Source organism: Lacerta agilis, chromosome 2 (genome assembly GCF_009819535.1).
Source record: "Lacerta agilis isolate rLacAgi1 chromosome 2, rLacAgi1.pri, whole genome shotgun sequence".
Taxonomy (NCBI): Eukaryota; Metazoa; Chordata; class Lepidosauria; order Squamata; family Lacertidae; genus Lacerta; species Lacerta agilis.
The window spans coordinates 5334811-5476909 of record NC_046313.1 but is presented as its reverse complement, the minus strand read 5'-3'; the positions used below and the strand labels follow the sequence as shown (position 1 = coordinate 5476909).

The 142099-nt window shown below is 47.4% G+C and overlaps 4 protein-coding genes, 1 long non-coding RNA gene and 1 other non-coding gene across 9 annotated transcripts; 4 read left to right on the top strand and 2 right to left on the bottom strand.

The window, feature by feature from the left end:
- The first annotated feature begins 37875 nt into the window (after nucleotides 1–37875).
- LOC117042881 (NADH dehydrogenase [ubiquinone] 1 beta subcomplex subunit 1-like) lies at nucleotides 37876–38125 on the top strand. Its single transcript, XM_033142522.1, has one exon. It carries the CDS (start codon nucleotides 37909–37911, stop codon nucleotides 38083–38085), a length of 177 nt encoding a protein of 58 aa, XP_032998413.1. The 5' UTR covers nucleotides 37876–37908; the 3' UTR covers nucleotides 38086–38125.
- Nucleotides 38126–38925: 800 nt separating this feature from the next.
- Nucleotides 38926–77734, top strand: CACNB3 (calcium voltage-gated channel auxiliary subunit beta 3). 3 transcript variants are annotated; one of them, XM_033138103.1, is made up of 13 exons: nucleotides 38926–39005; nucleotides 56483–56605; nucleotides 59356–59478; nucleotides 61341–61456; nucleotides 62873–62925; nucleotides 64320–64339; nucleotides 65755–65835; nucleotides 67234–67292; nucleotides 67412–67521; nucleotides 69897–70048; nucleotides 72529–72624; nucleotides 73534–73692; nucleotides 74602–77734. In XM_033138103.1, exons 1-13 carry the CDS (start codon nucleotides 38967–38969, stop codon nucleotides 74914–74916), a joined length of 1446 nt encoding a protein of 481 aa, XP_032993994.1. In that variant the 5' UTR covers nucleotides 38926–38966; the 3' UTR covers nucleotides 74917–77734. The 3 variants fall into 3 exon arrangements, with proteins under 3 accessions (XP_032993994.1, XP_032993985.1, XP_032993976.1); XM_033138094.1 differs by lacking the exon at nucleotides 38926–39005 and adding an exon at nucleotides 40657–40973; XM_033138085.1 differs by lacking the exon at nucleotides 38926–39005 and adding an exon at nucleotides 42509–42611.
- A 2602-nt stretch (nucleotides 77735–80336) lies between these two features.
- Nucleotides 80337–97429, bottom strand: DDX23 (DEAD-box helicase 23). 2 transcript variants are annotated; one of them, XM_033138075.1, is made up of 17 exons: nucleotides 97296–97429; nucleotides 95011–95207; nucleotides 93910–94020; nucleotides 92411–92507; nucleotides 92101–92166; nucleotides 91751–91889; nucleotides 91258–91391; nucleotides 90048–90160; nucleotides 89526–89669; nucleotides 88604–88829; nucleotides 88136–88281; nucleotides 86588–86765; nucleotides 85860–86102; nucleotides 84664–84815; nucleotides 83189–83297; nucleotides 82506–82680; nucleotides 80337–81320 (listed from the first exon to the last, which is right to left on the bottom strand). In XM_033138075.1, the coding sequence occupies exons 2-17, from the start codon at nucleotides 95205–95207 to the stop codon at nucleotides 81097–81099; spliced, it is 2454 nt and encodes an 817-aa protein (XP_032993966.1). In that variant the 5' UTR covers nucleotides 97296–97429; the 3' UTR covers nucleotides 80337–81096. The 2 variants fall into 2 exon arrangements, with proteins under 2 accessions (XP_032993966.1, XP_032993959.1); XM_033138068.1 differs by having other exon boundaries at nucleotides 97076–97381.
- Nucleotides 97430–104434: 7005 nt separating this feature from the next.
- On the bottom strand, nucleotides 104435–112535 carry RND1 (Rho family GTPase 1). The gene is made up of 5 exons (XM_033138055.1): nucleotides 112341–112535; nucleotides 111192–111279; nucleotides 109247–109356; nucleotides 106788–106922; nucleotides 104435–105480 (listed from the first exon to the last, which is right to left on the bottom strand). Exons 1-5 carry the CDS (start codon nucleotides 112458–112460, stop codon nucleotides 105235–105237), a joined length of 699 nt encoding a protein of 232 aa, XP_032993946.1. The 5' UTR covers nucleotides 112461–112535; the 3' UTR covers nucleotides 104435–105234.
- A 13746-nt stretch (nucleotides 112536–126281) lies between these two features.
- TRNAI-GAU lies at nucleotides 126282–126355 on the top strand. The gene has a single exon. It is a non-coding gene; the product is annotated as a tRNA-Ile (tRNA).
- A 13408-nt stretch (nucleotides 126356–139763) lies between these two features.
- Nucleotides 139764–141808, top strand: LOC117042880. Its single transcript, XR_004426100.1, has 2 exons — nucleotides 139764–139833; nucleotides 141683–141808. It is a non-coding gene; the product is annotated as an uncharacterized LOC117042880 (long non-coding RNA).
- Nucleotides 141809–142099: the final 291 nt, after the last annotated feature.

Here is a 142099-nt window from a genome sequence, read left to right as displayed (position 1 = left end):
GTCGCCTAGAGGGGGAATCCCTTCATGCCGTTTGGGTTTTGCTCAGGAACCACCTGTTGCTGTCATCTCTTAAACCAGGGCAATCCCTCTCACCTCTGTTTTTTGCACAACAGAAATATCAGGCTGAAAGTCTGTGCGGACTTACCTGGGAGCCAACCCCGCTGAAAACAACGGCACTTACTTCTGAGTAGGCATGCCTCTGCCAGCCGTATAAGCGTCCACCCGTTTGGATGCCCACGGCTTCAGTCATCAGATACACTCCATCCACCAACAAGTGATGTTTGCCAGCCTGTTTGCCCAACTTGGAGGCCGCTCTGCTCCGCTCCAGATCCCAGGCGATCTCTTAGGGCTGGTTTGAGTCTATCTCTCTCTCTCTCCCCCCCCCCCCCGCCCGCAAGCTTGCTAGCAGCAAGCATACAAGCAGAGGAAGGGAAACGGTTAGTTAACAGCTTGCCCTTGGCATGGGGACAGTGCCATGCAGAGGACAAGCCCTAAATCTTTCTGTTCGTGCCACTCCCTTAGTTTGTGCCAGCGAGGGAGAATGGGGAAGGCAGGCCTCCCCGTGGCACAATCCTCCGAAGAGGTAAGCTTAATTGTTAATTAACCGTGAGTCCCACGGGGCCAGGGAAAGTGCCCGCAGTGGTAAGGATGGCATTTTGTTAAGGGCACAGTTGAGCGGTTCTTCCAGGGCACCTGCTGCACCCGTGCCCCTGTGCCGCTGGCTGTGTACAAAACCTCCACTCCTTCCCTGCTTTGCAGATTGGCTTGGCTATGGAGTAATGCCACAAAATCTCCTTAACAGAGTGACTTATTAAAGCGCTGTTTGGGGAGTGATTATCCCCAGCGCAAGAAGGCCTGGGCTTCCCCTGGGCCTTCTGGGTTGGCTTCTCCCCAGGCAAGGAAGCTGGGGAAGGGGGTGTGAAAGGCATTAATTGATTCAGAAGCCTTTCTCCTGAATGTTCCATTGCATCATAGTTGATGGCAGGGGGATTAGGACTGGGTGTCATGTGATGGCCTTAACCCTTCCCAGACTGTAACTGGACACAGAGAGAAACAAAGAACCTGAGAATGTGTCAGAAACTCGTCACATCAACATATCTTTGGTGCCTCTTTTCTTTGGCTGCGTACACATCATGCATTTAAAGCACACTGTTATGCCTCCTGGGAACTGTAGCTTACCCCTCACAGAGCTACAATTCAGAGCGCCCTTAGCAAACTACAGTTCCCATTATTCTTTGTGTGAAGTCATGCACTCTAAACTTGTCGTATATACACAGCCATTGTCTTCGTCGACTCCATTCTTCCTGGAGGAGGTCTAACATGGCTACTCTAAATATATGGATGCATTTAAACTCCTTTTCTAATAACCCAGTATGGAAGAAAATTCACTGGATTGTGAATTTGACGTGCTTCATTGAGTGTCATAGGAGAGTGTTTTCAAGCAGGGTTTTATGAAACCCTTAAGATTCATGAGGATCTGCTTACACAGGTTCTGCAAACATTATCGTTCTCCCACTTCAAGGACATCACTTTCCTGTGCTGGCCAGTCACCTCCCAATAATAATAATAATAATAAATTTTTATTTATACCCCGCCCTTCCCAGCCAAAAACCGGGCTCAGGGCGGCTAACACTAATTAAAATCACAGCAAAAACATAAACACAATCAATTTAAAATAACAGATTAAAATACAAATTTAAAAATTCAATATTAAAACTGCAGTCTCGTTTTCAAATAACCCACCAATAAAAGAATGAAGCATAAATATCAAACAGAAACCAACCCAAAGGCCAGGTGGAACAGCTCCGTCTTGCAGGCCCTGCAGAAAGATGCCAAATCCCGCAGGGCCCTGGTCTCTTGTAATAGACTGTTCCACCAAGTCGGGGCCAATACTGAGAAGGCCCTGGCCCTAGTTGAGGCCAACCTAGCATCTTTGTGGCTCGGGACCTCCAAAAAGTTATTATTTGAGGACCTTAAGGTCCTACCCGGGACATACCAGGAGAGGCGGCCCTTTAGGTACGAGGGTCCTAAGCCGCATAGGGCTTTAAAAGTGATATTATCCCTGAGTAACACATGTCCCAGTATAATCTCATGATGCATCTTTGCTGCTTAAATGTTCAAAACCAGTCTTTATTTGAATTTTGAAATCGTTAAACACCACGTGCTTCCAGACAGGTTTTTGTTTTGTTTTGTTTTGTCACGAACAGATAATTCAGATCTGATTTTGGTGTGTACGTGAATGGCATGCAACCATCAACACACTCCATTTTTAGTTATATATTTTTCATAGCTATGCAGCTGTTTCCCATCCTGATGGAATGTTTCCATGCTATATTTTTTGGTTCCTCCCCTCAACTCCCCACCCCAACCCCAATGCCACCTTATCCTGTTCTGGGCACGTGCACAGGTATTTCTGTACCTGTCCACAGACAGCTTTTCAAAAATCACAGGTAGAGGACAAGAGCAAACTTTACCTCTCATGATCATTCTTCATTACGGGCAAAATGAAGGCTTGTGCTATGCAGAGAGATCTGGTTCCATTAATTTTTATTTATTTTAATTTCTATACAGAAATTCTGGTGCATAGGTCTTGTGCAAGACCTTGTATTATTATTTTTAAAGACCTGATGTATGTGTTGTGATTGCAATCCTCAAGGGACTCCCCCGCATGCACTGAGATCTCCGGGAAACAGCTCCTCCAAATGAAAATTCTGACGTGCCTTCAGCATGTGGTCATCAGCGGAGGTAGGTGGGGAAACTAAACTTGAAAATGTAAAATAAAATAAAATAGGGTCATGGGACAAACAGGCAGCCCACACATGTGACAAACAGGCAGCCCCCCCTGCCCCCTCAAATGTGCTGGCAAGCTTTTGCTCCAGCAGTCACTGCAGGTATATAATGGGTTATTTGCACTGAACAGCTTTTCTACAGGAGATAAGGATTAATGGACAGTGCAGAAACCTTGCATGTGTGAACAGCAACAATTCCACAATAAACGTTCACCTGGAAGCACTGTAAGGGTGCTACGCTATATCCATTTACTAGGGAGTAGACCCCAATGAACTCAGTGGGGCTTATATCTGAGTAAAAAGGTAAAGGACCCCTGACAGTTAAGTCCAGTCACAAACGACTCTGGGGTTGCGGCACCCATCTCGCTTTACTGGCCGAGGGAGCCGGCGTACAGCTTCCAGGTCATGTGGCCAGCATGACTAGGCCGCTTCTGGCGAAACCAGAGCAGCGCACGGAAACGCCATTTACCTTCCCGCCGGAGTGGTACCTATTTATCTACTTGCACTTTGACATGCTTTCGAACTGCTAGGTTGGCAGGAGCTGGGACAGAGCAACGGGAGCTCACCCCGTCCTTAAATCTGAGTAGATGTAACCAATGGAGCTGTAGTTGCCCTCTCACTTGGATTGGTCTCTTGGTGCCTGAGTTTTCCTTTCCAATGGAAAATGGGGAAGATAATGGAATTTCCCCAGCTTTAAAGAACAACTGCCCCAGAGGCCTGCTTGTGATTATTTGTGTTTGTGATTGTTCAGGGAGCCTGGAAGATCCCCAAAGCCACACAGGTTGGGGATGAAGGAGCCCTTAAAGCTAAAACCCCAGGGCTAGCAGGTGAGGGGGGGGGTGTTAAGTAAGAGACGCTTACTTACTTAAAGTCAGACCTGAGGGCCAAATGCAGCCTCTCTAGCTGGCCCTCGGAGCTCTCCTTAGGCTGCCATGCCCTGCTTTGCACACTGCTGGATCACATCCTCGAATCTGGATGTCTCTTGCTTGCCGGAAACAGAGACAGAAACAGGCGTGCTTGTCTAAGTAGAAACTAGCCTACTGTACAAGGGGGAAATTTACATTTGTTGCCCCGCCACCTACTTTTGTCTCTGGCTCCACTCACCACTGACATGTGGCCCTCAGAAGGCTGCCCCGGGGGGATGCCACCCTTGGTTCCCTGCCCCTCCTGTAGATGAAGTCAGTGGCGAAGCTGCATGCTCTGGCACGGGGGGGGGGGGCGGAGAGCAGGCAGGGGGTGGTGGCTGGTGCACGTCCTGGGGGCACGGCACGTTGCCCGCAGGGGCGTGGTGTGCATACCGGGGGCGTGGCATGCATCCCAGGGGCGTGGTGCACCTCCTGTGGAGGCCTGGCACCCGGCATGGTGTGGGGTGTGTGCGCTACATGTCCGGGGGGGGGCGGCCGCGATGGTACCCCCTCCCCAATGGTGCCAGGGGTGGTGCGCTCCACCCATTCCTCCACGAATGGATGAAGCACAATGGGGAATTTAAGAGCCAATACAGAATGCAGTGCAGCAGAATGACATACAGGTAGGTAAGGCTGCAAGCCTTTGCTCAGTCACCAGGGAATTCGTTTCACGGAACTGACTGGAACTTAATTCCATCTAAACATACATGCAGAGATCAGGCATGCCACCAAGATTTCCCCCATTCAACTTAGTGGAACTTTTTCTTAGTAAAAATATTTGTGACTGGGATGTCAGGATGCAAACAACAAACACAAATACTGCTCCTTTTTCAGTCAATTCTATGGTGCTACGCTGCGTGTTTAGAGATCTTGCAAGGTGTGCGATTGGAGGATTCTAGGCCAATGTTTCCTAAACTTCGGATAGCTGAGGCACAATATCTATCTGAATTGAAAAGGGAAACGCAACACTCTTAAATCTGCAAAGACTGAAAAGAAACATACCCCAAGTAGTAACTCATGCAGAGACGCAGCAGGCAACCTCCTAGGTGGGCTGGTAATTCTGTTGCTTGTTTTATCAGGTATGATTGAATTGTTTGCATATTTCAGGGGTGGGGCCTGGCATTAATAGTATGTACAGAAGCTGAACCCTGGCTCAAATCGAGCTTTTCACAGAGCTTAATTCGGTCTAAAATATATGGCATCTATTTCCACCACTTCAGCTCATAGCTGCTCTTGTGGGGTGGGAGGGTTTGCATCAGGGAACGGAGAGGGGGGTGGAAAGGGTTAAACCTCTCCAGATTGCTTCCTTTATCCAAAGCTCTCTCCTCTCTCTCATGTGTACACACACACACAAAGAGCAGCTGTTTTTCAAAAGAGAAAGTGATTTTGGAGATGCACTCCTGGCTCTACACCATCATGTATAGTTTGGGTTTGTTTCCCTGGTGCAGGGGAAAGAGCGCTGGGGTCAGTCGCCAGCAGTTGCACCATCATGCAACTGGACCCTCTTTCTTTGGAATCATGCATAGTGACACAGGATCCCCCATTTTCCAGTCGCCTCCTATTCCAAACAGTGGCGTGGCTCTGTTGCATTACGCAGCTACTGCATTCCCCCCCCCCCATAGAAAGGCCTGCGCCCATCATATAAACATATGTGGTGGACGTGTCCTCTTATTTGTAAGTATTGGAATGATATATACGAAGAACTTAAAAAAATTGACAAAATGTTCATTCAGAAAAAGACCAGAAATGTTCTTATTAAGTATCTTGCCAGAAGAAATAAAGAAAAAAGAAAGAGTATTATGTATGTATGGAGTAACAGCGGCAAGAGTTCTAATAGCTAGAAATTGGAAAAACCAAAATGGACCAACTGACAGATTGGCAAAACTTAATGTTAGAATATTTACAATTAGCTAAGACAACTGGAAAAATAAGAGGACAAACGAAACAAACTTTATGGAAAGAATGGAGTTTATTTAAAGAATACCTAGAGAGTAATGGCATAAACGGAATCCTAAAGGCAGATATTGACTGAACCTGGATATAGATGAAAAGAAATAAGAGGAAGAAAAATTTGTGAAATAATTGATATACATAACTGTACAATATACAAATGTAATAATACAAAATGCAAAGAGGATAATTGGAAGTTTAAGTATGTGCGAATGTAATAGAAATTAGACGTATATATTATAGAAGATGTGAAATGTATGTGAGGTATATGTAAGTGTGTTTATGATTTTAACCAATAAAGAATTATTTTTTTAAAAAAGAAAGAAAGCCCTGCGCCCCACTCCTGAGCAGGGAAATCACGGCCACGTGCAATTTGCCAGCTCAGTTTGCAGAGCTTGGTGAGGTTAATTATTACAACAGCTCCGTTCCCCCCCCTTTTTTTGTTTCTTTCTTTTTTTCTGGGAGATTCCAGAGCAGCGATAAGAAGAACCCAGCCAACACATCTCGGAGGGCTTAACGTTCATTAACTGGACACCACAGTCTGCCATGGTGAAACAAGCTGAACCAATTCTCCTGTGTGTCAAGGAAGGGGGAGACTGAGGCTGGGAAAACAGGGGTGGGAGACTTACCCCAAGGTCACAGAGTGATTCATCAGGCAAGACAGGAACAGAAAGGTTTGCCAGAATCACCATGTTTTTAAAGGGACTGTCCCTGTTACCCCAGAACATCGCAACTTGATGGAACGTTTCGGAACGCTACAGCACCAGAGAACAGACACCACAACTTATTTTTAATGCTTCCCCCCCCCTCCTCACTCCCTTAGCAGCACTTAGCTCCTGGCCTCCAGCCACGTGTTTTTCTTCCTTGTAATTTAGGTCTTCCGACATGGAATTCTCCACACTGAGACTCAATTCTGGAATCTGGAGTTAAGTGAATGTGTCACATCACATGTAAGCGGTTGCTGTTCAGCTGTGGAACCGTCCTCCGTGCTTCCCCTTTTACAGTCCTACAGTGCCGTGGCGTTCCAGAATAAGAGAATAATGGACAGCTGAAGCAAAAGTCCTGGGCTTCTATCCGCACCACAGACATAAACCAGTTCCATAGCCCTTCCCTCTTCCCAGGAACTTTTAATTCTGAGGCAGTGAACGACGGGTCAATTCAAATGCCGACAACAATCTGGTGTGCAAAAGAAGTTAGCCATCCCTGTACTAGATGTGAAAACACTGTATTGTGGTGTTGGAACAGGATTGTGCACGTGCAGTAGGTTGATAAGGCTGAGATAAAGCTGGCAGCCCTAAACGCACCCCTCTTTTTAAAAATAGGTCCCCCAATGTGGTTCTGTGATGCACCAAGAAGTGGGGTGCGTTGTGAGCCCCCCACCCCAAATGAACGTAGGAGAAGAAGATAAGGTCCCATCACAAGAAAAATTTCCAACGTTTCCTAGGCAAAAACTGGGACATTTGTAAACTGTCCTAACCCAAAGTAACATAAGGCACACCTCGCTTCATTCCGTAAGATGCCCCTTTTTTTTTGAATACCATATTTATTTACCTTGCTATGGCCTGACCTACAATGTGTGTCAAATATCCCCTTTAAAAAACAAATCCCAAACCTTTAGAACAGGCATAGGCAAACTCCGGCCCTCCAGATGTTTGGGACTACAATTCCCATCACCCCTAGCTAACAGGACCAGTGGTCAGGGATGATGGGAATTGTAGTCCCAAACATCTGGAGGGTCGGGGTTTGCCTATGCCTGCTTTAGCATATATATTATTCAATTTATTCATTCAGTTTCCTCAATAATAATAATAATAATAATAATAATAATAATAATAATAATAATAATAATAATATATTTATACACCGCCCATCTGGCTGGGTCTCCCCGGCCACTCTGGGCGGCCTCCAACAAATATTGAAATACAATACGAAGTCACAAATTAAAAACTTCTCTAAACAGGCAAAGAGCCCAGGGTGGAAAACACATCAATAATACGTGTGTGTGTGTGTGTGTGTGTGTGTGTAAATATTAGAAACATTCTAAAAACAGTTGAATGTATTCTCAGCCAGTGATTTCAGGTTGCCAGAAACTGTATCTTTCAGCCATCAAATGCTGGGTCAAACAAGAAAGCCTCATTTCACAGGGGCTGAAATGGTTTGTTTAAATCTAACAATCTGGTTTAATCTGGTTGTATTTAGGATGGGATAACTGCAATTCAAACGCATCAGCAACATGCTGTGAGTGGTGTTGGTGAATGGGCAGCCCAGGACACGCCTGAAGATGCTGCAAACATTTTGAAAAAGGCTTCCCACAAAGGCGTGTGACTTATGGGACATGTACCAGAAAAGACAGACTGTTCCCGGTAAATAGAAACAGGGAGCGTATGTGAATGTTGGGTGCTGGCGACACACAGAAGGGGAAGGAGTGTTGTCCTTGTGCTCTGCTTACGAGCTTCCCAGAGGCAAATCTGGCTGGGCTGCTGTGGGAACAGAATGCTGGATGAGGTGGACCTTTCACCTGACCCAGCAAGACATTGTTACACCATAAAGCCTTTCGTTTGAGGATCCTCCTGCTGGAAGGGTTGGCGTTAGGAGAGCTGCCGTGATTTAGGCAGTACCCAGCTTGGTTTCTGCAAATTTCTGATGGCAGAGGGCAACTCTGAATTCTCCCCCCCCTAATGAGCGGAGGTCACAGCCTTCTGGCTAGTCTCTCATTCCATTAGAGAGAATTAAGAGGGAGACCAAAAAGTCATGGAATGCAGCTTTGACCCTGGGCTGGCCTGCGTTGCACTCCCACCCTGAGCGATCTGATCTAAGGGGGCTTGTGACTTCCCTGAATGGCTTCTGTGTAGAGGAGCAGAGGTCAGAAGTGACTTCTTCCCAACTCCCGTTTGCAGTGCGTTTGTGCCAAGCTTTAAAACAGCAGCAGCTGAAGCAGGAAATGGGCCGCTTGAACAATAGCCCTTTGCAAATCCATGTCCCCAAGGGTTTCACTCAGAGATGGAGCCAACCCGGAACTCTCCAGGCTTAAACCATCGGGGACTTCGGGGGATGAGGGTGGGGGAGGGAGGAGAGTGGGAGATATTCCAACCCTGATTGGAATCTTGAAAGATGAATCATTTTAAGATTTTGAAGAAACTTTCTCTTCTCCCCTCCTCCCACGCCATACGCTTTCCTACGTTTTACTGAAAGGAGGATTCATGGTCTCTCCTCTCACCCCCCACCGAAAAGCGACTGCTTGTGTAGTTTACTTCTCTTATGTTCAAGTCCTTGGAAATTCATGCAGTGAGAAGCCCACGGAAATAGTGTCGAACTGGCACCAGTGAGGAACGGAAGGGAGATGTCGGTACGTGAGAATGAGAACCAAAGTATGCAGGGAATAAAAAATAAAATAAAATCCACCCAACGGCCCAGTGAGCTGAGCATGGACAGCAGAACAATCTCAGTTAGAAAGCTGGAAAATGGAAAACAAGGTTTCTGTATAAGGGAGAAGGCAGGTTGGAAAAGCCTGGGGAAAGGGCTGCATCAATGGAAAAGCCTGGGGAAAGGGCTGCATCAATTCTGGGCTGCATCAATAGGAGTATAGCGTCTAGATCAAGGGAGGTAATAGTACCACTATATTCTGCTCTGGTCAGACCTCACCTGGAATACTGTGTCCAGTTCTGGGCACCACAGTTCAAGAAGGATACTGACAAGCTGGAAGGTGTCCAGAGGAGGGCAACCAAAATGGTCAAAGGCCTGGAAACGATGCCTTATGAGGAACGGCTTAGGGAGCTGGGTATGTTTAGACTGGAGAAGAGAAGGTTAACGGGTGATATGCTAGCCATGTTCAAATATATAAAAGGATGTCATATAGAGGAGGGTGAAAGGTTGTTTTCTGCTGCTCCAGAGAAGCGGACACGGGGCAATGGATTCAAACTACAAGAAAGAAGATTCCACCTAAACATTAGGAAGAACTTCCTGACAGTGAGAGCTGTTCGGCAGTGGAATTTGCTACCAAGGAGTGTGGTGGAGTCTCCTTCTTTGGAGGTCTTTAAGCGGAGGCTTGACAGCCATCTGTCAGGAATGCTTTGATGGTGTTTCTTGCTTGGCAGGGGGTTGGACTGGATGGCCCTTGTGGTCTCTTCCAACTCTATGATTCTATGATTCTAGGGATTGTGCTCCTGGTGCATGAACCACTTTTGCCTACAGAAAGCATATTTTTGTACCTTCTCAAAAAAAATGCAAATACACAAAACCTGTTCAGCCAAAGGAAGCAAAATGCACGAGGGCCAAGCATACCGGGGAAAGTGAAGAGTTTATGTGTTCACCACAGTGCCCCCCATCGGGATTGACTAATAATTCAGTCCCTTGTGGCGCCCACTAGCCCAAGTACCCGGTACTTGGGGAAAAGCTTCCTGGCCTCTCTTGCAAAGTCACCGTGCCTGAAGGGGCTAACCCTGCTCCCAAAGCAAACCTCCCCAAACCCTTTGAACTTGGAGGACAGGGAAGAGCCAACACCAAGGAGCCACAGGCATCCAGGGCTTCTTGTCGCCTAGCAACCGGCCCCTTGCCTGCTCAGCTTGGGATTCCATTGATTCAAATTACGCTGTCAACAAAGTTGCTGTGGCAACCGGCGGTGGCGGAGGGGGTAAAGTTGGTGGAGGACATCTTGTTTCAAGGAGGCCCCCCAGCACAGGGGGAGAAAGAATGGAAATGCAGAGAACTGCAGATCACCCTGAGATCTATGAATAAAGGGCAGCATACAAATTCAATCAAGAATAATAATAATAGTCCGTGGAAGCCATCTGACCCTCAGGGGCAACAAAGCCTCTCGTGTTCCCCATTTCCTTTTGCACATTTGCATCTATCACTCCATTGGGGTGATTATGATAGGGAGAAGTCTTTGGTTGCCATTTGAATGGGGCTATGGCAGGATTTCTTAGGTTCCATGATCACTGCAGATGGAGACAGCAGTCACCAAATTAGAAGACGCCTGCTTCTTGGGAGAAAAGCAATGACAAACCTAGGCAGCATCTTAAAAAGCAGAGACATCACCTTGCCGACAAAGGTCCGTATAGTTAAAGCTATGGTTTCCCCAGTAGTAATGTACGGAAGTGAGAGCTGGACCATAAAGAAGACTGGTCGCCGAAGAATTGTGAATTATGGTGCTGGAGGAGACTCTTGAGAGTCCCGTGGACTGCAAGAAGATCAAATTTATCCATTCTTAAAGAAATCAGCCCTGAGTGCTCACTAGAAGGACAGATCCTGAAGTTGGGGCTCCAGTACTTTGGCCACCTCATGAGAAGAGAAGACTCCCTGGAAAAGACCCTGATGTTGGGAAAGATGGAGGGCACAAGGAGAAGGGGACGACAGAGGATGAGATGGTTGGACAGTGTTCTCGAAGCTACTAACATGAGTTTGGTCAAACCGCGAGAGGCAGTGAAGGATAGGCGTGCCTGGTGTGCTCTGGTCCATGGGGTCACGAAGAGTCGGACACGACTGAACAACAACAACAACAAATGGCAGGATTACCTGTATACCTAACCTACGTGTGGGTTCAGGAGGTGATGGGAGTGAAGGTAAAAGAGGCTCGCCTTGGTCTAATCCAGGGGTGAGGAACCTGTAAATGAAGAATCAGGATGAATGGTTCAGGGACCAGGAAGTGGGGCTGTGAATGTAGCCACACTGCTGCTGAAATTCCATGCTCTTACTGCTCAGATAGACTGCTCTTGCTCGGAAAGCTGTTGGGTGAAAAAACCTGCTAGCTGTTACAGGGTCTCTCCCTGCTTCTCCCAACAACGGCTGGATGTCTTTTTATGGGCTAGACTGCATGCACGTGGCCAATGGAGACATGCCAATCAGTCTGGCCTGTTGCCCTCACTAAGCCTCTGAGCAAGAGAACACTGCATTATTTAGCATTCATTTAATAACTGTCAATATATTGTATTATCTTGGGTGTCCAATATGGCCCATCAACATATTGGGTCGCACCCAGGGCAGGTGCGCCTATTGCTCTAACCAAACGCTTTAGTTAATTACTGGATCCTCCTGTGGGTGTTTGCAAGTGTGAATGTTTGGTTGTGTGGGAGTGCCTACATGTTTGTAAGCGGATTTGAACATTTGCACATCAAATACCGGAAGTGGTCCAGCCCAGGTAAGGCTTAGTTCAGTAATCTACATTTTATTTATTGATTTATTGCATTTTTATCCCATTTTTCCTTGAAGGACCTCAAGGTCGAGTACTTGGTTCTCTGCTCCTCATGTGTTTGTTGTGGGGGAGGAAGGGAAAGGAGAATGTTAGCCGCTTTGAGACTCCTTCGGGTAGTGAAAAGCGGGATATCAAATCCAAACTCATTTTATCCTCATACCAACCCTGTGAGGCAGGATAGGCTGAGATACAGGGACTGGCCCAAGATCACCCAGTGACATTCATGGCTGAGTGGGGATTCAAACCCTGGTTTCCCAGGTCACAGTCCAGCACTCTAACCACTACACCATGCCCTTTGCCATGTAATGTTGCCAACTTTCCCCCTGGGCACTGCAGCTGTGTTTGCAAAAGCAGCTTGATGCACAAACAGGTGGGTAGCCGTGTTGGTCTGCCATAGTCGAAACAAAATAGAAAATTCTTTCCAGTAGCACCTTAGAGACCAACTGAGTTTGTTCTTGGTATGAGCTTTCGTGTGCATGCACACGAAAGCTCATACCAAGAACAAACTCAGTTGGTCTCTAAGGTGCTACTGGAAAGAATTTTCTATTTTGTTTCGTTGATGCACAAACATTAGCTTCACCTGTTTCTTTCTTCCCATTGAGGTGTGTTTTCTTTTTCAGGCCAAGAGCGGGCACGTCAGGATTATTTTCTGATCAGTTGGCAACCTGATTGCCGGGGAACCTTTGCGCGGACATTGTGTTGAGTCAGAAACTCCAGCCCTGAGCCCGTCTATTAAGTTGCCTGTAAAATGGAGATATTGTTCATTGCCAAGTGAAATTCTTTCCACTGAGCATAGCCATGCACTGTGGGAAAAATCACACACAGGAAAGCTTGATCCCAAAATTAACATGTGCAGTCATCACATTGCTGGATGCCATAAAAACAAATCAGCTAATGATTTATATATGCTTTCTTCCCAGCTATTGTGGGTATATTTCAGTAAATGACAAGCAGGGTTGAGCATGCAGCAAGTAGGCAGGACTTCATGGCTAAGTTTGTTAAAAGTCACAAGGAAACTTCCTCGCCGTTGAATAACCATTGTGTACAGCCGGTACACAAGGACTTAGATGTTTACACTAGATTTGAAAACAATCCCTTTACCTGTGTACTCTGGCTTAGACATTCCTCGGACACATTTTTTTCAAGACCGGCTTCCAGGTCCTTCTGAAAAGCTTCTCAAGTTTTGCCAGTTAAGTTGCACAATCAGATAAACCCAATGATAGCAAAACTCCTAGAGCCTCTAAACTCAAGCTGCCATTTTTAAAACAACTGTTGCTTTTGGCTATAAGAGTTTGCCTAGTGGTAGAGCAGGTGCTATTAGTGCAGAAGGTTTCAGGTTCAACTGCCAGCATCTCCAGGTGTGTTTGTGGGGGTGGGGAGTAGACCCAGGGGCATAGCAAGGTAAATTGGTACCCGGGGGCAAAAAATAAATAAATTGTCAAACCCCCCCCCGGCATGGGAAGGTCAGGTGGTACCCAGTGCGGAAAATTTCTTGTCAACCCCCCCCCATTGATTTCCCCCCGCCTGCAAAAATAGTTTTACATTATTTCATATTTTCTTACAAAGGAATAATAACAAATAATAATAATAATAATAATAATAATAATAATAATAATAATAATAATAATAATAAACTTTTATTTATATCCCACCCTCCCCGGCCGAAGTCGGGCTCAGGGTGGCTAACATCAGATACATAACATTGGTATAAAATCAAACAATAATTAAATTACCTCCTAAGAACATCTCAAAATCAAATTAAAGTCTAATTAGATGGCTTTCCACAGGGTTAGGGTTGGGAACAGTAAGTGTTCTCTGAACTGAAATTTCAGCCTTCATGACATAGGAAAACAGCCAAGTGAACAGCTATTTTGGTGGAGGAGGGTCAAGATATTAACCAATATGCATGAAATTTCTTATATAGCTATATAATCCCTAGTATAGTAGGATAAGACCTTTGGAGCAGGCATTTTCAAAAAAAATTCAAAAAAAATTGTTCCTTTATAATTTGTCACCCCCTCCATTATGGGACCCGGGGCAGACCGCCCCCCTTGCTACGCCCCTGGGTAGACCCCTGCTTGAAACCTTGAAGAGCGATGGCAGTCACTGCACACAATACTAGGCTAGATGAGCCAATGGTCTGACTCAGTGTAAGGCAGCTTCCTATGTTCCTGTGACCCGGATCCAGCCCCTCTGCAGACAATGGTCAACTGCTGAAGTTTCACGGAATGCGTAGGAGCATTTTGCTTGCTCAGAAGTGTGAAACGCAGCCAACGCCCAAGGCCTGGGGACAGGTGCATCTCGGTGCGTCCGGTAAAAACTGGACCAGTAGAGAAGTTTCAAATAGGCAGCATTTTTGTATGGAGTCCAGGCTAAACAGATGCAGTGGCCTAGAAGCACTTTCTGAAGTGCAAGGACTCCTCTTGACAGTCCTGTTTTGCCACACTCCCCCCCCACCCTGAAGTCGATAGCCAAGTCTCCAAAGAGAGTCCAAAAGTGTAGGCAGCTGTGTCGATCCATTATGATTACATGCATAGACAAACGACACACACACACCCCAAAGAGGAGTGGTACATAGCACAATACCCATTTAACAGGATAATCATGACTGCAATCCTATACATGGTTTCCTGGGAGTTGTTGGCTTCTGTCTGTCTTGAGAGGCAATGGACAGCACTTCCGAGGATGAAGACAAACCGCGGCGTTCGCAGTGCCATAGTGAGCTCCCTGGGGCACAAGCCTGGGCAGTGTGTATGGAGGTCCTCCTGGGCTGTCCAGACAACAAGACCCCCCCCCCCCCACACACACACCTTTGATGAGGTGGTCCAAAGGAAAGCAGAGTAATACGTTTGGCACCAACTTGGCTGCAGGAGTTTCGGGAAGGAGGCATACAAGGGCACCATCCAATTGTCTTAGGAACTGCACTCTGGCTTTGTGTAGTGTTTACTCCTTTGCCTTTTCTTCTCCTGAAGATCTCCTTCAAGGCAGTGGAGGTTTAGGATCAGAGTTCTCCTTCTCCCTGATGGGCTACCTTCCCAGGTGGATGATCCCCATATGTGCAGAATCTGCCTTCTTGACAGTTGGACCCACTACTGGTCTCATCCACTCAATTTGCCGGAGCCGGTTTTCACATGCAGGGAAATGTCAAGGTAAAGGACCCCTGACCGTTAAGTCCAGTCGCAAACGACTCTGGGGTTGCAGTGCTCATCTCGCTTTACTGGCCGAGGGAGCCGACGTTTGTCTGCAGACAGTTTTTCCGGGTCATGTGGCCAGCATGACTAAGCAGCACACGGAAACGCCGTTTACCTTCCCGCCGGAGTGGTACCTATTTATCTACTTGCACTTTGATGTGCTTTCGAACTGCTAGGTTGGCAGGAGCTGGGACCGAGCAACGGGAGCTCACCCCATCGCGGGGATTCGAACCGCCAACCTTCCGATCGGCAAGCCCAGGAGGCTCAGTGGTTTAGACCACAGCGCCACCCGCATGGAATAAGCTCCATTAAATCCAGTGGTGTTTAGTACTGACTGCATAGATTCAACTCACAAAACACATCTGAGAAGGGGTGGGGAAACTGTGTCCCTCCAGGTGTTCATGGAATTCCTATCAGACAGGCTGACCAGTGGTCAAGGTTGGTGGGGGCTGAGGTCTAGCAACCTCTGGAAGGCCACAGGCTCCCCACCCCAGCATTTAACAAAAGACACTTATTCTGCCAAATGCAACCTCTAGCTTTCAATTAGAAATGCCTACAATCCAGAAAAGAGGTACAGTATTACGGCTTAAATTTCCTGTCTTCCTCTGTGCTGCTCAGTCACAAACAAACTTCAAAGCCACATTATCACCTTATTCACTTTCCAGGGCAAAGAGGGTCCATCAATGGCCCCGCCACTCCTTCTGGTGACATCAACATTCCTGTTCTGAAAAATAGTCCTCGAGATGCGTTCTCTTGCATTCACCTTCCTCTACACCTCTGGGAAAGCTAAGGCTGGGAGCTGGGACAGTTCCTGATGCAACTCACAAGAGCAAAGACTTGAGCTCATCTGAAAGCCAGGGGGGTTGTAGTAGTGGTTAGAGCAGGGGTCAGCAAACTTACCTGGCCTCGGGCCGATTCCTCTGGCGCTGATCAAGCGGCGGGCCGGAGGGTGGGGGAACGCGCACCCATAAGCGCGCACACTCACTTTTTCCAGCGCACTTCTGGCACAGCGCGGCGCCAGAAATAGCTGGTGCGCGTGTGCATCATTTCCGGCGCACTTCTGGTGTGGCGCTGGAAACAGCTTGTGTGCATGCACACGGGCCTCTGCAGACCCGGAAGTGTGCCGGAAATGATGCTTGTGCATGCGCACAAGCTATTTCTGGCGCCGTGCCGACCCGGAAATGGGCAGCCGCGCCAGTAGGAGCAGGTGGAGGGGGGGCCGCGGATAATTGGCTTGTGCGGGCCGTGTCTGGCCCGCGGGCCTTAGTTTGAGGACCCCTGGGTTAGTGTGTCAGGCTAGTGGAGGAGAAGATGTGCTCTGGTCCTGCTTGCAGTGGTTGTCCACTGTGAGAACAAGATGTTGGAGTAGATGGACCGTTGGCCTGATCCAGCAGAGCTCTCTTCTCGGGTTCTTACGACAAGAGTCACATCCGGTTGGTCCGCTTGCTATTACAGCCTCTGGAAAGCTGCCCAAAAGGGAATGTGATCCATGGGCTCAAAGAGCCTCGCCCATCCCCATCTCTGCTGTGCCCACAAGTGCCAGAGCGGGTGCCCTTCAGCAATGCAAGCACCCATCTAGCAGGAGGAAGGAACTGAGCCCCAAGGAAAGAAACAGTTTTGGTGTGAAGATCTCAACTGTACGGGCCATAGTTCCGATAACCACAACAAAACGCTGCTCTTGGGATTTCATCTCAAGTTGTGCAGATGAGATCAAAGGTATGGAAATATGTTACTGTGGTATGAAATTGCCCAGGAACCGTTGCCAGGCTACCTTGGTGTTACTCTTGGTAGAACGCCTACCTCTCCACAGCACATTAAGCAGGTGAGCAATGCAATCAGCTCCTGTGCGAAAGTGATCCATGGGCTGACAGGTGCGAGGAAAACTGGGAACACCTATGAAGTTGCCTTTATACTGAGTCAGACCATTGGGCCTCCAGCTCAGGGTTGTCTCTACAATGACTAGCAGTGGCTCTCCAGGGTTTCAGAGAGGAGGCTTTCCTAGCCTTACCTAGAAATGCCAGGGATTGAACATGGGGGGGCTTTTACACAAATGTGCTTTTCCTGATGAGCCTCGTTCCCTGTGATGCCTGGGCATTAGCGCTCTTCACCAGCAATTCTATGGCTAGACAACATCAATGCTCATTTGCAGCCGTGCCTGTTTTAAGGTCGTACGGTGCTGTAGGATATGCTGTCCCATGCACTCCCAAAATTGCCGGGGGGGTGGGGTGGTGGGAGTCAGGAGAGCCCCCAGAACAGCATAGGGGAGGAGGAGAGGGTAGATAGTTCCACCAGGCAAGCAGAAATCCTTGCACTGATGGAGCAATTTGCTCAGTGCTGTGTTGCAACTTCTCACAATATTTAGAGCTGGCATAGGCAATGTGGTGCCCCCTAGTGGTTCTCAGGGTCCAACTCCCAAAAGCAAACGATATATTTTAACAAGGAGAAATGTAGAGTACTACACTTGGGCAAAAAAAGAGTACTACAGTTTGGCAAAAAAAAAAATGAAAGGCACAAATACAGGATGGGTGACACCTGGCTTGAGAGCAGTCAGTACATGTGAAAAGGATCTAGGAGTCTTGGTAGACCACAAACTTTACATGAGTCAACAGTGTGATGCAGCAGCTAAAAAAGCCAATGCAATTCTGGGCTGCATCAATAGGAGCATAGCGTCTAGATCAAGGGAAGTAATAGTACCACTATATTCTGCTCTGGTCAGACCTCACCTGGAACACTGTGTCCAGTTCTGGGCACCACAGTTCAAGAAGGAGACTGACAAGCTGGAACGTGTCCAGAAGAGGGCAACCAAAATGGTCAAAGGCCTGGAAACGATGCCTTATGAGGAACGGCTTAGGGAGCTGGGTATGTTTAGCCTGGAGAAGAGAAGGTTAAGGGGTGATATGATAGCCATGTTCAAATATATCAAAGGATGTCATATAGAGCAGTGTTTTTCAACCACTGTTCCGCGGCACACTAGTGTGCCGCGAGATGTTGCCTGGTGTGCCGTGGGAAAAATTGAAAAATTCAAAAGAGAATTACTTTATATATACCCTGTTTCTCCTAAAATAAGACATGGCCATAAAATAAGCCATAGCAGGATTTCTATGCATTTGTGAAATATAAGCCGTTCCCCAAAAATAAGCCATACCCCGAAAATAAGCCATAGTGACGCGGCACCTCCCATTAAAACAGCCTGGAGAGGCGTGGCTATGCAGCGATCCGATGCGACGCGGTTAAAATAAGACATCCCCTGAAAATAAGCCATACTGTGTTTTGTTGAGCGAAAAAAAATATAAGACGGTGTCTTATTTTAGGAGAAACACGGTAGTCAATATAGGCACAGAGTTAATTTTTTTAACATTTTCTAATGGTGGTGTGCCTCGTGATTTTTTTCATGAAACAAGTGTGCCTTTGCCCAAAAAAGGTTGAAAAACACTGATATAGAGGAGGGTGAAAGGTTGTTTTCTGCTGCTCCAGAGAAGCGGACACGGAGCAATGGATTCAAACTACAAGAAAGAATATTCCACCTAAACATTAGGAAGAACTTCCTGACAGTAAGAGCTGTTCGACAGTGGAATTTGCTGCCAAGGAGTGTGGTGGAGTCTCCTTCTTTGGAGGTCTTTAAGCAGAGGCTTGACAGCCATCTGTCAGGAATGCTTTGATGGTGTTTCCTGCTTGGCAGGGGGTTGGACTGGATGGCCCTTGTGGTCTCTTCCAACTCTAGGATTCTATGATTCCCATCAGCCCCCACCAGCATGGACAATGGTCAGGCGTGATGAGATTTGTGGTCCAACAGCATCTGAAGGTACCCCTAATTTGTAGCCTTCTGGGTCGATATTAGAGAGAGAAGGTTATTGGCTTTGGAGGGGAAATCTAGTACTGCACACCATAGGCCCAAAAATATTCAAATGTAAGAATGGGCTCTCTGTCTGGTAAGTGTAAGGATTCCTCTGAGCGCTTGCCAATAGGGTGACCGGGTGCAGGAGAGGGCAGGCTCTTGCACTTTCGTTGTTGTATGGAGAAGGGGAAAGCACATGCTGATATTCCCTCTTCTGCACAGATATCAGAAGGTGCAGGAGCCGTGCCCTCTTTTGCAGCTGGGCACCCTGTCTGTGTGCAAGTTAATAAGGTGATTCCTGCATTGCATGGGGGTGGACTAGATGACTCCTACCCAACCTTGTAATTCTACGATTCTGTGATTCATGAATTAATGCCTTCTTGGTGACCCATTGCCTCTTGCTCCTTCTAGTGTCTTCCCTTCCTCTGTGGCAGAATGTGGCTATTAATCACATTAAGTCATCAAATGACAGACGTGGCTGTGAAGTTGCACAATGAGCTTGAAGAAACCCTGTTGTGTGAGCGGGGAAAACCCTCGAAGTCCTCTCCCTGCCCGCGGACTGTCTCACCAGAGTGGTGCATGCTCTATTTATCTCCCGCTTGGACTACTGCAATGCGCTCTACGTGGGGCTACCTATGAAGGTGACCTGGAAACTACAATTAATCCAGAATGCGGCAGCCAGACTGGTAACTGGGAGTGGCCGCCGAGACCACATAACACCGGTCCTGAAAGATCTACATTGGCTCCCGGTACGTTTTCGAACACAATTCAAACTGTTGCTGTTGACCTTTAAATCCCTAAACGGCCTCGGTCCTGTATACCTGAAGGAGCGTCTCCACCCCCACCGTTCAGCCCGGACACTGAGGTCCAGCGCTGAGGGCCTTCTGGTGGTTCCCTTGCTGCGAGAAGCCACGCTACAGGGAACCAGGCAGAGGGCCTTCTCGGTAGTGGCACCCGCCCTGTGGAACGCCCTCCCACCAGATGTCAAAGAGAAAAACAACTACCAGACTTTTAGAAGACACCTGAAGGCAGCCCTGTTTAGGGAAGCTTTTAATGTTTGACAGACTATTGCATTTTAATATTTTGTTGGAAGTCACCCAGAGTGGCTAGGGAAACCCAGCCAGATGGGTGGGGTATAAATAAATTATTATTATTATTATTATTATTATTCTTATTATTATTATTATTATGTCAACCACATCAGAGCAGCGGCTCAACAGAGGCCTTCCTGACCCTGTGTAATATGGTGTGTGTGACTGTCCTATCTGAAGCTGTGGAAGTTTCTGTTCACAAATAGGGTTGCCAACTTTTTAAAAGATTGTCCCTCCCCACTCCTGTGCCTCTTCCAACTAGGTGTGCAGACATTTGTACAGGGTCTACTGACCTCCACAGACTTGTGGGCACCACCCTCTTTGGTTAATTTCCACCCTGGATCAATACTCTCCTCCTGCCCCTAAAAAGACAGAAAGCATGTGTGCGCAAATTTTGCTTATCCGTTTAATGCAGTTGGAACCAGATGTACACTTAATCTGAGTCTTATCAAGCATCTAGAGCTGAAAAAGGAACTGGGAAAGAGCACCACTCTTTCAACTTCCCTATTTGGCTGGATGTACATTTCAAGAGAAAGAAAGGACACCATCCTTACCACCAGATGACCAGAGGAGAGGTGGTGCTGGTGAGCTCAGAAATTTAGTGAGTGAAGAAGGAAAGCTCTCAAGGGCATCATTGCACCCACTGGGATCACATTAACAGCTAGTAACATTTATTTCCATGCCATAGCAATATTCAGAGCATCAGAGCAGGGCATGCTGTCTTGTCTTTTGAGAGCAATTGTCCTCCTGCCCATTATGGCTTCCATGGGATTTCCCCATAGCAAACTGTAAGAGACAGGTGTATTCTGCTTTATAGTTACAGATTCCGACTAAGCGTCAGGAAGAACTTTATGACAAAACAAAATTAAAAAATAAATCCCACCCCCCCTTCCAGTAGCACCTTAGAGACCAACTAAGTTTGTTCTTGGTATGAGCTTTCGTGTGCATGCACACTTCTTCAGAAACAGAAGTCACCAGACCCTTATATATAGTGAAAGAGTGGGGAGGGGTATTACTCAGAAGGGTGGTGGGAATGGGGGATTGGCTGATAGGTGTGGAAAACCTGTTGACGACTGTTAAAGACTGCAATTGGTCTTACAGGAAAAAGCAAGGGGTGAGATGGCTAAAGATAGCTTTGTCATGAATAATGAGATAAGAATCCAATGTCTTTGTTCAGACCAGGTCTCTGCATGGTTTTAAGTTTGGTGATTAGTTGCAATTCAGCAACTTCTCTTTCTAGTCTATTTCTGAAATTCCTTTGTAGTAAGACAGCTACTTTGAGATCTTGTATAGAATGTCCTGGGAGACTGAAGTGTTCTCCTACTGGTTTCTCTGTCTTGTGATTCCTGATATCAGATTTATGACATTATTTTGTTTTGACTATGGCAGACCAACACGGCTACCTACCCGTAACTGGAACTTTCTGACAGTAAGAGCTGTTCGATAGCAGAAGAGACTCCCACGAGAGGTGGCGCGCTCTCCTTCCTTGGAGGTTTTTAAGCAGAGGTTGGATGGCCATCTGTTCTGTATGCTCCAGATCAGATTCCTGCATTGCAGGGGGTTGGACTAGATGACCCCTGGGGTCCCTTCCAACTCTACAATTTGTGTGATTCTATAGTGTTCATTAGCTGTCCTGTCTGGAGGCACCTGCCACCACCTCCCTCCTGCCTCAAGTCAGGTGATCTGAGGTAAGAGATGACAGGAACCCTGCTATCAAAAGGCACTTGGGCTAAGTGCTAGCTTTTGCAAAACAAAAATAAAATAAAATAAAAATTCCTTCCAGTAGCACCTTAGAGACCAACTAAGTTTGTTCTTGGTATGAGCTTTCGTGTGCATGCACACTTCTTCAGATACACTGAAACAGAAGTCACCAGACCCTTATATATAGTGAGAGGGTGGGGAGGGGTATTACTCAGAAGGGTGGTGGGAATGGGTGATTGGCTGATAGGGGTGGAAAACCTGTTGACAGCTGTTAACGACTGCAATTGGTCTTACAGGAAAAAGCAAGGGGTGAGATGGCTAAAGTGCTAGCTTTTGCAAAACAAAACAAAATAAAATAAAATTCCTTCCAGTAGCACCTTAGAGACCAACTAAGTTTGTTCTTGGTATGAACTTTCGTGTGCATGCACACTTCTTCAGATACACTGAAACAGAAGTCACCAGACCCTTATATATAGTGAGAGAGTGGGGAGGGGTATTACTCAGAAGGGTGGTGGGAATCGGCGATTGGCTGATAGGGGTGGAAAACCTGTTGACGGCTGTTAACGACTGCAATTGGTCTTACAGGAAAAAGCAAGGGGTGAGATGGCTAAAGTGCTAGCTTTTGCAAAATAAAATAAAATTCCTTCCAGTACCACCTTAGAGACCAACTAAGTTTGTTCTTGGTATGAGCTTTCGTGTGCATGCACACTTCTTCAGATACTTTTGCAGTTAGATCTTAGGGGACAATTTGCCCGGTTGGGATCAAAGCAGCAACCGCCTTTTTTTTTTTTTACACTTTTAAGGCAGCAGCGCCCCCTCGTGGAATAGTTGTGCTTTGACTCAGTGCTTCATAAAAGCAGGGGAGGCGGGGCTGTAACGGCTTGAGCCCTGGCCAGTGTCAGTCTGCGATTGATGGACCGCATCGGTTACGTGAGGGAGGAAACGCCCTGTTTTCTGTGTTTTAAAAGAGCTTGTGGGCCTATGCATGTATGTTTGGGGGTGCAGCATGATACTGCAGTTGCAGCGTGTGGGTCTGACGACGGCAAGAGAGCCTGGAGCGCGGCTTGTGTTCTGGGTGAAGTGACGCATTTTTACCACACGGGGGCAGCATTCGCCCTCCTTTGAACTCCAGCTGGGGAATCTTCCCCCGAACATTCCAGAGATCCTACAGTAAGGCAGTGCCCAGAAGTACCGTAGTATTGCATTAAGACAAAGTGGTTGCGGGGCTACTGTAAGCACCTAGCATCACTGGGCAGGAGTCCTGCTTCTTCTTCTCCTGGGCTCGCCTTTACACCCCCAGCCAGCCCCACCTGTGGTCTGACTGACTGGCTGGATCTGGTCACCATATAAACTTCCCAAAATGCCACCGACAATGCACACCCAGTCCCACATACTCTGCGACATTTATTTGGTGAAAATCAAAAGGTAAAGATCATGGCCACTGGTCCCATCACCTCCTGGCAAATAGGAGGGGAAGAAATGGAGGCAGTGAGAGATTTTACTTTCTTGGGTTCCGTGATCACTGCAGATGGTGACAGCAGTCACGAAATTAGAAGACGCCCGCTTCTTGGGAGGAAAGCAATGACCTAGACAGCATCTTAAAAAGCAGAGACATCACCTTGCCGACAAAGGTCCGTATAGTTAAAGCTATGGTTTTCCCAGTAGTAATGTACGGAAGTGTGAGCTGGACCATAAAGAAGACTGATCGCCAAAGAATTGATGCAGTGAAGGGCCGTGAGGGCTAACCAAAGTTGTTGACCTTTTAGGATTGAGGTTGTTGAGGTTTTTTTTTTAGGATTTTACCCCAGAAAATAAACTGCCACGGGGGCCGGATTAAATGACCGGTGGGCTGGATTAGGCCCCCAAAATGGATTTTGGACATGTCTGCTCTAGATTATTCCACGGCCTGCTTCATCTCTGTCTCCTAGCCCCCCCCCCTCCTGCCTCTGATTCTGGACTGCTCTCTGCCACAGACTCTTCTTGCTCACTGTTGTTGTTGTTCAGTCGTGTCCAACTCTTCGTGACCCCATGGACCAGAGCACGCCAAGCACGCCTATCCTTCACTGCTTCCCGCAGTTTGGCCAAACTCATGTTAGTAGCTTCGAGAACACTGTCCAACCATCTCATCCTCTGTCGTCCCCTTCTCCTTGTGCCCTCTATCTTTCCCAACATCAGGGACTTTTCCAGGGAATCTTCTCTTCTCATGAGGTGCATGTGTATCTTCTCTTCTTCAGTGCATGTGTATCCTTCAGTGTATCTGAAGAAGTGTGCATGCACACGAAAGCTCATACCAAGAACAAACTCAGTTGGTCTCTAAGGTGCTACTGGAAATAATTTTCTATTTTGTTTCAACATATGCAGAGCACAACATTGGCTCCCTCTGCTGTAAACGGTTGCAAATTGTGGCAGTGGCAAAATGGAGAGATGGGCGATTTCCCCAACCTACTTCCCTTCAGAGAAAAACAAACAAACAATAAGGGGGGGGGGAGATGGGGGGGCAAATTCTCCCCTCTGCACACACTTCCAACAACTGCTCTCCAGCCATCAGGAGGAGGGGCAGGGGCAGCCAGGTGTCTCTCCATTGTTGCTGCACATTGTGATGGATAATTGCTTCAAGTTGCTTGGGGGAGCCAATTTTTGGCTGAAAAGCAGAATAAAAATATAACAGGGGGGGGAACTATCTCAGACATAGTGGGGTAGAGGTAGAGGAGCAGGAGGAGGTGGCAACCCACCCCCAAAAAAACCTCACCCCCCAAAAAACCTCACCCCCCATCAACTCCCCTCCTATAAGGCTCAAATTGGGGGTTGGCTATGAGGCCTCCTCTGCTCAGGAGGGTCAGGGTTGGTGTCTTCTGGTGAACCTTGTAAGTGGGTGGGGGCTGCCCCTCTGCTGCTCTCCCCCCTCTCCCCATTATTGCTTTGGGGAAGGAAGTAAGTAAGTTTGCTGCTCTGAGAGCCATTGTTTTTACCCCTATGCAAATTTAATTAAGAGTTTAATTAACTGCATCAATGGGGAAAACCCCCATTGTGCAATTCATTGGCTAAGATCTCTTTTAATGGGGTGTCAGACCTCGCTTGAGCCCATGGGAAGCAATCCTTGGAGAGGTTCTAGCACAGGGGTCAGCAAACCTTTTCAACAGGGGGCCGGTCCACTGTCCCTCAGACCTTGTGGGGGGGCTGGACTATATTTTGAAGAAAAAAATATGAACGAATTCCTATGCCCCACAAATAACCCAGAGATGCATTTTAAATAAAAGCACACATTCTACTCATGTAAAAACACCAGGCAGGCCCCACAAATAACCCAGAGGTGCATTTTAAATAAAAGCACACATTCTACTCATGTAAAAACACCAGACAGGCCCCACAAATAACCCAGAGATGCATTTTAAATAAAAGCACACATTCTACTCATGTAAAACTACTCATGTAAAAACACCAGGCAGGCCCCACAAATAACCCAGAGATGCATTTTAAATAAAAGCACACATTCTACTCGTGTAAAAACACGCTGATTCCCCGACCGTCCACGGGTCGGATTTAGAAGGCGATTGGGCCGCATCTGGCCCCCAGGCCTTAGTTTGGGGACCCCTGCTCTAGCAGATCCTCCACCATTTATCTGAGTCCAGATCTAGTCTCCACAGCGAATTGCCAACTGATTTTTGCTCCTCCGGTCTCTTTAACAGAGGTTTTGAACTGCAGGAATCAGAAGGGGAAGTTTTTCCCAGCGCACAACTTATTATCTGCTGTATCGTCTGCTAATGTCCGCGCCTTAAGTTGCTATTAGACTTCAGAGTCCATTTGAAACACTGGCTGGCCCCCCCTACCCCATGATACAATCACACAGGGGTTGAATGCAAGGCCACTATTAATCAGGGTGGCCACGCATCCTACTTTACAGGGGACAGTCCTCTGTTTGAAGGCATGTCTGGTCAAGAACCAGGAGGGAGCAGGGAAGGGGGCCATGAAACTTTCCACCAGCAGCGAATGCCTAGGCAGAAGCCTGAGCAGCTTCACCCAGGGGGTCACCCAGGTAACAGCCTCCCACCCCCCAACACCCCTATGGGGAAATGTATGGCCTTCCTATTTAAACAGAGTAATTATTTCTAAATTTACATCTGTACAGAACAATTAGCACCTGCAAGTTTCAGCAGCGTGTTGCCTTTATTTCACAGAATCATAGAATCGTAGAGTTGGGGTCCTGAGGGTCATCTAGTCCAACCCCCTGCAATGCAGGGATCTCAACTAGATCATACATGTCATGTGACCATCCAATCTCATAGAATCATAGAGTTGGAAGAGACCCCAAGGGCCATCCAGTCCAACCCCCTGCCAAGCAGGAAACACCATCAAAGCATTCCTGACAGATGGCTGTCAAGCCTCCGCTTAAAGACCTCCAAAGAAGGAGACTCCACCACACTCCTTGGCAGCAAATTCCACTGTCAAACAGCTCTTACTGTCAGCTCTTAATCTCCGCTTAAAAACCTCCAAGGAAGCAAGTTTAGTTAGTTATTTAGTTATTTATTTTGGGTGGAGCATAAGTGACCACCCTCCTTTAATCAGGAAGCCTAGATACAATACAGTGGTTGTGATGTAACCTTGGGTTACAGACGCTTCCGGTTACAGACTCCGCTAACCCAGAAATAGTACCTGGGGTTAAGGACTTTGCTTCAGGATGAGAACAGAAATCACGTGGTGGCGGCAGCGGGGGGGGGGGAGGCCCCATTAGCTAAAGTGGTACCTCAGGTTAAGGACAGTTTCAGGTTAAGAACAGACCTCCAGAATGAATTAAGTTCTTAACCCGAGGTACCACTGTACTCTCAATGCTCCTCTGCAGCTACAGATTCTAGGTAATAGTTAGTGACAGTGGAAATTGTGTCAGCCCTTGCAGTGATTATAACAAATAAGCCTCTACAAAAAGTCCTGAGGAAAACCAGAGTTCACCTGACACAAAGCATGAAAAACCATTTGTTGGCAATTACAGGTAGGTAGCCATGTTGGTCTGCCATAGTCTAAACAAAACAAAATAAAAAAATCCTTCCAGTAGCACCTTAGAGACCAACTAAGTTTGTTCTTCGTATGAGCTTTCGTTTGCATTTGTTGGCAGTTAGCATCTGTTTTTCACTGACGCCTTCTACCCTTCCCTCAAGGCTGGCCTCCCATGGTATGTGTGATCCTGTTTTATCCTGAAGTGTGCATGCACACGAAAGCTCATACCAAGAACAAACTTAGTTGGTCTCTAAGGTGCTACTGGAAGGAATTTTTTTTTATTTTTTATTTTGCTTTGTTTTATGCTTGTGGTGGTCCTTCTGAGGTAGGTTGCTTTGAGAGTGTTACGGAAATTACCGGGGTGGGACACACATCTTTAAAGTTGTTAAATGTTACAAATATTATGCATAAATGTATCCTTTCTACTTGACAGCTCAGGGAAGTTCCCTAGCCTTAAAAATCATATAAAATCGACTCCTTTGCCAGTTCCCTCCATTTCCAACACTATTTTGCCCTTGAAAAAAGGACTCCTGGAAGTGGGCAGAGGTGACAATTGCTGAGCTGATTGTTGGCCAAGGAAAGCCTAACCCCATCACCGGATTTGCCTAGGGGTCCAGACATGCAAAGGAAGTTCTATTGTACTTTGGGTGGTGGGACTTCAGAGGTGTTTGCCTATGCTAATCTTATACCTGGGTCTTGCCCTAACATGTCCGCTTATGCCGGTATGCTAATCTTGAACCGAGGACATGTCCGGACGTGTTTGCCAAGGTTAAACTAGTGTAACCCCTGTCTACCCCTCCCCTTTGGTGACATGCCAGTGATGTAAAGATGATGTATCAATGATGCTGTTCGAACTGTATCCTGGGATATTGCAGTTTTAAAAGTCAATGTCGCCCCATACAGTCATACCTTGGATTACGTACTTAATTGGTTCTGGGTTGGTGTACATAACCCGAACAACGTGTTTTGCGCATGCGCGAAGTGCGCAGACCGCTTCTGCGCATGCGCGGAGGGTTACACTTCCGGGTTACAGGAGTACGCAACCTGAAAAGTACATAACCCGAAGCGTACGTAACCCGAGGTACGACTGTACTCTGGGTTCAAAATTCCTCTTTGAACCTGTTGCACAATAAACTTTGGTCTACAGCTATTTGCTCCAGTTGATGGCTGGACTCCTTCCTTTATTCCGCAGGGACCCGCGGGCTCTGCCCAAGGAGCTGGGTGGCTGAGCAGCCTTGCACCTAGATTTTTCCATAACAAGAGAAAAAAGGAATTCACTCAAGGAACTTCATGGCTGGGCAGAGATTTGAACCCAGGTCTCCCCAGTCCTAGTCCAACACTCCGTCTGTGGCAGCAGATACCACATTAGTTCTAGCTGCCTTGAAGCACAAGCCAGTTGAAGCCTGGCACTCTAGTGCCCTGGGGACTGCAATGGCAGTAGGGTGACTTTGTGCTCATGGAACAATGAGCCAGCTAGTCTCTGGGTGATGCTGTGGCCTCTTGCCTGTTGCCACAACATGTTAAAGGCAGTTGCTCTTTCTTAGCTGCGCATGTGAAGAATGTGTCGTTTGAGTGATGCTGAAGATATCCGTTTCTCATTTTTCCAATTTCTAAGTTCAGTTCTTCACTTTTCCATGTTAGTCGGTGGTGGTTTGTTTGCTTTTAAAGTCCTCATGAAAAGTCGCCAGCAATTTTCGTACAGGTTTTTCCTCTATAGTCACATTTTTGTATGCAGTTTTGCCAAATATGCACATTTTTACAAAGCACTGTTCCCTAATATAATGCATCTTATAGGTTATGTTCACAAATTGATGCATCTCTGTGCACATTTTACCTTAGCAGGCACGTTTTTGTAAACCGGTGAATGGCATTGTAAAATTCAGAGTCGTGTGAATCTCAAAGGAAGGCTGTGTGTCTGCTTGCAAATTGTTTCAGAAAGTGAAAAGTCAGTAGATTCGCCTTTAAATTGGAAACTGAAATGAAATTCTCTCCCATCCCATCCTGACTGGATACACAGTCCAGGAAGGAAGCAAACCATCCAGATTTAACATGCGGAGTGGTTGTACAAATTGGCCCTAACATGGCCCGTCTTCTGGAATTTGGCTCTGGGCTTGCATGGCAACAAGCAGCTCGTCTCCCTCTATTTCTTGAGGGCCAGCTGCTTCTGGTTCTCAATAAGGCCTCAGCTCAGTGGCAAAGCACATGCTTTGCATGGAAGTCCAAAGGAGCCGGTGATGAGAAAAGTCTTTCTCTGCAGCCAGTTGGCAGCTGCTTGCCAACTGGCTGCATTCGGCTAGATGAACTGGTATCTGGGTGTGTGTGTGCAGATTGTGGCTCTTTTCTGGGGAGATTCTTTTTTTAAAAAAATAATATTTATTAAGGTTTTTATAACAAACATACATATAACAAAACTACATAAACAACAATAAAAACAATACATAAAAACAGACATATTTCTTATACCTAATAATACTTCCTCACATTGTAGTGGGACTTTCTCCTGCCCCCTCCTCCTGCGTCCCTTGTGAATACCTTTTCGTAACTTCCTAAATTCCAAACATTCATAATCTACCTTCTAATTACTAAAAATCATTAATATCATATACCTCTTAACCTATATTATAGCATTGTCTAGTTAATTAAACTTATATCTTAATCCTTATCATCTTCAATCTTAATCATCTATCACCTACTCTACAACCTATCTTATCCTCAAATTATATCTAACTTTCAATCATACAATGTTTTTTTTAAATACAGTTTAAAATTCCTCCATTCTTTTTCCACCACGTCCTCCCTCTGGTCACGGAGTCTCCCGGTCATTTCTTCGAGTTCCATATAGTCCATCGTTTTCATCTGCCATTCTTCTATCGTTGGTAATTCTTCTGTCTTCCAATTCTTTGCTCTTTTCTGGGGAGATTCACCCACATGCCAACAAACTCAGGTTGCAAGGTTAGAGTTGAGAGGGGGGGTGCCATGCGCAACAAATCCACTTCCCCAACAGATCTGACTTTTTGCGATAAGGAGAAATGGCAGCAAAGATTTGCGGGAGGGTGTGGGCTGACACATGCTTTGACCCAACATCCTAGCTGTCAACCCTCCCTGCTGTTCCCCACTGCTATAATAAGGGAATTTCCTGCAAAAAAAGGGAAAAGGTTGACAGCTATGCGGCCTACCCGCAAGCAAATGAGAACGAATGCTCAGTAAACTGGTCGTCCAGAAGCAAACCTACATTACAGAACTCACCTGAATGGATTGAGCAGGCCTGGCATGCCATTAAAAGTCACGGCGCCCCTTACAGTCTCTCTGTAGCATCTCGATCTCCCAAAAATGTCACTGTGATGTCACCATGCTCTGGCTTTCCCAGCTCCACGTTTCATTCAACTGACTGCTGACTGCAGGGAAACTCGCCGTGCGATGACATCACCACCCCACCTCGCAGCTGCTGTTACAAGATGGTAATGTGGGAATAGAGGGGAAGATTCAGGTGTCCTGCTAATTTTGGCACAAGCCCAGGACACATTAGGGCCTGATGATGGGAGTTGTAGTTCAATGACCTTGGTAGGGCACAACATTGGCTATCTCTGTAAGCTGACGACAAATGAGCTGGACAAGCCACATGCTGTGTGTTGCTGAAGAGCTACTGACTGCACCACTAGAGACGGGTCTCCTTTCCTTCCCTGTGGTCAGTTCTGCCATAGTCTGTGTGGCCGCTAGTCCACAGGACTAATCTGCTCTTGACTTTGGCTTTTCAGGTCCGGTTTCCAGCTGCAATACTTCTCAAGTACTGCTTGCTCTCTCCACCACTACCCAAAAGGCCCATCTTATGACACTCTCAACCAGCTCCCACCCATCCTTTCTCTAGAACAGACAGTCTGGAGCCAGGGCTAGCTCAAGCTATTTTGCTGACGTTGGCGAAAATTGAATTTTTTATTTTTTTAAAAAATTGCACCTGCATCTAGTTTTATCTTGCAAAGGGTGGGAGGAGGTGGGAAGGTAATCCTGTTTCTTCTACAAGGGTCTTCCTGATAGCAGTTCCCGTAATTTCATTTAGGAATTGCCGCTTAGGAAGCACCGCAAAGCAATTTCACTGCACAATAAAAAACACACACAAAACAAATCGCCTCTACAACGTCAATTAAACCGACTGCATCCATAAAAGCAAATTAAAATGAGTGAACAGATATATGGACTTCAGATCAAAAATAGAAAAAAAAAAAATTGCTTCCAAATGGGAGGGCCTTTTCTCACAACCGTCCCTACACACCTCAGACTGGGTTGTTCCAAAGGCCTGGATTAGTGGGAGCAGGGCAGAGATCACTTGTGATTCCCCGGCGGAACTTTTCCGGATTATTTTAGAGTCTCTGGAATTCTGCCACCAAGAGAGCTCCTTGGGAGGACTGATGTGGTCGGGCCACAGAGTGCCCTGCACATTGGGGCTCTTCTTAGCCCTGCCAGCTGCATCGAACACTCCCTACCCATCCTATTCTGCCCAGATTCTCTCCCCGGCCCCACCCAGCCCCGCTGTGCAACCCCCTAAGCCTGCTTCCGCCTGCATTCTTTCCCAAACCACCTGGCAGACTTCTTTTTCTCTACAGTCCTCAATAATTCATATGCTGCCGAAGCTGTTTTGCAAGATGTCCTAATTTTTGAGACTATCTTGGCTTGGGGAGCTGCTCCTCCCCACTCCTTCCCTTTCTAGAATCTCCCCCCCACACACACACACAACAGAGAGAATTCAGGAGACTGTGGAATGAAATGAAATATAGGGAGACTAGAAGGGGAATGATATCACACACACACACACACACACACACACACACACACACACACACACACTGCTTGTCATTTCTACATTTGGTGCCTTGGGGCAAGAGTTAGACATGGGCTTGATTGTGTGTTTATTGCATGGGCCTTAAACCAGAACATTTAACTCTACAGTGCGAAGGATGTCTAACTAAATATATTTCACCCCAGATGTCCAATTAGTCAGTAGCCTACTGAAAGTGGAAAGAAAGCAAGAGAAGGGATTTATTTTGGAATGTGAGGAAGCTCTGTTATTGGCCCGTTGAAGCTGAGCTAGGGGTTTAAACTAGGATTGCCAACTTCGCAACTGGTCCTTGTTGGTCAGGACTGTAGTTCCAAGTGTGGCTGGGAGAAAACCCCTGGAGAGCTGCTGCCGGTCAGTGTGGATGATATTGAGGTAGATGTTACATGGCTGTTTCCTATGTTCTGCTAGCTAAGATCCTCACAAAGCTACAGTTCCAATGGCCCCTTCCAGAGAGGGATGGACTATTAAAACCAGATGCGCAGTGCAAGCCTATATAGCTCTTCTACTCAAAAATTAACCTCGTTGAATTCCACAGGATTTGCTTTCAAGTGAGTCTAGGATTGCAGCTGGGTAAGTAAATCTTTAGGGCAGATATTCCTGTGTGTCTACTCCACTTAGATGCTAGTATCCAGACTAGAACCCATCTTCTCAGCAGATTTCCCCCCTGCCTTTCTTTCCTAAAGCATCTTCTGTTTGGAGATGCAGGAGGTACCATCTAGATAGTGTGCTTCCATCACAATTTTTTAGTTATTTATTGCATTTACAGCCCACCTTTTTCTCTAAAACTCAAGGAGGCACACATGGTTCTCCTCCTCCTCACTGAGTCCCCACAACAACCCTGTGAGCTAGGTATGGCCTAAGCTTCATGGCCAAGTGTAGATTTGAACCCTAGTCTCTAGGTCTTAGCCTGACACTCTGTGACCACTAAACCACACTGGCCCTCCTTGTTTACCCTGGAACCCCCTGATCGTTAATATTGGCTGTGCATGCTTTCACCTAGCGAAGATTTGCTTTTATAACTGGAATGGTAATGCAATTTTTAATTATTTTGATTGCTATACTTTGTTTTGTTTTCATAAGGTTGTGGACCACTTTGGATACCTTGTACACAAAGCAGTATAACGTTTCTATTAAAAAAATAAATATGTAGACATTGTGAATTTGTGTGGGGATAGCCAGCAGATGGGACGACCAGTACTCCCGGAGTTCCTGCTCCCACTGCGTCGTGAAAGGGTCCGCTGGCTATGATCTGAAGGTAGTTGTCATGAGTTCTGAAGGTTGCTGAAGGTTTCCAAAGGTTTTCTGCAGGTATCTGAAGGTTCCGGAGATTCCGGAGGTCTCCGGAGAGAAAGATAGGCTAAGCTAGGTAGCGGCCAAAACTTAGAAGGCCAAATAAAAGCTTTTGAAATAAAAGAAATAAAAACTAAGAGACTGCAGTCAATGGTGAAGAAGCTCTCAACTGCTCTATGCGGCTGGTTTTGCTTTCGGTTTCTCTCTGGCTTGTCTCGCACTGATGTTCTCTCTGGCTTGTCTCGCGCGTTCTCCACACACGCTACAGAGAGCGGAGGCTATTTATTAAGGAATCAAACATCGTCACAACGTTTACAAGAACCAATCACAACCTTGTCTCTAAGCTAGTTTCTGGGCAGGAAACTATGAACTGACCATTACATTGGCTAAATTGGCGCGCTTTGCCCAAACGCGGAGGGATCCATGCAGCAAACACTCTGCTGGATCCTTTGCCCTTCCTTCCTAGCGCTGAAGGTTACCTTAAAGTAAACATAAACAAACAGGTGCACCTTAAAAACGTATTCCCACAAATTTGCAGCAGTTCCTGCTTTTTGGATCACAGGGAATCTTGGGCCATGATCCAAACTGGCAGCAACTGTTTGGAGTCAAACGCCCCCCCTAAAGACTCCATTGTGATGGTGACAGTGAAGGAGACCACGGCGAGGCCTCTGGAATATAAGCCAGGAAGGGTCCGGCGTTGACTTTGCTAAGCACATGCCGGAGTTACGGAGGACTTTTGTGGCATCCGTCAAAGCTTGTGAGAGTCAGCAGGAAGCATGCCGGCCAGATAGTGCTGCCTGGATCCGTCTTGCTATTTTTATATCTAGCAAATGCTGTGTCAGAGGACAGCATCCGGAGCTGCTGAGCCTTCTGAAATACCAGCTGGCAGAGTGACAGGGTGGGCAATTGCTCCCGGCCCAGCTGGAGACAAAGGAGGGTGGTGCGTGCGCGGAGGAGCCCAGGCTGAACCTCGCGAGTTAACAATCCAAATGCCGCCATTTGATGGTGATGGCGGGGGAGCATGTTAGAATGTTTAGTCACAGCGCGCCTTCTGAGCACCGGTGGAGTTCTTGCGGGCTGTTTTAGCACATTTGGTGAAATCTTAAAGCGATACTTCCTCCCTTGGACCACGCATAAGAAGTTGCCTTGGACTGAGTCAGAACACCAGTCCATCTAAGCTACATCCCTACCCCATTAACTGAGAGTAAGTCCCATTGGAATCAGTGGGATTTGCTTATGTGCTTTTTTGTGTTTCTGCTTTTGTGCAGGTATACATAAGATTGCACTGTGTTAGCCCCTTATTCTAGCTGGCAAGAGCTCTCCAGCCCATCAGGTTTAAGTCTTTTGGGCCCCAAAATCCCAGGATGCCAGGGAAAATTAACCTTGCCTTGCTCTATAATACAACCCAGAATGAGAAGAAGGTGTATGGATTCTGCTGGTAGATCTCTGGGTAATTTGAAGTAGATCAACAAGGGTTTTAGACTCCTAATGTCTTAACTGTTAGCAGGAACAAAATGCCTTTCTTCCCCTCTCTTAAATTAGGCTGGTGCAGTCTAGAAACCTTGGTGGGAAGCAGGAGAAGATTTGTATAAAAGGTAAAAGGATTTGTGTTTAAGCTCGAATCCTGGAACCAAAAACAAATTTGGGGGTTAAGTGTTTGGGGGGAGGTTAGGTGACGTTCTGATGAAATAAGGTCCATTCCAAACTTTCCAGTGCATCGCCCCCATATCATTTCCCTTATCACAAAAAGTCTGTTCCTTTGAGGAAGCAGGTTTATTGTTCAAGACCCCACAAAACGGCAGTCTGAAAGTGCCTCGCGTCTGCCCTCTTGAACCAAGGGCTCTATTGAGGGGGGAAAGTAGCTCCTGCAGGCCTACAATCTGCCCCTGCTCCGATATCCCACAACTGGGAATTACTTGTTCTAGTGGTCCATGTTGTTATAAAAATTCTGTAAATGGGTCCGTCTCCAGAAGGGAGTCCATAACCCTAGGAAGAGCTCTATATTTTAAGAGCCCTTTCCGACAATGCAGCACAAAAGACAAAGACAATACAGGGTCTGGCAAAGCAAGGCCTTGTTTATTAGAAACTGCTGCAGCAGGGTGTCTTGCAAGCAAAAGACCTCGAACAAAGGCGTGCAAGCTCCTATATAGACTTTTGAAATTGCCCCCCTCCAGCTCAAGACCACCCCTCCATACATCAGAATTACATCACAAATTGGGAGGGTCTGGTAGCAGTGATCTGAGCATCCTGGACCCTGCCCCCATGTCTCCCTCTTGCCCTCCACCAAAAACCCATCAAGTGAAACAAAAGATATTTACATTTCCCTATTTCCCAGCCAAGTTAATCACACCCTTTTGTCTGGCACTCAGGTATCAGGATACCAGAGATTATCACTCAGGCAGGGGGCTGCTGAGTAGCTGGAGGGGCAACCCCCCCCCCTTTTGTTCCTGAGACAAAGAAATACTTGGTCAGTTGGGAGTCAAAAATGGAGTGAGGCCTGTCTTCCTGTGCTGTTGTTTCAGACATGTGGCCTTATTTGTTTTGGTACATTAATAACAATTATTATATATAAATAAAATACCTTAAAATTCTTACAACAATCTCACCACTGTGTCCTTTGAATCCAGAAGGGGCCACCTTCACAGAACAATAATTTATCCTGGGGAAAGGGCCATCGCTTAGTGGTACAGCATCTGGTTGGCCTGCAAGAGGTCCCAGGCTCAATTTCTGGGATCTCCAAGTAGAACTGGGAATGCTCTCTCATTCCCTTGAGTCCCGTGCCTTCGGTTCCCCTGCTCCTCCCCCTAGGCTGGCCTGCTGTCCCCAAGTGTGACGTGCCACTGCTTGTGTAGAAGTAAAATTCATCTGCCATTCCATCCTGATTCTATAATGTAGAACAGGAAGGCGCCATCTTGTCCCAGGCAGCAAAATGTGTTGGGCAGGTCCTGAAAGACCGGCGATACTGACACAGCTGCTGAGGAGGAACAGTCCTATAATTCGGAACAAAAGCAGGGAAATACTCTCCCTAAATGGCCCTCCTGCATAAGCACAATCACTGCCTTAAGATCTGGCAGCACTAGGACATTAAAAAGAATGGCTGAGTGTTTCTCAGCAGAGAGGTTATTTTTGGTAGGGCCCATTTGGCCAAGTACCCCAAGCCCTAATGGGGCTGCTAATATAATATAAGTTGTCCACAAACAGGCTTTGGGGGCTGGGGAGTCACCGGTTGTGCACGCGGTTCGATATGGATCCCTGACAAAAGCGAACTCAGGATCTGTCCTCCCTCCCCCAAACGCAACGGGAGGGAGCGAAGGGCTCCCCCACCGCCTCCCCTCCTCCCCGCATTCCCTTCCCCTCTTCTCCTCCTCCTGGAAAGTGAAGATGCTTCTTGCATCCCCAGGGCCTTCCTTGGCATAGGAGAGCATCCATTAGCAGGCCACTCTGAGGGCCCCCTCCCCCGCCCTGCCTGGCTTTGTGTTTTCTTATTTATGAAGCTGCTCTGAGGCAGCCAAATGGAAGGATTCTCCACACACACAACACACACTTCCAGCTCTGCCTCCCCCACTCTTCTAAGCGGAGTGACTCAGTGTGTGTGTGTGGGGGGGGGGAGGCAAATAATTTGAATTCAGGCTCCTTATCCTTTTACGCCTTCAGGGTATAACTCAGCACAAGTCCCCCAATGCTGTCACACTGGGGCAGAAGGGGAAGGAGATAGAGGGTACTTTCTGAGGCACCTGAGATGGCCTGAGTTTTCTGCTGCTCGGGTGGAGTTCCTCATGCCTGGATCACCACCACCTTCACCCACCAAGTGCCTTCTAGATGCCCTCCAGTGCCAGCTGGGGGTGACGGGAGTTGTAGGCCCAAACATTTGGAGGGCACTAGGTTGGGGAAGCCTGCCCTACTGAATCCGTGGGTTTTCTCAGTAAGGTGCCACCCCATGAAAGAGCTGCAAGGCTTCCCAGCAATCCCTCAGTGGTTCAAAAACCACTTCACTGGGAAAATAAATAACTCAATCTGTCAAATGGGGCGGGGGTCTTTTCTTAGGCCAAAACCAGCCAGAATAAAGCAGAAGTTGTTGAATATTCGGGGGGGGGGGCGACCTCAGTATTTCTGGTCTCGTGTGCTGCAGGGAAAGGGGGGAGTCTCAATTGCAGACCAGCATGCCCAGTTGTTTCTGGCTCGCCAGCAAAGCACAGAAGAGCAGTTGCTTTGAAAGGATGCAGTAATGAAGGATAGCTCGCCCTCCCTGCCACCCTGCCCACAATAATTTCAAAGGCCTTTTGCTCACCTTTCATATAAAAGGCAACTTGGATCTTCTGTTGTGTGGTTACAAGGAACAGCTAGTAGCTGGGAAGAAGTCCTGCTACTCTGGGCTCTTCCAGATGGCCAGATGTTCATTGAGCATGCGCCCTGATTTGTTTGCAGGGATGTTAGAGGATGCATTTTCCACCTCCACTTTCCAGATTGCAAAGTCTGATCTTTTGGGGGGAAGCGTGCTTGTTGTGCAAGACCACCCAGTCCACTATAACCCGTGTGTGATTGAATACCAGCCAAAAGCAGCAACAGCCTGGAAGCTCCCCTTGGCTGCAAGCCTTTAGCAGTGCTAGCCTGGAGTCCTGGAAGGAATGGCAATGGAGCCATCTCTGTGCTCTCACCTTCTATCTGAACATGTACTGAGGATAAATATCAGACCAGTTGGGGATGATTTGAGAGCCCGTCCATGGTCTAGAAACTGAACCAATGATGGGTAGAAGCCACAGCTGGAAGAAAAATTCCAGCAAGGTGAGGGGAACTAATGTGGACCGACCAATGTGAGTGATGCTAATGAGGTACCATCTTACAGCAGTTTTACAATTTAGAGGGATCTCTCAGGAAGGTTTAGGCCAGGGTTTCCCAAACTTGGGTCTCCAGCTATTTTTGGACTAGAGTTCCCATGATCCCTGACCACTGGTCCTGCTAGCTAAGGATGATCCAAGTTTGGGAAACCCTGGTTTAGGCTTTTATTGGGCACTTGGTGGGATCCATCTGTCTCGGGAGACAGTGGAGGAGTGCTCCTTTGGGAGTAAAGTCAAACTGTAGGAAGGGAGACCAATAGGAGAGAGACATGAGGTCGGTACCGCGCTTGTAGGCCTTCAGGCCAGTAACTATGGTGAATATTTTGCATCTTGTGCGAGGCCACTGGGCCGTAACTTTGGTTCCCATAGGATTTGTGTTGGGGTGTTACTTAGACAGGAGGAATGATGAGAAAATGGCGCTCTTCAGGAACAAAAGCAAGTTATTTCAAAGGGAATTGAAACCTGGAGAAGAAGTCACATGGCGATAATGTATTAAATGAGAAATGCTTCCAGATAATTAAATCTGTATCTATAAAAAAAAATAAAAAAAATAGGAGACATGTTTTGTTGCAGCTGGGGCAGGTGAAGGAGTCCAGTTGTGCTCCTGCAGATGCACCAAGGCGTTTCTTCTCTCTGCGCTCCTCCCATCAGTCATTCCTCCTCTGGTCTGTCTCCACTGCAGTCATATTGGGCTCACTTACCAGTTTCAACGATTGATCCAGAAGTGGTCATTGGACTGCATCATTTCTCAGTAGCCGCTTTTGACAGCCCAGAGACCCATGGCACTGAGACTGCAAGCGACTTCCTCCACCTTGTGAGAATCTTTGTCACGGAAGCCATTTGCACTTATAAGCCCGCGATAGTCGTGGGCTGCCACCGAAACTGCTCCTGTTGGGTCCCACAAGAAGCTGTGAGCTGATAAGCTGAAAAGCTGATGCCTGAAGCCAGTGTCGTGTTTAAATGCATTGTGTGCGGCTGGTGCGCTGTTCCACGATGGCTGTTTGTGCTTGGTGCTAAAAGATGATGGTTCACAAAGCTGTGGTGCGCACTCCCACACCCATCCACACCCACAGTGTCCCACAAGAGCTTGGGAGCCAATGGGATGCTTGCATACGGCGCCACAAGACAACAGTGTGCACGGGGTGGGGTGGGGGGACGGCGACTTGTAATGCTCGTGCACCGTTGCACAATTTCCTCGTGCCCCTGAGCTTGCAGGCTGCTCGCTCTCCATCCCATGAGAGAGTCCCTGTGGGCAGGGTTTCCTGTCTGCCCCCGTGAGCTGGGCTGGGTTCATGAGAGGAAGGTAGAGGAGGTGTGTGATGTGAGCCACGCAGTGTCAGCTGCAGTCCAGCAAAAGCAGACACTCTGCATGTCTCTCTCCAACTCCAGTGTCTTCCTGCTCAACGAGGTAAAGTGGCACCATCCTTGTCTCTTGGGGGGGGGGCTGGGAAAAGAGGAGCGGGCGAGAAGGGGGCGAGGGAGCAGCCTGGAGAGTGGGTGGCAGAACCGCAGCACAAGAAAGAGGAGTCAAATGCAGGAGATGTGGGTTGAGAGGCTCGCCAGAGCTGTCAAGAAGGGTTAGGTTTTCCCAGGTAGGCAGGTGGCACCAGCTACTGCAGCGACTCATGGGTGGGTTTGAGCTCTGCTGTGCCATTATTAGCTGCCGCCCTTTCCCCTGAACTCAAGGCCTGTGCCCTATAGTGCCCCTGCTGAGTGAAGACCACCAAGGCAGGAGCACTGCCCCCCCCTTATACAGAAGTCCAGCAGCTGAATATTTTCTGCTTTAACCCCTATAGTTGTAACTAAAATATTCCTCCTCCATCTGTGCTCTCTGCAGTTTTCAACCCATACACCGCAAAATCAGAAGCTTCCCCTCCACAAAATCAAAAACTATTGACCCTCAATCCATAGCGCCCCCTGCAGGGCTGGAACTACAAAGGCTCCATTCTAACTGAGTGCCGGTTCACGGGCTTGTTCTGAACAATTTTCTATTGCTAAGAGTGGTAGTTTTCTAAGTTAAGAGTGGTGGTGCTGCCTAGGTTGAGCTAAGCTTTTCAGTGATTTCTGTCCCATCACCCACCCTCAGTAAGAGGGTCCTGTGGCACAGCTGATCTTTCCTTTGCCTCCCTTCTCAAATCCAGCTGTTCTTTCATACTGTAAATAAATATGGGGTTTTATTTATTTATGACCGGCATTTGCAAACCAGTCTTCATGGCCAAGGCCTCTATTCCCTGATGACAAAAGCCTCAAACTGAGATTAAAATAGGGATCTGCTTCATTAATCCTGTTTTAAACACCCACCCACACCAAATATTCCCTAGCAAGGGAAGTGGAACCCCCGATTATCCTCTCATCTCCACCAGGGTGCGCTCCAAGGAACTGGGGGCAAGGGGCTAGATGCGGCCTCATTGAAATCCCAGGAAATGGGGCGGGAAGGATCTCAGCAGCCGAGAGAGAATAGTGTGCCTTGCTTTTTAACGGTCAGGGATGGCGTCCGCGGGAAATGGCAAAGCTTAATTTCTAACACAGGAGATGCTAGGGCCGGAGGGCCTTCAAACAGAACTCTCTGCCGGTGGCTGATACGTGGCAATTATCTGCAACCACTCCGCGGAAATGCACTCTGCACTTGCTCTGGGGTCCTTCCGACTGTTCCGTTTCCCCCAGGGTTGAGCCTCTGCTGTGCCAGGGACAGCTGAAACCCTGGGGAAAGGCGTGCTATGCAGGCAGGGGAGAACGGCAGCGGGTGAGCGGCTTCGCCCATCTCCAGTTTCTCGGATTTGCAATGCCATCGACGGGCGGGGGAGGGGAGCGATGGCATTAAAAACCCGGGAAGCTGGAGATCTCTCTATCTGCTGGATGAGCATCTGGAGCTTGTCGACGGCTGGAGCGAGCCGCATCCTGCACGCCAGCTTGCCTCCCTTCTCTCTCAGCCCAGAAGCGCCCCACCCTGGCGAGAGGGGAGCCCGTGGAAAGCCCCGAGCTGTGCGCGCGGGGAAGGCGCCATCGGAGACGCTCTTGCTTCGCAGGGCGGGCGCATCCTCGCCCCCCCCCAACGTGATTATATAGCGCCTGGCACGTCCCCGAGCCCATTCTCGGAAGGGCGCGTGTAGCGCGGCGGGAGGAGGGCCGGGAGGCGCGGCGGCGCGCACCGCGCTCGTCGGCAGGAGGAGGAGAGCGCGGGCGAGCGGACGAGCGCAGGCAGCCAGAGCCGGGCAGGCGCTTCGGAAGCGGCGCAGCGGGGCCGGGGGGCGCCTCCCTCCCTCCTTCCTTCTCCCCAGCGGGCAGCGCACCCCGGGCCCGCCCGCCGGCCGGCCGGCTCCCTCCCCCGCCGTCTATGTCTTTTTCTGACTCCAGCGCAACCTTCCTGCTCAACGAGGTAACGGAACAGGCAGCGCGCAGCCGCCGCCCCCCGCCCCATCGCAGCCCCGGCGCCATCCCCGCCCCGCTCGTCTCGCGCGCCTCTCCCGCGCCAAGCGGCAGCTTCCTCGCGCGCCCTAGACATTCCCTTCCCCACCCCCCACTCGCGCCATACAGCAACTCCTGGAGGATCCAGGGAGCCCGGAGGCGAGGGAGAAGGGGCGGGCGACTGCGCGCCTCTCCCGCCCCTTCGCTGGGCTCCTCGCCTCTCTCTCTCCCGCGCCTTCAGTCCGGCTGCGTTTCCTAGATTCGGAGCTGGGATGTCAGGATTGGTGCTGCGTCCTCTTTGGCAAAGGGCGGAAGGGTTTCTTTCTGCAGGGACTGCCCAACTTCCGTGGGATGGGGTGTGGGTCCAATCGGCGCCGCCTGCACCCCTGGCACCGGGCTTGGAGAGGCATCTGGAGACGCAGCTTGGGGGAATGGCAGGGGGAACCCCATCGGGCCCCATTTCCGGCAAAGCCGGAGGACTGAGTCCAGATCAGCGGGCAGCAGCACCTGCCCCGAAGTTAACGATGGTGGTGGGGAAGGCGAACGTCTCCATCTGCCCGTTAGGGATGGAGCTGTGAGACCGTCTGGGTGGGCAATCCGGAGCGTAGAGCCGGAGGAGAGACCCCCATCGATGCCTTAGGGAGGAGAGGCGCTGCATCAGGGAAGCTGGAGGGAGGCAGAGGGTGGCATTGCCAGGGGTCGCGCGGAGAGGCACCCAGTTGGTCCTGGTTATCAAGTGACCTGCAGGCAGATATGGCAACCGGGGCTAGGAAAACAGGGGCACCAAAGGAACAGGGTGGGGGGCACGGCGTGCCGTGGTGGTGGCCTTCCTCTGTGATTCACTGCCCAAATTCCTTCGGTGCCCCGGACCTCCGCTTGCCCAAGCAGGAAAGCTGTCCCCCCCCCCCCAATTCCCTTTTGTTTGGCTGAATAGCCAGCAAGGCATCCTTCCCTGTCCTCCCTGTCTCTGGAGGCAGAATAAAGGGCAGAGCTTGGTGGGCACTAAGAATGCACTAAGAACGGCCCCTGCCCCCCCCCCAAAACCCACATTACATGCCCTCCGGTCGTGTCTCCCTCTCCCCATCCTTCTGCTGCCTGCACCGCGCCCCTTGGCACCCCGCTTTGGTCTTGCCCCAGGTGGGTGCAGATGCACCCGGACAGTTCAGGAGCTGTTGCCTGCCGCCCCACTTCTCTCTCCTTTCTCTCTCTCTTTCGCTCTGCCCGCCCCCCACCTCCCCGCTTCCTTCCGTGCTTGCCTGTCTCAATGCCTGCCCCCAGGGGAGGGCTGGTGGGTGGGCGCTATTGTTTTTGCCGTCGTTGCTGAGCGGAGAGAGCGAGCGAGCGAGCGGGCGGGCGCATCCAGGGTGGGGAATCTTTCTCGGGGAGCAGACAGAGCAGCTCTGCCATTGCGTGCCATCCGCTGCCCCCAACCCAGCTTGGGGCAGGGGGCACAGCGCCGGGCATCCCTCCGATTGGAAGAGTCGCCCCCTTTTCAACCCCCCTCCCTTCACCCTGCTGCCGCCGCCACCTCTGTCTTGGTTCCTGAACGATTCTTTCATCCCCCATGTATGACGACTCCTGTCTCCATGGATTCGAAGACTCCGAGGTGGTGAGTCTGGCAGAAGCCAGGGGCTATTTTCAGCAGGGGAGCCGCCCACTTACAAGAACCTGGCACCGTCCTGGTTCGTTGGGTGTGGGGCTGGATAGCAGGGGAGTAAGGTAGGGTGAGCTCTGGGGCTATTGACTAGGTGTTAGAAAGTTGGGGCAGAGGACCCATGAGGGCACTGGTGGGTCGTGGCCGGGGGTGGGGAAACAGTGGAGTAGGTGACTGAACTCAGGGCACAATCACAGATGCCACGAGGGTTTAACTGGGCACCTTTGGTGTAGGAGGACCAAGGCTTGCTAAGGATACCCCTTAGTTATGGGGTGGTGGTAAGTTGCTTTCCTTGGCTTCTGTTTGGCTCAGGGCTGGAAGAGGCTTGGTCCTCTCCAAGGAGTGGAGGAAAATGGTTCTGGATAGATGGGGGTGCTCTCAATATGTCCTGGTGCAAGTGGGCAGTAGGTTGGTTGCCCTGGCATTCTGGGGAAGTGGTGTTCTTTCCCCTAACAGCTCCCCCTGCTGGTGGGTGAATCCAGCACGTAGGAACATGGGACACTTTCTTGCATACCTAGTCAGACCATTGCTTCATCTAGCTCAGTATTGCCTACCCTATCAGGCCGGAGATCTCCAGGGTTTCAGTCTCTCCCAACCATGCCCAGAGATGCACATTGAGAGGCATTGACCGGACCCTGGCATGTTCCTTGTCAGCAGCTGGTTCTTGGGAAGGGTTTGTGCTTTCCTGAGCCACGAGTGGCAGCGGGAGCGAGTGCAGAGTCCCTCAGACCATGCATCTGTTTTGGGGTAGATCCTTAGTTGGAGGTCCTCCTACATGGTTTGGGCAAGGGGTGGAGAAAGTCTCACATCTCCCTTCAAGTGGGATCCCAAAAATAACTGTTGTCACCCAGGCATTAGAGCTGGAAAGAGGAGTTGTGGAAATCCTGGATGGAGAGTTTGTGGAGGACTTTGACTGGAGGATGTGGGCATAAAGGAACCTGCTTTGTACAGAGTCAGACCATTGGGTCCACCTAGCTCATTATTGGCTGCACTGACTAGCAGTGAGACTCTCCAGGAATTCAGGCAGGGATCTTCCTCTTAGCTGGGGATGTTGGGGATGGGAACTGGAGCCTTTTGCATGCAAAACAGACGTTCTAGCCACTGGACAATGGCCCTGCACCTAACATGTGTAAGCAAACAGGGGCTATAATCTAGATGGATGGCAAGGGAGAGGACACATGGCTAGGAAAATCTCCACCCAGTAGGCTAGTTCAGCAGGTCTGGAACAAGCCTCTTTGTCAACCTCTGTAGGAGCCCATCAATTATAAGTCAGGTGTGGGGGCTCCCCTGTGTGATGCCAGCACAATTTTTATCATGCCCAGACCTCGGGCTTCCTGCCCACCTGGTTGGGGTTAGGCACCACAGCAGGCACAGCTGCTCCGCTTTGAAATGTGTGGGTGGGTGTCGGCAGGAGGAGGTGGATGATCAGCTGACATGACGGAACTGGGCTTTGCAGGGGGGGGAGGGGGCTGGCATTTCCTAGTGTCTGTCTGAGCTAGTTGGGGGGGGGGGAGAGAGAAGAGAGACACTGCATGCTGTAAGTGCGAGATGTTCACCTCTCCTCCCGCCTCCATTTCTAGCACCTCTTACCTAAGTCATAAAAGCACTTTTGAACGACTGTTGCAAAGTATTTTCTTCTTCTTCTCAGTGTCTGTTGATCACACTCCATATGCAGAGGGAGGGGAGGGGAGAGAAGATGCCGAATTGGGGGTGGTAGCAAAGGGCAGGGAGTTATTAGAGGCCTTTGCCTTTCCATTCGCATGGGGGGGGGGAGGAAACATTCCCAATTCCTGGGAACCAGAATCAAGTTGTGCCCAGAAATCCTAGCTCCTGGTTCATACCATCTCCAATCTTACTTCTTGGCTTATGGTTCAATCCCTGGCATCTCCAGAGAGGACTGAGATTGTCCCGTCTGAAACCCTGGAGAGCCACTGCCCAAAAGACTCTGCATAAGGCAGATTCCTATGTTCCTGTGTTATGCTTGTAATCTGACTTTCTCAAGCTCAGGTTGGCATACATGGTTCTCCTCCCTTGCACTGCATCCTCACAAGAACCCTGTGATGTGAGTTAGGCTAAGAGAGAGTGACTGAACCCAAGGTTTCCTGGTGCTCTCGATGTGGCTGAGTAGCAATTTGAACCTGGATATCTCCAGTTCCAAACTGGTGCTCATAATGACTACACGACATGCTAACTCTGGTTTTCAAAGGGCAAGGCAGGAATGGGGTGCACAGCAAGGCTGAACTGGAGCTGAATTGGCAGCAAAGGGAGAGGAGAAAGTGGGGTCCAGACTATAGCCAGCTTTGGTCTTCAGGCTATTCTAAACCCTCCAATTCTTGTAATGGTAATCTAATTGAATGGTCTGGAAAGGGAGCAGAAGATGGGCTGGTTTCTTATTTAGCTCATCACCATCAAATTTATTGTTCAAGTTTAAAATTCAGAATTAAAAAACAAATTACCGGTACAGTCACAAGGACCAGGTGTGTTGTGAAAACACACATCTCTGGTGTCGCAGGCCAGGGCGAAGAGGGGTAGATTCAGCATTTGCTGAAATCTGTACAGTAAGGAAGTCAGACTGGGGAGGCGCGATGGGGCTGTCACAGAGAATGCCTTATCCCGGGCCGCAGACACAAACACACCAATTCCCAAGGGAGGTAGAACTACCAAGAGGGTTCCCTCTGCAGACCTTAACACCTGGGAGGGTCTGTAGGGAAAGAGGCAATCTTTCGGATATTTGGGGGGGGGGGCTGGGTTGTTTAAGGCTCTGGTATCTGAGAGGCAGAATACCAGGGATTGTCATTGTGGCACTCTCCGGATGTTGTTGGACTCCAACTCCCATAATCCCCACGATGGGTGTTGCAGTCTGGCAATATCTGGAAGGTATCTGGTCCTCTTCCTTCGCGCCTTCTCGTGCCTTTCCTTGGTGTAGGAGTAGCAAGTTGACAGTGCAACCCCCTCTCCCTTCGCATTCTCCTTTAAAACGAGGGATCTCCCAGGGTGGGTGGGTGTTCCCCCCCCCCTGCAAAAAGGAGAGGCAGACTGAGAAAGGGAGCTGGGTGAAGTGGTGGAGCTTTTCGTTGGGGAGAGGAGAGGAGAGGGAGCGAGGGACTGCCCGCTCGCTGACAGCTTGGATCTTAAGCTCTTTGGCTGAGATTCATCCTCCTCTCAGGGGGGGGGGGACTGTGGTTGCAGCTGTGACAACACAGATTGGGCCAGAAAGAGCCTCTCTCTCTTCCGCCATAGCAGAGAGGGTGACATTTTAAGGATTTTCCATTTTGTGCCTCCAAGTCCAGTTCCTTTCAGCCTGTCTGGAGGATGCCATGTGAGTACACAGGCACCCATCTTTTGGGTATCTGTAAAGTGGGAAGCCCCTCCAAATCTTAGGACTACAACTCCCATCATCCCTGACCATTCGGCCATGCTGGCTGGGGCTGTTGGGAGCTGGAGCCCAGCAGCATCGGGTTGAGGGGGGGGGACAAGTTGCCCACCCCTTGCTCTCTTAGGCAACAGTTCTCAAAACTGTTGGATCGCTTGATAAACTCCCCCCCCCATTCAGCCTCTGCTTCAAAACCAGTGCTGCTTTATACAAATTATGTGGCCTAGGCCAGATTGTTGAGGAGGGCCATTTTTATGGTTCAGTTTTAAGGGGTGAAATCCATTATGAACAAACCTAATAATAATAATAATAATAATAATTTATATTTATACCCTGCCCTCCCCTCCCCGACAGAGACTGGGCTCAGGACGACTAACACTAAATATATAAAATACATTAAAAACACAAAATCAAATGATTAGTTTAAAATACAATTCGAATCACCTTTAAAATCAAAATAAAATTAAGTGGGAACCTACAAATCATAACCGTAAGGGTAAGGAATTAAAAGTTCACCCGTGCTGGTCCCATATGGGCCAATAGAAAGAGTCAAGGAGTCCACTTACATACGGGGTCCCATAGAAAGAAGGGGGTCAGACTGGGCCCGGACCAAAGGCCTGGCGGAACAGCTCCGTCTTGCAGGCCCTTTGGAAAGATGTCAAATCCCGCAGGGCCCTGGTCTCTTGTGACAGAGCCTCCCACCAGACTGGGGGCCAGGGCTGAAAAGGCTCTGGCCCTGGTCGAGGCCAGTAGAGAGATTTGTGATGGTTTTGCACTATTTTTGTGGGCTGCCTGAATGGAGCTTGCAGGTCACCAGAGATCCATGGATCACAATTTCAGAGCCTCCGCTCCAAGGCTTACTTTGGGCAAGGACCCCAGGGTAAGGGATCTTCAACACTGGAACCTGGGAAGGTAGTGGTGAATGAAGGAGAGACAATGTGCCTCTCTCTTGCAACTGAGTACGGTAATCATACACATTTTGGATGCATTTGACCTGGCATTAGGATGACTGGCATCCAGGGCAATGGGCAAGACTTCTGGCTGGGATCCAGCACAACTCTGTTTCGTTTTGCTTTAGCTGCGATTGATGAAGCACAAAATATCACCCTGGTGTTTCTAGAGTCATTCCTCTCCCTCTGGTATTCCATCCTGTCCTCTCCCTGGCCAATGTAGAGGTTCAGATATCAGTAGAATGGAGACTTGATTCTCTACACCTTGGGTTGTGTTCAACTAAGTTTTCCTCAGAGTACTGTACGGTAGTAGAAATTAATGGACCCAACTTTTTCATGGTTATTAATTTCAGTGAGTCTTACTGAATGTGAATCAAAACCTAGTAGATGTTTTTCATGTCTTGTTTCTCCCTCTCATTTCCCAGGCAGTCAGAGTTCCATAAAACAGCCTTGGCACAAGGACAGGGAATTTGTGGCCCTCTGAGTTACTTTGGACTACAGTTCCCATCATCTCTGACCCTTGTCTGTGCTGGCAGGGGCTGATGGGAGTTGTAGTCCAGCAACATTTGGAGGACCCGGCTTTACAAGGTCCATTTTCTTTGGAGGAGAGAGCATTGGAGACTTAACAGTCTCTTCTTCGTGCTGCATCTATGCACGGATAGGTTGAGCAAGCATTATAGGGACAGAGAAGAAAAGCACACAGGCAGATAAAAGTCCCAAAGGAAACATCAACACACTAGAAGCCCAAAAAGTATTCCTTGAATACCTGCCCAAACTGTTGGTTTTTAGCTGTCCAGGCACGTGCCACATGCAAATGTATGTGAGAATTTCCTGAGTTTTTAAGATAAATGAAATGAGGTTTGGGGAAGCTGCAGCTTTGTGGGGGAGAGCAGCAGCAGGAGGGGCTGATTAACCTTTTCATCACCAGCCATTTTCCTGCTCAAAATCATGCCCCCCAAGGAGTAAAGGGGTACATGGGGAACAGCTTAAGCAGCCCCTCCTACCACTGTTTCTGCAACTCAAAATTGGGGATGATGATGATGATGATGATGATAATAATAATAATAATAATTATTATTATTATTATTATACCCTGCCCATCTGGCTGGGTTTCCCCAGCCACTCTGGGTGGCTTACAGCATATCTAAGAACTTAATAAAACATCAGGCATTAAAAACCTCCTGATACAGGGCTGCCTTCAGATGTCCTCTAAAAGGTGTGTAATTGTTTATCTCCTTGACATCTGATGGGAGGGCATTCCACAGGGCGGGCGCCACTACCAAGAAGGCCCTCTCCCTGGTTCCCTGTAACTTCACTTCTCGCAGTGAGGGAACCAGCAGAAGACCCTTGGAGAAGGACCTCAAGTGTCTGGGCTAAGCGATGAGGGTTGGAGAGGCTCCATACATGAAGCTGCTTTAATTCAGTGAAGGTTTGGAACAGCAATTACAGTGTCCTATTATCACTGATCTGATGCCAGTGCAAAATGGGGCTTTGAATCTGAAACTCCTTCTGCCGTTGATAATCTCCTATGGGCTTCTCCTATGGGTACTCCTATGGGTACACAGACCACAGCTTTGGAGTCTTCCTGCAGCCCAAAATGTTCTGTGTCAGGGTGGATGAAATGCAAGAAGAGGAGCAAGTTGTAATAACCCCTTTTCGCTAGCGGTAGCATCTGATCACTTTGGACTTTCCGCTCTCTTTGTTAAATCTGAAAGGGTGCATTTACAGCTTTTGTTCCTGCTGCCATGGCCCACTTTTGTTAACTGAGCTAGCTGATGCAAATTTGCTGTGTGCTCTGTTCCCTCATTCGCTTCTGGAGATCTTCTTGCTTAGCAGTGTATCCCAGTAGCATCACAACAAGCTGCCATATGCATCCCTGCTCCCCACTAGTCGGCTACGATATTTGTGTGGTTGGCATAGTGTTGTTCGTGACCTTGATTCTTTTGGGTGTTATTCTCTGTTTACCTTTTCCCGCCTCACCTTTGGAAACTGTCCCACCCCCTGCTTCATTTTATTCATTGCACTTACGTTCTACCTTTCTTCCAGAGTGGATCTCAAGACAGCATAAGTGGGGTTCCTAGATGGTCTTGTAGAATCATAGAGTTGGAAGAGACCACAAGGGCCATCCAGTCCAACCCCCTGCCAAGCAGGAAACAAGCAGGTTCCTAGATGGCCTTGTAGAATCATAGAATCATAGAGTTGGAAGAGACCCCAAACGGCATTTAGTCCAACCCCTGCAATTCAGGAATCCTGCCCGCAGCTGTCTCTGGGTGGCCTTGAACCACCAACCTTCTGGTTAACAGCCGGACACACTGGCCCACTGTCCGTGTCCAGCTCCAGGTTTGCTTAGCTTCAGTGTGAGGTTGCTGCATCATGTGGCTTTAGACCAACAGTAGAGAGATGGTGTTCCCTTCATCCCTGACCATTGGCCGTGCCGGTTGAGGCTGATGGGAACTGAGGTCCAGCAATTTCTGGAGGACCACAGAGTTTGCCACACCCTTGCCTTGCTTTGCTTGACTTGTGGCAGTGAGCGGCAAAGGTACGAGTTCCAAGGTATAACTGGGAAGATCTGTTGATGCCCCAGATGAAATGCTAGGCCGCATTCCTTGCTGTGATAAAGGATTCCAAACACTCTGAATCCTCTAAATTGCCTGCTTTGGAAATGGGACATGAAAGGGCTTAATTTGAGTCAGGGTTTAGGCCTAAAACTATTTTTGAATACAGTATAATAATATTGTCTTGGGATATGTAATTTAAAAAGGCAGGGAAATCCGTAACATTAACCAGTTTTCTTAAAAGTAAGAAAATAACAGTATTGGTTTAATAAGTGCTAGATTACTGGGGGTTTGCTCATGAGTTTTTGAAATGAACAGTGTCCGGCACCAGTCTGACGGCCATTGTAAATATGGTGTAGATGCTTGAATTTGAACCTGTATTGAGAAATCAAAATGCATTTATTATACTGTACTAGCAGAGGGTGACATATCAATATGGTATGCATTTGACATTTCATTTATTTTATTTAACAAAATTATATACTGCCTTATTGTAAGAAAATGTTGAAGCGGTTTACAAAAATATAAACCATGACGATTTTTGATAAAAGAGTTAAGCACAGGTGTTTTAAAACATTCAGAAGATGATTAAATCCAACAGGAATGAAAAAGAAATAAAACACATTCCACTTTTACACGTCTGGATAGGCTTGCCTAAACAAAATGTGTTTTAAGCAGGTGCTGAAAAGTGAAGGCACTTGCCTGGTATCAATAGGCAGGGAGTTCCAATTTGCAGGTGCTGCCACACTAAAAGAGGGATTTCTTACAAGTGCAGAACAATCCCAGTTCTGCAGGTTGAAGCTGTCAAAGCATTTGTATTTAATTTGGTGTTTGTTTATTTATTTAAAGCGTTTTTTACCCTGATCTTCAGCTGAAAAGGTCCCTAGAGCAATAAAAAAAAATAACACTGTGTCATTAGCCAAATAATCTGAAACACACGACACAAAAGGAAAAGGCGAGGGAGAGGGAGGATGAAAAAAGCAAACTCAGTCACCAGTTCTGAAAGTTACTCATAGCAAGAATATGAAAGAGGCTCTCGAAAACCTTGTGCTCTCTCTCTCTCTACCCCCCCCCCAATTTAAACCGGCCAACTGTACACAAGAAACATAATCCAAAATGTAGGTGACCCGAGTGTACTTCAGAAAACCCACATAAATTACTGATCTCCATTTCTTCCCTTCATCAACACTCTCCCATGTTAATTTAAGGTTGTTTCCTAAGTCTGGTGCCGAGTTTCCTGCTTAGCCATGCGTTTTGAAGTGCTTCACATCCCAATGCACAACAACTTTGTAAGGTAGGTCAGGGTTATTATCCCCACGACCTAAAAGCTGAGAGGAAGCGGCTTGCCTTAGGCCACCAAGTGAATTCACAGCAGAGGAGAAATTTGAACTTGGCAGATCTGGAGTTGCAAGTCAGCCTTTTGCCCTTGCACCACACCGTTATTCTCAAGCAAATGAAAACCCATACCAAAGTAGGGGCTGCTGGGGTGGAAGAAGAGCGCCAACACGCATGTGCAAAATGTCAAACGCCTTTTCAAACCACCCCCCCCCCCCAAATTGGCCTTTTGGGGAAAGGTTTCAAGGCAGGTTCGTGTCTCCTTTTGTCAATTAACCCTGGGAAACGAAGACCCTTTGGATTCCCCCTGTGCTTCGCAGGCCTGATTCCCCTCCCCAGTTTATCTACATAAACTTCACTGCAAAGCGAAGCTCAGGAACAGGCAGGGCATCGAGGAAGCGCGAAGAAGCATCTCCTCTCTCACCCACGCGCGCCTTTCCAGACTCCCGCGTTGCAGAAAAACCGTGGGCCGCCGAGCTCCAGCCAGCAGAAAGGCACGCGTCGTACACGTGTGGGGCGGGCAGAAGAGGAAAGGGTCTGAAGGTTGTTGAACACAGGGCCGGAGGCGGGTGCGCCTAGACGCAAAGGCTCCTTTCCCTTTTGCACCAGAGACCCCCCCCCGCTTCCACGCGAGATCTAAGCTCCGCCGCGGGCCCCTCTTGCGCGCGGCTTCTCCCACGCGCCACTTGGGCCGTGTGGACGCGCGACGGGAGACACGCGCCTGGTGGTGGCAGCTCCCTGTGGAATCTACAGGCAGAGACACTCGTGGGCGATTCGTGCGCATCCTTACCCAAAGGGGTTGGGCGCGCAGCAGCTCTGAGCCAGCCAGCATGGCGTGTTTTTTAAACGGTGCCCCAGCCCCACTCCATTGCCCTCGCCCCTTCCCGGCTTCGCTTCTTCTCCTGCGTTTACACAGGCCCTCGTGGTGCTGGCACCTCCCCGTGGCTTTGCGCGTTGCTGTGGTGCTAGCTAGCTCCCAATTCCCTTCTCCCTCTCCGTCTCTCTCTGTCGCTCCTTCCCCGGGGAGGGACGCCACCTTCCCCACAGTCGAGACGAGGGAACATCGTCTGTTCTGCCCCCTGCACTGGTTCAGCACGGCGGTTTTTTCATGGCATTTTTTGGTGCCACACTGTTGGGCGTGGGAAGGGAGGGCAGAGAAGATGGCGTCCGGGAGAGGTGAGGTGAGGGGGTATCCATCCTCCTCCTCCTCCTCCCGCCGTCCCTGGATTTCTTTCACTGGAATCTTGGAGAGTCACATTTAGGTGTTCACGGACTCCTAAGAGTCATCTAGTCCAACCCCCTGCAATGCATGAATCCTGCCCACAGCCGTCCCTGGGTGGGCTCGAACCTCCAACCTTCTGGTTTACAGCCACACACTGACCCATTGCATATTTCACAATATTGTAAAATACCAAAATAATAAATACACATTTTATGTGTGTAAGGTATCCTTCTGGAAGCAGTTGGCGCCAAAACCAGGCGCAGGCTGCTGCCCTAGTTTCATTTTCCTGGGAGTAAGCCCCATTGAATTCCACAGGGTTTGCTTCTGAGTAGACGCACTTACTATTGATCTGTGAAAACTGAAGCGGAAGGGGGATTGAAAGTGCAAACCCCACTGATGAACTACCTCTTTTCTTTTAAAGTTAATGCGGGAGGCAGCCAGGACTTCTTCAGATTCCCCCCCCCCCTTTTTTTTTAAATGAGGGGGAATTCCTGCATCTCTTACATTGCTGGGCAGAAAGGAGAATTTTGGGAAATGCAGCTTCACCTATTAGAAGCTTCCCTGCCTGTGTCACAACTCCCCCTTCTCCTGTGCAACTGTTATAGAAGTACATCACACACACACACCCCACACATTTAATGTAGCAGAGGGCATTGGGGACTTAAGAGAGGTTTGGTCTAGCCAAGTGATGGGGAACCTTGAGTCCAACAGCAATTGGACGGCCACAGCTTCCCTTTGAACTGTGCTGATGAGACCTTCTTGGGATTTTTCCAGAGTTGCCAACTGATCCATCTTTTTATTCCCAGAGCTGATGCTCCACTTAACCTTACAGGGCTGTTGTGGAGGATTGCTGGTATAATGTAGACAAAGTGTTGGGACATTTCAAATACACAGTATCATTAACTGTGGCGGCTGTTTTTGACTTCTAATAGCATGGCATTCCCAGATGCCTCCCTAGTGACATTGCTGTTGGTGTGTCACATGTTAGAGAAACCCCATCTCCACCTTTAAGGACAAAGCAGTCAGGTTGTCAGTGGCTGCCCAGGTCACATCCTCATCCCTTCTTAACCCCCTGTTTTCCTTCTCTGAATTCCCACCTTGCTTAGATTGTAAGCTGTTTGGCGGGATGGTGTGGCAGCAGCAGCTCCCGGCATCCTTTTCTTGTTCAGTATTGTATGCACAGAATTTGTTAAACTGATATAGGCAGGCCCCTTCGCTCAAGGAATTTGGATGTGAAAACCAACCAAGGAGAAGCTAACACAAGGCAGAGAGAAGTGGGAGAAAGGAAGGGATGTGGGCAAAGGCAATTGATGTGATTGAAGCTAGAAATGGGGACTCATCTGGGTTTCCTAAGGGGAAAGTAGGATTTGGGGAGGGATTTGGAGGAACAAGGATAAAATATATGGTATGAAGTGCAGTGAAGAAATGGGAAAGGACAGCTTGGATGCTCAGCCATAGGAATGATATTCTAGACAAACCAATGAACAACAGCACCAATGATATAATTTAGCATTTACGTAGCATGTGTCTGGTTTCTGAGGGCTTCTCACAGATTCTTACAATAACAACCCTGTAGGGGGTGCCAGTATTATTGTCCTCATATTGCAGATGGGGGTGGGGGAGCAGCTTTCACCTATCTGGAGGGCGCTAGGTTGGCAAAAGCTGACTTAGCAAATATGTGACTGAGGAGAGAAGAGCCTGAGGAATGAGGGACTTTGGCCATCTTGTGGTGGGCCCTGCTCCTGTACCTTTAAGGACAGTCGGATACCCAAACACTACAGAGTTGGTGGTTTCGTGGGATCAAGGTGCATTGTGTGGGGGGGGGAAGCTTCACCTATTGAGTTGGAAGGGACCTCTGAGGGTCATCTGCTCCAACCCCCATGCAATGCAGGAATCTTGGGCTCAACGTGGGGCTCGAACCCACGATCCTGAGATTAAGAGTCTCATGCTCCGCTCTACTGACTGAGCTATCACAGCAGTTCTGGTGAAAGTATAGGACCAGTCCTGGTACAAAGAAAACATCACAGCTGCCCCCCTGACCACTGAGCTGCTGCTATTCTGTACTAGAACAGAAGTTGCTCTGAGTTTGGGACGTAGGAAACAGCCTTACACTGAGAAAGACCATTATTCCACCAACTCAGTACTTGACTGGCAGTGGCTGTTTAAGATGTCACTAGGGTTATCTGCCATCCCTACTCTGAGATGATGGAGTTGAACCTGGGACCCTTTGCCCACAAAGCAGATGCTCTGCCAGTTCCCCATATATGCTCCCGCTTTCCCTGTTTACTTGTCCCTGGTACCTAGGCTGCCTGCATTTTGCCTTTGGGGAGATTTGGCGATCTAGGAAATTCCCCACAAGCCATGTTAGGGCTCTTGCACAGTGCTCAAGTTTCCTTTGCACCTCAGCCATGCTGCCAACATTTCCTTGAATGCATCTGAGTCGCAGCTGTTCCATAAGTCTGACTATATATCTTGTGAAAACAAATGCTATAAAATATTGTTTAGGTTGCTGTTTTAAAAAAGGAGATTATTTTTTGCGGGGTGGGGGGCTTTACTAATAAACATTCATCCAAAGCCAGCACAAAGCAGGTGATTGCACAGGAAATAAATATAGCATACAGCTAAGAGCCTTCAGCAGTGTATAAATAATGTGTGTGTGTTGGGGGGGCGGGGAAGGGGGTAGCCTTCTGGCAGTGATCTTTAGTTCAAAGACAAGGGTGCTGTAATTATACAAGAGTGCCCTCTTTTCACCAAGGAGCTAATTTGAATATTAAGGCTGCGGTCTTATATACTTCTGAGAAAATGTTAGGTGAGGAACAAGCTTTAAGAATTCTGATTTAACATATCCACCGTTGGCGTTGTAAAGCAGCTCCCAATTTTACCAGTGTTCCCCAACCTGCTACTTTCCAGATCTTTTGGACTATGACTCCCATCAGCCCCACTATTTGATCCTGGAGCTGATGGGGTCACGGCTGCACCGGCTGGGGCTGATGGAATTGTTGTCCAAAACATCTGCTAGGCACCATGGGAGGGGTAGCTAATACCCCAGAAGACAGGATCACACTTCAAAATGACCTTAACAGACTAGAGAACTGGGCCAAAGCAAACAAGATGAATTTTAACAGGGAGAAATGTAAAGTACTACACTTGGGCAAAACAAAAATGAAAGGCACAAATACAGGATGGGTAACACCTGGCTTGAGAGCAGTACATGTGAAAAGGATCTAGGAGTCTTGGTAGACCATAAACTTGACATGAGTCAACAGTGTGATGCAGCAGCTAAAAAAGCCAATGCAATTCTGGGCTGCATCAATAGGAGTATAGCATCTAGATCAAGGCAAGTAATAGTACCACTGTATTCCGCTCTGGTCAGACCTCACCTGGAATACTGTGTCCAGTTCTGGGCACCACAGTTCAAGAAGGATACTGACAAGCTGGAACGTGTCCAGAGGAGGGCAACCAAAATGGTCAAAGGCCTGGAAACGATGCCTTATGAGGAACGGCTTAGGAAGCTGGGTATGTTTAGCCTGGAGAAGAGAAGGTTAAGGGGTGATATGATAGCCATGTTCAAATATATAAAAGGATGTCATGTAGAGGAGGGAGAAAGGTTGTTTTCTGCTGCTCCAGAGAAGCGGACACGGGGCAGTGGATTCAAACTACAAGAAAGAAGATTCCACCTAAACATTAGGAAGAACTTCCTGACAGTAAGAGCTGTTAGACAGTGGAATTTGCTGCCAAGGAGTGTGGTGGAGTCTCCTTCTTTGGAGGTCTTTAAGCGGAGGCTTGACAGCCATCTGTCAGGAATGCTTTGATGGTGTTTCCTGCTTGGCAGGGGGTTGGACTGGATGGCCCTTGTGGTCTCTTCCAACTCTATGATTCTATGTTGGCGAAGGCTGGACTATAGGCTATTACACCTTGAACAGAAAGCATGGGAAAACATGCCTTAAGGCGCTATAGTTTAGCACTATAGTTTCAGATATGGCTGGCCCACTGTATTGACCCTGCCAGGGAAACCTCAAACAGCATGGCGGGGTGGGGGTGGGGTTAATATGTTTTTTATCCTCTTTCTTCCATCATGGATTTGGAGCATGTATGCATGCGGTCTCCCATCTGGTATCCCATCCAGGCACACACCAGATCCACCCCTGCCTAGCTTAGCGACTTGCAATGCCCTCAGCCTAAAAGTGCGTGGAGTCCAAATGCACAGGTTTTCAGAATTCAGTCTGAAACTGTGTGGCTGAGGTACCTCTCCTTTCAGCGGCCATTACGGAAAGGAAAGTCCCATCTCTGGAGAGAAGCTCTGGCAGGCCTCCTCAAATCAGGCTGCATCCGATTGACTTCCAGTTAAGCCGAATCCCTTACCTCACTCGAGCTTTGAACCTTCTCCTCAGGGCTCCGCTGATTCGTACACCAGCCGCCCATCGCTGGACTCCGACGTGTCGCTCGAGGAGGAGCGCGAGGGGGTGAAGCGCCAAGTGGAGAACCAGGCTCAGCAGCAACTCGAGAAAGCCAAGGTACCGGGTGCAGGGGAGGTTTCAGCTAAGCAGGTGTTGGGTGAGGACCTCTTTGTCCATGAAACAGCTTTCCTTGGTCCCCAGCAGCTCTGAATGCAAGGAGGGAGGCAACCTGTGGCCTCCCATATATTTCGGTACCACAAGTCCCATCGTCCCCGACCACTGGCCATGCCGGCTGGGGCTGATGGGAGTGGGAGTCCAAGACAACATCTGAAGAGCCACAGATTCCCCAGCCCTGCCCTGAGCCTGGGTGGGTGGGTGGGTGGTGGACTGTAAGTGTGGGAATGTTTAGGAGTGTGGATGAGTATATATTATTTATATATCTCAATCCCAGCTTGTGTGAGCAAGCTCCAAACTTAGCAGAGTTACATTCCCTTCTAAAACACAGCAGAAAACGGTTGCATAGGCTTACTAAAGCCTCTATAAGAAATATATATTCCTGGTATATTCCCCTTGTTCCCTCTTAAAAGCAAAGACACAATACAGTACTGATTATTAGATATAAAAGAGTTTACTTACAGACATCCAAGAGTCACAGTACAGGCTAAAAGAGGCAGATAAACTTAGATAAACATATTTACATGTGGTGAAGCTGATTCCATAAGGAAAGAAGCTTCACTTCTGCTTCTCTCAGCTGCAGGCTGAGAGAGAGCATCCTGCTTGTTCAAAGGATGAGGCAAAATGGGCAGTCTTCTTTGGGATCTTGTTCCCAGGTAAGACCACACCTACTTCTGGTTCCTGTAACTCAGTCCAGGTAAACAGGAAGTTAAGCCTGGAGGACTGAGTTACCTTCATGTCCTCTCTAGCAGTGTTGGGTTTGGCTGCTCTGTGTTTACATCCCACAGTAAGGAGCAGAAAATAATCTTTATATTTTATGTAAACATCATACTGCTTTCTCATGAACATTCTGGAAAGGACTAGTGCATTTCCAATCTGCCTTCAGGATAACGGCGCCTCAGCTCTCCCCCAAACAGTGACCTCAAAATGATCCATGATGACGGGGGTGGGCTGCTCTTCAACGACTTCTTGGTGGCCCCACATCTGCCCTTCATTTTAGCTTCTGAACACCACAAGAGAGCAGGGGAGCAAGCAATTTTTGGCCTTCTGCTCACTGGCTTCCATAACTGCGTTTTATTCTCCTTTCTGTAGAATACAATTGATGTAATCCTCACCCATTTGTGCTCGCACACAAGCCAATGGGGTGGCATTTATTAGTGAATAAAAGGGAAACGGGCTACAATCCAGTATGGGAGGGAGCACACCTGGGCTGCCCTGCGTGTTCTGTGGCCGCAGCTAATGACTACGCTAAGGGCCAAGCTAGATATTACAAAGCGGATTCAGACAATAGTTTCCTGATCATGGTTGTTGTGTATTTTTTTAATAAATAAAAAGCACTGTGTGAGGCTGTGGGTTTGATTTGAGGAGTGGGGAGGGGGGAGAGAGGGGTTGCTTTGCCCTTTCTACTGCTGCCATTCTTTTGCTCAAATTTGCTTCCCTCAACTGTTTTTGTCACTTGCGCAAAGGAAGCATGGGAGTCTGAAGACTGTTAAATGTAATACTGGATTTGGCCTCATGAGTCACTTTTCTATATAATCCATATTACATTAGTCATGATATATGTATGATATCATGGCAATATAGGTTGCCCTCGGTTCAAGTTTTGCTGCAGCCATCAACTTAAAGTGGGAATGTTCAGGGAGGCAGGAGAAGATATATTTTTTAATTGTATCCTTGTCAACTTGTGTTTACAAGTTCTATAATTTAGCAGAGTAACATTCCCCTTTTAAAATTTCACAGCGGATAGCTTTGCCAGGCTTGTATAAGCCTCTAAAATAAGTTTCCTGCTAATTCCCCTTTATTCTCTCTTATAAAGAATAGACATGACACAGTCTTGTATAAAAGTATAAAATAGTTTACTCACATGTTCTGTTCACAGATAGATCCCAGAAGGCAGACTTAAGTTACAAGATATATACACGTGGAATCTATCCCATAAGGAGATAGTTCCTTTGTCCTCTGCCAAGAGAGCATCTCAGGCTAAGGAGATGTTGCTTCTTCAAGGAATGGAGTCAGAGAGAGAGATGGCTGCCTCCCCTGTGCTATTTTGTTACCTGCACAGGTGAGGTCATGCCCACCTCTGCTCACATGTAGAGGAAGTTTGTCCCAGCCCAGGAGGAAACAGGAAGTTCCGACTGGCTGGTCCAGACACCCCCTTTTTATGTCCACTCTAGGAAAGTTGTATTTGACTGCTCTGTGTTTCACACCCCACACTCACGAGACAACCCCCTCTCCTTAAGTTCCCCTTACGTGCAATGTGTGGGTCTACCTCATAGGGCTGTTGCAAGGATTGCATATAAAATGTTTTAAACACCTACAAGAAGAGAGACCATCAGTGGGCTCTCTAACCAGCGAGAGCGGGAGCAGGTGTGTGGAAATGTACAAACTGAGTGAGCATCCTAAAGTCCTTTCCTCAGATGACTCCAACAGCCAAGCCAAACCTTGTTAAGTCTAGAGAATTTTCTACAGAACTAACAAACCTAATTAAGGGGAAACTTTCCTTGTCTAGGTTCCTCAGTGGGGGGCTCCATGGTCTTTGGCCCCTGCCCCATCAACTGCCCTCACTACCCTTTGGAAGTGGGCATAATCCCGAGAGTGACGGGTGCTGCATGTTTGTTACTGAGAGGGAAGTGACGAAGTCCCATCTGACCTGGCGCTGACAGGCTCCCTCTCTGATTTCTTTTCCTCCTCAGAACAAGCCAGTCGCATTTGCTGTTCGTACCAATGTCAGCTACTGTGGGACGCTGGACGAGGAATGTCCTGTGCGTGACTCTGCCATCAACTTTGAAGCCAAAGACTTCTTGCACATCAAAGAGGTGGGGCCTGGGTGGAGATGAGGATATAGGGAGAAGAGTTTTCAGCAACAGCTTGTAATTGTAGTACCTCTGTTTTCCTGGAGGTATGATGCCAGGTGTTGAATTGGGGGAGATTCAGGGCGGACAAAATCAGTACTATTCACACAGCGCATAGTTAAAAAATGGAATTTGCTAACGGAAGATGTAGTGGTGGCTGTCGAATTGGACAGCTTTAAAAAGGAATTTGACAAATTCATGGAGGATAATGGCTACTAGTCTTGATGATTGTGGACTAGCGCCAAAATCAGAGTCGACATGCCCCTGAATGCCAGTAGCTGTGGGATTACAAGTGGGGAGAATGCCATTGCGTTAACACCATGTTTTGGGGCTTCCCAGAGGCAACATCTTGTTGGCCACTGTGGAAAGCAGGATGTTGGACTGTTGAATTTAGTGCTGTTTTTGTTGGCATCCATCTGACTTGTGAGACAATGGAGTGAGCCTCTGGGGGGGGGGTGAAGTTAATAGCACCCAAGTGACCTCCCTGGTGCATATGGTGGTGTATGGTGGTCCTGGGCTGCACAGGTGACAAGGACAACCCCCCCCCCCCAGCCTCGCTGATGTCGTCCAAAGGAAAGCAGAGCAAGACATTCGGCACCAGCTTGGCGGAAGGAGGCTCACAAGGCGCCACCCAACAGTTTTAGGAACTTCACTCTGGATTTGTGTAGGGCAGGGGTCAGCAACCTTTTTCAGCCGTGGGCCGGTCCACCGTCCCTCAGACCATGTGGTGGGCCGGACTATATTTTGGGGGGAAAGGACAAATTCCTATGCCCCACAAATAACTCAGAGATGCATTTTAAATAAAAGCACACATTCTACTCATGTAAAAGCACCACGCAGGCCCCACAAATAACCCAGAGGTGCATTTTAAATAAAAGCACACATTCTACTCATGTGAAAACACCAGGCAGGCCCCACAAATAACCCAGAGATGCATTTTAAATAAAAGGACACATTCTACTCATGTAAAAACATGCTGATTCCCAGATTGAGAAGGTGATTGGGCCGCATCCGGCCCACAGGCCTCAGGTTGCCTACCCCTGGTGTAGGGTTTACTCCTTAGGCTTTTCTTCTTCCAGAGATATCCCCCAAGGCAGCGAAGGTTTAATTTCAGTTTTCCTTCTCCTAGATGGGATGCCTTTCCAGGTGGATGAGCTCCATCTGCTCCTCACTTCCTCTACAGTGCTAGCTTCTCATCTATTAAATCCTGCTGATTCTCTGATTGCTACATCCAGTGGTTCCTCCATCTGATATGTGACTTGAAATCTGGCCGTAGCCTTCTGGTACTGAAGGGTCAGATCCAGGGCCGGCGCGTCCATTAAGGTGAACTAGGCAATTGCCTAGGGCGCCAAAATGGAGGGGGCGCTGGGCAGGCTTGGGGGGGGCGGGACAGGACGGGCTAGCAGCAGCTTCTCCGCTGTAGCAAAGAGGTGCTGCTTGCCCCCTACACCACCCCCCCGCAGCAGGCTTTGGCGGGCGGCGGGGGGCGCCAGAAGGTGGTCTCGCCTATGGTGCAAGAAACCCTAGCACCGGTCCTGGTCAGATCTTTAGCTACTGCAAGATTTATAGGTGTTGGCTTGGTTTTTTGTTTTTTTTTAAAATCAACATATTGTTACACATCTTGAGGATTCAAAAATAGTAAAAAATATATATATAAGTTCTAACGTCAGTTGTTTACATGAGTAGTTTAATAAGCGACAGATACTTCTCATTTCCTCCCTCTTTTTCTATATATGGTAGGAAGGTGTCTTTAAAGGGTCTATGACCCTACAGGTCTGTGAAGCCCTAAGTCAAATTCATGACCTTCTACCACGATGTCTCTGCAGAAGTACAGCAATGACTGGTGGATCGGGCGGCTAGTGAAGGAGGGGGGAGACATCGCTTTCATCCCCAGCCCGCAGCGGCTGGAGGCCATTCGGCTGAAGCAGGAGCAGAAAGCCAGGTAAGAGGGGCTTTAGGGGGTGGCATGGCACGTAGCTCTGGCTCAGTTACAGGTGGGTAGCCGTGTTGGTCTGCCATAGTCGAAACAAAATAAAAAATTCTTTCCAGTAGCACCTTAGAGACCAACTAAGTTTGTTCTTGGTATGAGCTTATCTGAAGAAGTGTGCATGCACATGAAAGCTCATACCAAGAACAAACTTAGTTGGTCTCTAAGGTGCTACTGGAAAGAATTTTTTATTTTGTTTTAACTCTGGCTCAGTCAGCATAATAATAATAATTTATTATTTGTACCCCGCCCATATGGCTGAGCTTCCCCAGCCACTCTGGGCGGCTCCCAAACGAGTGTTAAAACAACACAGCGTTAGATATTAAAAACGTCCCTAAACAGGGCTGCCTTCGGATGTCTGTGATGGGATGTGTAACGGAAAATCCCAGGTGTGGAACTGCCCAGGCACCTGGCCCTTGGGGATAAGCCCACTGGTTTCTGCGGAGTTAAATAAAAGAAGTCCAGCCACTGGAACAAGGACAAGACAGGGTTTATTATTGCGCAATGGGTTACAGTAAAACTGCACACCGAGAGCAGCATTACAAGAACTTTAAAAAACTCCTACCATAACCTAGAATGCAGTTTGGAAACATTATTACTACATCACTAAAACATCATCACTACATCACGAAAGGGGAGGGTTATACATGATTAACATATAGGAAAAACAAGATATACACATGGGGAAAACAGAGCAATATCAGGGAGATAGCCCTGAGCAAATGTGAATGGGTGTTAAGTATTGGCAAGGATACCTTGAGCACTTATCTGGGAGAGAACAATGGGGTTCCGGTTGAGGGATATTAGCCCAGTGGCTTCCTGAAGCACCCAGAGATTACCTGCTGAGGCATTTCCCTGTATACGTGGTCTCTCGCCTACTGGATCATGGCAGAGAGATGGGTTCCCTTAAGGGCATCACTCTGTACCCCAATGAGTTTACTCGGGAGGAGACTTTGCTTAGGTGACCCCCCCCCATAATTTCTGTAACAGATGGCAGGTTGTAAAACTGGCAGTAGTACTGTGTACCCCCCCCCCCATCTAAGTTCTTTGGTAGCTAAACTCAAACCACTGTGCGATACTGTGCATGTCTTTTAATATACATGTTCAGGGACACTGATGCTAATTCTAAGTTCAGCACCAATGAAGAGCTACATGAGATGCTAACTTAGGTTCTGCGAACCGCCTTCAGTATACAGCACTGGCGCTTGTTCCTTTGAGAAAACTGAACTGTGGGAGGGCATGCTTTCTTTCGGCAGCTGCTCAATCTTCCAGACTTTGCTTTCTTATTCGGAACAAGCACATCCACACAAGCTTGAGCTCCACGTTTCTCTCCGGTTGCCGCACTGACTTTCTCTTTTCTTCCTCCATTAGGCAGTCTGGTAATCCCGCCATCAGCAACAGGCGATCGCCTCCCCCATCACTAGGTAAAACCTTAAACAGGGTTGAGTGTCTGCCGTGTTTCTGTGGGACGCTGGATGCAAGTGCCTGAGAACCTCAGCTTTTATTAAACCACAGAAGCAGGATCCCAGCCCTTATGGCAGCAATGATATGCTTGAACACAGCTGGTTAGCACGTTTTTGCAGACAGAGGGCAGCAACAGGAGAATGGGCTTTCTCAGTGGTGGGTCCCAGACCATAGAACGTTCTTCCTAGAGAGATGCACCTGGCGACATCACTATCAGCTTTTTAGGTGCCAGGCAAAGAGGGGGAACTTATTGGTTGGTTGGTTGGTTGTGGTTCTGGTTTTTATCATGTATTTTCTGGTTTTATATTTTATATTTATTTTTATGTTGTGAACTGCCCTGAGATCTGTAGATGAAGAGTAGTATACAGATTTAATAATTAAAATAATATAAAATTCCTGTTCATCCAGATATTTAGCTTTGAATTGGGCTTATACGGCATGATGATCCCCTGGCCTGCATCTTTTAATAGGGTGGAGTGGGAGATGTCCCTTTTTATGCAATTTCAGGAGAGGCTCTTTTAGTCAGTAATGTTCTCTTAGCTTTTTGGTGTGTTTTAAATTTTGTATTATTGTGCGCTTTTATCATTGCAAGTCGCTTTGAGGCATGTAGTAAGCGACGAATAAATGCAACAAATAAATAATGCCAAATAAAATAAGAGCACCGGATTCTCAGTGCAGGCGGGGAAGGAGATAGTGCGGCCAACCGCACTGGAAGCTGAAAGAACAGAGAATTGCAGTCGAAGAGGGAAACACAGCAATGCATCCATTTGTCTGGATTTCACTTAGCACAAAATTTGGATGCAATGCCCTGAGCATCAAATGTTAAATGCTTTTAATGCCATACACGCATAAGCCGCTGCCGACTTCAAATGTGTCCCTTTAAGACAAATTGGCCTAGGCCAGTGATGGCCGATCTCAGCCCTCCAGCTGTTTTGGGACCACAATTCCCATCATCCCTGACCACAGGTCCCGTTAGCTAGGGATGATGGGAGTTGTAGTCACAAAACAGCTAGAGGGCCGAGTTTGGCCATCACTGGCCTAGGCTTACTTTGTCCCTGTCACATGATTTGGCAAACCAGAGGTTGTTTTAGGGTTGCACAACCGGTGCCACACTGGGTGCCGGCCGTGCTGCAGGGGGTGCCACAACAGCGATGCCAGAGATACGGTACCTTGCGTGAGTGAGGCCAGGGGAGAAGGGGAAGCAGGAAGGCAGCCACCACCCCCCTGACCCAATTCCAACTCCCAAGGGATTAAAGCCCTTAAACTGCAGGTCCCCTTGTCCTCCTTGTAGTCTTGTTCATCTGCTGATACTTCACTGCTGACAACCCCATATTTTCTTTTCCCCCCCAACAAGCCAAACAGAAGCAAAAGCAGGTAAGGACTCAATGCTGGGATGACCCTCTTCTGTGTCGTGTCTTTTCCCTGCTAGCCATTTCTACAAGTAGTAGTAGTAGTAAAATTTATTACGGCCATTGGCCCATTTCAACCATTTCTACAAGTGGAAGACGGGGTGAACCACGAGGCGATTCTGTCCAAGGCTACAATTCCACAATGCCTCTGAACCACATTTGAAACACGTTTCCCCCCCTCGGAGAATTCTGGGCACTGTAGTTTACCTCTGAGTTACAATTCCCAGCAATCCTCGACAGACTACAGTGCCCAGAATTCTTTGAGGGGCCCCCCGCGGAATGTGCTTTGCACATACGTGTGTATGCAACCGAACTTTGAACAGAGTGGATTTCATGCTAGAATGGCACCCGAGGTGGAGTTCCCTTTGGCTGGAGCAGATGCTTCATGGCCTGCAGTGATGGGGGTCTTCCCTCCAGCACACGGCCACCTCAACCTGTGTATGTGTGCTGGGGGCATTTTGCCCCATGCAGACCAGGGTACAAAAGCAGCAGGCTTTTTAATCGGTTTTGATTGGGCTTCCTCCCCATGCTCGGCATAGAAATGTGAGAGGAGGGGAAAGCTGGTGGGGCCCGGGTGTCCACAGGAAGGAGGGGGGGAAATGCTGTCCCTAGTTGAGCCATAATTCCTTGATTCCCAGCTTTCGTTTAACAGAGGGAGAGGGAGAGAGAGAAAGAGAAAGAAAGTGTGTGTTAGGTTTCTAGCCTTTTTAGAACCTGAGATATGAAGCAACACGTACAGGTTCTATTCTTCCCATTTTTTTTGTGAGAAACTAGCCTGCTCTCCCCTTTCAGTGTTTTACTCCCTGCCACCCAGGAAAATGCCCACATCTAGTGATTTGGGTGGCTGCTGTGGGCACAGTAGGAAGAAGAAGAAGAGGAGTTTGGATTTGATATCCCGCTTTATCACTACCCGAAGGTGTCTCAAAGCGGCTAACGTTCTCCTTTCCCTCCCTCCCCCACAAGAGTGGGGCTGAGAGACTTCAGAGAAGTGTGACTAGCCCAAGGTCACCCAGCAGCTGCATGTGGAGGAGAGGAGACGCGAACCCGGTTCCCCAGATTACGAGTCTACCGCTCTTAACCACTACACCACACTGGCGTAGAGGTTTTCCTACTTGATCTGTTTAACTGGAGACACCAGGGGCTGATGCCAGGGCAGAGAAGGGGCTGGGGCTGAGCAGACAAGGCCATTTTCTGTTGCAAGGAGTTCATAGCTTTTTGATACTGATATGATACTGTAGCAAAGCAGTTGGGGTTGCGTATATGCGTTTCTGGTTGAATGGAGAGAGCCCCCACTTTTGTCATTACTGCTCTCCTTTCTCCTACTTTCTGGGCTGCAGAGGAGGGGGAAAGCTGTTTTGTGACACACCCTCCTTTTTACAGACAGAGCACATCCCCCCGTATGATGTCGTGCCCTCCATGAGGCCGGTGGTGCTGGTGGGACCATCCCTGAAAGGATATGAGGTATGGGAACGTGGAAGGGACAAAACTCTGCCCTAAACCCACACTCTGAAATATGGCTGTAGCCAGTGCATTTTTGGTAGGGGCGGGGGAAAGGCAAGGTGCCAGTACTTGCATATTCCTAGAAGTGCTGTGGGTACCAGCACAAAATAGCTCCCATGTCACAAAAATATTCCTGGCTGTAGTAGTCATTTGACCAGCACCGCTGCCCTCTGTCCTTTCCTTCTTTTTTCTTTTTTTAAATATTTTAATTCATTTCCCACAAATCAAAAAAAAAGAATTACAACATACTTGCATTAACAAAGTTGATATACATCATCACTACTTTAACACAAATAAAAATTAGAAAATCTTAACTTTCCTCACATGTTCAGATGACTTCCTCAAATCCCTCTTTGTTGAATTTCATTATAATACATCTTTAGCAGTTTTCCAAATTCATTATTAAACTTTAAAAATCCTAAAAAATTAACCTTCTTTTTAACATCTTCTATCTCTTTTATCATAATTTTACAATTTTCATTTTAAACCTAAGCCACAACTTACTTCCAAAATCTTTCCAATTTTCAAATATTACAATATTTTTAAAAAATATTCTTTAAATTTACTCCAATCTTCCTCCACCAGTCTCTTCCTTCTGTTCACGGACCTGTCCAGTCATCTCGGCCAGTTCCATATAGTCCAACATCTTCATTTGCCATTCTTCTATCATCGGAATGTCCTGTGTTTTCCAAGTTTGGCAAGCAATAGTCTCTCCGCTGTCGTAGCATACAAAAACAATCTTCTATCTTTTTTGAGCAACTGTTCACCAAGTATTCCAAGCTTCTGGTTTTTTAATAAATGTACTGTATATACTTGAGTATAACCCTAGTTTTTCAGCACATTTTTTGTGCTGAAAAAGCTGCCCTCGGTTTATACTTGAGTGAGGCGGGCGGTGGGAGCGGTGAGAAAGAAGCCCTTTCTCTCTGCTCGTGCCGCCACCCACTCTCCCCAGTCAACCATTCCTTAAGAAGCATACAAGAACAGCGGTTCTTTATTCTCCCCAGGCAGCTTGTTCCATTCCTGAACTGCTCACATAAATGCAAACTTGGCAAAGGAGGAAGAGGAAGGAGCAGCCCAAAGGGCTGCTTTTGGGCTGCTCGTTTCTCCTCCTCCACAGCGGCAAAGGTGAACCGGCTTATACTCGAGTCAATAAGCTTTCCCAGATTTTGGGGAAAAATTAGGTGCCTCGGTTTATATTCGGGTCGGCTTATATTCGGGTATATACGGTATTTTAAATTATTTTTTTCAATTCATTATAAATCTTTTCCCAGAAGACTTTTACCTTTCGACACGTCTGCCACATATGGTAAAACGTTCCTTCTTTCCTTTCTGTCCTTTCCCTCTGTCCTTTCTTTTCAGGTGACAGACATGATGCAGAAAGCTCTCTTTGACTTTCTCAAGCACAGATTCGATGGCAGGTATGGCACTATTCTGAAATGAAGAGCCATTTCGACCCCCTCCCCCACCTATTGCCTAGTTCCCGTGCCGCTAGTGAGTGTTGGGTAATGGTCTTTTTGCCTGTCATCCTGTCTTTCAGAATCTCCATCACACGCGTCACAGCTGACTTGTCACTGGCCAAGCGCTCAGTGCTGAACAACCCAGGCAAGCGGGCCATCATTGAGCGATCCACAACCCGGTCCAGTATCGGTGAGTCCCAGCAGGTCCCTCAATGGCCACGGGCGAGCAGTTTGTCTGGCATAGCCACGCTGTTCCTTGGTCTAGCATCCCAGATTCCTTGCTTATAGAAAATGAGTGTGCCAGGAAGAAAGGTAGTCTAGATTTTCCTCTTAGTGTGAGTAGGTCTCAAGTGATGATCTTGGATGCAAATTGTGCAAGTTTCTAAGCAGAATTCACAGCACTGTTTCCTTCACATCCATCTCCTGCTCTTTCTTTTTTGCTCACCCATCAGTAGATTTTAGGGTCCTGCTTTGAAAGGCCGCAATCCACAGAGGGCCCTGGGTGCGAGCTCCCTGAAAGCATACAGGCTTCACTCTTCAAGGATTCAGAAATGCCTGCAGGAACTATTAACTTTAAAACATTTTGTTGGGAGGGAGGAGATCATTTTGGTTTGTGTATATGTTGCTGTCATGCTCTCGTTGCTCGCCTGAGCACGACTGGGGAAACACAGTTTAAAAATCTCCTGGGCAGAGACCAGACCTTCTATGTATCCCTATTGGGAACAGGCTGCAGCTCAGTGGTAGAGCCTCTGCTTTGTGCACAGAAGGCCCCAGGTTCAACCCCAGGCATCTCTCCAGGTAGGGCTAAGAACACCTGCTTGTCTGAAACCCTGGAGCAGGGGTCAGCAACCTTTTTCAGCTGTGGGCCGGTCCACCGTCCCTCAGACCATGTGGTGGGCCGGGCTATATTTTTTTTTTTGGGGGGGGGGAAATGAATGAATTCCTATGACCCATAAATAACCCAGAGATGCATTTTAAATAAAAGCACACATTCTACTCATGTACAAACACCAGGCAGGCCCCACAAATAACCCAGAGATACGTTTTAAATAAAAGGACACATTCTACTCATGTAAAAATACTCTGATTCCCGGACCATCCGCGGGCCGGATTGAGAAGGCGATTGGGCCGCATCTAGCCCACGGGCCTTAGGTTGCCTACCCCTGCCTTGGAGAGCCACTGTCAGTCAATGCAGACGATACTGAGCTAGATCATCTGTTCTTGTAAACATACAGTTTCCTGTGGGGTGAAAAGAAATAGATGGCACAACTTAGTGAAGAGCCCTGATGCTGTTTCTTGCACGATATCTGTGCACTTATAGTTGCACATGTGGGAATGTGCTTGGGCAGAGTGCAGACACAGTGCGAAAGCGCCATGTGGCTGCATCTCAGTGTCACCCTGTAAAAATGAGAAACATTAGCAGAATCAAATGTGTTTTTTCCCCTCCCTACGTTGACATTGTACTATAAAACTGGATCCTGTAAGTTCACCTGAAGCAGCCTCCTCATTCTCCTTGAATGTACCCGGTGTCTTGCATTTCACCGCTTCCTGCAGTAGGCAACACACTGTCGTTATTTATATACCTCTTCTGCCCCATTGAGGCAGCTCACAGCATTTTCAGAATGGGTTCCTGCTCATTTCCCAAGCTTACAGGGAAGGCTAATAATAATCTCAAAGACCCACCAAGTCTGAAAAGGGACAATTATTCTTTTAGAAACTGGTTTGTAAGTGGGATAGTTATTTATCTAATTTTCACTTCTGGGAAACAGGTTTTGCAGGGCATTGTATTGCATAAAAAAACCTGCACAATTTGCTTGACTAGAGGTAATAGTGGGACAAAATAATAATGAATGAACCATGCGTAGCATTTATACAGTGCTTTCAAATGTCCAAAACACTTCAGATGTGTTACCTTGTAATCCTTGCAAAACCACTGTAGGATAGATCAATAGAATTGCAGATAAAGGCTGGGAGAAAGTAGCAAACCTTCCCAATGTCACCTGATTAGTCCTTGGCAGATTGCAGGATTTGAAATAAGGACGTTCTGGAGTGTAGCTCCCTGTCTCTTACAGGGCAGCCCTATACATGTCTGCTCAGAAGCTCTGCCCTGCTACTCCCAGATAGGATTACATGTGATTGACTCCCATCATCTGGAGGGCCACAAGCTCCTGTCCCAGAAAAGGGCCCTGCCATTGAACAAGAGTGAGGAAGGTGGCTGAGGCAGAAGATACTGCTGTGGCAGTGCCCAAATGATAAACAGACAGAGCTATGTCCTCCGAACCTAGCCTGCTATCCTAACTGAAACTTTCACCAATGCTACATCCCAGACACTTAGGGTCTAGAAACCTGAACAGGCAATTATAAATCCTTTTAGAAACAAGAAGGAAGCTTACCATAAGTAGTTCTTCCAGCCTGCAGTCAAAACTGTAGTTTCAAAGGGGGTAAGGAACTGTGGAGGTGAGACTCAAGGGAGGCAAGTGTGTGTGGATGCCGGAGAGATGCCTGAGGCAGGAGGCAGACAGAGCCTTGTTTCCAGCCAACTGTCCTTAAACTTACTTTTCGCAGCTGAAGTCCAGAGCGAGATCGAGCGAATTTTTGAACTGGCCAAGTCGCTGCAGCTGGTTGTGTTGGATGCTGACACCATCAACCACCCAGCACAACTGGCCAAAACTTCGCTGGCCCCAATCATTGTCTACGTCAAGGTCTCTTCCCCAAAGGTAAGCAAGCAGGGGAGGAAAAGGCTCCTCAGAGACAAAGGGGACTCCTCTGAATCACCCTCAGTTTTTCTGAATGCCCTTTCAGCTGCGTTTTCTGCTGTCCCCTAGTTTTGCAGTGGGAGGTGGATTCCAGTTTTTCCCCTTGTGCCATTAAATTGTTAAATTTGTAGTTGTGTAGCGGAAGGGGAGGCCAGTTATGGGTGGGGTTTATTTGCTGTGTCATTGTATTGCGAGTGGAACAGTGTTTGTATAAGGTATGCTTACATTGCAATGTAGCCGAAGCAAAATTCCAAGTATGTTGGAAAATGTACTTGGCCAATAAATTATCCCTGTTATTCCTATGCCTCCCGTCTCTAGGCTGTTCCCCAGCTCACTGGGTAAGCTGGTCTCTGCTTAGTTTAATTTATGCCCACCCCACGTTTTCCTGAATGGGCAGGACCATGTTCAAAACAGGGATGAATAATAATAATAATAATAATAATAATAATAATAATAATAATAATAATTTATACCCCGCCCATCTGGCTGGGTCTCCCCAGCCACTCTGGGCGGCCTCCAACAAATACCAAAATACAATACAAAGTCACAGATTACAAACTTCCCTAAACAGGGCTGCCTTCAGGTATTTTCTAAATGACAGGTAGTTGTTTATCTCTCTGACCCCTGATGGGAGGGCGTTCCACAGGGCGGGCACCACTACCGAGAAGGCCCTCTGCCTGGTTCACTGTAGCTTTGCTTCTCGCAGTGAGGGAACCGCCAGAAGGCCCTCGGCGCTGGATCTCAGTGTCCGGGCTGAATGATGGGGGTGGAGGCGCTCCTTCAGGTATACAGGACCGAGGCCGTTTAGGGCTTTAAAGGTCAGCACCAACACTTTGAATTGTGCTCGGAAACATACTGGGAGCCAATGCAGATCTCTCAGGACCGGTGTTATGTGGTCCCGGCGGCCACTCCCAGTCACCAGTCTAGCTGCCGATGAAAGCTTAGGGTCCCCTGGATGTTGGGTATTAAGCTCCCCCCACCCCTGACTATTGGGCATGCTGGCTGGAGCTGTTGGGAGCTGAAGTCCAGCAATGTTTGGAGGGCAGCAGGTCCCACAGTCCTGTTTTAAAACCTTACCCAAAGAGTTATATCTACCCCCTCCCTGAAACCCCCAATTTGCAAAGTTAGCATTTCAGCTCAGGGTTTTGGTTTCCGCTAGGACAGCCAGACTCAGAGATTCCACCACCACCGCACCCAGTTACCTTGAAACCCAACCCTGACTCTGCGTGTTGTTGAGAAGGAGTCCAGGTGTGCTGCCCAACAGGTGCCAGCGGGGGAACCAGGCAGTGAAGTGGCAGCAGCACTCGATTTAAGGTTGTGTGGCTGGTTCCCCCGCACAGGGCGCTGAACCGAGGGGTGCAAAATTAACAATAATAATAATAATAATAATAATAATAATATACCTATATTTATACTGGTACCTACTCAAAAGTACCAAAAGGAATTATTGTGAAAATAAGAAACTTGAGGTGGGGGCACCACATTTTGTCCTCACTCAGGGCGCCATACTGCCAAATTCCACTCCTGGTGGCAGGTGAGGAGAGGAAGTTGCCGCTCTCTTACTCTGGATATTTGAAGATACAGGGGAGGTCTCTGAGTGAAGAGCTGGCCACTCTAATTCCAGCTGATGGGCCAAAGAAAATCACAAGGTTGGCTCACTTTCCACACCGGCACACAACCCCTTTACCTTTACTGTACACAGAAGGTTTTCTCTTTAACCTAGCTGGTTGCCCAAGTCGAGCTTTGTTACAGCAGCAATAGTACATGGGAGGTGTGTGCTTGGATTTCCTGGTGTTTTCTCTTTTTTTCATATGGGGTTCAGTTGTTGGGTGGCAGTGGCAACAGCGGGAACTTTCTCATTGAAAATGTCAATGTCAGTTTGGCCCATGTAGCATGCAGGCTTCCCATGAGAGTGTGTGGGGTTAATGGTGCTCCCATAAGCCATTTAGGATTTAGGATTACAGGAAGTGTCATAGCTCAGTGGGAGAGCAGCTGCTCTGCATGCAGAAGGTTCCTGGTTCAATTCCACGCATGTCCTCCCTGTCTGAAACGCTGGAGATCTGCTGCCAGTCAGTGTAGACAATACTGAGCTAGATGGACCAGTATAAGGCAGCTTCCTGCACACCCGCTTCTCCGAAGCAACACTGTAAAGAGGAGATACTAATTATCTGCAGTGGTGCCCTCTCAAAGCCTGGGCTTCTCTGCTGCCTCTTCTAGCCCCATGGCTCTGCCAGTCGGTGGCTTCATAAATTTTAGGAGCTGCAGAGGGTGAGGTGGAGGGAGGAGGCTGAGAGAGACCATGTGATAGTTTCATAGTAAGTTCTGCTTCACAGCTCAGTCATCTCAGCCAATGCACCCCTCCCACCCGCTTTAGGTGGCCCACTGGGAGCCTTCCAGCTCTGTAGCCGTGTCCTTTTCTAATTTTATTTTTTTCCTGGAAGGTGCTGCAGAGGCTTATCAAGTCCAGAGGGAAGTCACAAGTGAAGCATCTCAACGTGCAGATGATGGCAGCTGACAAGCTTGTGCAGTGTCCTCCAGTGAGTTTCTCTGTCTGTCTGTCTGTTTGTCTATCTGTCTCTCTGGGGAACCAGTGTGGTGTAGTGGTTAAGAGCGGTAGACTCGTAATCCGGGGAACCGGGTTCGTGTCTCCGCTCCTCCACATGCAGCTGCTGGGTGACCTTGGGCTAGTCACACTTCTCTGAAGTCTCTCAGCCCCACTCACCACACAGAGTGTTTGCTGTGGGTGAGGAAGGGAAAGGAGAATGTTAGCAGCTTTGAGACTCCTTCGGGTAGTGATAAAGCAGGATATCAAATCCAAACTCTTCTTCTTCTTCTCTGTGGCATGCCTCTGCCTTGCCCTGGGCTCTGTCCAGCTCTTCACTTTCCTGCTGTGCCTCCTGTAACTTGACTTCCTCCTCTCGGCACCTCCTGGTTCTGCCCTTAATGGTAGAAGGAACCCCATGCAGGTGCTTTCATCATCGATGGCCACACCCTTTCTTTTAAGAAACTGATGTGAAGTCGTCTCGTATGGTAAAACGTGCCTTTGAGCATGTGCAGAGCGCCTTTCCCACACCCCTGAACAACCTGAATCTGGCCTTATGTGTTCAGAATTCAGGAACATCCTTCCAGGACAAGTGGCAGAGATTCCTTTGCAGAGCTTTTTCGTCTAGAAATTAAGAAGTGCTCCTGCCTCATTTAACAAACAACCTTAAGATTGCAGTCCCCCATCCTCAATTTGGGGGGGGGGGAACATTTAAAGGTTGGAGCTGATGGTGGCACTTCTGTGCCTCTGCTGTACACCATGCCAGGCCGCCCGGTACTTGTTTACGTTCTCCACCCTCATATTCTACCCTGCCCACTTCTCTGCTCTCTGTGCCTGGGTCTCTGAGAAACTGATCCCTTTCTCCCCCTCTTCTCACCCTTGCGCCTCATTCCTTTCCCCCAAGGAACTCTTTGATGTGATCCTGGACGAGAACCAGCTGGAGGATGCTTGCGAACACCTGGCAGACTACCTGGAAGTATACTGGCGGGCAACTCACCACCCTGCGCATGCTGCCGGTGGCCAAAACCTCACCACACCTTCGACTGCCATTCCAGGCCTGCAGGTACAAATAACCTCACAATTGGGGCAGAGGCGGGGAGCTGTGGTCCTCCAGGTGTTGGGACTGCAAGTCCCATAATCTCTGACCGTTGATTCTGATGGAAAAAATTGCTGAGAGGGGGCGAGTTAGTGCAGAAGCCTCAACCTTATGGCAGGCCAAATAAAATAAACCACCGTTAAGTGCCACACTGGAACTAGCTATACGAGATGCAACACAATTCCATGCATGACTTCCGTACCCAGTGGTGTTGTTGTGAAATATTAGATATTTAATATTAGATATTGTTGATTGTGGGAAATTAACTGACACGATGAACAGGATGGATGAAAGGGAAGGCCCACCCCGATGCATTCTCGGGGGCTCCTTTTATTGAAAACTCACAGCTAGGTTAAACATTAACATACAGAGAGAACTCCAAAGGACCAAATAAGGAATGGTGTACCTACTAATACCAAATATGGAAGTTGCTCCTTTGGCTACACCCACATGACATCTTCATTGTGTACGTGCTCTCCTCTCACTTACTCACCCCCTCCCGCTGAACATCTCCTGCTCTGCCTAAACATGTGTTTCCCAACTTGGTGCCCACAGAGCCAAAGGGTATGCCAAATGAGGGCTCTGTAACTTACCTAATTTAGTGTGGTATGCCAGCACTTATATATGAATTATTCTATCTTGATAAAAGGGCGTGGCATGCCAGCGCCTGGCTAAACTATAATTCCCACACAGTGGGAATTGCTTCCTGGTACATTGGCTCAAGGTTGCCATTTTTAGTTTGAATTCTTTCAATGGGATTTAAGTGCGAGTGACTGTAACTGTCTCATGGGCCCTGCCCAGACGCGCTATGCGCCCCCAGATGGCGCTGTGTCCTTGGGTGCTTTTTGTGACCCACTCTACGGTTCCCCACTCCAGAACCAGGCCTCGCTGGGCGAGCGCGGCAACGAACGCTCCCCGGTGGAGCACGACAGCCTGATGCAGTCGGACGAGGCGAGCGACGCCTCCCGCAAGACCTGGACGGCGGCCTCTCAGCGCAGCTCCCGGCACCTGGAGGAAGAGTACTCGGATGCCTACACCGACCTGTACCAGCCTCACCGCAACCACAACAGCGGCCTCCACAGCACCAACGGCCACGACTCCCAGGACCGCCTCCTGGAGCGCGAGACAGAGCACAACCACAACGAGAGGAACTGGCAGCGCAACCGGCCCTGGGCTAAGGACAGCTACTGAGGCCTCCTGGCCGGGGAATCTCCCGACCCTCCCTAGGCCGGGATGCCAGGGAAACGGGACAAGGCCTCCTTCTCCTCCCGAGTCACGTCAATTGCCTGGTATTAAGCCTTCCTCTCTTCCTCCTCTCCTAGCTCAGCCCCACAGTATACAGGTCCTGCCCTGGTATACAGGTGCTATCCATGGAACCCCAGACACAGCCGCAGCTGCCTGATTCCTATACCCTGGATGGGTGGAATCTCTTGCCCACCTTTGCTTTGGGTTAACGAGGGCCACAATAACGTCCTTGCAGGGTAAATTCCATTGGTAGCTTCTCATCCCAGGTCCATTGTTTTTGGGGGGAGGGATTTGAGAAGACACACAAAAGGAGGTGGGGGTGGAGAAGGGGCTGCGATTCTTTTTCTGACTCCAGGTGAGCAGGGCTACTGTTAGGACAAAGGAGGCCTAGCAGGGAGCAACACCGGGATCAGTTTTCCTGGTAAGGTGGAGTAGATGGATTACAAGCGGAAAGACAAGATTGTGGGCTTGGGCGTCGTTCTCATGCTTTGCTGTAGGCCAGTTCAGAAGTAATACGACTGGGGTTGCTGAGGAACACGAATGTCTGCTGTGGGAATGGGTGTGATCTGCAAGTGGATTTTCAGATTTGCAGTTGCAGTGGGTGAAGTCATGACATGTGAGCTTTGTGGCATTGGCGACTGTTTGTGCAGGTGCCTTGATGCATCACACACAGCCATAAGCAGCAGTTTTTTTGGGGGGGGGGCTAACTGTCCCCTGGGCTGAACCACTTCAAGTTGCAGGGGTAGAGGAATTGCATAGTTAAAACATATTGGAAAGGAATCTCCCTCAAATGGAAAATTAGTGTGGAGAAGGCTAGACTAAGATGCTGCTTCTTCATGTTTAGTTTCTGTATGCAGGGAGATATATGTATCCAACAATGTGATTCCCTTACCTGTAGCTTAAAGTAGCAGTCTAGAAACAGTTCTTCCATCTTTTCCTCCCCTTCCATTCACGGCAGTGGGAAAATGTGGCATAACCCAAGAGGTGAATGATGGGTTGTGAAATGTCAGGCAGCATCCACTCGCAGTCATGGAGGCCACCCCACAGCGGGTTTTCCACCTGGAGGTCTTCTCCTGATAAGTGGGGAGGCTTGTTTTTTCAGCAGCATCACTCACAGGCATGGCCAAGGAGAGGCCTACATGGCCTTTGCCTGACATTGCTCCTGTGAGCACCATGAGATTTGATGCCACTATGAGCAAAGTCGCGCTCATAGAACTGCCGTAAGAACTGCCCCAAATTCCTTCCTCTTCTCCTCTCCCAGTTTGGCTTCTGTGAAGTGGAAGCCCTCCTGATTCCTAGGAGCCTGAGAGGTAAACTGCACATTTTACACAAACATGTGTAATAAAGTCCTGATGTAGTAGAATCATGCCTTGCACACGGGTTAATTTCCAGGGGGTAGCACATAAAGCCGAAATTGTGTCTCGTCAAAACAGCCCCCTGGAAACGCCATCACGCAAGCAATTTTACCTTCAGGAGATGGTGAGAGATCTTGTGTGGGGCTGTCCAGGATCTCACAAGACCTTCTCAGGCCCCAATGAGAAAGTCTGAGAGCTTAAAAGCATTTCCTGCCTTTTGTGCGTTTAATTTGTATGATATCAGCTGGCCAGCTGCCAGCTGCATAAAGCTGCGATCGCCCAAGTTAAATGTGCGCAAGTTGCAATCCTACTGCACTTCAGATATATATATATATATAAAGCAGATTTGGGAGGGTATGATTTGGGATAGGGCAGCGGCAGGTTTGCGCAATCATTTGCAAGTTGGCTGCACTAAAAATGCTCTCCCAGCTGCTTTTCCAGTGATGGGGGTTCCAGATCCACAGGAGATGGGTGGAGGGGGCAGGTGGAGGAAGCATGTTTTTTTGGGGGGGGGGAGGGTGCAATTTTGAGTAGGGAACAGGCAATGGAGAAAAGATGAAGCACTCCTTTTCACCCTTCTGTTGTTGGAAAAGTTGCAGCCTCCTGAGACCAGGGGATATAATATTCAACTTTTCCCCTGTAACGAACGAGCAATGCATCTCCTTAGAGCCACAGTCCAGGCGCCTGCTTGCATTTGACCCCCTCTTCCCCTCACAGAGACTCTTCCGTCTCCTTTCAGTGCACAGCCACCCCTCCTCCGTCGAGGAGCTGGTGGGGTAATAATCAGTTGTAAAGCCACAATGTGATAATTTTTTATTCTTCATCTTCAACCTCCCTGGAGTTCTCTGCTATAATTGCATGAGGCCTTGATTCTTCCATAGTCTTTCTGGGAGGGGTGGGCGAGTACCAGCCAGCGTTGCTGCTTGGCAGTGATGCCCACCTGCATCACTCACAGATTCTGTTTCGAGGAGGGAGGCATAGGGCTAGAGCCAACCCCACCCACCATTTCCTGCTTCCTATCTCATGCACAAGCCCCCTTCCTACCCCAGAGGCCCAGCTGACCTGCCTTCGGTTCTCCCGCTGCCCCTTGCTCCAGGCTCCTCAAGCACTTCACTGGGCAGTGGGTGTCAGCCCCCTGCCTTTAAAAACCACGTACACACCTATCAGAAATCAGCCTGTAAATACTGCATGCTACCATCGGAGAGTTGTTTCGAGTGTGTGTCCTACGCCCTGGGCTGGCCGGAGGAACTGAGGCGGCTCCAGGGGCCGGGGATATCCGGGTTCTGTCCCTGCAATTGCCGGTCAGTCGGCCATGGCAAGAGCTTTGTTACTATTCTTTTGTAGAGAGCACTTATTTCCCTGACAACTTGTAAGCGGTTTGAAATAACAAGCGTTTGCTGTTTATAAAACATGGCTGGTCTGTCTTTTTTTTAAATGGAATATGACGGGTAAAGAACAGTGGAGCTCAGTGGGTAATCAGTGAGCAGAAATTAATATGTTTTGTATGGTGTATGCATTCTTAAAAGGCAATGTGGGTAGGGCCTGCTGTGAACTGCAGTGTGGCCTATAGCCTGGGCTGGGTGTGTTCATTGTTGACTCACAAACACGATACTTCTTGCAAAAACCTTCAAAGAGGCTTAACAGCTCTTTGCTGCATTGTCTAGTTCTTTGAGGCAGAGCCTAGGACAGGAGAGGGTTGGGAGAAACATCAGACCCAGGAGGCAAATGCAAGCCTTTCACAGTCCTCAGGACTCTCCCTAGGCACCCAGCCCAAGTTGCTTTTGCCAGGCTGGACATTGCCAGACTGGAATGTGTCTTTGAATTGCAACGGTGCTACTCGCTTGCCTGAATAGAGTCACACCTGTTGGTTTTTGTGGAGCAGGAACATAGCCTGCCATACAAGGGGATGAGTTGCATCTGTTGCTCCACACATTTTTCACTTCTGGCCCCCACCCACCACCAACACGCTGCCCCAGGAAGGCTGCACATAAGTGCATGTGGCTCTCAGGACAAGAAGTGTTCCTCTCCCTGAAACTAAGGCTCTCTGCTGTGCCACACAAAACCATAGTTCCTAAGGATTCCTTAAGGGAATCAATGGCAGTTCATGTGGTACATAAAAACACATAAATCAAATGGAAAATCTCAAGAGCTTAGCTGCAGCCCAAAGAAGTTCAGTTGGCTGTAGCAGGACTTGACAAGGCCACACGCACACATTAAGCGATTGTCACATTTGACACGTGTGCTGATAATTCAATGTGCTTTTCCCACCGAGCCTTAAATTGGAGCCTACCAATTCAGCAGCGTACACCTTGCCCTCCGACACCACTACCTGAAGCACAGCACAAAGTGCACTTTAGCCAAAAGGAAGGTTTGAGTCTGCATATCAAGAGTCCTTTTGCATTACAGGTGTTAATATTCCTACTGGGTAAAACAAGCAAAGCGAGGTATGTGAATGGCTGCATTTAACTTTTGCTTCTAATGCAGTGTTTTTCAACCACTGTTCCATGGCACACTAGTGTGCCGCGAGATGTTGCCTGGTGTGCCGTGGGAAAAATTGAAAAATTACTTTATATATAGTCAATATAGGCACAGAGTTAATTTTTTTAACATTTTCTAATGGTGGTGTGCCTTGTGATTTTTTTCATGAAACAAGTGTGCCTTTGCCCAAAAAAGGTTGAAAAACACTGTTCTAATGTATGTGTGTCCTGGTTTTCAGAGATGTATACCAGGAGCAAAGGGGGAATTTGTGTAATCATTTAGTTCCCCCCACAATAAACTATCACATGAAGTACCTTCTCTCCTAACCCACCCCTGCGAGCTCCCTCCCCCATGCACACACTGAAGACTCTGCATTCCAGCACCTGCTGCGGAGACTCTTTCAAAAAGTCTTTTAAAGAGCGCATTTGAATAATTTTGTCTGCAGATATGCAAATGAAGCTGTGGAAGTGGCTACCCAGTCCCAGAGAACAAAGACGGTTCAATAACACACTGTCCTCAAAGTCCATGTGGTACAGTCCTTCCTGCTGTCAATGAACCAGACTCCATAGCTAGTGAACTCAGCACTGCAGCTTTCTACCATAAATGTCTTCATCTCTGCATTATCACAATTCCTGGTGGAAATGCAAATTTATCGGTAGAAAAATCCATACTCTTTGCCCTGGGCACTTAATTTACATTTCAGATTATGCAATATTGCATCACTTGTTCCAGTTGCAGCAGAGCGAGGGAGCTTTTCAATATGCAGTTCTTGCCTTATCCAGTGCTGAGCAGGCCAGCAACTAAAGGTAAAGTCACCCCAAAGCATGGAGGGCTACAAAAATCGAACGGGGTGCTGTCCAGTCGCATTATGTTGAATTTCATTTGGAGCCAAAAATGACCACCACTGGGTTGCAACAGGAGTGTAGGGCTGCAGCTCACCGGCCATAGAGCTACTCACTTGCAAAAACACATGTGCCTCGTGGTGTCTGCAAACGGTTCACTTTTACGGCAACACAATCAAGGTCCCACTTCTCTTCAAACGTCTACTTCTGCACACACTTGCTGAGACATTCAGCAGTGACATCAAGACATGTCAGGCTTTATCCCAGGCATCTTCAGAAAAGGCTTCTGTTTGAAACCCCTGGAGAGCAGTGTAGAGGATACTGAGCTAGAAATATTTTGTTTAAGTCCAACATGCCATCAACCTTTTGGGTTAGGGACATAAAGAACAAACAAATTTCTACACATTTCGTTTTTAACAAAAAATAAGTTGCCCTTTTATTCTAGACCTCCAGCTGTCACCCTTCGAACACTACTTTGTTCCAACTACTGCTACTCCCCTCTCACACACAAGATTTACTATATCAGTAATGCAAAACTGGTTCTCTTGCCTCTAGCTGATAGTCTCATAAATAGCTTGTAAGGACAATTGCTATATTTAAAAGGCACAGAAGAATACAAGTTCTACAGAGGAGACACAGTTTGAACTTGCATCTGTGAAAAGGGAGGAGTAAAGGAAGAGAGAGACCTGAGTAACATTTCACATGGATTTATAGAAGCACAGAAACATCATTGAAAAATATGAGTGTCTTTCTGTACATCACCTGTCCCCTTCTACTGAAAGTAGCCAGTACTAACCTCTGAAAAAAATCAAGTTTTGTTAAGAAATTCACCCCACCCTTCCTCATGAAATTACCACCCTGAAACATGGTACTGGAAACAGGGTGATGTTCTTACCAGAAGAGGAAAGGAGGGCCCTGCAGCATCCCTGCCAGAGTTCCACAAGCTGTATCACACACACACACACACCCCGCTGCCCAAAAAAGTCGGAACAAAACCTCAGAGTCTCGCTTGATCATGGAGTAGAGGAGGTGGCAGGCTTAAAGCCACCAAGTGGCACAAATCAGCAAGGTGAGTCTGCAGGCCTAGCCTAGCTCAGCTTCCCAACTCAAATGTAAAGCAAGGCTCCAGGAAGAAGTAGGGGGAATTGTCTAGCTCAGGATTCCCAAGGAGACATTTTAACTTTTTAGATTGAAGTCTTCATTGTTTGGTCCCGAATTCTTCGCTGGGCGTCACATCAATAGCTCAAGGGGCGTACCTACTACGTTTGAAGGGGAGAGGGAAAGCACATTAAAAGCCACTGCCTCTTTAAGGTCTAGGCAAGTGGGCCTGAAAGAGCCATTTCACCAGGAGGCTCTTGCTCTTTCGGTCTGCTCCAGGCTCCAGGCAGTGGCCCAGAGTGTCCCCTGACTGCAATCGCGGATGGGCCTCTTGAATAGCAATTCTACAGGACTCAGGCAAAGATTGTCTCTTCCCGCCGCTTCTTGGTAAGGATGGTTCCCGGCTTGTGCTGTGCATCTGGGTGGTTGGCCAGTTCTGGAGGGCATGAAGACACCGGACTCTCGAGGATAGCCTGCTTAAGGTCATAGAAGACAGCAGAGTCCTCCTTGGTGACAAAAGAGATGGCTACACCGCTCTTGCCAGCTCGTCCTGTTCGGCCAATGCGGTGAATATAATCTGTAAGCAAGGAGGAAGGAAGGTGTTAAGGCATGAAAGCTTAGAAATACAGTGAGTGTGGAGGATAATTAAAAATGATGAATTAGATTTGTAAGTTGGAAAAGTATTTTGTAAGAAATATTGGAAAATGTAAGAAGGAGAGGAAAGAGTATGGGGATTAATTGGTAATAACTGTAAATTAGGTTTAATCTGGGAGTCAATGGGGGGGAATCGGGCAAGTCCTCGAGGGCTAAGATGGTATGTGCATTGTAAGTGATTAAATTGGCAAAGTATTACTGTTTACCCCAGTGAGAGGGGGGTTTGTTTGGCATGCCCCTCTTGGTGAGAGAAAGGGGGGTTAGAAAAATTTAATCATGTGTTGTAATTTGGTCATAACTGGAAAAATTCTAATAAATATTTTTTATATATATAAAAAGGAAGGTGTTAAGGCGCTGCTAACCTTTGGTGCTGGGTGGAAAATCTAAATGATGGCTCATGCTACAGGGTCAAGGACAGAGACTGACCGATCCTTAACAGAAATATATACAAAAATTGTCCAGTAGCACCTTAGAGACCAACTAAGTTTGTTCTTGGTATGAGCTTTCGTGTGCATGGTATCTGAAGAAGTGTGCATGCACACGAAAGCTCATACCAAGAACAAATTTAGTTGGTCTCTAAGGTGCTACTGGACAATTTTTTAAAAAAATTTATATTTCTACTGCGTCAGACCAACACGGCTACCTACCTGAATCTATCACCCCTTAACAGTTACAGAAAAGCAATTAAAGATGAAAATGAAGATGAAGTATTAGTATAGAATTTCAGTGTTCAAAGCACTTCATACATCACATTAATCCTTACAACAGTCCTAGAAAAAGGTAGACCCATCACTAACAACTCCATATTGCAGAGGAGGCTGAGGGTGAAGGGCTTGCCCAAAGCAGCAGAGACAAGATTTGACCCAGACTTTCTAACTTGTGCACTTTGTGACTACACACTGCCAGCTCCCAGACGTGGAATTAGAAGGACCTACATCAATTTTGTGACTTGAACAGCACAGCATGCCAACCACTGCCACCCCGCCTCTCCCGTTCGGTGGCCCAAATTGCTGAAGCCATGCCTCACAGACACAGAGGTTTCTGTTATAAGACCAAGGAAGTGCCCAGAAGATCTCTATAGAAAGGCAGAGAGCACTAGACAGCTCACCTTCAATGTTCTTGGCCATGTCGTAGTTCACCACCATGGACACATCATGGATGTCGATACCACGTCCAGCCACATCTGTGGCCACCAGAATATCCTTGGCACCAGCCTTCAAGTTGGAGAGGGCAAACTCTCGCTGCTCCTGACCTTTGCCGCCATGAAGGGTGCAGGCATTGTACTGCGGAGATGGGAGAGCAACGGGTTACATTAAGCCAGATGTTTGTTTGGGCAATGAGGACAGTAACCAAAAGGCAATGAACAAGCAACAATTCCCTCCAGAGACAAAGACAGCCAAGTGTTTCAAGAGGAGACACTGGGGCAGAGTGCTCCATCATTCCCAGACATTCCTAGTGAAAACTAAGAGATGTTGATTACCTTGCAAGGGGCTTGCGGGGTGGGGGGAATGGCAACTGCCAGACCAAGAATAAGCATTGAACTCTGCCAATTCAGGGCTCAGCAGAGTCAGCCAGAAAATGTCTTACCAGCTGCCATAAAGTCAACAGCTACACCACATTATTCTGATAATTTGCTGATAGTGTGAGAGGAAACACCTATGTATCTTCCTGAAGTTTGACAAATGACACAAGGAGCCTCAAAGATGGGCTGGCTAACCTCACATGGGCCTCAAATACTTGGACATAGGATCTGCAGTTCTTAAACTTACAGTTCTCGAGATTACTACTTACCCCCATCTTCTCCAGGGATTTAGCCAGCACATCGCAGCCCTTCTTCTGGTTCACAAAGATGATGATGGGTGGGTCAAAGCCCTGCTCCAAAATGTTCAGCAGTTTCTTCCTATACAGGGGAAAGGAGAAGAGAAGCAAACAGGTGAGGCACAATGGTGGGGTCTGAAGATGCAATCTGTTCAGCAGAAATGTTACATTGCACACCCTTGCCCTCTGGCACACATCTCTAACCGTCCGTGCCAAAGACATGCCTCATTTGGAACAGTTCAGTACCCTGACATCCAGAAACAACACTAATAACACTGGACAGGGATAACCATGCGTACAGCCTTGAGCTCCTTGGCAGAAGGGAGGGCTAGAACTTGTAATACGTAACAAAAATGTGCACCCAGATTCAAGTAAGCATATTGGGGGGGGGGCCTGGACTGAATAGTATTCTGGGGTCCCTCTGCAACTCTAAGCCACATGCCACGTTCTCTTTTCTGCACTCACACCAAGGAAAGGATGCACTGGCCATTATCCTGACCCACTGATCCCACCCCACAGTAAATGCAAGACCATGTTTCTCTCCACACATTTCAAGTCATCGGTATTTTCAGTTTCCTGACAACAGGGTACATGGTTCCTTTGGACCTCCACCCACCCTGCTTGAGAAATATGGGAACCATTTCATGGTTCAAGACATGAGGAATGCTGGAGGGAAGTCTAGCAGGCTCATTCCACATAGCCCTTCTCTGGAAATTACCATATTTTTCGCTCCATAAGGAGCGAATGCATGGTCCCTGGAGCCGAATTGCCTAGGGGCAAAAAGCAGATTGTGCTCTTTTTTTTTTACCAAGAGAGAAGGGGGTGTTGAAAGGAAGCCGCTGAACAGCTGTTCAGCAAGTGATCAGGAGAGAGATAAGGCTCCCTTTCCAGCCACGCCCCCTTGCCCAGGCCTCCATTGTTGAATGCAGAGGGAGGCTGTTTCCCCAGCAACATGTGACTGGCTGATTAGATTATCTGTCTGGAAACTGTAGAAATGGCTGTAGGACTAGAAGCTGCAGAACTGTGAGTTGGACCCCATAAAACGGGACTTTTCCCTTTGCAAAAAAAAAGCTGCACCACTTTGAACTGATCCTCAAAAAAGCAGGGCTTTCCCCCTTTCCTCCTCTAAAAACTAGGTGCATCTTATGGAGCGAAAAATACGGTATATTACGGCAGAAGCCCCATGTTTGGGTTGAGGCTTCACTTCATAGCCAGAAATGTGCTTATGCCACAATTTGGAAGGAGCGAAGATAAAGCATAAAATGGACGTGAATTGCCTCTGCAAAGGGTTCTCTTTTTAAGCACAGAGCCCTGTGCCAATCACAACAAACACAGTTCTATGTTCTATGCCTACCACACCTGAGGGCCCAAACCTCAAAGGCTCCCGTTACCTCGTTTGAACTAGACAAACCAAGGCCCTTGACGCAACCTCCCACACCAGCGGTTACCTCTTCTCCGACTCTGACATGAGGAAGACCTTCTGTTCCACACGTTCGTGTGGCTTGCCAGCAGAGCCAATGTAGACCACCGCTGGGCGGCGCAGGTAACTGCGGGCCAGGCGCTCCACAGCAGGGGGCATGGTGGCTGTGAACATCACAGTCTGCCGTGGGGGGGGGGAGAGAAGAGAGAGCATGAGTGCAAGGCAGTCTGCCTTTCCTCCCACATAATGGAACTACTCCAATTTAAGCAGAAAAGGGGAGGAATGCATTTTCACAAACATCACATTGCAGGAAATATGTACAAAGCCACAAAGAGAGCTGTTTTATTAAGAAAGTTACCTCCAATCACTTCCATTTGCGGTATTTTAGCCAGAAATAAAGGAAATCAATGAACCCTTCAACCTGCAAAGGGCATCCAATCCTACCATTTCACCACGTCTGGCTGGTAAGGTTTGTTTGTTTTTTTACTGTGAATGGTGCCCAAGCTTAAGTGTTCTCCTTGTTCTGCCTCGCTCCCTCTCAAAGCACACTTTCAAGCACTCAGTACCTTCCACAAAAAAGGGAGTGGGCACTAACATCAACCATCCTCTTAACTGCCTCATCTTTTGTGCCTATGAATCTGATCTTGGGGTTGAACCCAAGTGATCAGTTCCATTAGCACAAGGACTACTTCTTCTTCTTCTTCTTCTTCTTCTTCTTCTTCTTCTTATTATTATTATTATTATTATTATTATTATTATTATTATTATTATTATACAGCCCCATATCCAGAGGTCTCAGGGCCCTCTCCTCTCCCTACACTCCCTGTAAATCAGCTCTGGAGGATTGAGGGAACCCCCGGAACAGATTTACAGGGGGCATATGGGGGAGAGAGGAGCAGGCAGGGAAACTCCATTGCACAACTAAAAGTATTTGTGCTGTTTAGTTGGCTACTGCCCTCTGGACTGAACATGGTTTTCTAAGAAACAGCTTTCAGAAAAAAAGCATCTCCCTACCCACAAGCAGCCACCAACCACACTATCCGCCCCTTCAAAAAAAGTGCCTTATTTCTCATGTGAATTTAAAAACATTGCTAACCAGGTCAGATTAAAGGAAGGGTGTTTGGGTTAAAGGGTGGAAATCAATGGTGGACTTGAACACCAATGCTTTACTTTTTACAAGTTAATACACCAGATGTGACAGCAAGGCACCCAAACCCCACTAACCTGCCGATATTTGTGCTTGCCCAACTCGAAGTTGGCCAACATCTTTTCAGGGTCTTCAGCCTCATCCGTATCTGGTTTCTGGTTAGTGACAGGTATGTGCTCCAGGATCTTCTGCACATCAGGTTCGAAGCCCATGTCAATCATGCGGTCAGCCTCATCCAGTACTACATAGGTGCAGCGGCTCAGCACCAGGTAACGGTTCTCCAAAACGTCAATCAGACGGCCCGGTGTAGCAATCACAATCTGTGGCATTCAGCGAGAGAGCGCAGATACATGGAGGTGGAAATGACCCTTGAAACCTGTGTCCATACAGCTTTCCCCCATCCTTCCCTGATGAACTCAAGAAACAGTGCAACATTTTCCAATATACTCTCCAGGCAGGGAAGGTGAGCCAGGCCATGAAGTTAAGAGGATATTAAGCTATGAATGGGTGTCATTATTTATCACTCACAGGAGCACACTGCTAATGCACAAAGTGGACATTTAGGGTTGTTGCCAATGATATGCCAAGAGTGTTCTGCTGGTACAACAGGATTTCCATTTTCTCTCCTCCCACTGTGTGGTCCTAAAATCTACTTTTAATGTCTCCCCCTACCCCCTGGAGCTGATTTTGAGGGTGTGCAGGGGGATATAGTAGAGGAGGAAGCAGCTCCATTAGAGGATAAGAAGTTGGTTGTGTCAGCAGACCACCCACTCTGACTTTTAAAGCAGAAGGGGGCCCCTCTCACCTCACAACCCATGCGCAGGCGGAAGCCTTGATCCTCACGGGAGATGCCACCAATAACAGCCACTGTGCGGATGCCCAGGGGCTTTCCAAATTTGATGGTCTCTTCCTCAATCTGCTGGGCCAGCTCACGGGTGGGAGCCAGGATGACGGCATAGGGTCCCTGATCTGACTCCTCAATCCTGCAGTGAACAAAAAACATATGCTGAGCTGAAGCAGACAGTGTGAAACCATCCCTCTCTGGCCTACAAGACTTCGCAGCAAAGGCGGGCTCCCAACCAAAGAATGCCCCAGGTTTCTGCCTGCTAGATTGAACTGTGAGAAATGTATACATGTGTGACCTCAATCTACTGACTACCACTGAAACAAAATTAAGTAAGGGTGGGTGCCGTGCGATTTTTTTGGAGGGGAAACAAGCCCCCCCCAAGTGTCAACCCAGTGAACCAGATTATTTCAAGCTCACCTAGAAGCCACGGTTTCTGGGGAAGGGTCATGGCTGTGGTACAGCACATGCCTTGCATGCAGAAGGTCCCAGGTTTGATCCCTGCCATCTCCAGCTGGGAGAAAAACCTGCCTGAAACCCTGGAGAGCCACTGCCAGTCAGTGTAGACAATGCTGAGGTAGATGGACCAATGGTTTGACTCCGAACAAGGCAGTTTTCTATGTTCATAAATTGACACCAGCCATTCAGGTCTTTACAGAGCCTGAGCACAACAAAAGCTGCAAGGAGGTCCCTGCAGTGCACACGGGGGCGGGGGGGGGGGGAGCCATCTATCCATGGTGATTTGGCCTATCTCCAGCATGGTTAGTCTGTGAGCTTCCCAGAAGTCTCTGGGTAGCCACTGATGGAAACAGCATTGCTGGACAAGATGGACTTTTTTTTGTCAATGTGAGCAAAGCAATTCTTATGTTTGTATCACAACATGACTGTAGTCCTGCTCAATCAAAGCTGCACACCTGGAAGCAATGGCTTTACCATGGGAGAAAAATCCTCATCTCCCCACCTCTCACTCATTCTCACATACACACAAAAACAGGGGTAAGCAGTGACTAGCACAATTCTGGGCTTTGCCACCAAAAGTTACTGAAATATTAGGGGGATTACAAAGGCTTCCCAAACAGGTTACAGCAGTACCTTGGTTCCCGAACAAATCGGCTCCTGAACGCCGCACACCCAGAAGTGTTCCAGTTTATGAATGTTTTTTGGAAGCCGAACATCCAACACGACTTCCAATTGAGTGCAGGAAGCTCCTGCAGCCAATCAGAAGACGCGCCTTGGTTTCTGAACGGTTTCAGGAGTTGAACGGACTCTCGGAACGGATTAAGTTCGAGAACCAAGGTACCACTGTACTTGATGTGTGGTATTAGAAAAATATCACTCCCTCACAGAAGAATGCCTGGGCGTTGAGAGCACCAGTGCAAATCGTGGTGCTGAAGAATCATTTGCATGTGAGCATTGACCCAGACCCAAACCAGGGCCCTCAAAATGTCCATCCCCCCCCCCCCGAAAAGTGGCCTAACCTGCCGCAGCACCCATCACTCACTCCCTCACCTGTCAATCTTGGGAAGTGTTGTGATCCACACCAGCAATGGGATAAGGAAGGCAGCTGTTTTACCACTGCCAGTTTCTGCCACGCCTATGATGTCACGGTTCTGCAGACCAATAGGAATGGCTTGACGCTGAATAGGAGTTGGTTCCTGTGGGAAACGAGGCATAAAACCTATCAGGAAACTACTAGACCTCTTGGGAGGAATCAAAGGGAATTCAAGCAGTCAGCAACAGAACCAGGAATCCTGACTCTTAGCCCTCCCCAACATCCAAAACAATATGTCCTTTCAAGAACAAAGCTGATCTCCAGAAGCCATGGTGCTCAGTCCCTGTTCAACAACACCCACCCCCATAAACTAAATGATCATTTAGCATTTAAAATATACACTTATACAGTCTCTCAAAATAAACTGAAGTTCCAATGGTTAACAGAAGGTCCAATCCATTTTTGTGAAGTGACTTGCATCTCACCTTGTAGCCGCATTTGTCAATGACCTCCAAGATGTGAGGGGGCAGTGAAGAGTCTTTCCAGGAACGAATAGGGTTGGGGATCTTGCCTCCTTTAGTGGTGATGCTGTAGTCCTCCCGGAAGATACGCCAGTCCCTGTCTGTCATCTCATCCAGTTTCTTTTGAGACCAATGCCTGTCATCCCAGCGTTGCTTGGCCTCCTTTTTACGCAGCTTGCGCAGGCGTGCCCTGCCAGAAGGAAGATCCCAACAGGGTGAGAATAGGCAGGCCAAATGGTAGAAGACGAAAGCAAAGAAAAACCCCAGCAAACTGGAAGAGGGCAGCTCTTATCTGCCCACTTCTGCACAAAACTTTGCTCACTGCAACCTATTAACTATGCCAGGAATAGGGCTGGGCAATATATTGAGATATTGTCCAAAATCGGTTTGACGTTCACATCATGATAACTGTTTCATAATATTTTACCTGGCAATATATCACGAATCATGTGCAGAAGCGATTTTCGGCATCTGGACATGCGCAGGTGTGGTTTCTGGTATCTGCGCGTGTGCAGATGCCATTTCCGGCACCACTTGGCGAGTCCCCGCATGGTGCATGGGGGACTTGCCGAGCAGGCGATTCGGTTTGTGGGCGGCTCGTGGGCCGGTAAAATGTTCTTCATGGGCTGCATCCGGCCCATGGGCTGGAGGTTGCCGACCTCTGTCTTAGAGTCTGACTTTCCTTGTCACAAGAGTTTTGGTTGGTTGAATTGGGGGGGGGGGAAACAACTCCTTGTACATGTGATGAAAGCACAGAATGTCTTCCCATATCCACCTGAACACCAACATCCAGCAAAACCACAAAGGTTTACTATTCCCCCATCAGCTGGGGAATGTCATCAAAAACTTTGCAACACCAGCACCTCCATCCCTGGATGTAACTCACTCCTCTTGCTCTTTCTCCTCCAGCGTGCGCCGCTTCTCCATCAGGTCTCCATAAAAACGCGACTGCTCCCGCTTCTGCTGCTTCAAGTCAATGCCAGCAATGAAGCCACGTCCCAGCAGCTGAACCTGATGTCGCTCCTTGTACCTGTTGAACAGAATGTCAAATGGTACTGTATACACGCCAAACTGTAGGTGGTTAGAAACTCCCAGAATCCCATCTCATTTTTTCCTTCACAAGCCCACTTAATTTGCACAACTCACTGCCATGTGAGAATTTGTATTTTTAGGATACAAGGATGTAGGTTTTTTTTACAAATCCCAAATCCCAGACCTCTAGTCGCCGTCCTCTCACAGGGCTGGGAATATTCCTGCTTCATTTGTGTCAGCTATACTGGCTAAGGAGGAAACTGGATTTTCAGATTCTTCCCAGGAGCAAGGATAGATATGCAGCTTTGCGGACACCAGTCTCTCTATTCTGAAGTAAGCATCCCATATGGAACCCGCCTCCCACAGCAATACTCACAGGGGATTGTAGTCAATGGAAGTGTCTTCGGAAGCATCCCACTCAAAGACAAACTTGCGGTCATTCAGATGCCGAGTACGTCTCCGCTTCTTGACCCCACCCAAGTACCGCTCCTAAGGGAACATGGCATATATATATTTATTCAATTCATGCCCTCTCAGACTTTTCCAAAGGAAAAAAGGCAACATTTCCCAATGAAACACAAAGGAAGTTTGCAAGGAAACTCTGTGTGCCCCCCCTTTGCAAGAATTCAGTCTGACCGTGAAGAGACAAGGATAGTTGCTAGTCCTTCTGCTGAATATGTTAAGGAGCAAAATATACCGTAAAGCTTGCTATAATGCAATACACACACCGCTTGGATCAAAATTACAATAAACATGTATGCTGCTCTTTCTAAGTTTTCCGGACGCTTCATACATAACAGCCCTGTAAGGTGGGTCAGTATTATTATTCCTCATATTTCTGATAAGTGCCTGAGGCTGTCAAGGCAAGAGCTTCCCTAAGGCCCTGTAGTGACAAAAGTGCAATTTGAACTAGGGATGCCCTGGCTAACAGTTCAGACTCTGCATTGGTTCCCAAATCAGCTTTTCGCTCACTTGGGCTCATATCCAGATCATCCTTTTCATACCCAGCCCAGAAAACATGTGTATCATCATTGGACCTTGGGAACGAAGACCCAGGACAAAGCAGGAAGAATGAACTTGCATAGGCTCTGATCTCAGCCCAGTTTTGCCACAGCAAAGCAAAAAAATAAAATAAAAAGCCCTTTATTCCAATGCTGAAAACTCCAAACAGCTGTGTCTGAATTTGTGTTCCTAGCGACACTGTTAAGAAGTTATGATGTCATGTAAAGGACAAGAAATGAGTGATGGAAAGAAAGTGATCAGACCATTTTATGGACCATTTTCTAAAGCTGGCTTTTTGGGAGGTTGAAAGTACGTTGGCACAGTCAGGTTGATTTTGTGAGTGGGTCTACTGTGACAATCAACCCACACCAACAATATATTTTTCAGGACATAGAAAACTGTGATGACTCGCTCAAAAAACTGGTATGATTGCATTAAACTGATCAATGAATTCAACTAATGCTAACCTCAGCCACTTGGATGCACATCAAAGACACCCTCCTTATCCCAGTCCCCTTGCTCAAACCCATTAATCCTCATCTCCAGACTTCTTACAGAGAGAAAATGAAATGGCCTAGCATTACCTTGATGGCATGAAGTTCCTTGCTCTTATCTTTCTCCTCACGGATTTTTTGCCGTCCTTCCTCATCTTCATTGCCATTGGTCTCTCGTTCCATGCGCTCTCTCCGCTCACGCCGCTCCCTCTCCTGGGGGTCTTCTGTAGTAAATGGAAGAATGTTGGGAAATGTGGCATCAGGACACAAGCTCAAAGCAGGGAATCACACCATGCCCCTGAAGCAGAATACAGTTGTACCTTGGATCCTGAATGCCTTGCAAGTCTAACGTTTTGGCTCCCGAACGCCGCAAACCCGGAAATAAGTGTTCCGGGTTGCGAATGTTATTTGGAACCCGAACGTCCGACGTGGCTTCCGATTGGCTGCAGGAGCTTCATGCAGCCAATCAGAAGCCCGCCTTGGTCTCCGAACGTCTTGGAAGTTGAACAGACTTCTGGAACGGATTCCATTCAACTTCCAAGGTCCCACTGTACCTGACGATCTCCTGGGAGGTAATCTTTACCTAGCATCTTCCTCCCCATTTCTTGGAATTGTTTTCTCTTTTTCCTCTCCTCTTCTATGAGCCGCTGCCGCTCCTCCACCTCCAGCTGCCGTCGCTTCAAGGCCTCGGCCTCTCGTTCTGCCTTGGAAAGGAACTTCGGCTGCAAGAAATCAGAGCAAGATGTTGAGCGTGCAAGGAAACCCTGTGTACTTCCCTCATCAAGAATTTCTGAAGACGCCAGGAAGCAAAGCACAGCTTTAGACAAATACAGCTGGCTGTAATCCAATACACCCACCTGCTGGTCTCACCCGGGCAAAATGGGAATTGGTAGATGGGGAAAAAGAAAGTGGAGGCATGCCCCATGCTCTTACCTTGGCTTCAGCCTCTTCCTCAGCTTTCTTCTTGGCCAGCAGCTCCTCCAGAGAAAGTGGCTGGGCCTGTGAACAAAATAAGTGCATGTTAAAATCAGGGATGGGGGTGAGTGGGGCGGGAGAGAGAAACCCAAAAAGTAGGAAATGCTATCACCGAAGCTGTGGGGTCTATACTTTTGGCTGTACAGAAGAAGTGATCTCGAATTAAAAGAATCAGGGTGCTGTGGGGAATTCAAACCCACCCAGTTTAACTGTACATGTTACAGAGAACTGAACAAGCACTGGACATCTAGAAGGTACATGCAGTTACCTTCTCCTTCTTGGACAAGGAATCATCATCATCATCTCTGCGAGAATCTCTGTCCTTCCTGGATTTGGAGTCTTTGTTCCGACTTGGAGAGGTGCTCCTGTGCCAGAGGGATAGAACAGTCAGGAGTCGGGGTTACTGTATTTCACTGGGTGGTTCTAGGTTCAGTCCCTCAGGTTCAGCTGGCCTCAACTAGGGACCATTCCTTTAGTGTGGCAAGCCCTGCCCTGTGGAACTCCCTACCAGTAGAGGTTCAGCAGGAACTTTCTCTCCCTTCTTTTAGATGTCTTCAATTATTTAGACAGGCCTTTGAAATATCAATTTCTCTTTTTAACCAACTAGTATCTGCTGATGTTTCACTGATTTTTTTTATCATATTTTAATGGACTAATTTACTGATTTTATTATGTTTTGTATGTTACTCACCATTCTGATCTACTTTATGAAAGTATGGATTATAAATATTTAAATATATCCAAATCTAAATAAATCTAGTTACAGGTAGGTAGCCGTGTTGGTCTGCCAAAGTCAAAACAAAATAAAAAATATAAAAAAATCCTTCCAGTAGCACCTTAGAGACCAACTAAGTTTGTTCTTGGTATGAGCTTTCGTGTGCATGCACACTTCTTCAGATACTTTCAGCTCTCTATATTAGACAAACAGGCCAAATCCTACGCCAAAGGATAAATGGACATAAATCTGATATCAGGAATCACAAGACAGAGAAACCAGTAGGAGAACACTTCAGTCTCCCTGGACATTCTATACAAGATCTCAAAGTAGCTGTCTTACTACAAAGGAATTTCAGAAATAGAATGGAAAGAGAAGTTGCTGAATTGCGCCTATTGGTAATTACCAAACTTAAAACCATGGAGAGACCTGGTCTGAACAAAGACGTTGGATTCTTATCCCATTATACATGGCAAAGCTATCTTTAGCCATCTCACCCCTTGCTTTTTCCTGTAAGACCAATTACAGTCGTTAACCGTCGTCAACAGGTTTTCCACACCTACCAGCCAATCACCCATTCCCACCACCCTTCTGAGTAATACCCCTTCCCACTCTCTCACTATATATAAGGGTCTGGTGACTTCTGTTTCAGTATATCTGAAGAAGTGTGCATGCACACGAAAGCTCATACCAAGAACAAACTTAGCTGGTCTCTAAGGTGCTACTGGAAGGAATTTTTTATTTTGTTCTAAATAAATCTATTGAACAAATCCTTAGCACCAGTCACTCAAGGTAACTGTAGATGCCACTGTCCTTTCAACAACAACCTAGGCATTGTACCTTGAGCCCAATTCCTATAATAGTAACCTGTTAACCCAAGAATTTAGATGAAACTTCTCTTTAAATTCAAACATAAAGCTAAAGCGGTGAAATTGTAGGTATCTTTTTCATCATGTTTCCACCCCAGCTACCCATGAAACAATGCTATGTTCCACAACAGCTGCAACACCTCAGAAGTAACTGCATTCATTGTCTAGGAAACAGTGTTTTACCTGGACCGTTTACGGTCCTTGTCCCTTCGGTGCCCATCTTTCTCACGATCCCGGTCCTTCTTGCTGCGATCCCGCTCTTTGTCTCGCTCCCGCTCTTTATATCGCCGCTCTCTACAAACAAATGGTTTACATGAGGAATAACTGATTTCAATGCACACAGATCAAGCCACCCCTTCCATCAGACAGTAGAAACCTGAATCAATAGAAACCAACCAACCAACTGTAGAAACTATTCAATCCCACCAAATTAAATTAGCATCCTCCTATAGATATAGTCACTTTGCTCACACCCATCAACTCAGCCTTTGTATAAAGGGTACAGTTGTGGTTTATCTGTACAGCAGACCTAGAAAGGCATAGAAATTGACAATAAATGTAATCAAGACTGAGTGAATGTAACTCTGCAACAGTGCCTCTAAAGTGCTGAATTTGGCACAGAGCACTGAATTCAGCATCATAAGAACCTCAATTTTCTTTCTTAAAAATGAAAAAAAAAAAAGATTAGCCACAGCTCAAATTCAGAAGGAGAGGATTAGGACAGAGCAACATTTTCAGTGGCTGGGCTTCAATAACTTGCATAGTCTCACAAACTCCCTTCCCCAAAGAAGGCAGATGCCTTATATCAAGTAAAGTGATACACTGTAATCTGTTTAGCATGCATAGTGTTTGCAGGTCTTAGAAACCAAGCTCTACCAGTGTAGTTTAGGAAAACTTTGTACCCATTTTTTATTTCAAAACCAATAATACCGACTACCTAGCCGCAGCGTAACAAGGGATGCAGAACAGTATGTCCACAAAGGACATGCACTGGGTGTCCTTAAACCTACATAAGCACCATTCCAGTTGGGAATGGATTGTGACTCTATTACTAAGTGTACCCCAAAAGCATTTCAAGGTAGCTGCTCTGAGAAACTGGATGCTACCTCGGTAAATCATTGGTTTGAGTCCAAAATCTAGTTCAGTGCTGAATTGTTGAATCCTACCAACAGCCAAATAAAAACAGCTGAAGCTAACAGCATTCCCTGCTACTTAAGACACTCAAGGCTGACTAACCTTCATCATCCTTGCAGCAAACCAAATTGACCTATAATCTAGCCTTACCTCTCAGTCGATTTGGACCTAGATCGGGATCTTGATCGACTGCCTCTCCTTCTCTCACGGGAGCGGTGCCTTTTCCTGTCCTTTGTGACGGGGGAGCCTTTCCTGTCTCGCTCTCGTTCAGCTGAACGTGAGCGTCTCCGCTCTTCCTTGAGGGGTGAAGAATCTCTCTCTCTCTTTTCAACAGTTTCCCCAGCCATCTGGATTAAAAAAGTTTTGTTGATGGTATTAATATACAGAAGTTATTGGGAAGAGGAAGGAGGATTGGAGACCTGCTTCAGTATGGAATAGCCCCAACTTGTCTGTGGATATAGCTTAGTTAATAATCTGATATCTCATTCCTCACATTATACACCAATTATGTCATTCTTTAAATCCTGAGCAAGTTTTCAAGGTGTGGGAGTTGGTGAGGTACCAACAGTTGGAGTCCCTGATTCCCAAGAGAAATGCCACCTGAACCCCTCCCAGTTACTAATTCGGACATGAAAAAGGAATCTGTGGAGGGGATGGCATCCCTGAAAGAGGATTTGCTGGCAGGCTATTTTGGGAAGGTGGCAGTCTTGGCATATTGCCTTCTACTCTATTCTCAACATGGTCCTCTTAGAATGAATAAATACTGATTAAACAAGCTATTGCTACCAGTTTTAACACAGCTGGCCTGTTTTTAGAGAGGAAGCCCAAAAGTTGATCAGGACAAATTTATAAATGTCACATAGACTGAAATAAATTAAAGTCTGCCAATGAGCAATTGTTTCGAATTCATATAGACTGGTAGTGAAAAAAAGCACGTACGCACACACACAAAAATCATCATGTTCAACAACAAGTAGTTCTTCTGCATATAGGCATGATAAAAAGTCACGATCAGGTGCATGCTGCAGGTTCACATGAACATGCAGTTCTTGCAGCTGATGATCCACATGCTGGTTCTATGACTGCAGGTAAGGTATAGCAGCAAAAGTGTCAGACTGAGAAAAGGGAGACCTGGGTTCATATCTCCCCTCAGTCATGCACAGAGTGGTTGTGAAGATAAAAGCTGGGAGAGGGAGGAAATACTACTGAGCTCTTTGGAAGAAAAGTGGGATATAATAAAATGTAACAAACAAAACATATATTAACATAAAAATAGAGCACAAAATAAAATTTTATGTTGGAAAAAGTGGCATGTGATGCACAATGACAATCACAGTTATTCCAGCACAAATCTCAACAGAACAATCATGACTTCACTCTTCTTGAATTCTTTCACCCAGCTCACTCCCTAAAGCTGGAGGGAGATACTTGATCTTTGGGCTGGAAGGGCTGGGGGGGGGGGTTTGGTGTTGTGCAGTAGAAGGTAAGACAGTGGGCTCAAGTCAGGGAGAAGCCAGCCTTGATGAACGATTGATAGTGGAATTTATGGAGGTGTCTGGCTCTCCTGGAAAGGAGTGGTTGGAATGCGCGCGGGGGGAGAGTGCTGTGCGAAGAAGTTTGATTTGTAATAGAAGGAGGAGGAGGAGATGGAGCCGTCCGGAATGTGGCATTTGGAATGAGAATGGCTTTATCCATACAGAGACATTACTTATTATAATCGTGTCTGCTTGCTGGCATATATCAGAAGCTGTGAAAGTATTGGACTGTGAATGCAACTGAAAGAGATGTGAAAATCGCTCCGGAGTCCGAGACATGGGAAGTCTATAAATTACCAAAAAAATGGCATAATTGGAATTGTTTTAATTGGGAATTGTATAATTAATCTGGATTTTAATTTGATTGGTAATTGGAAATATATATTGGAAAATCAATAAATATGATTTAAAAAAAAGAAAAGAAATGCCCCACTCTGATCTGGATTGGAGCCCATGTAGGGTAATGGTTAGAGTGCCAGACTGGGTCCTAGAAGGCCAGAGTTCAAATCCCCACTTGGTGATGAAGCTCACTGGGTGACCTTGGGCCAAGTCACACACTCTCGGCCTAACCTACCTCACAGGGTTGTTGTGAGGATAAAAAGGGGAGGAAAAGTAGGATACAAATTTAACAAATAAACAACAACAGCGTCTCTTCCTCCCACGATCCCTGGTGCACAAACCTCTGTGTTTATCCTCGCACCATCCCCGTCAGGGCTGAGCGTCTGAAAACAAATCAAGGCGAGGGAAGCGACGGCGTGAGGCGCCCGCGACTACCGCTAACCTGAAGCCAACAGCCCTTCTGCCTCCAGCGGCAGTGAGCCCTTCTTCTTGGATACCTTTCCCTACTTGCAGTCGCTGGAAACACCGAAGGTGGCCGGGGGACAAGCGGATGCGCCTCACCTGTAGCCCCTTCCCGACGTTACCAGCAACTCACTGCGCCGCCAACATCGCCGCCATCTTACTAAAGCTAATTCCGGTCACAACATCGGGTTTGCCGCGGAGCATCATGGGAAAGCAAGTCCACTCGGGCTATCCCTCCCGCCTCAGTGCCCAGGCTTAGGACTACAATTCCCACAGAAAACGCGAGGCAGGGAGGGAAAAAAACAAAAACAAAAAAATCCCAGCATGCACCACACTCGGAAGGCGCACTGCTAGCCCTGCAAATAAGCTTCTTGGGGTACGCAGCCTGTGCGTTCTAAACGGAACGTAAGTAAGAAAACTACAATTCCCAGAGGGCGTTTCGGCGTCGTGACATATGATTAACACCGCCTTCCCCCCCGTGGGGGCTACTGGGAAATGTTGTTCTGCCGGGTCCGTGGGACTTCGCTCAGGCTTGCCTTCATGCGAGGGGATGGGGACAGGTTTCCTGCGAAGGAGCTTGCTGGAGCGGGCGGGCCCCCAAAAGGGCACCGCCGCCCTGCGTTCACACCGTCGTTCCTGATGCGGATCTTCGCTCACCTCGTTTCCCCTGGTGGGAAGGAAGGGGTTTCCTTTTGTGCCCCCCCCATGCCAAAATGGGTTGGGTCAAACCTGCGTCCTCCCCTGCAAAACCACAAAAAACCCCACCAGCCAGTGCAAAAGCCAAACAAACCTGAAACCCCACTTTAACCACTTGCAGGTTTGATTTTTTTATTGTGAATTCGTAATTAGGTTTGAAATCGACTTGAATGATAGGTTAAAAGGTTATAGCCAGCCAACCCGAGGTGTGAGTTCAAATTGATTTGTAGCTGCAGATTGGTGCAGCAGGCCTTAGAGGGCGCACCCAGCCTGTATCAAAGTTATGGGCACTGGTGGGTTCCAAATTTTTTTTATTTTTTGTTTATTGGAAGTTTCCCCATATTTCCCCCTTTAAACTCAAGGATTCACAAGGTGCCTGTCAGCTTATACCAAAGCAAAAAACAGCAATAAAAACACAGCACACCACAAACGTTTGCGTACCATAATAATAATAATAATACTAATAATAATTTGTTTGTGCCCCGCCCATCTGGCTGGGTCTCCCCAGCCACTCTGGGCGGCTTCCACCAAACATTAAAATACATGTATGAGTAATTTCATTCTTGGAGGCAGTGAGAGATTTCACTTTCTTGGGTTCCATGATCACTGCAGATGGTGACAGCAGTCACGAAATTAGAAGACGCCTGCTTCTTGGGAGAAAAGCAATGACAAACCTAGACAGCATCTTAAAAAGCAAAGACATCACCTTGCCAACAAAGGTCCGTATAGTTAAAGCTATGGTTTTCCCAGTAGTAATGTACGGAAGTGAGAGCTGGACCATCAAGAAGGCTGATCGCCGAAGAATTGATGCTTTTGAATTATGGTGCTGGAGGAGACTCTTGAGAGTCCCATGGACTGCAAGAAGATCAAACCTATCCATTCTCAAGGAAATCGGCCCTGAGTGCTCACTAGAAGGACAGATCCTGAAGTTGAGGCTCCAGTACTTTGGCCACCTCATGAGAAGAGAAGACTCCCTGGAAAAGACCCTGATGTTGGGAAAGATGGAGGGCACAAGGAGAAGGGGACGACAGAGGATGAGATGGTTGGACAGTATTCTCGAAGCTACTAACATGAGTTTGGCCAAACTGTGGGAGGCAGTGAACAGGGGTGTCGCTAGGGGGGTGCGGTGGGGGCGGTACGCCCCCGGGCGACAGGGGCCACAAGCGGCGGGTGGGGGCGACAAGCGGCGGGTGGGGGCGACAAGCGGCGCCCCTCCCGCCACTCCCCAGGCAACGCCGGTCACCCCGGGAGCAGCAGCGCTGCACGGATGGGGTGCTCCCTCGGCCGTGCGCTGTTGCTCCCGGGGCGACCGGAGCGAGCGGCGGCGCATGGGGGTGACAAGCGGCAGCCCCTCCCGCCATTCCCAAGCGCTGCCGCTCCCTCCGTCACCCCAGGAGCAACAGCGCACGGCCGAGGGAGCACCCCGTCCGTGCAGCGCTGCTGCTCCCGGGGTGACCGGCAGCGTGGGGAGTGGCAGGAGGGGCCGGCGCTTGTCAGCCCCACGCGCTGCCGCTGGCTCCGTCCCCCCGGGAGCAGCGGCGCACGGTGTGTGCGGTGCTGCTGCTCCTGGGGCAACGGAGCGAACGGCGGCACGTGGGGGTGACAAGAGGCAGCCCCTCCCACCATTCCCACGCGCTGCCGCTCCCTCCGTCACCCTGGGAGCGGCAGCGCACGGCCCAACGACGGAGTGCGCCTGCACGCGCAGGCGCACTCTGTCATCGGATCGCCGCTTCCACAGCCTCCTTTTGAGCCGGAGAGCTTAAAAGCGAGCTCTTCGGCTTAAAAGAGGGCTGCAGAAGCGGCGCCGGCACCCCCGGAAACGCCCTGGGGGCGGAGCGTCATGACGTCACAATGTGATGTCACGACGCCCCGCCCCCGGGGCGTTTCCTTTGCCGCCCCGGGTACCGCGGAGCCTTACTCCGCCACTGGCAGTGAATGATAGGCGTGCCTGGCGTGCTCTGGTCCATGGGGTCACGAAGAGTCGGACACGACTGAACGACTGAACAACAACAACAACAACAGCTAGTTGAAGGGCTGGCATTAGAAAGCATTTTTGCTTGTGGAAGTTGTGTTTGAGTGGAGGGAGACCTTGGGCGCCTCTAAGAGGCAAGGGGTGGTATGGGGCTGGGGGGTGGCAGATGGCCAGTGAAGGGCAGGAGTATCCAATGTATTACGGCTGTTGCCTCTTCAGGGCCATCCCTCACCTGACAAGATTTGGGATGGAATGCCAACCTGCCATCTCTCACCTGGTGTTGTTAGAAGCCAAGTCAGACCAAAATGCAAACAATTCTCACCCACAGTTTGACTGTAGATGAGGTGGCTCACCTGGCATGTATCACCTGTGTGGATGGGCTGGGCAGGCTTGATCTGACCCAGTTTGCTCATCCTCCCTCCATCCCGATACTTGAAGCAGCACCAACACTGGGGGTGCAGAGGCAGTTTTAGAGCGGTGTGACCGGTGTGCCACAACAATGCTGTATAACAGAGCACGAGAGATGTGGGAGGGCACCAAATTTATCATAAATTTGAGAGCCCAAAGCCCATCACTGGGGGCAGGTTGCCATCATTCATAGGAGTTCTATCTAACTAGGAAGCCAATGTGTCTGGAAGCTGGAATTGGGTGTATTTTCTTGACAATGGATCAGAGACCGAACAGGGATCCGGTTGGTGTACTGCCTGCCGTGTTGCCCAACAGCCTGCCTTCCTGAGCTGATGCAGGTGGTCTTGGTGGTGGTTAGAGATGTGAAGGCCTGGGGGGGGGAACTGAGGGGAAAAAATACATTTTTTCCCTAAGATTCTCCCCCCACCAGGCCTATACATCTCTAGAGATGCTGCTGGAGGAGCTGGGAATGATCTGGTAATAAGTGAGGACTACAGGTCACTGGTCACCCTCATCCCACCATTATGTATGTATCACTTCCTGGTGAGGTTTGGATTTGCAGCGGCTGTTATTCCCTCTTGTGGTGTTAGGGGGGACTGTTTAATATTCCTGAATGCTTGGGATGGGCATGTTCAATGGAAGTAATAGTACTGCTCTATTCTGCCTTGGTCAGACCACACCTGGAGTTCTGTGTCCAGTTCTGGGCAGTTTTAAGATTATTGGCAAGCTGGAACATGTGTGAAGGAGGGTGACCAAGATAAGGGATTTGGAAACAAATTCTTATGAGGAATGGTTGAGGGAGCTGGAGCTGTTTAGCCTGGTAGAGAAGACTAAGAGATGATCGCCATTTTCAAATATCTCAAGTGCTGTCACATGGAAGCTGGAGCAAACTTGTTTTCCCTTTTCTGGAGGGTAGGAACCAAACCAATGGATTAAAGTTACAAAAAGAAAAAGAAAAAAAAAGTGATTCTGACTAAATACCAGGAAGAACTTTGTGACAGCAAAAGCTGTTTGACAGTGGAATGGTCTTCCTCGGAAGGTGGTGGACCCTCCTTTGTTTTAATGTATTTTTATTAAAGATTTTTCTTGATTTACTAAAGTATGTGCAATGTCTCTCGTATTTTTTTCCCATGTAACATTTATACGAATCAGTTTCGTTTGTTGAGACATTAGGAAGAAAAGGGGGAAAGAGGTGGACGGGGGGGGGGGAGATGGTGGGTGAGGTTGGGTGACGATGTTTCTATTTATACAGGTGAAACTCGAAAAATTAGAATATCGTGGAAAGGTTCATTTCTTTCAGTAATTCAACTTAAAAGGTGAAACTAATATGTGAGATAGACTCATGACATGCAAAGCGAGATATGTCAAGCCTTTATTTGCTTTAATTGTGATGATTATGGCGTACAGCTGATGAGAACCCCAAATTAACAATTTCAACTTTGGGGTTTTCATCAGCTGCACGCCATAATCATCACAATTATAACAAACAAAGGCTTGACATATCTCGCTTTGCATATCATGAGTCTATCTCATATTAAACTCCAGTAGCTAATGAAAACAATTGCTTACATAAATGGACTTTTCCACGATATTCTAATTTTTCGAGTTTCACCTGTATGTAGGGTTTGATGTTAGCGTTGCTTGTGCAGGTTCTCTGTTGTTCGCTTGTGTTCTTTTGGTGGTGAGAGGGGTTGGGGTTGGTGGACCCTCCTTTATTGGAGGTTTCTAAACAGAGGTTGGATGACCACCAGTCATGGATGCTTTAGCTAAGATTCCTGCATTGCAGGGGGTTGGACTAGATGACCCTTGGGGCTCCTTCCAACTCTTACATTTCTGTGATTCCAGTTGACATGACTTGACACACCTATCAAAGCCCTAGCCTTGTTGCAGAATTGCAAGATGGAGAGGGGTCATCTACGCAGTTGCTCCTAAATCCCTTCTCTAGCACTGTGGAGCCCAGTTGGCTCCGCTTCCTGTGGTCCATGAAGTATGACAGTTGGATCACAGGTGGTGCAGGTCCTGTAGTGAAGTTGACAGAGCAGTGATGATACCATATAAAACTTATTCCATTACATCCACATTACATAGTGCCATCCAGCAGAACAGGCAGGTGTATCAGAATCTTGGAACGCCTGCCATGATGAATTTGCAGCGCAGTGCGAGAGGAAGTCACTCAACTCAGAGCTTGATGCCATGGTTGGGACAGGGCAGAGGGAGGCTTCCAGAGCGCTGTTTTATGGGATCAGGTTCAGTTGTTGCAGCCTGAGCTTTTGTTTACACACTTGTGGTGGTCTAGCTAACTTTGCCGTACCCCAGGTCAGCCTGTTTTTCTCATCCTGCTGGATCAGGCCTAAAGCCAAGCTAGTCCAGCATTCTGAGTATTGTCTGTTCAAACCAACAGTTGACTCACTGTAGTCAGTGTCTTTCCCATTACCGACTAGCTGGTCCTTTCAATTGAACCAAAAACCATCATTACCATTAAAAGCAAAAATGAAAACCAGGGACCTTTCACCTCAGCAGCTAAGAAAGGGCACGCCTGTGGAAGCTATGACTCCTCTTTCCCATGACATAGTTGTATCGCTGTTGCAACTAAGAGAATTAGTATGCCGGATGTGATAGTAGGCCTCTATTTGCTGACAGGGTAAAGTCCAGCACAGCATGAGATCCTGCTTGGCTACAGCCTTGCATAGTAAAACTAAGATATGTGGAAGAACCCTGGGCCAATAGAGGTGGGGTGGGATGTCTATCCTCCCTTCCGTCACCATTTCTCCCTCTCTCAGAAGGAAGGATCTCTGCCAGGTCTACCCAAGGGATTACTTAAGGCTTTGGATTTCAATAATTTTTATCCCTGTAACAGAGTTAGGTTGCTACAGGATATTCATGAACCAACCACTTGGGAAAGCAAAATGGTTAAAAGCTTGCTCTAAACAGGGTTAAAACATGTAAAAACTAAGCAGATAATGATCAGCAAGTGAAACACAACTCTGCAGGTGTCAAGCTATTCAAATGTACTCTCTTGTTCAGGTACTCTTAATTGTAGATATGTAGAGCCCTTTTAACAGTTCATCATAAGGAGGGCTAAGACTCTTCAATCCCTTTTATAAGGAAAGTTGGAATTCAGGAGACTCTGGTAGGGCCCCTTGCCCATTTCCCGAGAGCTGCAGTTGCAACACAAGTACAAGATCACAACTTATATAGGTGTGCCACTGTCTGCAGAATAGCTGGCCTCAGACATTCTCAAGTTATCTTCCAGCAGCAGGGGGTCAGGAGGTAGTCCTGAGGCCTCAGTGAGCTCTTTTGCGTAAAGAGAGGAATACAGGCAGCCTCCTGTGAGAAGCTTCTCTTACTCAAAGCACTCCCATTCCACTTGAAACTACAGGATTAAAACTCCCATACTATATTCCCACTAACCAAATTTAGACATGGTGAAAGGATGCAGAATTCCAGCCCAGCTCAAGCTAAGGCTTCTTGTAGTGCAGGTTAACTGCGGAACACCACCAGGTGAGGGCTTAGATAACCACTAGGAAGGGAGGCAATATACAATTTAACATCACTGTTACCTGCAACCACTTTGTACACCACCACTGAAGTGCGCTTCCATAGTTGATGCTTAAAAGGGAGCCACGACCTCCAGCATCCCAGCTTAAGTAGATAGTGTCAGCATCACCTTACATTAACTTTAGCTAGAGAGATTGCAAAAGGTATGCCCCTCAATATTTTTCTAGCGGTATTCATTGTATTCCCCTCCATTCTAAAAGTACTGCTAGGCTTTGGTATGAAGAAATTGTTTGGGGACTTGTCCATTGTACTGGCCAGTTAAGAGAAGCAAAACTGCTGCAGGAACTGTATCATTCCCTAATCAGAAGATCTGTAGAAGCAGACAACCTGTCCTGGAAATACAGCTATTCCTGAAACACACATTGTCTAGAGTGCACTGAAGCATAGCGCCAATGAGGCGGATTTTGGCCAACTGACTGCTCACTCGAGAACATGCCCCAGAATCTATTGCAATGGACAGAGGCACCACAAGACATGTCAGTGAGGAAAATTATTCCCTAAAAGACCCACTTTGGTTTGGGCTTGGTATCTGCAAGTCAATCTCTCCCAGTTTCCTCCAAGAAAACCCAAGAATGATACTAACAAATAAGAAACCCCTCAAATGTGGATGTTAATCTGCATTATATTTTCATTAATAAATAAGTTTTTTTTTTCTTTTAATAACACTGAACATTTAACAGATTTGCCCCATTTCCTTTCCTTCCCATACACAAAGAGACAAGGTCTATAAAACAACCACTCCTTCGTCCTGCCCTCCACCCCCCTCCACCCGCAAATGCAGAGGGCGAAGGAGAGGGCACCCGGACACCTCTCCTGCTAGAGGGAGGAGGGTAAAAGGAAGGACACTATATTCGGCAGGCTTTTGGCGGGGGGGGGGGGGGAGAAGGGAGAGGTGATCTGCACTCGGCCTGCTTCACACAGGCAATGGAGACAAGCAGCTGATGGGAAGAGGTGATCAGGGCCAAACGAAGATATTAACTGTGCATCAGAAAGGGGGCGATTCTTTAGAACCTTCCAAATCTACGTGGAACGACCACCAGAGCTGCTGCTGTCCACGATGTTGCTATGCCAAGGCCCAAGGCTTTCCGGAGCAGCGTTGGTCTTGGGCCAACCTTCACCTTTGCAGTCCAGCCAAACTCCCCCTCCCCGCTTCATGTCTATCTGGAAGAAGCGCACACTGCAGCTGCATGGAGGGAAGCATTGCAATGCGGAAGGGGCGGCAGGCTTGCTCAAGCCGGCGAGGGAGTTGGGAATGGGATCCTTCTGGAGTCTCCAGGCCTGGCCCATGGGAGCCAGGCAGCCCTCTCCCTTCCCCACCCCAGAAGGGCCAGCTGGAGGGCCCCAGTGTCCGCAATGGTTCCGCTGCCACCGCCACCCCCTGCACGCCGGAAGTAGGCGGCCCCTTCACATGACAGAGCAGCTTTTTGCTTTCTCCTTCTTGAAAGTGGAAGAGATGAGCTCAGATCGGCTGGGAAAGCGAAGGAGTCTCTTGGGGAAACTTCGGGCTGGGCTCTTGGGGGGCTGGGGGCCAGGCTTGCTCAGGCAGATGGACGCTGCTGTCCGGAAGATGCTGTGGATGCTCTTCTCCGATGTGAAGGCTGAACACTCCAGGTAGGTCTCTGCTCCTAGCTGCTTGGCCACAGCACAACCCTGAAAGGAGGGCAGGGGAGGAGAGGAGGGCATGAGGACCCAAAGCCAAGGAACAGAGCTAAGTGCTCCAAATTAGGACACACATGTTGAGATGGTTGGCACATCATTGTTTTTGTTTGCTATATATTTTTGTGTTTTTTTATACTGTAAACTGCCCTGCAATGAAGGGTGGTATAGAAATGTAATAAATAAAATTATCGATAAAATTAAAATTAAAATTAAAATAAAATAAAATTATAGTTAGATGGAGCACTGTGGTTTACTGTGAACATGCAGCGCACTGGTGCATGTTGCTGAAAAGTTCTCACTCCACTCCTGCCCCACTGGGAAACAAGCCGGAGTCCGGATTGTCATTTGAATCCAGGATCATGGTTTGCTTTCCCCCAAAACAAACCAACGAACAGTAAATCCAAGATGCAGATGCTAGACTGTAGCCTTCTGAAATGCTTCTCACTTGAGCAATTGGGCATTGGATTTGAAACAGTCCTATAGCCAGTGCAGCCAAAACACGGCCCAGGTGCCAAGAAGCTGCCAATATCCATCTCAAGGAGGGATGTTCCCACGGTGGCTTGTTCCTCCCAAGACAGTTCCAACGAAAGGGCCACACCCCCAAACATACAAGATGTCAAAGTTCTATTAAATTTCAAATTCCTCAGCATATTTGTATTTCAGCAAGGCCACTTGATTACAGTTGGGAGTAAGCCTTTGCAGAGAGACTTGTAGGATATACACCCAGTGGATTTTAAAGAAATGTTTGTAGTTGGTATATGCAATTGAGCGTTATTCTACCCAATTTAGGACTTCTAAGACCACATAGATATATATCTATAGTTATCTACAGATTGAAAATATCATTCTTAGTTAGAATCATTTTGTGAGGGTATGTTCAGAATGCCTTTTTAAGTTGTATACAAAGCTAATTTCAGTTTGCAAGCAAGCAAATTCAAGCTCAAATTCCTTGAGGGATAACTTAAAAAAAAAAACCCCAACGATTTGAGGAAGGAATTTGAGCTTGAATTTAATCATGTGTGCCATCCTATCTACAGGTGCAAGTAAAACCCTAAGCACAGAAGACTAACAAAAATGAAGACATCTACTGCTCAAGGGAAGTTTAGGAAAGTTTTTAATGTGTGACATTTCAATGTATTTTTAATCTTTCTTGGAAGCCGCCCAGAGTGGCTGGGGAAACCCAGCCAGATGGACAGGGTACAAATAAATTATTATCATCATCATCATCATCAAGGAAGGGATTCATGGGTGGGTGTGGAGGTGTGGAGTACGTTACAGGTTATAAATGCAGACCTTACCTGTTCATAAGAGACAGGGGCTTGCTTTTGGTGGGACAGTTCCATCAAGGTGCTGAGGTCGGTGCGCAGGTCTATCTTGCAGCCAATCAGCAACACACGGGTGCTAGGACAGTAGTCCAGGATTTCTGTCTTCCACTAGAAAAAAAAATACCAAAGAGGAATTGAAACCTCTAGCGTTCCAAGACTCAAAACGTGTCCCAGGTAGAGATATTGCCACATCACCATGACACAAGCTGTCCTGTCCTCTGGGGCTCACTTAACAAGCTGTTTTACTAACTGGGAGAAGTCTAACTTGGTGTTGCCATTGCTTAATTTCTGCAGTGGGCATGGGATTAAAAAAAACAGAGTGTCAAGAGTTTTGGATGAAAATTCAAACGTGTGTTCTCTCTCTCCCCCACTCCCATAGACTGGGCACACCTGGAAGCAATCTCTATAGCCCCCTTACCATCTAATAGTTACGCATGACAAGAATTACAGAGCATTTGTAAAAGTAAGAATAGAGAAGCAGCCCCAGAACCTAAAAAACCAGGGTCACAGCCCTAAATATAGCTAAATGCAGATTTTAATTACTACCAGAAAAGAAACTGAAGGAAAATATCCTTTATAGAACAGTTGATTTGGTGTTATTAATATGGTCATATCTTAGGCCAAACCTCTTTCAAAAGACTTTAAAGACCTCCTCTCTTCCTTTGAGCAGGATAGGCTATGGAAAAAAATGCCATTTCTAACAGAAGAAAGTAACACTGACTTTGGGATTAGCTGTCAGGCAGTGAATACTCTGTAGCTTCCTGAACAAGTGGATCAACTCACATTTCCCCCTTAATAGCACCCAACACTGGGAAGCCATCCTATACTCCTTTGGCAATTGACTTCTCCGGATTTGTGCTTTTAATGTGTTTTAACCCACCAAAGAATCCATCATATGGCTCACAAGTAATGGGACTCAGCAACGAACTCATTGACTGCCTTACTATCCAAGGAGTGCCAGCTTAGAGTACTTTCCACATAGATTTAAAGCAGCAAGTATGTACAACATGAAGGGATTGTGAACAGAGACGATTCTAAATATAATGGCTCAAAGTGGCAAAAAATTCAAGTTAGAAGCTAAGAACTGTTATTTATATGTTAGGCCAGGGGTAGGCAACCTAAGGCCCGGGGACTAGATGCGGCCCAATCGCCTTCTCAATCCAGCCCATGGACGGTCCGGGAATCAGCGTGTTTTTACTTGAGTAGAATGTGTCCTTTTATTTAAAATACATCTCTGGGTTATTTGTGGAGCATAGGAATTCGTTCATTCCCCCGCCCCCCAAAAAAATATAGTCTGGCCCCCCACAAGGTCTGAGGGACAATGGACCGGCCCCCTGCTGAAAAAGGTTGCCGACCCCTGTGTTAGGCTGATAAGAGACCAGGAGTTTAGGGATACCTTGCTGGAGTATTTATTGAAGACCAGGGAGGAAAAGTTAAGTAGGGGGAACAGCAGCACTATCCATTTCTAATTTTCCATATGGCACCTAGAATTTGTGGGTGCTGGAGGCCTTTAAGGAGTGGCAGACATGCATTTGTTTAGGTGGCTGAAAGGAGAGAGTAACTAGATGATGTGGCAAGTCACTTTCAACTCTGGGGACGCAGGATATTAGGCAGGGCCCTGGGCTCAGCAGTCCTGCTTTGCATGCAGAAGGCCCCACGTTCAATCCACGGCAGCCCCCCGTGCTGCGTTTTATGGCCTTTCAAACTATTGTCCCATAATTCTCCCTGACAACCTGGATCTCCAAGACCATTCTTCTTCAGTGGTTGGGGAGGAGTGGAAGGAAAGACAGGGATGAGTTTTGCGGAATGGGCAGACTCCATAATGAAGTTGGGCACCTCGTTTATATTGTGCTTGTGTATGCCCAGGAGAAAATAGCCCTCGGTATCGGGTATATCTGCATGTAAAGTTAAAACGGAAGAAATATTAACATGGAGCGAGTTCCCCCTGTGCGCCATACTTTGACAAAAGGGTTTCTGAGATCCGGATACAAGTACAGCTAGGATAGCTCAGCTGGTAGAGCGTAAGGCTCTTAATCTCGGGGTCATGGGTTCAAGACCACATTGGGCAAAAAGATTCCTGCATTGCAGGGGGTTGGGCCAGATGACCCTCGTGTTCCCTCCCAACTCTACAATTCTATGATTTTATGATTCTACACTGGGGGACCTGCATCCAGCCCATTAGAAGTTCTACCCCCCCCCCCCCGGTATAACTATGCCTGGGTGCTCATGGATTTCACAAGATCTGAGAGGAAGCATGGATGCTTCCCATGCCAATGACCCCCTTAAGGATGCCTCTCTTCCCAGGAGGCATGCAAGTCCGGTTTGTGGAGCATTGTGTCAAACTACGTGCCAGCAGGCACCCCCCAATCCGACTCTCAGGCCTTATAGTAATGGGGAGGCAGGGAATGGGGATGAGCACACATCTCTCTCACCTTCTTCAGTGCACTGTCCATGGTCTCAGGGCGACTGACATCGAAGCAGAGCAGGACCGCGTCTGAGTCGCTGTAGCACAGGGGGCGCACATTGTCGTAGTACGGGGATCCTGTGCAGAGAGGAAGGTCATGAACCAGCTCAGGACACTCTCTCCCCCACCTCCACCAAAAACCAAAGCCAGTAAGCGGCATCTGACTCGAATAAGCCTTGGGATAAAGCTGCCTTTTTAGGTGAAAGTAAAAAGAACCCCTCCACATTGCAGGGCTCTGCATGCTCACTCACAACCCATTTTAATATTCAGCCTTCTCAAGGAATATAGCTTCACCAGGGTTTATATAACCAAGGCCATCTCTCCACTACCCTTCTGTACAAGCAGTATTGAGGGCAAGAAGGGGGGGGGTGCAGGGCTCTCGTTTTTTCCCCAGGGATTTTTTTTTGGGGGGGGGAATGCAACATACAGGGAGGAACGGGTTGCTTAGCAACATCACTCATCAGCGAGAATAGATTTAAAAAAAAGGTTGCATATGTGCAAGGGATGTTACGGATGCAAGAACTGGAGGTGGGGGTGGGGAACTGCTGCGTAGATGCAAGGGGGTGGAAGAAGAGGAACAGGATCGCACAGCACCCCCCCCCCCACTCTTCGAAGCAGCAGCAGCAGCAGCATCCAAAATGCTTCTGCAGCTCAGACGCTGCGTGCCCAGAATAGCAAGCAGCCCCTGGCTCCCTGCACCAGCACAATCACCATGGCAACAAGGGGGAATCAGAGTAGCCAGGGACCCCCACCACCTCCGGGCCCCCTTCAAAAGAAGGGATGCTGCAGCCATTCCCCATCCCTGGTTGCTAGGGGCAACTCCACTACACCCCTCTCCACGCGCACACAATACCCTTTGAGAGCCCCTTATTGTTAAGTGTCCATTTCCTCCCAATTTCACTACCAAAGTCCACGCCAAGCCCCCTCTGCCCTGGGATCCCTACTCCTTAAACATGCACACAATGGACAAATCTCCTCCCCTCTGCATTCCACAGGAGTGGGGGGACGCAACAATAGGCAAAGCTAGAAGAGAGGGGGGGAAATCGCAGACCTTTCAGCAGCCTCCAGGAGGCTACAGAAGATGTGGGAACAAACAGGAGTGTTGGGGAAGCCGGGTGGGGGTGGCACGAAAGAGGATTACTGCATTTTTACTTCAGCCCTGAGGGACTGGAGTCTCTCATTCTAACAGCTAGAAGGGCAGGTTTAAGATATTGCACACAGCTGTCCTGCTCTCCACACACACAAACAAGTTGCTTTTTGGGCAGCGCCCCCTAAACACGGGTCTTGGTTCTTTTTTTTGGCCAGGATTCCAACTCAAAGATGGTCTAAATTCTTTGCCTCACCTACCCCTCCCTCCTTTGCAGAAGCCACCAGCCCTGCATACCAATGCTAATGTCCCCCTTTTTTCAGCTCAGGACTGCAGTGCATAAAACGGTTCTCCCCACCCCCAAAGCTCTGAATTATGAAGAACCCCCCCCCAACACACACACACACACACACACACACACGATTCAAAGCCATTTACTCAGGCTAGCCAGATCCTTCCTTTACTAGATCTAGGTGGGTAGAACAGAATTTAATCCACACCCATACCCAAAGCTAAAGTAGACCGAGAAACAGAAACATTGACTGGACAGGGTGCTCCCCACACCTCACCCCCACACTGAGCCCTTGAGAAATCCTCACTTCCTCACCTATATCTGTTCTCAGAACTGATTCACTTGTATTGCTCACCATTCTGGGATCTTTTGATGAAGGGCTTATATGAGTTGAATTATTAATTATTATTATTATTATTATTATTGTCACAAGTTACCCCCTCTACAAAGGATGCTTGACTGCAGCATAGCAGAAGGGTGTAGCTTGGTCCTTTAGCAGTGGGCCAGAGTCCAGAAGGGGAAAGGGAGCCTCACCAGATGTGTCCCACAGACTGAGCTCCACCCGTTGCTCCTCCGTCTCCAGGCACGCAGTATAGTTCTCAAAAACCGTGGGCACGTATGTCTAGCAATGGAGACAAGATACACAACAAAGGCATTAGCTATAACTTTTTTTTGTTTTTGTTTTTTAAATTGTTTTTTATTGTTTTTGCATCATAAAATCAAAACAAAAAGAAAAACAAAAAATAAATACACTTTTGTCATTTTTACATAGTTTACATTATATCTTAAACTCCGCCGAGTTTTCGACTTCCCTCCATCTCTACATTAGTTTTCCAAGATACATCATTCATCCGCTTTCTCTCAATTTTGTCTGATTATACCAATTTTAATATTTCCCTCTAAGATTTTCTTTTTTTCTCTGTTGCTTTGCAAGAATTTCGTCACACCTGTAAGTGTTTACACATTTTTACTGTCTTTTAAATATTCTAAGAATTTACTCCAATCCAAATCTATCTGCTGATCTCTTTTTTTTGGTGGCGGGGTGGGGATGGAAGAACTGTCAGCCACAGTTGTCAAGCTCTGCCAGGGGAACGTTATCGATATCCAAGGATGCGGAGGGCGGGGAGGTACAAACTCAAGCGGTGGGGTCAGCCCCCGACGATGTGGGTGTTCAGACACCCCATCCACGCCGATTGGCAGAAGCCGTTTAGTGCGCAGCTATGTGCATCAAGCCCATTTCACAGAAAAGCGGGGGGGGGGGCAACGAGGCCATATTGCCTGCCGTGCTAGCAGATGAGATACGACGGCAGCACGCGCGCCCCTTCCGAAACAGCAAGCCCCCTCTCGCGCTTAAGCTCCACAGAAAAGAGGGCAGCCAGGCAGGGAAAATCGGTGCGCCCAAGGCAGAACCATGGAAAGCAGGGGAGGCAACGTCGCATCGTAGTCCCTGGAGGAGGCGCGGGACGCCGTCACGCCGTCGAAGCGAAGTCGGTCTCCGCCGGATCGGGAGCCGCTGCGTCGGAGCTTCCCGAAAGTGAAAAGCAGGGCGCGGGCCGAATAAAGATGGGGGCAGCCAGGGATCGCCTTGGACGATGCAACGTCTCCACCCCGACGATCCGGGACAGGCCCCCGACGACGCCTCCTGCAAATGGAGGCCCCGATCCCGGTTCGTCCACCACTTACCTCCGGGTAGCAGTCCTTGGCCAACACTTGCAACATGGCAGTCTTCCCGCAGTGCACATCCCCGACGAGAACCAGCTTGCAGCGGGCCACCACCGGCTGAGGCGTTCTCCTCTCCCTCATGACGGCGTCGAGGAGCGAAGCGGGGCGCACCGGCGAACGTCTTTGCAGCGCAAAAGGGGAAAGGAGAAAAAAATCCCTGCGCGAAAAATCCCGGCTGCTGCTGGCGCGCGCTCCCTCCCTGACTGCAGGACTCTACTAAGCCCGGCGGAGGGGGGGGGGAGGCTACCTTTATAGATAACAGGAGACGCCAATGACCAGCGGAGGCGGGACTCCGCGCAGCCAACCAGAAGAGGCCGGGCTCCAACCTGATGGCCAGTGATAGAGACCAAGGTGGCTGAGTCAGAGTTTCTTTCCCTCCTTCCTCCTCAGGTTAAAGATACATTCAGGGGCCTGAAAGGGCTCAGGGTAAAATTGGGGGGGGGGGAGGGGGGTTACGGCAAAAGAAGAGCGCTCAAGGCACCGTGAGGCAAATAAAGTTGAGGTTCCTGCATTACAGGGGGTTGGACTAGATGACTCTGGGGGTCCCTTCCAGGTCTAGAGGTTCTATGGTTCTAAGTATAAATCATTTAAAGGGGGTCCTTGGTGTCTGCTTTCCCATGTGGTTAGAGCTGGAGCAGGCTTAAAGGTTAGGTTTTCGAAAGAGAGTGAGAATCATAGAATTGCAGAGTTGGAAGGGACTATGAGGGTACTATGAGGGTGACAGCAGTCACGAAATTAGAAGACGCCTGCTTCTTGGGAGAAAAGCAATGACAAACCTAGACAGCATCTTAAAAAGCAAAGACATCACCTTGCCGACAAAGGTCCGTACAGTTAAAGCTATGGTTTTCCCAGTAGTAATGTACGGAAGTGAGAGCTGGACCATAAAGAAGGCTGATCGCCGAAGAATTGATGCTTTTGAATTATGGTGCTGGAGGAGACTCTTGAGAGTCCCATGGACTGCAAGAAGATCAAACCTATCCATTCTCAAGGAAATCGGCCCTGAGTGCTCACTAGAAGGACAGATCCTGAAGTTGAGGCTCCAGTACTTTGGCCACCTCATGAGAAGAGAAGACTCCCTGGAAAAGACCCTGATGTTGGGAAAGATGGAGGGCACAAGGAGAAGGGGGCGACCGAGGACGAGATGGTTGGACAGTGTTCTTGAAGCGACTGGCATGAGTTTGGCCAAACTGCGGGAGGCAGTGGAGGATAGGGGTGCCTGGCGTGCTCTGGTCCATGGGGTCACGAAGAGTCGGACACGACTGAACGACTGAACAACAACAACATGAGGGTCATCTAGTCCAACCCCCTGCAATGCAGGAATCTTTTTGCCCACCATGGGGTTCGAACCCATGATCCTGAGATTAAGAGACTCATGCTCTGTTGACAGCCTTCTTGGAGTTGTCAGGATTTTTTTTTAATCATCCAGTGACTAAGTTTGTTGGTTTAATGACCAAACAATGTCCCCCCCCCCCCAGTGTCACACGTAAGAGGAAATGGACAAAGAATATCCTGCCAAATATTCTTGCTCCCAAAACAAGTGTCATTCGAATGCTCAACTTCGAATTCATTTACACATTCCTAGATCCCCAAATCTGTCCTAATTCGGGCCTGGGGTTTTTTTTTATAGCAAGTTAATAATTTATTTGCTGCCGGCTTCCAGGTTAAAAATAGCTCAACAATAGAAAGAGGCAAACGCAGAATGAGATGGTTGGTAGTTTTCAGAGGGTATGGCTGTTTTGCTGGCTGGAAAACATACTTGTTTTTTATGTTGCAGGTAAAGAAACTGGGAACACGTAACATTTTTATGGCATAGGTTTATTCTGTATGTCGATGAGGTAGAGGCAGAGCAAACACCAACCCAGACATACAGAAGGCTTGGGCTTCATTTAATTTGATTAGGTGGGATGAGAAGGGAAGGAAAAGGAAGTAATGGATATCTTAATGCCAGGCATTTCCCCACAATATTGTAACCTGCTCCATCAAGAATGCTTTGATGATCTGTCTTGGTTTGTACAACAACAAAATACACTTTTGTCAGTGTAAATATTGTCCTGAGCAGGGTGGATTTGATTTAAATCAAACTGATTTAAATCACTAGTCAGTAAGGCTTGATTTAAATCACAATTTTCTACATAAAGACTAATTCTTGCTGGTATAACTTTAATATGCAAGTAAATGAAAATTTTTAGAATAACAACTTTTCATATTAGTTTTTTTTATCCCCAGTTTAATAGCTTAATCATTCATATTTGGACAACTTTTCTGTTGTACTTAGGAAGGAGAAAAATAATCATTACCTTAATAATAGCAATTTAAATAGATTTATTAGATCCATTCCACTCCAAACAATCAGAAAAATATTGTTTCTATTCTATTCACTGAACTTCTTGAAACTTAACACTGAAGGGGTTGATTCTGTATTCATAGGTTTGTAGAACAATAGGATTAAGGTCTTTTTCTCAACTCTGTTCATGTTATAACATTTTTGCTGTGAAGAAGAGGCATGTGATCTCTGCTGAGTCAAATTCAGTTTTGAGAACTGCAAAAGTAAACCAAGCATCTGTGATAATATCTTGTAGGCAGAGAAACTGCCCAATAATCATACAAAAACCTCTGGAAGAGCATAAATGACATTGTGAATTGATTAATGGAATTTATTTACCAAAAAAAATAAACATATACAGCCTTATTCTACATAATTAAAAAACTAATCTTTATTTCATGATTGAATGACCTTTGGATGGTAATATATTTTCCTCAAAAAGCATTTCATTTTAAAAAATCCAATTTAAATAAAAAAAATCTGATTTTTTTTTTATTTTTTTAAATCATTGATTTTTATCCACCCTGGTCCTGAGTACTGTTTTGTATGTTGTGTTTCTTTTTCTTCTTTAAAAAACACCCCTAAATCTAGAAAGCTCAACACCTGCATTTGTATCTTCATTTTTGAAATGTAAGCCCCAAGTACAGTCCTTGAAATATGTGCTTTGAGATATTTGGTGAGTCTGCATGTGTGGGTGTGATCTCACCTCAATGATAGAATTATACAGAGCAATAATATCCAGTGCTGGTTATAATCAGAGCAGTGGGCTTAAGTCCAATCACCAGTGAGTGTACTCTGAATATGACTTAGTTGAATATCACCCACAGTTCAATGAAAAACAATTTTTTAAAAGTCATGGTTGGTCCTCCCCTTTGTTCCTGGACACCAGATGTTCCCAGATAATAGTCTGTCAATATCTGAGTCTGTATTTCAGATGAGAAAGAATATTTTGATAATATTTGTAGGGTCAATAAAATAAGTTCGAGAAAGATATTCAGTTTTCTCTATTGTTTCTCTAAATGTTGAGAAATTTATACAAAATTTCATTTTAGCTCTAAGAAAAAGAAAGGAAACAACGCCCCCTGTAGGAAACACATAGAAACAGCAGAGTGACACAAAGCGAAACTGATACGTGATCTAAATTAGATCAAGTCCTGACTTGTCCTGTTGCTGCTTTGGTTAATGCATACCAGTTTCTGTGGCAAGCTAACCTACTTGTTACATTATTCTTTTTTTAAAAAAAAAACCAGTCTTGTTCCTGTCACAGAGGGTGGGGCCCAATCTGATGCTGACCTCCTGATCCAAATTGGTCCCAGCACCAGTTTCCCACCAAAAATTGCTCTCTCTTCCTGGTGGCGATTGGTTGCTGATTGTGTTGTTTGCAGTATATAGCAAATGCACTCATCCAGATCAGGAGTGTGGTCCCACATGCCTGCTCTTGCTTAAAAATAAAGATATAGTTTGAGTGATGTGCCTCATCCCACATCCAACCAATTTTTGGGTTCCATACCCTCCAACATTTCTCCGATGAAAAAATGTCCCATTCCATAATGAAAAATTTACTATTTATACCCCACACATTTTAGTTGGTTGCCCCAGCACTCTGGGACGCTTCCAACGTATATAAAAACATAACAAAACATTCAACATTTAAAAAAACACAACACCTTTCCTATACAGGATTGCCTTCAGACGGCTCGGGGGTTGGATAACTCCATACCTTCAACATTTCTCCAATGAAAATAGGGACATCCTAAGGAATCAGAGAGCGCAAAATATGGAGAGCGCAAAATATGGTCTGAAGCTCAACATCAAAAAAACTAAGATCATGGCCACTGGTCCCATCACCTCCTGGCAAATAGAAGGGGAAGAAATGGAGGCAGTGAGAGATTTCACTTTCTTGGGTTCCATGATCACTGCAGATGGTGACAGCAGTCACGAAATCAGAAGACGCCTGCTTCTTGGGAGAAAAGCAATGACAAACCTAGACAGCATCTTAAAAAGCAAAGACATCACCTTGCCGACAAAAGTCCGTATAGTTAAAGCTATGGTTTTCCCAGTAGTAATGTACGGAAGTGAGAGCTGGACCATAAAGAAGGCTGATCGCCGTAGAATTGATGCTTTTGAATTATGGTGCTGGAGGAGACTCTTGAGAGTCCCGTGGACTGCAAGAAGATCAAACCTATCCATTCTCAAAGAAATCAGCCCTGAGTACTCACTAGAAGGACAGATCCTGAAGTTGAGGCTCCAGTACTTTGGCCACCTCATGAGAAGAGAAGAATCCCTAGAAAAGACCCTGATGTTGGGAAAGATGGAGGGCACAAAGAGAAGGGGACGACAGAGGATGAGATGCATTGGACAGTGTTCTCGAAGCTACCAACATGAGTCTGACCAAACTGCGGGAGGCAGTGGAGGATAGGCGTGCCTGGCGTGCTCTGGTCCATGGGGTCACGAAGAGTCGGACACGACTGAACGACTGAACAACAACAACAACAAGGAATCAGAAACCGGGACGGCTTCTCTAAATCAGTGTTTTTCAACCACTGTTCCGCGGCACACTAGTGTGCCGCGAGATGTTGCCTGGTGTTCCGTGGGAAAACATGGGCTGGCGGTTGCGGCACTGGCGGGAGGTGGCGACGCTGCTGCTAGCGGCAGGTGGGCTGGGCGCGTCTCCCCCTCGGCCCACGGCGGCGGCGGGCGCCTTTGACTATGAGCTGCTCCTCCTGCGGCGGAGCCCACGGAGCGCCTTCCTGCCCAGTGCTCACGTCTTCGCGGGCGGCGTGGCGGACGCGGCCGACTTCTCGTCCGACTGGCTGCAGCTGCTGGCAGACGGGCCGCGCTGCGGACTGGGCTCGGTGCGGGGCGAGTGCCCGAGGGCGCCGCTCTTCGCCGCCGAGCGCCCGAGCTGGGCTCGCCGCTGCCGGGAGACATGGCCTTCCGCCTCTGCGCCATCCGCGAGGCCTTCGAAGAAGCCGGAGTCCTCTTGGTACTGCCCGGCCCGGTGGCTGATGCCGACGCCGCCGCTACCACCGCGGGCCCGGCCCGCCTGCTGCCAGCCGAGCGCCTCCCGCCGTCCTCGGGACTGGCTGAGTGGCGGCTGCGGGTGCAGCGGCAGCCCGGCAGCTTCTTGCAGCTGTGCCGACACCTGAGCTGCGTGCCCAACATCTGGGCACTGCGCGAGTGGAGCAACTGGCTGACCCCCGTGGGCCATGCGGGGCGAGGCGGCCGCCGCTACGACACCACCTCCTACCTCTGCTGCCTACCTAGCATTGGGGCATCTGCTGCTACCAATGCTATTTTTCTAGAAAAAGAGGTGCTGGAGCCTGGAACTCATCACGGACGCCTTCCCTCTTAGGCGCCCACCTGAGAGGTGCCAGAACTGAGTTCCTGTGGCTGGGGGGAGAGTCCTGACTAGTACTATAGTTGTTATTTATTATTATTAGCCTGGTGGGGGCGGGGCAAGGTGCACCATCTTCACATGCTCAATTCAGACATGAGAAGAATTATCATTTTTATTATTACTACTACTACTATTATTGTTATCTAATGGTGGTGTGCCTCGTGATTTTTTTCATGAAACAAGTGTGCCTTTGCCCAAAAAAGGTTGAAAAACACTGCTCTAAATCCCTGGAAAATAGGGTCACTTGGAGGATCTGATGTTCCCATGTGAGCATATACCATGAGAAACCTCTATGCTGAGTCAGACTCATGGTCACTGGTGAATGATGGCCAGATTGTGGCTAGGAATGGTGAATCAGATCGGTATTTTAAAATAACTAAGTGTCCCAACCTTCTTTGTTTTGGGGACCAGTATGTGAAGCCGTTGAAACACCTTTACTGGACCTTGGGTCAGTGACTGAGAAAACAGAGACTAACATTCTAACCCTCTTCACTGTTAAAGAAATTCTGGACGACCTGGTGATTAAGGGCCAAGCTAGACCATTATATTATGGCCATCTAATGTTAGCCCAACAGAGCCATCTCCATTGTCACACCAACAATTTCCAGGCAACCCCCCAAAACAAACGCTTCATCCCCTGATTCTTCGCCCCTCCAAACAATCCATCCAGTGGCAAATTCCACTCCACTCTCTCAGACATGGCAACCAAAATGGTCAAAGGCCTGGAAACGATACCTTATGAGGAATGGCTTAGGGAGCTGGGTATGTTTAGCCTGGAGAAGAGAAGGTTAAGGGGTGATATGATAGCCATGTTCAAATATATAAAAGGATGTCATATAGAGGAGGGTGAAAGGTTGTTTTCTGCTGCTCCAGAGAAACGGACACGGGGCAATGGATTCAAAATACAAGAAAGAAGATTTCACCTAAACATTAGGAAGAACTTCCTGCCAAGGAGTGTGGTGGAGTCTCCTTCTTTGGAGGTCTTTAAGCGGAGGCTTGACAGCCATCTGTCAGGAATGCTCTGATGGTGTTTCCTGCTTGGCAGGGGGTTGGACTGGATGGCCCTTGGGGTCTCTTCCAACTCTATGATTCTATGATTCTAAGTTGTTCTGATAGCAGGAGAAGCAACTGACTTTACTGGGAACTCATGTAGGGCTTGGGTGGCAAACAGGATATGAGCCCCAGCAGCAGCAGCAGCAGCAGCAGTCCTGAAGACCATACACATAATTAAGTGTAATATGACAACATGGCAGGTGATGGCACATTGCTTTGAACACATTTGCCTAAGGGGGGAGGGGAAGACTTGTGTAGTTTTCAAGCTTGCAACTTCTAAGGACCAAGTTCGCTCAGCAAAACATGCCATTTTAGATGTGTTTGTGTCTTAAATGGCTCCAGGGTAAATATGATGACGTAACTGCCCAGGAATGGGCAGGGATAAACAATAAGACCAGGACCCGGAATGGGATCCTGCCTCTAATCTAGGGGGATCACAGTCATCCTATTCCCAGCAGCGATTTAAGAATGTTGCCTTCTTTTGTCCACAAACTGTCACTGAACCCAGCTGAGTTTTGAAGGCTATAGTGGGCACTTCACTTGGTTACCACTTTTTAGTTAATGGTCCCAACGCCACTGATGTTTGGAACTGGCTGGAGTGAACTTCTCACCTTGCTTAATGCTTGTGTCTTTCCGGTGAGAGGGAGGTAATCTTTGTTGCATTTCTAATAGATAGTTTTTACATTCCCATGTTTCAGCAGAGAGGAATCCAAATTTGTGTCATGTTTGCTGGACTCATGTTTGCTTAAGTGGCTCACTGTCTAAACTAAACTGAGTAATTTGACAATAATGTCACCCAATTTAAAGAGTTGTCTTGTGTGAGCGAGGGTTGGTGTATGCCTAGGATCTCAATAATTTACCTAGGCTTTAAAATGCAGCTAGATTCTTTTAACCAGAGATTCTTCTCTGAAGTTCCCTTATATATGGCAGAGGGAGAAATCATCTGGACCCATCCACCAACCTGAGAAGGAGAAGCTATACAGTTTGCTTTTCACATCCCTGTGAAAAAGAACACATAAGTACCAACACACAGTTGTACAAGTGGAGACTGGTCAGCTTCCCAATCTCACAAAAAATTATTCAGTTACTATCAGTTATTAAACAACAATTGTTGTTGGCATCCAACAGTCTTGAAAGATAATGAAATGCATCTCCAGGAGTGAAGTCAAACTGCTGGAGAACCACAGTGTCTTCTGTGGCTGCAGAGACCAGTACGTTGTAACTGCTGCCTCCGAAGTGACCTCTCTGGGATGCAAGACTAGGCAGCGCATATGGAGGTCCAAGGCTGACCAGACAACAAGACCTCCCTCTAGCAACTGCATGCTAAGGAAGGCTGGAGCTGTTGAGTGTTTCTTGGGCATCAAGCTGTCAAAGAACATAAGAACAGAAAGAGAGTCCTTCTGGATTTGTTTGTTCAATGTACTGAATTAAATGTCCATCCTGCCTTTCCTCCCAAAGATGCACAGGGATTAGACTAATGGCCCATCTAGTCTGGCCAACCAGTTGCCTCTGGGAAGCCCAAAGACAGCAGAACATGAGCCCAACTGTACTCTCCTATTCTTGTTTCCCCAAGCGCTGAAATTCAGAGGCAGCCTCAGATACTGAAAGCCCCTGTGACCAGTAGCTTCTTATTAATAATGTCACATATCCCTGCTGCTCACTGATGGTACCCAAGGGTGGGGTTAGTGCCCAAGTGAATTGCACAATAGTACATGTCAGTGAGACTTTTTGAAAAGCGCCAGCTGCAGAGTGTTGATTTGGGTTATTTCCCCCTTAAGTCCTTAGCCTTAGGTCTCTCACGTAAGTTGCAAGAGGCAACTCCCTCTGAGTTTGTTTTGTGTCCCTGTCCTTGAGGAGGGAGTCATCAGCACTGCCCATTGTCCTGTGCAGTGACATTTATTATTTAGGAATGAAAGGCCCTTCTATGGGGAGTAAGGGACAGAGGAGAGAATCAGTACAGATCCTCCAAGTGTCCCTTTATTCCAGGGACAATCCCGGATTTAAAGAAGCCATCCCGGTTTCTGATCTGATCCCAGAATGTCCCACTTTTCCTTAGGATGTCCCTATTTTTATCCGAGAAATGTTGGAGGGTATGGAGTTATGCCACCCCCGAGCCAAGGAGATAAGTAACTATACAACCTTTAGAAGACATCTGGAGGCAGCCCTGTATAAGTTTTTTTAAATGTTTAATGTTTTATTATGTTGGAAGCTGCCCAGAGTGGCTGGGGCAACCCAGTCAGATTGGCTGGGTAGAAATAATAAAATTATTATAATGATGGAATAGGACATCCCTATTTTCATTGGGGACGTGGGTGGTGCTGTGTTCTAAACCATTGAGCCTCTTGGGCTTGCCAATCAGAAGGTTGGCGGTTCGAATCCCCGCGACGGTGTGAGCTCCCGTTGCTCGGTCCCTGCTCCTGCCAGCCTAGCAGTTTGAAAGCACGCAGCGCAAGTAGATAAATAGGTACCGCTCCGGCGGGAAGGTAAATGGTGTTTCCGTGTGCTGCCCTGGTTTCACCAGAAGCGGCTTAGTCATGCTGGCCACATGACCTGGAAAAACTGTCTGCGGACAAACGCTGGCTCCCTCGGCCTGTAAAGTGAGATGAGCACCGCAACCCCAGAGTTGTCTGCAACTGGACTTAACTGTCAGGGGTCCTTTGCCCTTTTTTTCATTGGAAAAATGTTAGAAGATATGTAAGGGGCAACCCGCTTTCACCAAAAATAGTGGTTGCCAACACCAGACATACTCTCCAACTATGTGCATGTTGAAGTGAGGTCAAGGGTGCAATCCTAAGCATGCTTGCTAGGATGTCTTATTGCACATTGAGACTAGAGATGGGCTGCAGTGCCATGGTAAGGCAAATGCTATGAATGGAGAAGGCTGTAGGTTTAATTCCTGGTGTCTTTAGTTTCAAGCTTCCAGGAGCAAGTCATGTGGGAAAGACCTCTGCTTGAGACCTTGGAGAAGAGCTGCCAGTAGACAATACTGGACTTGGTGGACCAATATTCTGGTCTCGAATAATGTTGCTTCCTGTGTTTCTAACTCCGTCGGGCTCTACTGTGAGTGAACAAGCATAGGATTGCAATGTTCATGACTGTCATTTCAGGATGTTTGGGCAGGAAGAAGAAATTCAACGTAGGTGCCAAGTGAAATGAAATAGAACTGCCCACGTTCTTTTCAACGTAGAGAGAAAAGGTCTATACCCCATAGGAGAGAAAGGGTGATACTAGTTGCAATTTAAAAAAATTTATTTAGTTTTCATTTATACTATGAATTTTTCTGCTCAAAACAGCTTATGAAATAAGAATAGTGAAACACAGCAACCCCTTGTTAAAACATTTTGTTACAGGTGACAAAACAATAAAGAAAAAGAGAATAATGCCAACAACCAAATGAAACGTATTAAGTGGTTCTTCATCTACCCACCCCTGCCCCGAAGCCTAGACTCATTTTCTTAAAATTCAAATAGACCTGGCCCAGTGGATTTCTTTTGGGAGGGAACCAATGTTGCTACAGAGAGCAAAGGAGGGGGGTCGGTCCTGGCCAGCCAATATGCCGTGGAAATTCCCAGTGTCTCTTCCAATTAACTGAGCCGGGAAGCAGAATTCCCAAAATAGTTTATCATGGATAGTAACTTGAAACAGATTTGGCCCTCATGTGTCAAAGAGGTGTGACATCTTCCTTCTGTTCTAGGTGTTGATTCACAGTCTAGTTCCTGTCATTAGCAACATTCAGATAATTCACATCACTTTTACAGCTGGGCTGCAAATCTGTCTGAGCATTTGGGGACGGGGATGAAAAGAGCTTGCTCTCTGCTGTTCAAACGGATGAGCTTATGAATCGCCTTTCATAGAACAGATAGGGAAACTGAGGCACAGAGCTATAAAAGTGATTTCCCTACAATCCACAGGTTGTAAGCAATTATACAGACACCCATTTCCTATATCTTTAGCCCTTGGACCCATTTCGAAGATGGGCAAGGAGAGAAACAATCCTGCTGGCTCTCAGTCTCCTTTGTGTGGCCAACAGTGGCCTTTGACCAAATGGCACACTGTACAGAAATCATATCGTGCCCCATCCCTATTGACTCAACTTTTGGATACCTTGTGTTGTATATGCAGCGCATTTAATGATTTTAATGTAATTTAAATACAAGCTGATCACAGTTGCTTACATTGAGCTGATCACAATTGCTTGTGTGTGCACCCAGTTCTCAAACAGGCATTGATTATGTAAATAAAATAAAATAAACGAACATCAATGGAATGCTGGCCACACTGGTTTAGTGCCACCAGCTTTACAAGGGAAAATTAATGATTTGGACTACGAGTGGGACCTGCCACAAAATGCGAGGAGTGCCCCTGTTCAGTATTCCAGACACACAACCATCTTCCAGGATACTTCATTCCTTCTCTCTCCCAATCTCTGGGGTTTTTTCCTCTCCCTACCCCCAATATGGGACCCAGGTGGCGCTGTGGGTTAAACCACAGGGCCTAGGGCTTGCTGATCAGAAGGTCGGCGGTTTGAATCCCTGCCACGGGTTGAGCTCCCGTTGCTCAGTCCCAGCTGCTGCCCACCTAGCAGTTTGAAAGCACGTCAAAATGCAAGTAGATAAATAGGTACCGCTCCAGCAGGAAGGTAAACGGCGTTTCCGTGCGCTGCTCTGGTTCGCCAGAAGCGGCTTTGTCATGCTGGCCACATGACCCAGAAGCTGTCTGCGGACAAACGCCGGCTCCCTCGGCCTATAGAGCAAGATGAGAGCTGCAACCCCAGAGTCGGACACGACTGGACCTGATGGTCAGGGGTCCCTTTACCTTTACCTTCACCCCCAACATTCACTCAACATATTGTGTCTACTGAGCATGCTCAATGCTGATTGGGTGGTTCGGCAGCAATTCCTCCCCTTAGTTTTTATTCTTCTTACATACAACAGAACTTTTTTGTACTCCTGCAAAACTTGGGGTTTCACAGAACCCACTGATACCTCCCTCTTGTGTGTTTTTGGCTGCATAAGGATCTACACTCCCACCCAGAACTTAGGAAATTGTCATCTTCCAGAAGGTGCCCTCAGAGACTTGGGTCCTAGCTCCAGGAGGTATAAGCCTCCAGGGCCGGATTTAGGTTTGATGAGGCCCTCGGCTACTGAAGGTAATGTCCAGCTGTCCTTTGTCAACAACAAATTGTCGCTGTTTTCTGTGTTGAATATATGCTGTATGGAAATGAGCAAACCAGTGATATTTTAGGGAGCAGGCTAGCAGGTGGGGCCCACTACTTACACCAGGGGTCCCCAAACTAAGGCCCGGGGGCCGGATGCGGTCCAATCGCCTTCTAAATGTGGCCCATGGACGGTCTGGGAATCAGCGTGTTTTTACATGAGTAGAATGTGTCCTTTTATTTAAAATGCATCTCTGGGTTATTTGTGGGGCCTGCCTGGTGTTTTTACATGAGTAGAATATGTGCTTAAATTTAAAATGCATCTCTGGGTTATTTGCGGGGCATAGGAATTCGTTCATTCCCTCCCCCCCTCAAAATATAGTCCGGCCCCCCACAAGGGACAGTGGACCGGCCCCCTGCTGAAAAAGTTTGCTGACCCCCGACTTACATCATAGGAGCCTACACAACACCAAACACTGTTGCTGTATGTAAGTTTTATTTTATTTGTTTTTTATCTTATATTTTGGAAATGTACTGGTACATCCAGTTCTTTTTTCCTTTAATTTTTTTGGGGGCCCCCAAGCTATAGCTTGTTTAGCTTATACGTAAATCTGGCACTGTAAGCCTCTCACCAAAGCATGCACTGACTCAGGAAGTCCCAAGTGCGGTACAGTCTAAATCAAATAAAGGTCAAATGCAGGGAATCAGTGTAGGTCCAAACATGATTCGGAAGCAAGCTCAGGAACCAGTCCAATATCAATATCACAGAGAGTTCAGTAAGGCAGGGGAACTAGACCAACAACTTGAAGGCTGAAGAGGGAGGAGGTGCATAAAAGAGAAATGAATCTCACAGATGCCAGAAAAGGGATGGGTTCTTTAGGTGTTTCAGCCAAAAATGCCTTTGCCAAGTTTTGGCTTACAGTATCCCTTTGTTTCTTACCAGACCAATCTCAAAACTCTCAGTTAAGAAAGAAACGGAAAGGGTAACATCCGAGAGAGAGGACGCCTTATGTACTCTGGCCTCCTGACCTCAGGTGCTGGTAAAGGAGTTTCAGGGAATGCTTACTCGCAAGTAGACTCTGGTCTGTAGAGGCCTAGTATGTCATTGCTCTTCAGCCTGAACCCAAACCTTTTGGCGCCAGCATCCTTGAGAACCAGTGGGGTGGTTCCATTTCCTCCTCCAACCAGCCCCGGGGGTGCCGCAACCATGATTTACAATGGAGCGTGACAGGTGGAGGGGCGCCAGAATTTGGCGCCGCACAGGGCACTGCTGAAATTTAAGACCCCAAGACCCGCCACTGCCTCAACACTGCCTCGTCCACAAGGTTCTTGACCTGTGGGGTGTTGGGTTTGTCTTCAGAGGTTTCCATGCCTGGTAGCAGGTCAGAACAGGGCAGAAATAGAGGACATGTTTTGTTCCAGATCTTCAGTAGATAGCTGAGTAGAGAGCCTATGAAAACGTATCTGCTGAGATGGCTCCCCCAGCAGTCAGCTGGGCAGCTTGTCACTAAATTTGGCTCTGGACATTGTTCCTGAGTAGTTCTCCACATACATCTCCCAAGGCAGAACAAGCACTCAGTAGTCTTGGTTCCCTGCTACCAACGGTGATCCGATGGTAAGGCTGGTTTTTGGTTCCCTGCAAACTGCGTTTCAAACTTTTGTGAAAATAAAGAAATATGAACTAGTAATAACCAACTTCATAACATCAAAACCCCACCGTCTCAACCCTTCCTTTTTATCTTAATGGTTCAAATTCATTTCCTCCCCAGATTTAATAGCCTTCACTTCCAGTAATATTGTCGCCAAAATACACGTTATATTTATCATACTATAAAGAAGAAACCCAAATCCTGCTTAAACTGGCCACTTTGATTTTGAATTTAAAAAATAACAACTGGGGGTCCCAATCCAGAATGGGCTCTCAATCCAGATTGGGGCCTTGCACTAGTTTCCTTGTGAAAAACGCCGACAGCCTGGATAGCTCAGTTGGTTAGAGCTTGGTGCTGATAACACCAAAGTCGCAGGTTCGATCTCTGTTTGTGACAGCTGCATATTCCTACATTGCAGGGGGTTGGACTAGATGATTCTCAGGGTCCCTTCCAACTCTACAATTCTATGAATCTATGATTCCAAAAAATCCGTATAGTTAAAGCTATGGTTTTCCCAGTACTAATGTATGGAAGTGAGATCTGGACCATAAAGAAGACTGATCGCCGAAGAATTGATGCTTTTGAATTATGGTGCTGGAGGAGACTCTTGAGAGTCCCATGGACTGCAAGAAGATCAAACTTATCCATCCTTAAAGAAATCAGCCCTGAGTGCTCACTGGAAGGACAGATCCTGAAGTTGAGGCTCCAGTACTATGGCCACCTCATGAGAAGAGAAGACTCCCTGGAAAAGACTCTGATGTTGGGAAAGATTGAGGACACAAGGAGAAGGGGACAACAGAGAACAAGATGGTTGAACAGTGTTCTCGAAGCTACTAACATGAGTTTGGCCAAACTGCGGGAGGCAGTGAAAAATAGGCGTGCTTGGCGTGCTCTGGTCCATGGGGTCACGAAGAGTCAGACACGACTGAACAACTGAACAACAACAACAACAAATGATTCCCACCTGCTGTTTGCCGCCCCCCCCAAGGTAAACAGTAAATAGCATCATTAAGGGCAAAAAAAAAAAAAAAAAAAATAGGGGGGATTTTCAGCAGAAAACTCACTGTGTTCAGCTCATCTTGAATTAGGGGGAGGATTTTCAAGCTGATGTAACTTCCAGGCAGACTTAAATCCTGCTTTGTTTCTGGTCAGAGCCTAAGCCTTGTTTGGTTTATTCAGAATTTCATGTATGTTGCAATGTCGTTGTTGAACATTAACCAGAGTGGGAGCTCCCCACAGAGAGAAAATCCCCTAGCTGTACAAACTTTTCCTTCCTACATTCCGAGAGGGTTCTTAAAATGTCAGTGGTGTGGGAGAGAAATATGGTTAGATTAATAATGGTAGGTCTGGAGAAAATGGGGGAGGGGAGGAAAGAAACAGAATTGGCTGCAGCAGGAGCATCCCACAACAAAAATTAAGGAAGAGTTTAAGCACCACAGCACTGTCGATATCTCATTTGCTTCTGTCCCATAGAAGTGAAAGGGAGCTAGGAGATCCTCTGTTACATTTGTGATATTTTGGTTGGGCTAATAAAGGTATTAGTTACCCTGATATAGATTTGGGTTTTTTTCTTATGGGTCAACACAGCCACTTTTAATTATTTAAAATTTTCAAATATATAAGGAAAAGAAACAGAATAAAATCCACAATCCAGCCGAAACAAACCCTTCCTCTAACAAAGGATCTCGACATATATTGCCAGTAAATCACATTTCAACCTCTAGCGTGCAGGAAGAATTAAATGATACATATAAGAAAAACACATGTAATGAGTTCCATACTGATCAAAATGCAGAAGATGGCTGCTCACAACATATAAACTCACAACATATTGCTTAGAATTTATCGTTCTTTGCTGATCCATTAATAACTAATATTCCAAGTATTTTTTTTTCTATTATCGCAATATTCCAGGTATTAGTCAGCTATCTTTACTTTTTGTGTTACATTTGTGTAGCAGAATGTCCCTATTGCAACCACAGCATCACACTGACCCCTTGTCTCCCTGCCTTCCAGCCGGAGTCATCAAAGGATTGTGAACTCAGTTTCTGAGAAAACAAAAGCCCACTGTCCTGTGCACAAACAAATCCAAGGCAGGGTTGATGACTTGGGATAACAATTTCAACGCAAACTGTTTGGCAACCGCCCCTCTCTTTTCTCTAATCCCACCCCAGCAAGTAATGCAAAGAAGCTTCAGATTTACAAGCAGGGATGTCAATTACTCTTCTCTAAGGCCGGGTAAACACTACTGTTTATTCTGGCTCCAGTGCACTCCTATCGTTGGTATTGAAAACCGAGTACACAGTCCATATGAATCCTCCGGTTTCTTGAGAAATGCAGCTGATTGGTGTACTGTCCCTGAACCCAGCTTCCATTCAATTCGAAAATGTAAGGTGTGTCCGTACATATGAGACATCCATCACATATGCTCAGATGATAGCTTCATTGAACAGCAGCTCACGGGGGTTAGAGGTAAAGGTATAGGGATCCCTGACCATTAGGTCCAGTCGCGAACGACTCTGGGGTTGTGGTGCTCATCTCTCTTTATTGGCCAAAGGAGCCAGCATACAGCTTCTGGGTCATGTGGCCAGCATGACAAAGCCGCTTCTGGCGAACCAGAGCAGCGCACGGAAATGCCGTTTACCTTCCCGCCGGAGTGGTACCTATTTATCTACTTGCACTTTGACGTGATTTCAAACTGCTAGGTGGGCAGGAGCTGGGGATTCGAACTGCCAACCTTCTGACTGGCAAGCCCTAGGCTCTGTGGTTTAGACCACAGCGCCTCCCATGGGGGTTACAGGGAAACAAGTCAGTGTGTACAGCAATGTTAAACATGACTTGAAATGCACTAGAGGAAAGGGGGGATGACCTTGATGCATTTTCCGCCACTCATGTGCACATTCCTAAGTGTGTCTGCACCAAGGGACAAGCCCATCTGGGCACATGGAAGGGGATCTGTTGTGTCCCCATCTTCATACTCTCCAACTACCCCTGTTTATGAAGCACAATCCCTGTTTCCCTTGTAAAAACACTGTCCTGGTTTTACCTTTTCTTGGGGTAACGATGTGTCTTTAGAAGTCAAATCTCTCAGAGCAGGGAGCAGATGCATCTTGACTCAAGTTAATACACATGTAAACATGTGGATGCGGAAATGCCACTGCTGTACTGCTTTCCTTCCTGGCCATTTCCCTTAACAGCCTAATTGACAGTGGAATGGAAAATGGAATAGTCAACAAAACAAAGAGAAGACAAATTCCTTGCTTTATTTCTGAAGACTCTGCAGAAGACAAATTATGTGCCTTATTTCCTGGCAATGCTTTCCTGGCTTCGGGACCACACATGGGAATTCTGATGTTGTTATGTACTGAGTGAGATGTCTTCCATATAAATATGCAATAGTAAAAGAAAAAAAACCCACAACACCTTCCTTGCCTGGCAGTGGAGGAAAGGAATGCATGGATCAGAGCCAGCCTAATGAGAAAGTGGGAAAGTCCAGGCTGAGGGTTTTTCCTTCTCTTATATATCATTTACTTAAAAAGTCATGTTCTGAGCAAGTTTAGCAGCTGACAGATGGAACTTGCTCATCAGGAAGTCTCTGGTTCAAATCTCACCTAAGCCAGGAATTTGCTAGGCAAGCAAATCTTTCAGCCGCATTTGAAATTTGGGGATAATAATACTGACCTGTTGTAATATATATTTTTTTAAAGTATATATACCAGGGCAAGGGACTTTTTCAGACCAAGGGCCACTTTCATGGGCATAGCCGGGGGGGGGGCACTGCCCCCCATCAAGTAAAACAATAGAAATACTTAACTAACTGACCAGTTGGTTGGTTCTCCTCCACACATAAAAGTCCTGCTCCCCCTCCCAAAAAAATCCTGGCTATGCCCATGGCCATATTTCCTTTTGGGGAAAATTCCAAGGGTCACATACCAGTGGTGGGGGGGGGGAGAGAGGCAAAAGTGAGCAGAGCAATTTTGCCTTGGAACAGGACAGTACTTTCTTCACATTCACACATCCCTCTTTACCCTCCAAGCAAGAAGCACCCGCAGAGTTTAAGGACACACCATAGATGAGTGTTTCTCAAACTTGGGTCCCCATCTGTTGTTGGACTACAACTCCCATCATCCCTGAACACTGGTCCTGCTAGCTAGGGATGATGGCAGCCAGGGGCGTAACAAGGTAAATTGGTACCCGGGGGCAAAAATTTTTTGTCACCCCCCCCCCCAGGCATGGGAAGATCAGGTGGTACCCTGTGCGGAAAATTTCTTGTCAACCCCCCCATTGATCTCCCCCCCGCAAAAATGGTTTTACGTTATTTCATATTTTCTTACAAAGGAATAATAACAAGTAATAATAATAATAAAACTTTTATTTATATCCCACCCTCCCCGGCCAAAGTCGGGCTCAGGGTGGCCAACACCGGATACATAACATTGGTATAAAATCAAACAATAATTAAATTACCTCCTAAAAAGATCTCAAAATCAAATTAAAGTCTAATTAGATGGCTTTCCACAGGGTGAGGGTTGGGAACAGTAAGTGTTCTCTGAACTGAAATTTCAGCCTTCATGACATAGGAAAACAGCCAAGTGAACAGCTATTTTGGTGGAGGAGGGTCAAGATATTAACCGATATGCATGAAATTTCATTTATAGCTGTATAATCCCTAGTATAGTAAGATAAGACCTTCGGAGCAGGCATTTTCAAAAAAAAAAAAAAAAATCCCCCAAAAAGTTCCTTGATAATTTGTCACCCCCTCCATTTTGGAACCCGGGGCGAACCGCCCCCCCGCCCCCCCTTGCTACGCCCCTGGCAGCTATAGTCCAACAACAGACGGTGGACCAAGTATGAGAAGCACTGCCTTTGTTGTTCAGTTGTTCAGTCGTGGCCGACTCTTCGTGACCCCATGGACCAGAGCACGCCAGGCACCCCTATCCTCCACTGCCTCCCGCAGTTTGGCCAACTTCATGCCAGTCGTTTCGAGAACACTGTCCAACCATCTCATCCTCTGTCGTCCCCTTCTCCTTGTGCCCTCAATCTTTCCCAATATCAGGGTCTTTTCCAGGGAGTCTTCTCATGAGGTGGCCAAAGTACTGGAGCCTCAACTTCAGGATCTGCCCTTCCAGTGAGCACTCAGGGCTGATTTCTTTAAGGATGGATAAGTTTGATCTTTTTGCAGTCCATGGGACTCTCAAGAGTCTCCTCCAGCACCATAATTCAAAAGCATCAATTCTTCGGCGATCAGCACTGCCTTAGACAGACAAAAACACTCAAGGAGGGTGCAAAGGAAAGGGAGGTTGGTGGTGAGTCGTGTGGCTTGAGGGAAATCCTGAGGGTCAGATAGAAAGACCTGCTGGGCAACATTGCCCTGTAAAAGTTCAAGGCAATTCACAAGATACATCAAGGACAGCATAACTGTATCTGAACCACTTTGGACATTCAAATGTGCTGCATGTTAAGAAAGACGATGCTCTGGGCAGGAGGCCCCTTTGTGCCACTTTCTCCCCTGTGAGTGTTCGACAGAGGTAGAGATCATGTATGGGAAATGGTGACATTTGTGAAACACCAACCTGTTCAGGCAGCTGCAGAGGAAAGAGGACACAGGGAAGAACTGAACTGCGAACAGGAATCCATGAGAGATGCAGTGATGGCTGAAGGGACGATGTTCAAGAGGCAGCTGAAACGGAGGATGAAGCAGGGCTCTTGATGAGGGGTTGAGAGGGGAATGAGAGGAATGATTTTTTCAAAAGAAGAATTACGCTGCTGGGTGGGGACAGAGATAGGTGGTTGCATCCAATCAACCCCCCCCACCTGTTGCCATGGCAAACTGCGCTGCAAAGCAGCCCTCTTCCAAAGATGGGAACAAAAGTAAAAAATATGCTCTAATGTGCTACCTCTCAACGATGTCAGGTCTTGAGTGGTGTGCTGGCACTGTGGAGGAGCCTTCCAGCAGGCAGCGCTGTGTTTGGATGATCAGTGGCTGACTAGTTCTGACTGAAGTGATTTTGGACTGTATCTAGAACGATGCATGTTCAACAAGCTTTCTAAGAAAAATATGAAGGCTCCTGAGTTTGTTTGTTTGTTAAATGTATATACTGCCCTTCATCTGTTGTTGTTGTTGTTCAGTCGTTCAGTCGTGTCCGACTCTTCGTGACCCCGTGGACCAGAGCACGCCAGGCACGCCTATCCTCCACTGCCTCCCGCAGTTTGGCCAAACTCATGCCAGTCACTTCGAGAACACTGTCCAACCATCTCATCCTCTGTCGTCCCCTTCTCCTTGTGCCCTCCATCTTTCCCAACATCAGGGTCTTTTCCAGGGAGTCTTCTCTTCTCATGAGGTGGCCAAAGTACTGGAGCCTCAACTTCAGGATCTGTCCTTCTAGTGAGCACTCAGGGCTGATTTCTTTAAGAATGGATAGGTTTGATCTTCTTGCAGTCCATGGGACTCTCAAGAGTCTCCTCCAGCACCATAATTCAAAAGCATCAATTCTTCGGCAATCAGCCTTCTTTATGGTCCAGCTCTCACTTCCGTACATTACTACTGGGAAAACCATAGCTTTAACTATACGGACCTTTGTCGGCAGGGTGATGTCTTTGCTTTTTAAGATGCTGTCTAGGTTTGTCATTGCTTTCCTCCCAAGAAGCAGGCGTCTTCTAATTTCGTGACTGCTGTCACCATCTGCAGTGATCATGGAACCCAGGAAAGTGAAATCTCTCACTGCCTCCATTTCTTCCCCTTCTATTTGCCAGGAGGGGATGGGACCAGTGGCCATGATCTTAGTTTTTTTTTTATGTTGAGCTTCAGACCATATTCTACGCTCTCCTCTTTCACCCTCAGCCCTTCATCTGAGGATCACACAAAAATATATAGCATAATAACAAACAAACCAATAAACCCCCAGTTATCTCACACCTCTTTCCCCACACCTGAGATCACTGCCAAAGTCTCCCCGCCCCTTATCTTGTCTACATTGGAAGAAGATAAGGGCGAGACCAACCTGGCTTCACCCACAGGCCAGGGAAGGAGAAGCTGCTCCAATGTTTGCTTTCATCTTCACACCCCCCCCTTTTGTGTGGTGTATATTCGATTGTGAGCTTGCAGACAGGAACTGTCCCATAGAGTGCTTAGAAGATTTTAGGCCGTTTTTAAGCAAGTCACATGACAGAGAGAGTTGTCATGAAATAACTTTGATGGCTACTAGCCACGATGGCTATGCTCTGCATCTACAGTTGGAGGCAAGAGGGGAGAGGGGGCTCTTGTGGTTGAATCCTGGTTGCTGGTTTCCCACACAGGCAACTGTTCAGCCACTCTGATGACAGGATGCTGGACTAGATAGGGCATTGGCCTGATCCAGCAGGCTCTGCTTATGTTCTTATGAACTTACACATAAGGATTGAAAACTTAAACAGTAAACAGACAGTTACAGGTAGGTAGCCGTGTTGGTCTGCCATAGTCAAAATAAAATAAAATAAAGTAAAATAAAAAAATTCCTTCCAGTAGCACCTTAGAGACCAACTAAGTTTGTTCTTGGTATGAGCTTTCATGTGCATGCACACATTTTCAGGTTGCAGTGTATCTGAAGAAATGTGCATGCACACGAAAGCTCATACCAAGAACAAACTTAGTTGGTCTCTAAGGTGCTACTGGAAGGAATTTTTATTATTTTTTATTATGAGTAAACAGACAGTAACTAGTAACCCCTAAGCCAACTTGTATCATTGCCATGTATTAACCAACAATATCAACAATCCATGTCAGTAATAGTTCAGAATAAATCCTGAGGCTATAAACAACTGGAAAGTATTTAAATCCTCCTGCCATCTCTCGCCCTACACTGACAGGAAGCTCTTTTCCCAAACTGGCTGTACCTGCCTTTGAATGCTCATCATCATCCTTCCTCATCCATGTTCTAAAAGGGCCATGGCATTAGTTACTTGTAAGTAAAGCCATGATAGCAACGGCCCTTTGAAATATATTTAATGAAGTAATCAATCTGATTAAACTTATATGGAATAGCTGTAACATAAACACATCCAGAATCTCACACACCAGGAAGAGCCAACATTGTGCTTTCCAGATGCTGTGGAGTACAACTCTCATCATCCCTGACCATGGACCATGCTGGCTGGGGCTTTCAGGAGTTGTAGTCCAAAACATCTGGAAGGAAGCACATTGGCAGCACTGGCTTTACACACTTACCTGCGAGCAAGTCCCATGTAACTGCTTTATAGGGATGCTTCATGGGAAGTGATTAAAAAGAAAGGAAAACTCAGGCAAAGCTTTCTCCTGCACTCCACCATGCTAGGGAAGCAGCATCTATTGAATTTCTACCTGCATTCGCATGTTAAAGATACAGAAGTTTGCCAGAAAATAAAATGATGGCCTGGAAAAGAAGGAAAACAGCTTGGTAACTCTTAGGAAGTGCTGCCACCTTGTGGGATCAGTTTCCTTTGGCATTTTCTGATGCTGGAGATGTGCTGGGTACAAGCACACGAAAGCTTGTACCCAGAACAAACTTAGTTGGTCTCTAAGGTGCTACTGGACAATTTTTTAATTAATTAATTAATTAATTTTGACTGCATCAGACCAACACGGCTACCTACCTGAATCTGGAAAAGTCCTATTAGGGCTCATCTCCTGCACAAAGGCTTCAAATATTGGGAACAGTGATCTCTTATCCTTCTGAGCAGTTGGGGGTACAGGCACTGAGATAAGGGGTGGACTAACTGAACCTTTCAGGAAGCCGAGCCTTCATTTAAAGTGCATTGATTCCACCCCCTCCAACATTTCTCCAATGGAAACAGGGGCGTCCGATTCTCACCACAGGGCAGTGCAAAGAAAGGTTTCTGGATGGGGTGCGGGACACGTGGGCTTCGTGTTTAGGTTTATAGGGGAGCTCAACACTGGCATAAAATTCCATAGCAGAAAAAAGCTTTAGACATTCAGCATTTCTTCAAACTGGGCTGTTTCTTGGACCTGGGTTTATTTACCAGTCAGTATTTGCTGGCCCCAAGCTATGTTCTGCCAGGGGCACTCTTACCCTGGTGCTATTTATCCTAGAGCTGGCCCCGAATTATGTGTCATAAAAGTGTGTGCCAGTGACACACATTGTTGGGAGGTCAATAACAAAATTAAATGATCTAACAGAAGTGTAATGGTATTATCCTTTCATTTTGTATACTAACAAACTGTTTTTCAGCCATCACCTGGCACTGTATATTATTATTATTTTAAAGGTAAAGGTACCCCTGACCAGTTACAGGTAGGTAGCCGTGTTGGTCTGCTGTAGTCAAAACAAAATAAATTTTTTTTTAAAATTCCTTCCAGTAGCACCTTAAAGACCAACTAAGTTTGTTCTTGGTATGAGCTTTCGTGGTGTATCTGAAGAAGAGTGAATGCACACGAAAGCTCATACCAAGAACAAACTTAGTTGGTCTCTAAGGTGCTACTCATGAGAAGAGAAGACTCTCTGGAAAAGACCCTGATGTTGGGAAAGATGGAGGGCACAAGGAGAAGGGGACGACAGAGGATGAGATGGTTGGACAGTGTTCTCGAAATGACTGGCATGAGTTTGGCCAAACTACGGGAGGCAGTGGAGGATAGGGGTGCCCGGCGTGCTCTGGTCCGTGGCGTCACGAAGAGTCGGACACGACTGAACGACTGAACAAAACGTGCTACTGGAAGGAATTTATTTTATTTTTTATTTTGTTTCTTTCCCTGACCGTTAGGTCCAGTCGCGGACGACTCTGGGGTTGCGCGCTCATCTCGCTCTATAGGCCGAGGGAGCCGGCGTTTGTCCACAGACAGCTTCCAGTTCATGTAGCCAGCATGACTAAGTCACTTCTGGCGAACCAAAGCAGTGCACAGAAACACCGTTTACCTTCCCGCCAGAGTGGTACCTATTTATCTACTTGCACTTTGACGTGCTTTCGAACTGCTAGGTGGGCAGGAGCTGGGACCGAACAACGGGAGCTCATCGCAGGGATTCGAACTGCCGACCTTCTGATCGGCAAGCACTAGGCTCTGTGGTTTATTCCTGTTGTCATTATTTCATCGCCCATGAACATGACAGGTCCCAGCCCCCAGTAGCTTCCAGTTAGAAGCAGATTCAAGGGAGACAACGGGGAAAAGGAAAGAAATGGAGGCAGGAGTAAACTGGTGGTGCATGTGTAATTGTGCATTGCAGTTCATATATTTAGTGTTATATTTTTACAGCAAGGTATGGCGACTGGAGTTGGTTTTTTTAGTGATTATAAAAAGAAGAAAAAGTACTTTGTCACCCCACTCACTATAGAACTCATTGAGCCAGGATGTTGTGTCTGCCCAGGGCTGGATTTAGCTTTGAAGAGGCCCTAAGCTACTGAAGGTAATGGGGCCCTTTATATGTCCAGCTGTCCTTTGTCAACAACAAATTGTCACTGTTTTTGGTGTTGAATATATGCTATATGGTAATTTATGGACTTAATAGGTCCATACACAATACAAAACACTGTTGCTGTATGTAGGTTTTATTTTGTTTTTTATCTTATATTTTGGAAATGTACATCCAGTTTTGTTTTTCTTTAATTTTTTGGGGGCCCCCAAGAGAGTGGGGCCCTAAGCTATAGCTTGTTTAGCTTATACATAAATCTGGCACTGTGTCTGCCCATTGTAACAACTTCACAGGGGATAAGCTCCCACTCCCTACTGTGTTCATCATCCAAGTTCCTACATTCTGTTGAAATTGAACAGAGCTTGTGAAGGATGGTCTGACAGTGAAAGGAGGATCCCAGGTTATTTTTAGACTGCTGTTACCTCCAATGGGCCAGGCTGTGTCTGGATATCTAATGTTGGGTACCACAGGCAGGTTCTGTTGTCATGACAACTGCAGTCTTTCATCTCCAAAGATGTTCCAAAGCAGGACATTGCTGTTAGGCTCTGAAGAGAGTCTAGGGATGCCTTAGGTAAGTGGGTTAGATCCATTAGCAGGTGTGGGGATGCTTTAGGCCAGGGATGGGGAATTTGAGTCTCGCCGGGTGTTGCTGGACTCCCAGCTCCCATCTGCCCCAGCCAGCATGACTAATGGCCAGGAATGATGGGAGTTATAGTCCAATAACATATGGAATGCCACGGGTATAACAGCCTTAGGCAATTGGACTGCAGAGCATCTCTGCTAATAACAAAGACCTGGTTGAAAATTGAATCCTGCTACCAACCAGCACCTTTTCTTTTTTCTATAAATTTTATTAAGTTTTCAACAGTATAACACAAACAAAACAACAACAAAAATAACAAAAATTATATAAAATACAAAAATACAAAAAACAGAAAAATAATACAAAAATACAAAAAACAATAACAAACACATCTATAACCCTGCATTCATTCTAGTCCTTAACATTGTTAGTAGACTTCCTCACATCCTCTTTCTGCTTTCATTGTATAACATCGTTAGTAAATTCTTAACATTATATAATCATCAATCTACCGTAATCATATTCTAAATCTATTTTCCTTATCAAACTTCTATCTTTATTTAATCTTATCTATTTTTCATAACTGTAGCCTAGCATGTCTTCTAGTTCAATTCTTAAATACTAATCTTAGCATAAGTTTTTAAATGCTCTTTAAATTTCTTCCAATCTTTCTGTACCGCTTCTTCCCTCTGGTCTTGGAGTTTCCTGGTCAGTTCTGCGAGTTTCATATATTCGATCATTTTCATTTGCCACTCTTCCCACCAACCAGCACCTTTTCAACCAGGTCTTTGCCCCTTTGTGGACGGCAGCTCTCATTTTATTGATTTCTTGAAAATATTTCAATCCCACATTTCTAAAGCTCAGAGCAGTTCACAACTGAGTGGGCCTATTAAAATTGCAGCAAAACAAGCCCCTGTTCAAAACCAGCAGACCAATTTCATTGGGATCCTCATACCCTTTATTTATTTATTATGTTTCTACCCCAGCTTTCCTCTAGGGAGCTCAAGGTCTCAAGCATAGTCCTCCTCCCTCGCATTTTTATCCTCACAACAACCCTGTGAGGTAAGTTAGAGCAGACAGCAGCTGCAAGAGAGAGAAAAGAGGGCTTTTTCCAGCCTCCACTGTGAGGCTGCTGCACTGGCTTCTGCAAAACACTATCCCCCAAAACCCAATGATATGGGTCCCCCCTTTTCTCCCCCCTTTAAAAACATCTCAGCTAGCTGGCTAAACCAGATGAGCGTAGCCAATGGGTCTCAAACCCTCTGTGAGTTAGGGACTTCCCCTGCATGCGAAGACAGGCACTTTCTGCATGTGATGTAGAGGGAAGTGAGGGGTGGATGGGGCTCATCCACCTGGGAAGGTAGCCCACCTCAGAAAAGGAAAACTGATCCAAAACCTCCTCTGCCTTGAGGGATATTTTCGGGAGAAGAAAAGGCTATGAAATAAAACCCTGCACAAAACCGGAGTGGAGTCCCTAAGACAGTTGGATGGCAACTCCTGCAGCCAAGCTGGTGCCAAACATCTTGCTCTGCTTTCCTTTGGACCACATCAGTAAGGCCAAGAGGGGTTTTTTGTCTGGGCAGTGCAGGATCTCCATACACACTACTGCCCAGGCTTGCGCCCCAGGGAGGTCACTTCGGTGCTGCTAAGGCAGTGGTTTGACTTCACCCCCAGAGGCGAACTCCATTGTCTCTCAAGCAGGGGCAGATTTAGGTTTGACGAGGCCCGAAGCTACTTAAGGTGTTGTTGTTCAGTCGTTCAGTCGTGTCTGACTCTTCATGACCCCATGGACCAGAGCACGCCAGCCACGCCTATCTTTCACTGCCTCTCGCAGTTAGGCCAAACTCAAGCCAGTTGCTTCGAGAACACTGTCCAACCATCTCACCCTCTGTCATACCCTTCTCCTTGTGCCCTCCAGTGTGGTGTAGTGGTTAAGAGTGGTAGACTCATAATCTGGTGAACCGGGTTCGTGTCTCCACTCCTCCACATGCAGCTACTGGGTGACCTTGGGCTAGTCACACTTCTTTGAAGTCTCTCAGCCCCACTCACCTCACAGAGTGTTTGTTGTGGGGGGTAGGAAGGGAAAGGAGAATGTTAGCCGCTTTGAGACTCCTTAGGGTAGTGATAAAGTGGGATACCAATCCAAACTCTTCTTCTTCTCCTCCATCTTTCCCAACATCAGGGTTTTTTCAAGGGAGTCTTCTCTTCTCATGAGGTGGCCAAAGTACTGGAGCCTCAACTTCACGATCTGAAGGTAATGGGGCCCTTTATATGTCCAGCTGTCCTTTGTCAACAACAAATTGTCGCTGTTTTTTTTGTTTTTGTTTTTTTGAGTTGAATATATGCTATATAGTAATTCATGGAACTGATAGGTATCTAAAGCCATTTGCACATAACAAAATAGGTATTTTATCAAAGTAACTGTTGAACTGAAATACAATTAAGAAGAAGTGCTGTATATTAACAGTGAAATACAATTAAGAAGATGTATATTTTTGGGTGGCCCCCCAAGAGAGCGGGGCCCTAAGCTATAGCTTGTTTAGCTTATCCTTAAATCCGGCACTGCTCTCCAGACAGGCGGATGCCGGCAGCAACAACAGCAGCTGCAGCAATAAAACCGCCTGCACCTTTGCAGTGCAAAGCAGGGTCCGGCATGGTTCCGAAGTGGATTGGGGATCCTGCGTCGAGATCCCTGCGTGGGGCAGGGGGTTGGGCCAGACGGCCCGCCCGCTCCTAGTCGGGGTCCCTTGGAAAGTCTCCGGGCGCGGCTGGCGTCGGAAGTATCGTCGGAGGCCGCTTTGCCCAGCGGGCCGCCCAGAGGGCGCTCCGGCTCCGCCCTCCACGGCCTGCCTGGGGAAGCTGTTGCTAGGAGACCGAAGGGACTCGGCCTGCAGCAACGAGGGGGGAACAGGGAGGTAGGCGCGGCGGCCGGGTGGGGGTGCGAAGCGGGGGGGGGGACGCGCGGGCGAGGGGGGGGGGCAGGTTTAACCACGGCAGGAGAAATTCCCTGGCTGGCTGGGAAGGTGTTTTGCGGCGCATCCAAGATCCGAAGTGCCCGCCCGCCCGCCTGTCTGCCTTCAGGGGGTGGTGCCACATCACCATATCAAAATTTGTTGTTGTTGTTGTTCAGTCGTTCAGTCGTGTCCGACTCTTCGTGACCCCATGGACCAGAGCATGCCAGGCACGCCTATCCTTCACTGCCTCTCGCAGTTTGGCCAAACTCATGCCAGTCACTTCGAGAACACTGTCCAACCATCTCGTCCTCTGTCGTCCCCTTCTCCTTGTGCCCTCCATCTTTCCCAACATCAGGGTCTTTTCTAGGGAGTCTTCTCTTCTCATGAGGTGGCCAAAGTACTGGAGCCTCAACTTCAGGATCTGTCCTTCCAGTGAGCACTCAGGGCCGATTTCCTTGAGAATGGATAGGTTTGATCTTCTTGCAGTCCATGGGACTCTCAAGAGTCTCCTCCAGCACCATAATTCAAAAGCATCAATTCTTCGGCGATCAGCCTTCTTTATGGTCCAGCTCTCACCTCCGTACATTACTACTGGGAAAACCATAGCTTTAACTATGTGGACCTTTGTCGGCAAGGTGATGTCTTTGCTTTTTAAGATGCTGTCTAGGTTTGTCATTGCTTTTCTCCCGAGAAGCAGGCGTCTTCTAATTTCGTGACTGCTGTCACCATCTGCAGTGATCATGGAGCCCAAGAAAGTGAAATCTCTCACTGCCTCCATTTCTTCCCCTTCTATTTGCCAGGAGGTGATGGGACCAGTGGCCATGATCTTAGTTTTTTTTTATGTTGAGCTAATATCAAAATTAGGACTGCACAAAAGGCAGCATCTACTTTAACATGAAGCATTTCTCTGTTAGGTCCACGTGACAGGCTTTTAATTTAATTAAATTTTTTTAAATCATGCATCGTCATCCGTATACCCAAAAAGGCCTTTTCCTCCACCCCATTTATGTAAGAGTGAGAATTACCCACGCTCAGGGGAGCTGTGTGTTTTTGCCTCAGCTAGCTTCACGTGCCTGGAAGCAGGTGATCCCAGAGGAGCGACTCATGCAGAGATGCAGCCCACCTTCCTTCTCCCCTGAGGCTGGGTAATTGGGCCTAAGGCAGGGATGGATGATCCAAAGGCATCTGATGGAGAGAAGCCACAGACCAGAGCAGTGAATCATGCAAAGGGCACAGTGAGCAATCTTTGCTTGGTGCTTTGGGCTCTCAGTAGCCCTTGATTATTTATCCCAGTTTATTTCTTGTGGCCATTAGCAGTCATGTCAGGCCACACCATTTGGGAATTAGTGCTTTAAGAGCTTCTGACAACAGGTCTTTGTTGATGGGAGAAACCAGAAGATAGTCTCGTGAGCATGGCTTAGATGGCAAAAATGATCCCAGGAGGGAGGGGTACTTTATAGGCAGGATAACACATCTAACAAGAAAGAAAAGGGGATTGTCTCCAGCTTATTTGCCGCTTCTTTAGGGACAGAGGCTCTGCTCCTTGAACAGATGTATGACAGGAAATCATTTAAAACGGGAGCATTACTTGGCATGAAAAAGCAGTGACAGCAGCAGACATGAGTTGTTGATTTCTGACCTCTGCACACTACTTTAAAGAAAGCAACAGAGCATCTGTCCGTAAACAACGTGGCAACGCTAATTTTTAGGAAGCGGGGCCTTCCCAAAGGACAACCAGGTCAGGCCACAATGGCGTTTGATTATTTGCTATTTCTAGGCTCATCCATGCTTGCTTCCTCTCCTCTAATAGGCATTTCTGTCTTTTCTGGTCTCATCAGACGTGTTCCTCACAAAGCTTTGGTAGTGTTGGTGGAGAAGCCTTCATAGCTAGCCTGTGAGACAGTGGATTGACCCAGATTTGAAGCTTCAGCCAAGGTGAGTTCTAAGAATTGCAATAAAAATAATGGTGAGGGAATTGAAGGAAATAAAAGGCAAGAAAGAGAGAGCTAGTGGACTTAATCTGAGGAGAGACAGGTTGAAATAGCTCACTTGGCGGCTTTGGACCTGCCATGATTTCTCAACCTAATAAATGTCACAGGATTGTATGTGGATGAAAGGGGGAGGGACCATGCACACTATGCATGAGGGATCTGTAGCCCTCCAGATGAGCTTGGACTACAACTCGCATCATTCCTGGCCATTGATCATGCTGGTGGGGGCTGATGGG

What these genes read in the sequence shown, in the direction of transcription:
- CACNB3 (XM_033138085.1), top strand. Translation starts at nt 42,567, where the DNA reads ATGTATGACGACTCCTGTCTCCATGGATTCGAAGACTCCGAGGTG. An exon ending in CCAAACAGAAGCAAAAGCAG is followed by an intron (nt 64,340 to 65,754) that starts GTAAGGACTCAA and finishes TCCTTTTTACAG; the next exon opens with ACAGAGCACATCCCCCCGTA. An exon ending in CTGCCATTCCAGGCCTGCAG is followed by an intron (nt 73,693 to 74,601) that starts GTACAAATAACC and finishes TCCCCACTCCAG; the next exon opens with AACCAGGCCTCGCTGGGCGA.
- RND1 (XM_033138055.1), bottom strand. Translation starts at nt 112,460, where the DNA reads ATGAGGGAGAGGAGAACGCCTCAGCCGGTGGTGGCCCGCTGCAAGCTG. An exon ending in CCAAGGACTGCTACCCGGAG is followed by an intron (nt 111,280 to 112,340) that starts GTAAGTGGTGGA and finishes CTCCATTGCTAG; the next exon opens with ACATACGTGCCCACGGTTTT. An exon ending in CCCCTGTCTCTTATGAACAG is followed by an intron (nt 105,481 to 106,787) that starts GTAAGGTCTGCA and finishes CCCTCCTTTCAG; the next exon opens with GGTTGTGCTGTGGCCAAGCA.
- LOC117042881 (XM_033142522.1), top strand. Translation starts at nt 37,909, where the DNA reads ATGGTGAATATTTTGCATCTTGTGCGAGGCCACTGGGCCGTAACTTTG.
- DDX23 (XM_033138075.1), bottom strand. Translation starts at nt 95,207, where the DNA reads ATGGCTGGGGAAACTGTTGAAAAGAGAGAGAGAGATTCTTCACCCCTC. An exon ending in GCAAGCACAAATATCGGCAG is followed by an intron (nt 84,816 to 85,859) that starts GTTAGTGGGGTT and finishes CCCCCACGGCAG; the next exon opens with ACTGTGATGTTCACAGCCAC. An exon ending in CATGGCCAAGAACATTGAAG is followed by an intron (nt 81,321 to 82,505) that starts GTGAGCTGTCTA and finishes CCTTGCTTACAG; the next exon opens with ATTATATTCACCGCATTGGC.